General features: G+C 57.2%; 4 protein-coding genes and 4 long non-coding RNA genes across 20 annotated transcripts; 2 read left to right on the forward strand and 6 right to left on the reverse strand.

Moving 5' to 3' along the window:
- Positions 1-2,787: 2,787 nt before the first annotated feature.
- On the reverse strand, positions 2,788-11,933 carry LOC103567117 (uncharacterized). The gene is made up of 7 exons (XR_011534832.1): positions 11,795-11,933; positions 11,387-11,584; positions 11,031-11,103; positions 10,265-10,402; positions 7,586-9,382; positions 4,736-5,177; positions 2,788-4,059 (listed from the first exon to the last, which is right to left on the reverse strand). It is a non-coding gene; the product is annotated as an uncharacterized lncRNA (long non-coding RNA).
- Positions 11,934-18,687: 6,754 nt separating this feature from the next.
- Positions 18,688-25,302, reverse strand: LOC139080369 (uncharacterized). Its single transcript, XR_011534833.1, has 4 exons — positions 25,164-25,302; positions 22,969-23,271; positions 20,349-22,675; positions 18,688-19,816 (listed from the first exon to the last, which is right to left on the reverse strand). It is a non-coding gene; the product is annotated as an uncharacterized lncRNA (long non-coding RNA).
- A 7,312-nt stretch (positions 25,303-32,614) lies between these two features.
- Positions 32,615-48,392, reverse strand: MFNG (MFNG O-fucosylpeptide 3-beta-N-acetylglucosaminyltransferase). Of its 3 annotated transcripts, none has more exons than XM_070600618.1 (8): positions 47,904-48,392; positions 42,709-42,757; positions 42,327-42,429; positions 41,751-41,904; positions 38,627-38,712; positions 36,673-36,838; positions 35,003-35,088; positions 32,615-34,774 (listed from the first exon to the last, which is right to left on the reverse strand). In XM_070600618.1, the coding sequence occupies exons 1-8, from the start codon at positions 48,156-48,158 to the stop codon at positions 34,732-34,734; spliced, it is 942 nt and encodes a 313-aa protein (XP_070456719.1). In that variant the 5' UTR covers positions 48,159-48,392; the 3' UTR covers positions 32,615-34,731. The 3 variants fall into 3 exon arrangements, with proteins under 3 accessions (XP_070456719.1, XP_070456721.1, XP_070456720.1); XM_070600620.1 differs by having other exon boundaries at positions 32,615-33,552; positions 47,904-48,378; XM_070600619.1 differs by lacking the exon at positions 47,904-48,392 and adding an exon at positions 46,430-46,608 and having other exon boundaries at positions 32,615-33,552.
- Positions 48,393-50,982: 2,590 nt separating this feature from the next.
- Positions 50,983-77,439, reverse strand: CARD10 (caspase recruitment domain family member 10). Of its 4 annotated transcripts, none has more exons than XM_070599716.1 (21): positions 77,320-77,439; positions 75,586-75,837; positions 74,605-74,742; positions 72,783-73,108; positions 68,759-68,950; positions 67,695-67,850; positions 66,999-67,124; positions 65,692-65,883; positions 64,533-64,667; positions 64,126-64,241; positions 63,267-63,295; positions 62,744-62,867; positions 57,135-57,294; positions 56,585-56,696; positions 55,874-56,117; positions 55,626-55,695; positions 54,514-54,628; positions 53,004-53,162; positions 52,795-52,910; positions 52,234-52,346; positions 50,983-52,012 (listed from the first exon to the last, which is right to left on the reverse strand). In XM_070599716.1, the coding sequence occupies exons 2-21, from the start codon at positions 75,818-75,820 to the stop codon at positions 51,775-51,777; spliced, it is 3,096 nt and encodes a 1,031-aa protein (XP_070455817.1). In that variant the 5' UTR covers positions 75,821-75,837; positions 77,320-77,439; the 3' UTR covers positions 50,983-51,774. The 4 variants fall into 4 exon arrangements, with proteins under 4 accessions (XP_070455817.1, XP_070455816.1, XP_070455818.1 ...); XM_070599715.1 differs by having other exon boundaries at positions 52,234-52,349; XM_070599717.1 differs by lacking the exon at positions 77,320-77,439 and adding an exon at positions 76,012-76,246 and having other exon boundaries at positions 52,234-52,349.
- A 486-nt stretch (positions 77,440-77,925) lies between these two features.
- LOC139080255 (uncharacterized) lies at positions 77,926-83,222 on the forward strand. The gene is made up of 2 exons (XR_011534596.1): positions 77,926-78,056; positions 78,392-83,222. It is a non-coding gene; the product is annotated as an uncharacterized lncRNA (long non-coding RNA).
- Positions 83,223-85,281: 2,059 nt separating this feature from the next.
- LOC139080254 (uncharacterized) lies at positions 85,282-100,641 on the reverse strand. 2 transcript variants are annotated; one of them, XR_011534594.1, is made up of 3 exons: positions 99,096-99,432; positions 92,145-92,987; positions 85,282-85,471 (listed from the first exon to the last, which is right to left on the reverse strand). It is a non-coding gene; the product is annotated as an uncharacterized lncRNA (long non-coding RNA). The 2 variants fall into 2 exon arrangements; XR_011534595.1 differs by lacking the exon at positions 85,282-85,471 and adding an exon at positions 100,351-100,641 and having other exon boundaries at positions 91,921-92,987; positions 99,096-99,550.
- Positions 100,642-104,713: 4,072 nt separating this feature from the next.
- CDC42EP1 (CDC42 effector protein 1) lies at positions 104,714-114,217 on the forward strand. 6 transcript variants are annotated; one of them, XM_070599724.1, is made up of 4 exons: positions 106,110-106,327; positions 110,841-111,429; positions 111,538-111,628; positions 112,957-114,217. In XM_070599724.1, exons 2-4 carry the CDS (start codon positions 111,166-111,168, stop codon positions 113,595-113,597), a joined length of 996 nt encoding a protein of 331 aa, XP_070455825.1. In that variant the 5' UTR covers positions 106,110-106,327; positions 110,841-111,165; the 3' UTR covers positions 113,598-114,217. The 6 variants fall into 6 exon arrangements, with proteins under 6 accessions (XP_070455821.1, XP_070455825.1, XP_070455819.1 ...); XM_070599721.1 differs by lacking the exon at positions 106,110-106,327 and adding an exon at positions 106,584-106,720; XM_070599723.1 differs by lacking the exon at positions 106,110-106,327 and adding an exon at positions 109,281-109,471.
- Positions 114,218-114,687: 470 nt separating this feature from the next.
- LGALS2 (galectin 2) lies at positions 114,688-120,917 on the reverse strand. 2 transcript variants are annotated; one of them, XM_070599726.1, is made up of 4 exons: positions 120,717-120,917; positions 116,380-116,462; positions 115,130-115,289; positions 114,688-114,971 (listed from the first exon to the last, which is right to left on the reverse strand). In XM_070599726.1, the coding sequence occupies exons 2-4, from the start codon at positions 116,448-116,450 to the stop codon at positions 114,825-114,827; spliced, it is 378 nt and encodes a 125-aa protein (XP_070455827.1). In that variant the 5' UTR covers positions 116,451-116,462; positions 120,717-120,917; the 3' UTR covers positions 114,688-114,824. The 2 variants fall into 2 exon arrangements, with proteins under 2 accessions (XP_070455827.1, XP_070455826.1); XM_070599725.1 differs by lacking the exon at positions 120,717-120,917 and adding an exon at positions 119,705-119,842.
- Positions 120,918-121,944: the final 1,027 nt, after the last annotated feature.

The following is a 121,944-nucleotide window of genomic DNA, read 5'->3' on the forward strand; positions in this document are numbered from 1 at the left end:
GTGGAGAAAAGTCCCAGGCTGCAGAAACAGCATGTGCAAAGGCACAGAGGCATGAAATAAATAGCCTGGAGTGTGTGTGTGTGCAGGGAACTCCATGGAGCTGGGCATTACTGGAGCAGAAAGAACGTCTGTTCAGAAACGACAGGAAAGCAGCCCCAGGATGGGGCTGGGAGGGCACACAAGCACCGAGACGCAGGCCACCATCATCTCCAAGTAGGAGAAAGACTGTTGGGGCTTCCACCTCTGCCCTCCAAACTGCACTCCAGGCTGCCTGGCACACTCCTACCCACCCTTCAAGGCCCCTTGCTGCACACCCAAACAAGCCATTATGTTGTGTCTGCCCTCTAAACTGAGGCCTCCTAGAGGGCCGGGGCCCGTGTGGAACGCACTGACCGTCCCTGGCCCGGGGCCGGGCGAGGAGCAGGGTCCCAGCCCGAGTCGGCGCTGGAAGATGCTTCCCCGCCGCCAAGCCACCTCCGGAGGAGACGCAGCGTCCCCTGCGCCCTCTGGCGGATCCGGCTCGCAACTGCAGAGCTCCCCGACCTACCCCCTCGGCCGCGGCTCACCCCACTCCCACCCCTTCGGAGGGGGCTCTGGTGGAGGCCCGCCTAACGGGCTCCCGCGAGGCACGGAGCAGCGACCCCAGGGAATACCAGTTAGTGGGCGGCAAGAGAGCCTCTCCTGGTTCTGTTTTCGTGACCTTCCCAGACATCTGCCAAAGGGCAAGTCACAGCCCTCTGAGCCTCAGTTTCCTCCTTTGTGAAATGAAAATAAGAAGAGCAGCCGTGTCCCCAGCTCGATGCTGGGGTCACCACATGGGCCCCTCCTTCCCCTTGGGACCTCCAGGTCTGGCTAGATAGGCTCTGAGGTGCTTCTGGGTCCTAAAACGTTCTAAGATTCTCCCTTAGTAGACAGATGTAAATTTCAGACTCTTAACGTAGTCACTGCCACCAGATGGAAGATGGAGGTGGCCTGGGCGAGCTGGGGGTCATGGTGGACCACACCATCTGGACACTGCACTGGGCTTCCTCCAGACCCGCGCTGTCCAGTCGAACTTTCTGCCATGGTAGAAATGTTCCGTGTCTGCACTGTCCCATACAGTAGCCACTGACCACATGCGGCTATTGAGTGCTTGAAGTCGGGGCCACTGGGACCGAGGAACTGAATTTTCAATTTTTACATTATTAACTTAGATTTAAGTAACCGTATGTAGCTAGTGGCTACCATGTTGGGGAGTGCAGGTCCAGAAAAACAGCAACCTCCTCACCAAAATAGAGCTCACACACACACACACACACCCAGGGGACCCTGAGCACCCGGCCAGGCGCAGGGGCTGGGGGGCGGGGAGACTGCTTGATGGAGAGGTAAGGTCAAGACAGACGTGAGCAGCCGTGTGTCCATCCCCGTGGTCACTGTCCTAGGTTAGGCTTTGCCATCTTTCCCCGGACACCTGCAACGACCTCCCTATCGCCCCCTATTTAAACCCCCCCATAGCTCTGGGAGCCCTTGTGGGGATGCGGTGTGTTTCATTTCTCCCGACGGTGCCGAATGACCGGCCGCACCTGCCTAGGGGCTCCCTCTGCGGAAAGTGTCATGATCTGTGGGTGCCGTCCGCCCTACATGCAGACACAGAGATGAACGGTGTGCCTTCTCTGCTAGGGAACGAGCCCACACTCCTTAACTTGCCCGTGGGGCCCTGACTTACCCCTCCAGCATCATCTCGTATCCCCCTCCCCCGACGTGCTCCCAGGACACCAACTCCTGCCCTTTCCAGAACATGCCATGAATCTCTCCCCCCGTCATCTGCACACCTTTGCTTTTGATCCTGCTGTTCCCTCAGCCTGGAAGCCTTTCCTCCTCTCATGTTCCTTCCCCACCTGTCTAATTCCAGTCTATCATTGGGTACTGCCCAAAGGCCACCTCCTCCATGAAGCCTCCCCTGACCACCCCCAAGCTGAACTGGCCAAGTTACTTCTTGCTCCTCTGGCTCCCGGAACACTCTGGATAGGCCTTAAGGAGAGCAGTGTCGCATTGTATTATCATTCATTCTCACGTGTGTCCCCCCCCACTCCGACTTATCCCTCACTCCATCACCTCTGTCGTGGTCGCTATCGTGTATGGGGCTCCCTCAAGGCCAACACTGTGCAGGGCCCTTTCCAAACATCATTCTCATGAATAAGTCGCCAAAGTGATCATTAGGAGGGTATTGTTTGGGGCATCCAGCATCTGGCCCCCTCCCCCCCAACACCCCAATCTCCTCTTGGTGGAATGTGACTCAAGGTGCCTCCCCCGGCCCAGGCTGGGCTAACTGAGTCACGGTTGGAGTGATGACAGGGGGACAGAAAAAATGGCCAAAGCAGAACCATCTGAGCAGCCTCAGTGCCAGATGACGGGCAGGTATTTCCAGCTGCCTGGCCCCCGTCCTGAATCCCGGACCCCGTCTGCTCTGGGATCTCCCCGCCGGGCGTGGGAGCTTTCTTGAACAGCTCACCAACAAATGCCCTTTTCTCCTGAGCTCACCAGATGTGGCTCACGTCCAAATGACCCCGCTGCCCTGGCCACATCGCCACAAGGACATTTTCCAGGACATCTTCCTTTCCATGGGGCTTCAGGAACAGAGGAGTGAGAGGAACAGAGGGATGCTAAAAGCTTGTTGAAGGTGCGTAACGAGATCTACCCTCTGTACTTAGGTGAATTTTTTTTCCCTCGGTCTACACGGCATTTTGAGTTGATGCTAAGAAAATTAGGTTAAGTGATTCTTTTAGAGAAATACACACACACACTAGAGCGTGTACAGGGTGTCACATTCCTGTTTTGGATCCAGACCAAAAATCAGATTTTCTGTGGTGCCTCCAATGCTGGAACTGAGGGCTGTGATCACTGGAGACAGGGACCGGTCATAAGACACAGAACCCAGAAGGAAAACGAATGAAGAGGCCACCCTGAAATCTCTGCCTCCTGCCCCACTGTGGAGCCATCCCCCATGTAATACGAAGACGTGAAGCCTGAGCTGCCTTCTCAGGAAGGTCGGTCCTCTCATCGAGCAGTGTTTTGTTGGGCACCGTGACAGGTCAGGGTATGAAGGTTGAAGGCAGTGGTTAGGAAACAGATAATTCCTGGGCCCGATAAGGATGAGAGGACGTGGAGCTGGGGTTTGAGGAAAGTAGGCAGGAGACCTCAGGTCCGGAGAAGGTGAGAGGGAGGGACGTCCCCAGAGGAGGCTGATTGTGAAGGGTCTTTGGAGAATAGACATTTCTAAAAGGGATTTTTAAGTTATGTTGCTGGGGAGTCTGCGAGATAAGCCCCTCCCCCCACTTCAGCCTCCTCTCCCACCCTCTCACTGCCCCCCCCACCTCCCTTGGGAAAAGTCTATGTGGTTATCATATTAACCATCTATTGCTGTGTAACAAATTGCCAAACTCAGTGGCTTAAATCAGCAAAATGTGGTTACAGTTTCGCAGTTCCTGTGGTCAGGAATCGGGAAGCCGGTGATTCTGGCTTGAGGTCTCTCGTAAGGTCGAGTCAAGCGTGTGGCTGGGGCTACACTCATCTGAAGGCTGGACTGGGGCTGGAGGACCTGCTCCAAAGACGGCTCATTCCTGTGGCTGGCAAGGTGGGGCCGGCTGTGGGCGGGCGGCTTCAGGTCCTTGTCACATGGACTGCCCCCACACAACTGCTTGAGCATCCTCACAGCGTGGGCTGCCTCCCCCAGAGCGAGAACAAGGAGGAAGCCACAGGTCTTGGATGAGCTACCCTCAGAAGGCACACACTGTCACTGTTGCGATGTCCTGTTGGTCACACGGCTCCTCCCTGGGCTTGGTGGGAGAGGACAGGGTGTGAGTTCCCGGAGGAAGCTATCATCAGGAGCCGTCTTGGGGGCCAGTGGGCTGGAGTTACATTTGGGGAAACTGAGGAAGTTCTGTGTTCTGCATCCAGACTAGCCAAGGCAGAAACAGCACCGGGGGTGTGGATCCTGGAGTCGGAGGATCCGATTCCTTAGGATTCTATGATTCTGAGAGTCTTGGTCCTCATAGGCCATGAATCGAGGGCAGCTCAAAGCTACTGGGACAAGAAGAAAGTATGTGAAGGTCCTGAGGAGACTTGACAAGAGCAAAGGGTGACGGGGCATGTGGCCCCAACGAGAGGGTGCTTACGATGGCCAGAGGCCGAGGCCACACTCTGGGGGATATTTTGAAGTGTCCAGGTCGATACCCTTTGACCCAGAGATCCTCTTACAGGAGGGGCCCCAGGGAACCACATTAGGGGTGCCGAGGGCACCCTGCCGGCCTGACTTGGGGCTGAGATTCCTGGGTGGTTAGGGTGGCCAGCCTGCCTCCCCACCAGTCACGTGAGAGCAGGCCTGGCAGCCTGGACAGAGAGGGACGGAGCCTCACCACCTGGTGCCTCCGCTAGAGCGTGAGCTATTCCCAGACCCGGCCACGTCTGACCCGGTCTGCCTCTGGGTGCCCAGCCCCTCGCCAGGCACAAAGCGGGTGCTGGGGAGGGCCCTCATGCGCTGCCCCACCCAGCGGTGCAAGGGTCAGACCGGGAAGCCTATTGAAGCACAGGTGGGGTCTGCAGGCATGGAGAGCCCTGTGACAGACCACCTGCCCCCCAGGGAGGGCTGGAGGGGGCTGGGGGAGACCCCGTGCTCTGGGCCTCTACCTGACTTATGCCCACCACATCAAGCCCTGCACTGTCACAGCGTCTGCCATTTGGGTCTAAGCGCCGTTACCTGGGGCTCCAGGATTCTCCGTCCTGGGATTCTGCTGGATCCTCTGGCCTGGGCCCTGTGACCACGGCAGGAAGGTGGTGTGCATCTCAGCTGGTTCCGCAGCCACAAGGTCAGCCAGGCAGCACGCATTATTAAACCATCTATCTGGTGCTGCCCAGAGGGATGCTGGGGGTGGGGTCAGAAGCCCGTCCAGAATTGGGGCAGCTGGAGGCCCCTGGGAGCTGGAGGTCACCGGCCCCGTGGCCGGGCTTGTCACCGCTGACCTGCTGTCGGCTCTGAGGCTTGGGATGCTGCAGCGACTGGAGAGGTGCTGACTGGCTCGTTTCCTCGTGCTCTTTCTCTGCCCCAAACCTTCCAGGCTCCAACTCCACGGGGTGAAGCGCCAGCTCCTTGCAGCGGCATCTGGAGTTCTCTGCAACCTGGCCACATTCTACCTAGAATCCTAATAATAGCTCGAAATGGGGGCGTTTACTATGTCTCTCAGGCTCGACGCCAAGTGTTCCCCATGAATTAGTCTCAGTGGATGATGACAACAATCCTAAGAGGTCCTTATTGTTATGATTCCCATTTTACTGATGAGATCAGAGAGGCTAAGCAATTTGACCAAGATCACACAGAAGAAGAGGCAGCACCGGGAGTCACCCCAGCTTTCCTGCCGATGGGGCCGTCCTGGGGCTGCAGGATTCCCGTGTATTTGAGGCTGGTGGCCTCATTCTTAGCCCCAGTACAGCTCCTCTTTCCCAGGAATCCCTGCCTGGATTCCTGACGTTCCCTCAGCCTAGAATCCGGGCATCTGAAGTCCCTGTGGGTGGGTGAGGAGCTGTGTGTTCCCAAGGCTCTGTGGGGAATGGAGGGTGTGTGTGTGGCTGCCACCCAGTGACTCAGCCCCAAAACCCAGATGCCACCTCGATGCCACCTGGGCTTCCAGCAATTTGATCCATTAACAACTCCTGTCAGCTCTGCCTCCAAAATGCACCCTAGACCCGGGCCCTTCTCTCCCCATCGCTGAAACAAAGGCAGGGGTGGGGTCTGTCCTCTTCACCTCTATTTCCCCAGAATCTGGCATGCAGCAGCTCTCCAAAAATATTTGTTGAATAAAATGATCACATTCATGCCTGAGTGAACAAATGAAGGAAGGAAGGGAGCGTGGCCAGGTGAGGAGAGAAAAAGCATGGGAGAGCAGAAAGACATGCGATTCTGTTCTGCCCGGGGGCCAGGGCTGGGCACTGGGCAAAAGGAACCCTGCACCCAGGAAGAGATGCTCCAGCCACCTGCCAGCTGACAGGTGGGAGGGGCAGGCAGGCAGGGCCCTGGAAGGAGCAATCACGGAGACCTGAGACGACCGGGGGCACAGTTTGGGGCAACTGAGACCCAGGGAGGCAACCCACACCCTGCCTCGTCCCTCCTCGGGCCATGCATGGTTCTTCCCAGCCCGCATTCAGGCGCCCCTTCCCCTCCCCCTCGGACAAAGTGGCTGCACGGCCTCCGTACACTCCCTCTATTTCCCCAGTGGTGGCTCTGTCTTCCTGGCCCACAGCCCAGACCTGAGATAAAAGAGCGACTTGGCCCTTTCTCACTCAGATCCTTCGGATCGCTCTGCCTGCGGTTTCTCTGAAACCTCTCCTGGCACCTCAAGCTCACCGCCCACTTGCCGCTTGCAGCCGTGGAACTCCCGTCACACTTCATTCTTAGGACATGAGCTGCACAAACCGTGGCAGCCCGAACCCCAGCACGCCTTGCTTTCGCTGCGTCTGGCCAGGCCGGCGTCGGGTTTTCCCCCACTTCTGAGGAGGGAATTTTCTGCCGGAGGCCAAGTTCCGGTTCCTCCTCTCTGATGCCTTCCCAGAGCCGGGCCCAATCACGGCTGCAAACTCAGCTCTGAGCGGGGAGGCCCCAGCAGAGCCCGGAGGCGGGAGGGTGTGTGAAGTCAGTGGGCTCGTTGGAAGCAGGACCCGGGCTGGGGAGGAGCAGGGTGGGCGTCGGGGCCACCGCCACGCGGGCTGGCGTTCAGGGCAGGCCCCAGAGCCTCGGAGAGGACCCCAGCCTCCCTGACCATCCTGGCGGGCCGGCCGTGTGCCAGGTCACGTCACGCCTCAGATCCCCACAAGAGCCTGAGAGGAGGTTACCAGTCGGGACTAGTCGTTTGCAAGGGGCAGAAACCCGACTTTGAACTGGCTTAGACTCGAAGAGGATATCCTGGCTCCTATAACAGGGCAGGACTGGGAGGGTCGGCCTGAGGAAGGCTGGGAAGGTGGGGGAGGCCATCCAGAATGCCACCAGCATTCTCTCTCTAGGTGGCTTAGCTCTTTCAGGACACAGTCGCCACTGCAGGGCCCCCAGGAGCCCCCGGAGCCCCCAGCTTACAGCCCCACAGCCTCACAGATTCGCGCTGAGCCGGGGATGAGCTGTTCTGCCAATTCCAACCGAGCATTTCTAGGCGAGGACTCTGATTGGCCCAGCGTGGGTCACATGCTTACCCCTTGGACCAATCACGTGGCCAGGATGAGGCTGCCAGACTGAGGGCCCAGGCAGCTCAGGTATCCCGACCCTTACGGCCAGAAGGGGGGCCTGTCAGCAGAATGGGGGAGGGTCACTGTGTGGACAAAAGCAGTGGCCACGGTGCAGCTTTGGGGTTTTTAAAATAAACATCTCATTTTGGAATAATTTTAGATTTTTAGAAAAAACTGCAAGGGGAGCACAGAGAGTTGCTGTATACCCTTCACCCAGCTTCCCCCGGTGTTAACCTCGTACATAACCACGGTACATTTGTCAAAATTAAGAAATTAGCACCAGTACATTACTGTTAACTAAACCCCAGACTTCATTCAGATTCACCGTTTTTCCACTCACGTCCTTTTTCTGGTCCAGGATCTCACGTCACATTTAGCCATGGGTCTCCTTGGTCTCCTCAGGTCTGTGACAGCTTCTCCTTCTTTCCTTGCTTTTCATGACCTTGGTTTGCGAGGGTACCGCTCACACATCTTGTAGCACGTCCCTCGGTTAGGGGAGAGAACACAGAGGTGTGGCGCCCTCGTCATTGGGTGCACGACATCCACATGACTGGCGATGCTAACCTTGATCACTTGGCTGATGTGGGGTCTCCCTCCACTTAACAGATGGGGAGACTGAGGCTTGGAGAGGCTAAGCTGCTTGCACTAGAGTGTGTGGTGGGACAGAATGTGAACCAGGCCTGAGTCCCATTATCCCATAGTTCTTTGGCGTCTTAGACAGGGAAACTGAGGCAGGAGCCCAGCTCTAGGAATAGGAAGGTGAGAGAGGCTGCACTATAGAATCTACATGAAGTTTGCAGCAGGAGAACTGAGCCCAAGACTTCTTGGGGGGTAAGGCACTGTCAGAATCAGCCTGGGGGCCCAGAAGCTACCGTAGACTCTAGCCAGGAGGGGCAGGGAAAGGAGACAGGCTGGGGCAAGGGCCGTAGCTCAGCCAGGTAGGAAGGATGAAGTAAGGAGGGAATGGCAAACATGATTGAGCCAGAGCAATCCAGGAAGGCTCCCTGGAAGAGAAGGCTGAGATTATAGGAACAGTCAGAAAGGCAGCTCAGGTGTGAGGTCTGTCCCAGGAGACAAGAGAGCAAAGTGTTTAAGACCAGGAGCCTTGGAGTCCGACAAGACTGGGCTCAGTTCCTTGTGCTACCACCTCCTAACTAAGTGGTCTTGGGCAAGTCACTGCTTCCCACGCCGATTTGGGGCTTTCTAGCTCCCAGACTTTGCTGCCCTGCTCCCCCACCTGAGATGCCCCTTCCTGAGCCAGCTCTCAGACCTTCCCAGCCTGGACAGTGACACACTCTGTGTGACCCAGTGAAAAATGAAAATGCGACACACTTGCTCAAAAATTATTAAGAATTTCAAGACGGCGATGGAGAGCATTAAACCAAATGTGGCATCCGTCAAGGCAGGGGGCCCCGGGTGACTGCACAGGTCACATGCCCACCAAGGCGACCCCATCCCCCACCCTCAGTGACCACCCGGAACCCGTGATCTGATGGCTGTTTTTTCCCTGTGATTCTTGGCCATTAATCACAAGCTGCCTCAGACGCCGCTCGGGCCACCGCATGGAGCAGCTGCTCTGCTCTCCCGTGGCTTTTCCTCATCTTGCCCTGGGTGGGAGGTTGGATGGGATGAGCAACAAGGTGCTTCCAACAGTTGCATTTGGTGTCCTTTTATTTTCTGGCTCTAATATTTTGTGCCAGGAAGCTCCTGCACTCCCGTGCCTAAGATCCTATGAGTCGGGGGTCAGGGCCTCCCTCATGTGCGCTCGAAACCCTGACGTCCCCAGGCAGTTCAGAGGTTTTAGATGCAAGAAGGCTCGGAAGAATATTATTTACTTATGCTTTGCAAATTTGAAACGTGAAATTCACTGTGAATTTTGCAGGAATCACTCGATTCTTAAAGGTGGTGTGTGTCCCAGAGTCCGTCGGGCTGCAGTGGCGGGTCCCTCAGCAGGGTGCCATTAGCCCGGCTGGCGCATTTTTAGTTTGTGTATTGCTGCTTGTTTGTTAATTTCCCCTTTTTCCCCCCTTATTGTCAAGAGGCAGAATGTTAGAATCAGCCCACCTGCATCGTCTCTTATCTCCTCCACGAAAACGTGTGTGAGTTGCTTAATCTCTCTGAGGCTCAACTTCTTTCTCTAAAAAATCGAAAGTGAATGAGTTCTGTGTCTTCTGGTTAGTATTGCTGCCTAAAAATCCTAGTGGTGCAAAAAAAAAAAAAAAAAAACCCACACGCACACACAACTGTTTTATTCTGCTCACGATGTTGTGGGTCAGGAGCTCTGGAAGGGCTCAGCTGGGCTGTTCTCTCTCAGGGTCCTCGTGCGAGTGTGGTCAGATGCCAGCTGGGGCTGCCATCATCCGACGGCTCAGCAGGGCAGCACTGGGTGGCCAAGACGGCTAGCTCACACGCTGCACCTGGTGCCCGTCGTGGGTTGGCAGCTCTGCTGGAGCTGGTGACTGAAGAGCCCACCTCCAGCCTGGCGGAGTCAGGGGACCTGGGCTTGTTACATGGTGGCTGCCTTCCCCAGGACGAGTGTCCCAGGGGAACCAGGCAGAAGCTACGAGGTCTTTCGAACCTGGCCCTGGAAATCACAAACCACCACTTCCGCTGCCTCCTATTGGCAATCACCGAGTCACTAAGTGCAGCCCAGATTAAAGTCGAAGGGACAGAGATGTCACCTCTTAACAGGAGCAGTGTGAAACAAATTGGGGGCACATTTTAAAACGGCCACAATATATATAAAGCGCTTGGAGTGGTGCCTGGCACATAGCACTCCCTCTGACGTGTTTGCTGCTGTGTTATAGCTTCAAACAACAAAAGTGGATTAATAATGCCAAATGGTCTGTGGAAACATTCAAGTAGGGATGAAAATATTACCAAAAATTCTATAATTCAGAAGAAGGCATTCCACAGGGAATAGGATTTTGATGCGCCTGTGAAAGGTGCTGGTTTGGAGGGGTAGGATTTTGCACAAGCAAAGAAGAAAAGTAAAAATAGAAGGTTCAGCCCAAAATACCTGAAAGTGGAGTTGCGTCATACATGTGACCCACGTGGGGTCTCTCATGTCACGGTGCCTGGCGGTGGCTGGGAGCCTTTGAGGTTTTCACATCTTTTTCCCCACCAAACATCGTTCTGGGAAACCGTTGGACTGTTTCTAGAACAAGCACAAAATAAAGCTTTCCAGAACAAAATTGATGGCTTCCCTCAGTAAAGGCAGAGGGGAGGGCATTATTCAAGCGGCTGGCCTCCTGGAAAAGCCAGTACAAACCACCATATTGCCAGGACACTTATAAAGCCAGCCAGCGGTGAGTGACAAGTAGTCAGAGCAAAGAGGTTAAGCTATTGGCAGAATTATTTCACCTTTCATCAAATAACACTGTTGGGAGTGGGGTAGGAGGGGGGCATGAAATTAATGGCCAAGAACGTGGAAGATGGGTAACGATCATGTGTGTGTGCCCGCAGAGGTTTCCCTGTACAGACGCAGACAACCGTTGGTGGGCCGGGCGTGTCAGACTTTGGCACACGTATGGGGGGTGCCCCCGGCGAGCCCCCTTCCTCTTAGCTGAACGCTGGCTGCATTTGATGGGCAATGTGCCAAGCTCTGGCCAATCCGAGAATCCTGGTCCTGATTTCCCAGCCTCCCTTGCAGCTACAGGTAGCCGTGCAACCCCATTCTACTAACGAGATCTGAGCAGAAAGCAGCTAGTGGGTTTCTAAGAAAGCTTTTCCTCTTCTTTTAAGATCAGTCAGACGCAACTGGTGGGGCCCCACATTTCTCCCACCTTCTTCCGCCTGGAATGCTGGCATAATGCTGGAGGCGACTGTGGCAGCCATCTTGTCTCTCCTCAAAGCTTCCTGTCACATGAAGAAGACAGCCACTTTAGACACAGCTGACCACTCCCTCCTCCTTGAAACCCTCTCCTGCTCTCCTCCTACCTGAGTATAAACCTGTGACAAACAGGATACTTGTTGCCTTGTTCACTGCTTCCTCCTCACCACTGTGGGGCTCAACACTATTCACTGAGTGAATGAAGAGACTACTAGCTGTCCCCCGATATCAGGTCTCCCTTCCCTCTACAGAAACAGAAGTTTCACTTAATACTTAGCTGCCAGATAAAGACTACATTTCCCAGCTTACCTTGCAGATAGGCGTGGCCATATTACTGGATTCTGGCCAATGAAATGAGAGCAGAGGTGAGTTGCACAATTTCCTATTCATACCCTCAGAAGGAAAGGTGCATAGCTCTCCTTTGTTTTTCTGCCCTTCCCACAGGCTGGAATGCAGATGCAATGGCAGGAGCTGGAGCAGCCATATTAAACCAGATGGTGGAGCCACCTGTGGGTTGTGGAAGGCAGGGAATAAAATTAAAAGCTGCAACCCATCGGCACTGGTCACATTATGCTCAGACTGTTATATGAGAGAGAAGTAAATTTCCATCTTATGTAAATCACTGATATTTTGGCTTTTGTTACAGCAGACAGACCTATAATCTCAGGAATACACCTTTGTTTATTAAAGCCTTCGGAGCTGGATTTTTTCCATCACCTGAAGCCTGATCCATACAGACACGAGGGGAATGTCCTCCACAATTGATTTGGGTCCTTGTTCATCGCTCAACATCGATGCTGCCGGGCAGCACATTTTTTGGTTAACTTGATGATTCCTTTGTGAGCCACGATGTAGCCTGGAAAGGGACACGGGGATCAGGACGGACTCCCGGCCACCACGTGGGCTGCAAGGAAGATCGCAGCTACGGAGATGGAGGTGCCTGCTTGGGAATGCCACGCTCAGCGCTCATTCACAGTGAGCAGCTGGTGGGTGACAAGGTGCCTCCCAATCTTCATTTAATGACGAGAGAAAGTGAGAACATCACGAGAGCGATCAAACCAAAGGCACCGAGCGGACATCTTCTTAGCCAGCTGCCAGAAGAGACAAGCGAGCACAGATCTGCTTTTCCAACCTGAGCGACTCGCTGTCGAATGAAGGTGCACATCAAGGTTTTTTAAAGGAGGGACGAGATTAAAAGTCTTCCTGTACGACGCGGGAACGCCAGCGAACACCATCCCTTCGACTTTAAGCAACAGGCCTTGGCCGTACGCTCAGCACCTTCAGTAATCTGACTCTGTCGCCTTGGGGCTAAATTACAATTTTCACAATTGATAAAAAGATACCAGGGTTTTGTGAGACCAGACCGTGGGGCACATCTCTTGATCCCCAGGAGCCTGACTCTGTCCCAGCACTTGCCAGTTTTCTGCGCTTGCTGGGGGGAGAAATCGATGACACAGCAATGAGTGTGTGAAAGCCAGAACGTAAGAGCTGCTGCCGAACCAGAAGGAACCCTCTCCAGGGTGAAATGCAGCCAAGAGGGTCCGGCCGCTTGTCCCGACCCCTTTCCAGCTCTCGGGCGCACTGCACGGGCCAGCTTCTCATCTGACAGGCGCTAGAGAGAGGCCACCGTGAGAAATTGCCTTCATCACCTCGGGGGCTGTGTCCAATCCTCAAAGCCAGAACCGCCTGACTGCCACCAGGCCCTTGTCCCCGTCCCCGACAACCTGCGGCTAAGTAACGGGTTGTCTGGTTGGGTGAAATCAAGAATGAAAGAAAAGCAGCTGGTTTTCATGGATGGGAAACATGAGCCGCTGGTCAAGCTAGCTCATCACCAGGCCAGAGGGGAGGCCTGGCTCATTCCTCTACTCAGCAAGTAATGATTGAGGGCCCACTGTGTGCCAGGAGCACAGGGGCCTGGAGGATCGATCATGAACGTTAAAAAGAAGGCAATTTCTCACGGTGGCCTCTCTCTAGCGCCTGTCAGATGAGAAGCTGGCCCGTGCAGTGCGCCCGAGAGCCGGAAAGGGGTCGGGACAAGCGGCCGGACCCTCTTGGCTGCATTTCACCCTGGAGAGGGTTCCTTCTGGTTCGGCAGCAGCTCTTACGTTCTGGCTTTCACACACTCATTTGACAAGCAAAATAATCTCTCTCAATAAAATGAAGCCTTTTGGGGCCAGCCTGGTGGCGCAGCGGTTGGGTGCGCACATTCCGCTTCAGCGGCCTGGGGTTCACCGCTTTGGATCCCGGGTGCAGACATGGCACCACTTGCCAAGCCATGCTGTGGTAGGCGTCCCACATAGAAAGTAGAGGAAGATGGGCACAGATGTTAGCTCAGGGCCAGTCTTCCTCAGCAAAAAGAGGAGGATTGGCAGCAGTTAGCTCAGGGCTAATCTTCCTCAAAAAAAGAAGCCTTTTTTTTATTGTGGTAAAATATACATAACACAAAATTTACCATTTTGACCATTGTTGAGTGGACGGTCCAGTGGCGTGAAGTACACTCACATCGCTGGGCAGCCATCACCACCACCCACCTCCGTCGCTTTTTCTCTTCCCAAACTGAAACTGTGATCGTTGAACACCCACCCCCAGCCCTGGCCCCAGCCCCTGGTCACCTCTTCAGCTGTCTGTCTCTGTGACTATGCCAGCTCTAAGGCCTCCCACAACTGGAATCCCGCAGTCTCTGTCCTTTTGTGTCTGGTTCGTTTCACTCAGCATAATGTCCTCGAGCATCATCCATGTGTCAGAATTTCCTTCCTTTTTGGGGCTGAATAGTATTCCATTGTGTGCATCTGTTTTATATTTTTGTATGTTTTGGAGTTTGTTTCTCCATCCTCTGCTGATGGACTTTGGGGTTTTTTTCCACACTTAGCTATCGTAACAGCGCTGCCGCGAACGTGGGCTACGAGCATCTGTTTGGGTCTCTGCTTTCAGAGAACTTTCCAGCTCCTTTGGCTGCATACCCAGGAGTGGAAGTGCTGGGTCGAGTGGTAAATCTGTTTAACTTTTCGAGGAACTGCCAAACTGTTTTCCACAGCGGCTCACCATCTTACAGTCTATCATGAATTTTTTTTTTTTTGAGGAAGATTAGCCAATCTAACATCTGCTGCCAATCCTCCTCTTTTTTGCTGAGGAAGACTGGCCCTGAGCTAACATCCATGTCCATCTTCCTCTACTTTATATTTGGGACGCCTACCACAGCACGGCTTGCCAAGCGGTGCCATGTCCACACCCGGGATCTGAACCAGCGAACCCCAGGCTACTGAAGTGGAACGTGCGCACTTCACCATTGTGCCGCTGGGCCAGCCCCTCTCTCATGAATTTTGAACATTATATTTTAGTCAGATGTTTTAAATTACAACAATTCTTAGTCCACCCAAGATTGGTGGCCAGCCGGGAGCCCTGCACCGCCATGTAGCTCATGACGTCACAGGTGAGAGCGAAGCTGCGCTGGGGCTTTTCAGTTCTGAGCTTCCGGGACGACAGGACTGAGGTCCTCAGGTTCCGTCACGCTAGGACTAAGATGTGTGGCTCGGGGAACAGGGCCTATGCGTGCGCTTCCAGGCCACGATGGCGGATGTGGGGTCGGTCAGCCATGTCTGCCCCAGACTGCTTCAGAGGAAGGCCGACTGCGGGGGCGGCGGCTGACGAGGGGCGGAGGGAGATGGGGACCGATGGAGCCGCAGACAGCAAGGCCCGGGGACCCACCCGAGAGAAGCCATGTGTCCCAGGTACCCTGCCTACACCGGCTGAGGGCTGGCTGGGGTTGGCACCGTGTTTGGGAAACCCTGAGAGAAGAGAAAATCATTCATTCATTCAGCAAACATCCTCTGAGCACAGGCTTCCCTGGGAGCTGACCAGTGGAAACAGGGAGATCCAGCCCGCCCGTGTGAAGAGCCCCCAGCCCTCCCGCAGCCCCTCCTTCACCGGGTCTCCCCAGCCCTCTGTCGGTCTCCCCAAAAGACCCACTCCCACACGACAGTCGCCACCGTTCCTCAAGGGCCCACCACCCGCTGGCTGCACTCCGTCCTCGCGACAACCCCATCTTCCAGGCGCGAAGGTACCTGCAGCTCAGAGAAAGTGAGCAGCTTCCCCAAGACCCCCAGCTGGGAAGTGGGGGAGCCAGTCATCCCCCCAAACTGCCCCTCTAAATGTGACAGCCTTTGCTGAAGACACTGGAGGTGACGCCAACAAGGGGGTTGACACCCCACACGCCCCAGGATCCCATATTCTCTGATGTCCCTCTTGAAGGGGGGCCGCCACCAAGGGCTTCTTCCTCCTGCCCTCCCCGTGGCGTCCCCACCACCACCCTCGGCCTCTGCAGTGACAAATGTCTCCTCCTGTAAGGCTGTGACCAACACACCCAGCTCACTGCGGGGCCCTCCAGGGACAGCCGGGCCCTCCCGACAGCAGCCCGCCTCCCTGAGAGCAGCCAGGGCTGCGAGCGCCGACGTTTCCCCCTTTGTCACACAGAGTAATAGACTGTTGAAAAATCGCGTCCTCGGAGGGTGGCAGCTGAATCTTATAATCCGGGGCTCTCCGGCAAAGAGCCTCAGAACCGTTGACTAATAGAATCTCGGAGTCAGTGACTCGAGAATCTGAGAAAACTACCGTCTCCGTCACGGACTGGGTGGCTGATGTGTGGAGGGCCCAGGTCGCTGGGCCGGGACAGGGCCGGTGGGAGAGCCAAGGGGCCCGGGAGGGGAGGAAGCCTCGGGTACAGAGGACAGGGGCGGGGGCGGGCGGTATGGAGGAGGCAGTGGGCGGGTGAGGCCTGGCTCTGTTACTGATGGTTTTTAATTATGTAAATCAGGCCGGCCCGCGCCTGGCACGGGCTCGGCATCCATCAGCTGGCAGCAGAATTAATCAATAAATAACCAGCTGGCTGGGGCCTGGGCATGAGCACCCAGCCACCCCCCTACCCCAGAGGGGTCCTCCCGAGCTGGCAGGGGTGGAGGGTTACACGGGAGGCGCAGCTCACGGCTGTCAGGGCAGTTGCACCGACACGTACACACACATGCCCTCACACACACACGCGTGCTCACACATGCACGCACACACTCACGTGTATGTGCCACACATGCAGCTGCGGCTTTGGACTCACCGTGTACGTGCACATGGACGTGTCTCCACACACAGACCCTCAGCTACAGTGGCCCCTGCATGCCTGGCACGCATCTCCCCACACAGAGCCCGGCACAGGCCCAGGCCCACGGCAGCAGGCTCGCCACTCCAAGCTCACACGTCGCCTCATAGGGGTCACAGAATTTGCAGCTCTGGGCCACACCATTTCCGTTCCATGACCGCCCCACGAGGCTGGCCCAGCTGGGCCAAGGCCCTCCCTTTACAGACAAGCAAACTGAGGCTCAGAGACTGCCCAGGGCTGTGTCCAGGGGGCTTTCCTCCCCACCTCACCCCCCACTCAAAGATTCAAGAGAACTGGGGCCAGCCCAGTGGCGCAGCTGTTAAGTGCGCACATTCCACTTCGGCGGCCCAGGTTTTGCCGGTTTGGATCCTGGGTGTGGACCTGGCACTGCTTGTCAAGCCATGCTGTGGCAGGCGTCCCATATATAAAGTGGAGGAAGATGGGCACGGGTGTTACCTCAGGGCCGGTCTTCCTCAACAGAAAGAGGAGGATTGGCAGCAGATGTTAGCTCAGGGCTAATCTTCCTCAAAAAACAAAGAACTGGGGGGGGTATGCTGGGGATCTTGAAGCTACCCCCCCAGTGCCCCGCTCCCCCGGAAAGCTGGGCCCCTGGTGACCTGGCAGAGAGCAGGGCAGGTGGGCGGCCCCATGGGACCCAGGTTGACGGGGCCCAAGCAGCAGAGCTGGGCGCCCTGGCCGTCTCCGCTCCCCCCAGCAGCTGTGATGAATTGCTCTCTCCCACCGCTGGCACACTCTCTCCCGCTCCCCAGCGCTGCCCCCATAAATCAGCCTCCTCATCTCAGCCTTGGCTGTTCCCTGATCACTCTCCAGCGTGGGGGGTTGGGGTTTTTTACCATCCCCGGTGACAGGAGGAGGCTGGCGGGGAGAATCATAAAATTAATGGACAGGTTCCCTCTGCCCCTCTTCCCTCTCTCTGCCTGCGGCTTTCGCTGGCCTCTCCTCTCTCTGGTTGGGATCAGGAAACACCGAATGAGGAAATGAGCTGAGACAAGAGTGAGTTTCTGAGACCTGGAGCGCTGTGCTGCGGGCCTGTCTCTGGTCCAGCCGACTGTGCAGCCGGGGTCAGTTCTCAGCATCCACTTCCACCAGCCTCAGCTGAGGGCTTTCCCAGCAGCGCCTCCCAGGGAAGCAGGAAGAGGAAGCGGGAAGGTGGCCCTGTGTGGTGGGAGCAGATCTCAGCGGGCCCTGGGGGAAGGCCAGGAAATGACCTGGAGAGCTCGGCCCCAGCGCTGTCAGCCTTTTGGAGCCATCCCCCCCACCCCGACCCCGGAGCAGCTGAAGAAAGCTGTGGGCTTCTGAAAAGGTGCAGGGTACGCAGAGCTGGGAATACGAGACCATATAGAGCGGGCGTCCGCGGCTCAGCTGCTAGAGCCGGCCTCCCCAAGTCCAAATCCAGGCTCGGCCACTTAGTGGCTGTGTGACCCTGAGCAAGCTGCTTCACCTCTCTGTGCCTCAGTTTCCTTCTGTGTAAAGTGGGGTGACTAATACTAGCCGCAACACAAGCCAGTGGGTGCATTCTCTTTAGAAGAGCTGCTGGTGAGCAGTTATATGCTCTAAAAGTCGCAATTGTTACGATAATTAAAGATGCCTCAGCACCCCCTGGAGGCCTTTAAACCCTGATTGCTGTACCCCGCCCCCTCTCCCCAGTTTCTGCCTCAGTAGGTCTGGGGAGGGACCTGAATTTTACATTTCTAACACATTACCTACCAGCTGATGCTGGGACAGCCAGTCCAGGGGGCGCACTTTGAGAACCCACTGGAGCCCACATTGGGGCTCACTGTCCAGCTCAGCCCCCACCCCCGCCCCATAACTCGGGAACCGAGGCGGGAGAGGCGAGTGGGCGCCCGAGGCCACACACAACAAGGGTGCCCCAGGCCTGGCCTCCCGGGGGGAGGGCCTCACCGCAGGAAAGGGAGGGCCCCGGAGGTGGAGGGGGCTCCATCACTACCTCCCCCACCTCCCCCCACCCCAGGGCTCCCGGAGCAAAGAGGCAGAATTTGCCTTCCCGGCCAGAGGTAATCTTTTAATCTCTTCGGCTTTAATCTTGCAGCATAAACCCAAATCCGCACAGGGGAAGGAAGGGGGTGGGGGACACACATCTCGTGTCCTGGGGAGGCAGGCGGGCGAGGAACCTAGGCTTTCAGCCCGAGCTTCCCCACAGGTCTCCCATCTCAGCTCCGCCTTCCTCACCTCCCCACTCCCCGGAGGCCCTCCTAACAGGGGACACAGAGGCAGAGAGAGCAGCCAGCTGGAGTGAACCAGGGGGAGTGATGTGTTAAAAAGACTTCCCTTTGGGAGGCACAGCTTTCTTAAACAGGTCACAAAAAACATTAACAATAAAAGAAAAAAACGATAAATTGGGTTTCATTAAAATTAAGAACTTAGGTTCAGCAAAAAAAAAGACACACCATTAAGAGAAAAAAAGGCAATCCACACAAGCAGAAAAGATATTTCAATATACATATATATGACAAAGGACTAGTATCCAGCACATATAAAGAACTCCTACAAATCAATAAGAAAAAAAACAATTTTTTAAACAGGCAAAAGATATGAACTAGCACTTCACAAAAGAGAACATCAAAATGGCCTATATGCACACAAAAAGACATTCAATATTAGCAGCTATCAGAAACATGTAAATTGAAACCACTATAAGCTGCCATTCACACCCACAGGAATGCCCAAATTACAGAGACTGATAACGTCAAATATTGGAGGGATGAAGGTCAACCCTCCTACACAGCCGTGGGAGTGTCAAGGGTTCAACCTGTCTGAAGAATTGATTGGCAGTTTCTCACAAAGTGAAACATACACCTGTTCTGTGACCCAGACATTCTGCTCCTAGGTATTTCAAAGTGAACACGTACATCCACACAAAGACTTGAACACGCATGCTCACTGCAGCCTCACTCAGTGTCCACTGGCCTGCCCTCCCAGGTGGACCGCCAGGACCTCCCAACTCAGCGCCAAGCTGTGCCATCACTGGTGCCGTCACGCTTCCTCCTGGAACATTCCTGCAGCCACTGAGCCCCGTGCTTGGCAGCCTTCTCCCTCTCTCCCCTCAGCCTCCCCTTGGTGGTCCAGCAGAACCCCCTTCCCCAAGGCCGGAACTGCTACAGGATACTAAGCAGGAAAGAAAACCCTAAACTAGCAAGCCCCTGAAGGGCCAGCGTCGTGGCACCCACTGCTGGGGCTCCCTCTCCTCACCCTCTCTGGTTGTTCGATCTGAAATAGTCACCGGGCCTGGAAAAAGAGACAGGCTTCACCGTGGGGCACACAGGAGTGCTCTACTGGACTCTGTGGCAGGGACTGCAGGGACCCTTATAATATCCCCTATCCCATTTACCTTAGTAACAAACACTCGCGGTGCAATGCACCTAGCCAAGAGATTCCATTTCTCGGCCTCCCTTGCAGCTAGGAGAGGCCAATGAGGGGCGAGCATAAGTTGTTAGGTAGACAGCGGGGAACATTTGGCCAATCTGTGCCCAGCGGCCCCGGGAAAGCAGATGTGATGATGGAGACCCAGCAGCCATTTTGGAATATGAGGTGATCTTGAGGATGGAAGCCACAGGCTACGGTTGGTGGGATGAAAAGAGAGAAGGAGTCTGGCTCCCTGATGACACTCTTGAGCCCCCCACCAGCCCTGGACGCCTCCCCCCTGACATCTTTTATGTGAGAGAGAGAGAGAAGCCTCGATGTGCTTGAAGCCACTGCTATTTCCAGTCTCTGTTACCAGCAAGGGGAAGCAATCCCTAACTGATACACGAAAGCCTTGTGAGGCAGATATTACCGTGCAACCCCTGCCTCCTGCATCCCCATTTTACAGAGGCACCCCCAGCCTCCCTGCCTCCCTCTCAGACATCCAAGACACCCAAAAGACCAGCATGCAAAGCCCAGCTCCTAGACATGGAGATTCAGCTTCAGCGTGGCCTGAGGTGGGCCCCATAGCCCAGCAGATCAGCTGGCTGCGGCTGGAGCTGTTGACACAAACGCTGCTGAGACAGCACAGCGCTGGCCCGGACGGCCTGCCCGCCACAGAGGCAAAGGGGAAGCGGGAGGATATTTACAAATCACGGAGAGCAGACAGACAGACAGGATGCGCACCAGCCAGGCGGGCGGAAGTCTCCTTTATGCTCCTCCTCCTCCATCTTTGCCACATGAAACGGAGGCCTTGGCAAGCTTTTCCAGTAAGACGAAGGTTCGTGGTTCTCCTGCAAGAGGTGGCACCAGCAAACCACATGGTGCCCGTCCTCCAGGCTGTCCCACCACGCATGGCCGGCACTGGGGCCTCGGCAAGGGCACTGGGCAGCCTGGGTTCAAACCCCTGCTCGGTGAACTGTGTCATCACAGGCAAATTCCTCCCCCTCCTCTCGCCCTGGTCCCTTCATCTGTAACACGGGCTCCCTAGGGGGGGCGGCGAGGATTGAGGAGCTGAGCTGGGAAGGGCTCGGAGCGGGCCTGGGACCCAGGAGGGGCCACAAGTCTCAGCCGCGGTTGACATGTTGGTGGTGAGAACTGGATTTCGCTCTTGTATGTTTATTATAGGAAACTGAATTTACTCACCAGTTTTGGAACATTTCACCCGCTGACCTCACACTCGCTGCTCTTATTATAATTACCCCTGTGCAGGGTCTCCCAGCGCCAGGAAGAGAAACCCAAAGCTTTTCCTCTCGCCGAGGTTTATGCAAGTAAAAATAAGTGGTGATTATAAGCGATCCATTTGTCAAACACGAGGTCAAGAATCTCAATTTGTCCGTGTCACTAAGGCAGCACCAGGAAGCTCCCTGTTTCCCCAGCTCGCTCCCCTCTGACACTGCTGGAAACTTCACCGTTACAGCCGGAGGAGTAGTCTAGGAGCCCGGACTCTTGGAGTAAATGCAAGCATCCAGGTCAGCCGGCCGGAGGAAACCATGTCAAGGAAAGGGAGGGAAAAGCCGCCGCGGCAAATTTTTGGGCCTTCTCAGGATGGCTGAGGATTCTGTAGCTGCTAAAGGCTTCGAGCTCAGTCTCCCAACCTACACACACACACACCCTGATAATCGCTTTACCCCAACAGTAGGGGCTTAAGCCGCAATCTAGGCTACCCCACGCCAGCCCCCAGCTGCCCTGGCCACCTCTGTCCCGAGGCCGAGGCTGGGTTCCCAGAGGCTCAGCGAGGAAACTCGGCAAGGCTGGGAGCTGAAGCCAACAGAGCTAGCAGCTACCGATGGTAACACACAACCCTCTTTCTTTCACACTCACGCACTCGTGCACAGACACAGTCAGAGACAGCACACTAGACACAGATGCGCACTGCACTGTCCTCCCCGAGGCAGGACAAATCCAGAGAGACTGCACAGAATCGTCCTGCCTCGGAGGAAGCCTTAGCTGCGCGCTCCCCCAAAACAAGGGAGCCGGGCAGAGAGGAACACTCAGCACAAACCTGCTCCCCCCACCACCCCGGGGTCTCTCTGCCCCTGTGCCCCCAACTCCTGCCCCCACAGGCTCTCAGCTCCCTCCTCCGTGGAGCCCCAAGTCTTCTCCCGGGAACAAAACCCAATCAGGGTTCCCTTCCCTCCTCCATCCCCTCTCCCAGGCCTCAGGCTCCCCAGGAATCTTTTCACCTCCCCCTATGCGTCCTCCATTCACGCCCTAACCCCACCGAGCCCTGGGAACCAGGAGAACCCAGGAACTAGAACCACATCTGCCATTTGTCTCCCCAGCCCCCATCACAGGGGCTGCATACAGCAGGTGCCGGCCCCCAGACCTCGCCCTCCCTCCTGCCTGGGGCTCCCTCCTCGTCTCCCCTCCTGGTGGAGCTGGTGACTCTTCTTTTCCAGCGAGTCCTTGAAAACACAGATCAGAGCAATTAGAAAAAGTCATCGGAGGGCAAGGCAGGAGCCAGCACCCCGCCTAATTACCAGCTCCAGCGAGGCACAGACTCACCACACAGAGCACAGATTTGCACAAATTGCAAAGCAGGAAGGGGTGGGGGGGCGGGTGGGGGAGCCGAGCTGCAGTTTAGATCCTCTTGTTTTTGTTGACACCTGCTCTCTGCTGTTTGCAGAGGCTTTCACATCCACGCTCCCGAGAGAGGCAGGTAGGGGAGACGTGATTTCAGTCCCATTTTACAGAAGGGGAAACTGAGGCCCAGGAGACTGGGGAAGGACAGTCGCAGAAGGCCCAGTCCACCCGGACTGGCTGGAGGTGGGGATCTGGGTGGCCCCAGGAGAGGCCCCCATTGGCCTTCCATCCTGTCATCTGCCCCGGTCCTCTTCCTGAAAGAATCCCAAAGGGTCGAGGTCCAGGGGGATTTCAGGATCTGGCCATAGGCATGTGGTCTAGCACTCGCGGTGGGCTCAGCATCTGCACCTGAGCGACCTTGCCCTTCACCAAATGGCCTGGTTATTCAGTGACAGCTGCCGTCCCCCGTTGGATGTGTTTTGTGGAACCTGGTAAAGAGATGTGTTGTGTGCTTTTCACGCCTGGCAGGGAGGAGCAAAGGTTTTCTCAGAATCGGAGTGCAGGGGGCCCATTTTCATGCCCCCTTATCCCATAAGGCCCTTCCCAAGCCGGGCCTGGCCCCCCAGCCGCGCCCCAGGCCCCCTAACCTTCCAGCCGGCTCCCCTGGCCCTGGCCCGGGCAAGAAGCCAGCGGTGAGGCAGGGGGGCCCCCTGGTGGTGATGGCCTACACTGCCCATGGCGACACCAACCCCGGATCCAGGTAGCAGCACCCCACGCGCACCTCCAGGACTGCCGGGTTAGGCAAAGGGAAGGCTGGGCATCTGTGGAAGGAGCTCAAGAAGGAGCTTCATCAGGGCCTGAAGAAGCGGGAGGCAGCTCCACTCCTGGTGCAGCAGCAGAGAGAGTGGGAGGCTCCTGGGCGGCAGGTGGATGCTGGGCACGTCAAGCAGGGGACAGGGCAGGCCGCCCAGCATCGAGCGAGGCCTGTCAGAGGAGCTCAGGAAATGCAGGGTGGGCGAAGGAAGGAATGTGTGAATGAATGAACAACGAACTCATCATTTCCTCAAAGGTGGTGTGAACATCACTAGGAACAGACAAGATAATTTTTAGATAACAGTGATTAACTTGATTATTTGAAGAATCACGTACCTATTTTGATGTCTGTTAGATATAATACGGCCCGTTAAATCCATGATATAAAGTTTCTTTTTAAAACAAAGTTCTTTAGGTACACAAGGGTCAGTATAAAGAAAAACATTAGGTAAATAACATGCGGGTATCCTCAGGGCCTAGCATAGAAGGTGTTCAATAAACGCTAGTGTAAAAAATGAATGAAGGAGGGGCCAGCCCCGTGGTCTAGTGGTTAAGTTCAGCACGCTGCACTCCGGCGGCCCGGATTCAGTTCCCAGGCACAGACCTACACCACTCGTCAGAAGCCACGCTGTGGCAGCGACCCACATACAAAACAGAGGAAGAGACTGGCATAGATGTTAGCTCAGGGCAAATCTTCCTCAGCCAAAAAAAAAAAAGAAGAGATGACCACACCGATTATGGATGATCTTTACAGAAGAAGTATGTCTCAAATTTGGTTGTACATTGGAGTCACCTGGGAAGCTCTAAAAACTCTCTCTGGGCAGGTATGTGTCTCTGAATCTCAGGTAGCTGAGGAGGAAGCCAGCATGTCTGGTCAGCTCCCAGAGGAGGGGAAAGTCACAAGCCCCCAATATGGGCGTCATGTAAGGAGCAGCCCGGCTTCACCACCATTTGAGATAGTGAAACTGCCGCCGGAGGAGGAAGCAAGATGTGTTTGGGTGACCTGGGATTCCTCTGCTGGGTGAGTTTGGACTATGAACTCAAAGGTATCAGGCAAGGAAAGAGACGTGAGCTAGTATTTACGTAACCTAGCTCCTAGATCGACACACGGTGTAAAGTTTAATGTGCATTTACCATGGTTTTAACATACAGATTATTTCTCATTTATTCACCCTGCACAGCATGTTTTATTTGGCATTTGTCTTTATTATCAGTTCATATAAATATTACATTTGCTTCTGTGTAGAACATACAGAATGTGCTGTCCTGAGTTCATTTTCGAGTTTGTTCTTCATTTATGGGAACTTTCTCCCCTAAAACGGAACTCCCCTTCTTGAAAACGGTGACTAGTTAATGATGGACGTGGATTAACATAACATAGTTAACGTGGTTATAACCTGTTTCTCTGGTTTACCTGGATCCTGATTTGCCCATAACAATTCTCAGTTACTCTCTTGTTAGAAATTGGAGGGGTGAGTGGTTTGGTGTGAGCTTCGTAAAGGGTGCTGTTTGCTTCTAAATGCACACGTAGCCTAGAACACGCGGGTTGAGTTAATACTCGATTGAGCATTGTTCCATTACCTTGTCAGATACTACTGATAAGAGAATTTCCAGTCGTGAATTTCCATGGCCATACCTCTGGGAAAGAATTGATAAAAATAAATTTTGTCCTATTTGGAAAGGTTGGCGTCCACACAGAGATTGAGTCTCATTTTTTTATATCCGTTTAATGGTACTCAAGTAGCAGCTTTTTTTTTTTAACTTGGAACAGATTTTTAAAACACAAAACATGAATAGATTTGTCATAGCACAGGGTCAAAATTAGTTCTGTTGACGGCAAGTTATTCAGTATTAATTCTGTTTCATGAAGAAATGCAATTAAGTTGCAAATCCCTTAACAGAATGTAGTGTGAGGCCGATGTTTTAATCGGTATTAGGAAATGTCAGATTAGCATCCCCAAGGAAGAAGAAATCTTTGGCACAATGCTGAGACATGTGTGTTAGTTGTAAAGCGGTGCCTTCCTCTCTTACATGACTACAGGGAAGATAAGTCAGTATACCTTCTCTCAAGGGCAACCGGACAGTATCTACCTAAACGATAAATGCACCTTCTCTGTAATTCACCAATCCCACTGCTAGGAATTTATCATCCAACACACTCACCCGTAAGCACGATAACGTGTGCAGGAGAAAATTCACTGTAGCATTGTTGGAAGGGCACACGATGGGACGCAACCTGAATATCCATCAACAGACGGCCGGTTAATAAAAAACGCTATAGCTATTCTTTGAAATGACATGGCTGTAAAAAAGAATGAGGATGCATCAATAACAAAAAACAACCCAATTAAAAACTAGAAACAGCTGGGGCCCACCCAGTGGCCGAGTGGTTAAGTTCATTCGCTCCACTTCCGCGGCCCAGGGTTTTGCCGGTTCGGGTCCTGGGTGAGGACATGGCACCACTCATCAGGCCACGCTGAGGCGGCGTCCCACATGCCACAACTAGAAGGACCCACAACTAAAATATACAGCTATGTACTGGGGGGGCTTTGGGGAGAAGAAGAAGAGAAAAAAAAAAGACAGGCAACAGATGTTAGCTCGGGGCCCATCTTTAAAAAAAACAACTGGGAACAGGACTTGAAAAGACATTTCTCCAGAGAAGTTATACAAATAGCCCATAAGCAAGTGAAAAGATGCTCAATATCACTAATCATTAGGGGGATGCAAATCAAAACCACAATGAGATACCACTTCACACCCATTAGGATGACTGTTATTAAAAAAAAAAAAAAAACAGAAAATATGTTTTGGTTAGGATATGGAGAAATTGGAAGCCTTGTGCACTGTTATGGGAATGCAAAATAGTGCAGCTGCTGTGGAAAACAACAGGGAAGTTCCTCAAAAAAAATGAAACACAAAATTACCATACAGTCCAGCAATTCCACTCCTGGGTGTCTGCCCAAAAGAGCTGAAAGCAGGGATGCGAACAGATATTTATAAACCTGTGTTCATAGCAGCATTATTCACAACAGCCAAAAGGTGGAAGCGACCCCAGTGTCCATGGATGGATGAATGGATAAGCACAATGCGACATATACATACAATGGAAGAGTATGCAGCCATAAAAAGGAATGGAGTTCTGATACACCATTGCTACAACTTGGATAAACCTTGAAAACATTACGCTTAAACATTATGAAAAAATTTTAGTGGTGGCTGCACAATATTGTGAATGTAATTAATGCCACTGAATTGTACACTTAAAAATGGTCAAAATGGCAAATTTCATGTTACACATATTTTAACATAATTTTTAATGCTTTAATGAATTTTTAATAGCTCTAATGAAGTGATGCTGCCTGACTTCCTGGGCTGGGTCCTAAGAGGCGGTCCAGCTTCCACCTGGCTCTCTGGGCTGGGAACCCTAAGCTAAGATACATGCAAGAAGCCCAGCTGCCCCACCACATCATCCCAGAGAGACTCACGGAGACAGAGAACAACGCCAGCAATCAGAGGCTTCCCCAGCCAGGTGCCAGACGCATGAGAGAGCCTTCAGATGACCCTAGCCCCGGACGATTTGTCCTGCCCAGCTCTGCCCAGATTAGCAGATTCATGAGCAAAATAAGTGGTGTCGCTGTTTTAAGCCACTAAGTTTTGGGGTAGTTTGTTAGGCAGTAATGGGTAAATGGGACAAGAGACACATTACTTATGTATTGGAATTTACTTAATTTTAATTTAAAAGTAACCAGATACAAACAAAATAGATTTGGACTATATAAATGTCTCTTGCAAATCAACCGGTAAATTGGGTGTTTTCACTCTTGTGGTTTGCATCCTGCCTCTAGAAAGTCATTAAAGGCACAAAGATACTTTCACGTGAATGATGAACCAAGCTGGGGGCTCAGTGGGCTGGAGAGACGGGAACATAGGTCCACTCTTGACCGGGAAGGCGAGGATGTGGGTGGGAAAGAGAAAGGTCGCTGGAGCTACAAAGCAAGAAGGGGTAGGTTTCCGACCCAGCATGGCCAAATTAAAGACAAACCTGGTCAGCGGGCCCTTGAAATGAAATCTAGAGTTAGTGAGTGACTTATATATCACTCAAGACAGGGTTTCAAGAGGCTTGAGAAGGAAGTTATATGGCGAAAGCAGGAGAATTTCAGACCAGGACCATTGAGGGGTTAAAGGTTTATTAGTTAAGCTTAGAAGAATTTAAAAAGAAATCCAAAATGTGTCCCCTAAAGATCTCCACTGTCTCCTTCCTGCGTATGTCCCTCGTCACTCCATCATTCTCTGGAGCTCCTGCTGTTTGCTTACTGTTTCTTGTGTCTCCCTGTATTAGTCAGGTTAGGCTGAGCGCCATAACCAACACCCCAAAACCCAGGGGCTCAACTCAACACAAGTGGAGTCTCCAGGCTCCGCCCTCCCCTGACCCGGAGTCCTCTCTTCCAGCCAGCGATGAGGACAGAGAGAGATCGAGTGCAAGTGGGGCACATTCATCAGCCAGAACTCAGTCACATGGCCACCCTCCCTGCAAGGGAGGCTGGAAATGTAGTCCAGCTGGGGGCCAGGAGGAGCAGTGGAAGAGCCACCCCTGCGCTGCTCCCCCATATAAGGTCCCTGGGCACCAGCTCTCATCCGTCTTGTTCACGGCATCTGGCACCATGCCCGGCATAAATGTGGAGCCTTTGAGGGAATGAATGGTGCTGGGGCTGCGTCCTTGGCATTGGGCTGAGTGAGCACTATCCTTACAAGTGCCCTGGGGCATGGGGATATAGTCACTCCCATTTCTCAGATTAGGAACTGAGCCTCTGAGAGCTAAGCACGAGACCACACAGCTAAACAGTGTGAGGGCCACGTCTCAAACCCAGGGAGCCTTTGCCATCAAAAGTCTGTTCTCTCCACTCCCCGGGCTGCCTCTCCAGTGTGCACACTCTCTGACTCAGGGTCTGGTTATCTTCAAGCCCACACTCCTTTCTAACAATCACTGAACTGTGTTTGACAAGCTGTGGGTTCCTTGGGGCGGCAGCCGTATCTCTCTCCTCCCCACGTGCCCCTTGGCTGCCAGCACAGCCCTTGAACACAGGAGGTGCTCCAACCATGTTTGGGGGATTAATTTGTTCACGCCGGCTCAGGCTTCATGCTTTGCTGCCTGCACAGTATGGGGGTCGTTTACAACTTATAAAAGAAGTGGAAAGGATATTTATTACACCACCCCTCCCTGTGCAGAGTCAGAGCTATCTCCCGCAGCAGGACCAATGCCTGCCCCGAAACTCGCTCCTGAAGCACAGAAGAGAGCTGTTGTCACATGGGGGCCAAGGCCACAGGTGTCACCTGGGCAGGGTTAGACCATGAACGCCCCTGCCCCAATTGGTCCCAGGAAGGAGAGAAGACAGGAAGCCGTGAGGGTTCTGTCCATGGTGCTGAACTCGCCTCAACGCCCACCTTTTTCTCTAACCCAGCAGCAACTTAAGAGCCTCTTGGGGAACCAGCTAAAAATACAGATTCCCTGTCCCCTTCTTTGGGGACTTGGGTTCTGAGGATCTAAGGTGGAGCCCTGAAGTCTGCTTTTCCAAGCACTGTGATTCTAATACAGCCAGCTTGGTACTGGCCTGAGGTTGACTCACTCACCTAGTCATTGATCTTCATAAAGCGCCTGCTGTGTGCCCAGCCCTGTGCCAGATAATGTGAGGCACAGAGGTGCACTGAGCAGGGTCTCTGCTCCGGGGGGAGTTTACAAAGTCATTCAGGAGGAGATGCAGGGGGGGAAGCAGGGAGAGTACTGCCTCTGTTTTAGGTGGACACTGTGCCAGGTTCACACTTCACCTTTGTCCCCCAAGATGAGATACACAGGTACTTGAAAACAGTTGTACTCATAACCATAACTAACATTTGTATCTTTCCTTAGGGTCTCCCTAGCCTCATCTGCAAGGCAATGTGTGATGCCTTCTGCTACTTCTGACCTCCTCATGGAGGGTGGGGCTTGCACCAGATTCCCCTGTGCAGCCTCAAACACAGGAACCCCACCCCCAGAGGAGGTGAGCAGTGAATTCCTACTGGATGGATGACTAGGGGGAGTGGCAAGTGGGCAAAGAATGCGCCCAAGGACTGTGCCCAAGGAAAGTGCTGCTGGGTATACAAAGCAGCTGGGACAAGCACTCAGAACTAAAAGAAATCCGTGTGGGCCTCAGAGAAATCAGGTAAGAAGCAAAATGCAAACCAGGCAGGGGCCAGCTTCCTGTCAAGGTCTGCCTCTCCTTTCTCTGGGTGTTTGGGGAGAGCAGGAAGTGGAGTCAGGACAGCCGTGGCTGATGAGAACAGATGTTCTCCGGGCCTGAATGTGGGGCATGGAGGAGGGGACGGGAGAGGGAGAAGGGAACAGGGGAAGGGGGAGGGCCATGGCCAGCAACATGGAATATCCACAGACCCTCTTTATTTATTTAATCTTACTTTTTATTAGGGAAATTTTCAAACACACACCAAAGTAAAAGGAAGAGCATCATGAACCCATGTGCCCCTCCCCCAGCTTCAACAACCATCTCATTCTGCCACTCATCTCATTCCTCTCCTCAAGCACCTTTTCAAAGAAAATTCTAGGTGTTACATCATTTCACCCATAAATACTTCAGAATATGTCTCTTACATAGAAGATTTCTATAGAAAAAAAAACCCTCAATATCATTATCACCCCTAACAAAATTAACGATTTCTTAATACCATTTAATACAAAGTCCATGTTCAAATTTCCTCATTTTTCTCAAGAATATCTTCTTAGGGTCCCTTTATATGAATCAGGATCTAAATAAGGTCGATGCCTTGCATTGCGTTGCTCTGTCTCTTAAATCTCATTTACTCTCTGGCAGTCCTTCCTCCCTTCCTTCCTTATGTCATTTTACGTGTTGAAGAAACCAGGTCCTTTGTCCTGTAGAATTGTCCTCATTGTCAATTTGGTGGGTTGCACCCTCATGGTGTCATTTAACATGTTCCACTGTCCCCCCTATTTCCTGGAAACTGGGATTTAGATCAAAGGGTTGATCTGTGTAGGGTCAATATTTGGGCAATATTCCTGGGCGGCGCTGTGTCCTTCCAGTGCATGCGATCAGGAGCTTTTAGTCTGACTTTCCCTTTTAGGGTGAAACTGAAAATCAGCAGTGCCCCCAGCCCGATCCCTCCATTTTGAAGCTCCCCAGTCACCTTGCGCCCAGTGGTTTTAGCACCTTTTGTAGAATCTTAGAACTGACAGAGCTGGAAGCTCTGAGAAACCCATTCACTCGCTTCTCTATTCATCCCACAAATATCTGTTGAGCATCTGCTGTGCACCAGGCAGAGAGTCACAGTGAGCAGAAGCGACACGTCCCTGGGATCATGGAGCCGACAGTCAGATGGGGGCAGCAACAAACACACACACGAGTAAGCTGATGCACCAACAAGAGCCGTGCCTGCCTGTGAGGGTTAGAGCTATGCACAAGCTCCCACGGAGTGAGATGACGGACAGTGACCCCTGTCAGGTGGCTGCTTTGTGACGGGTGATCGGGGGGGGGGGGCATCCCTAGGAGAGGACAATGGAGCTTGACAAGAACAAGCCAGCCATGCAGAAATGGGGGTGCATCCCAGGGAGAGGGAAGAGCTGGTACAAGCAGAGAACCTGGGCACCCGCCAGGAGGAACAAGGAGACCCATGTGGCCGGAGCCAGTGAGCAAGAGGGAGGGGCCTGAGGGGAGGCAGCGAGGGGGCTGCTGTGGTACCGTGGGCGAGACTGGCAACGGCTCGGACCTGGCTGGTGGGGCGGAGGCAGCGGCCAGTCCACCCCTTTTACAGCTGGGAACACTGAGCTCAGAGACAGCAGGGAGGTATTGCTATTGAGCAGCTACCCGCGCCAGGAGCTCTCTGTGTGGTGTCCCGATACGACTTCGATCTGCCGAAGTCATTGTGCCAATTTTACAGGTGAGCCCGGTGAACAGTGAAGTCACCTGCCCAAGGGCACAGAGCCCAGGCCCAGCGAGGCTCTCCAGCCCTGCAGAGTCGTCCCACACTGAGATGACCTCTGCAGGTCAAATCTTGGCTCTGCCACCTATAAGCCCTGTGACCTGGACCACAGGCCTTCTCCCTCTTTGTGCCTCAGTTTCCTAATCTGCAAAATGGGAACAACACTTGCCCAAGGGGCATAGCAAGGCCAAGACAGGGCGATCCAACATTGACCCCCCGCCAGCCGCTGCCTGTGGGGCCCACAAGGGTGATCTTAGCACAGACTGCACGCAGCTTCACACACACCCTCTCATGCAGACTCACGAAGGGTTAAACCCAGACTCCCTCCTTCCTCCCTCCCAACTCCCACCCTTGCTGACTCTGCTCCCTCTCCCAACCAGAGCTATTCTGGGACAATGGAGGCAGCAGATGGCCCGAGTCCTGTTCCCTCCACCCGACCCTCAGGATCTGGGAACAACCCGCAAATCTGCTGCTGCTTCTAAAAGCAGGCTGGCCGGCAGCCTCCCACGTCCAGGGTGGGGAGGACAGGACAGCAGCTGGGGTGCACGCCATTCCCTCCCTCACTGGCTGCAGGGCCAGGGGCCACCCCACTGGGCTCGCGTCCCACACACCCAGCAGTAGGTCAGCCCAGAAAGAAAGGGGGGCTTTGGAAGAGCCCAAGCAGCCCAGCTCTACAGCTGACCCACTGTGTGACCACAGGCACGTGGTGGTCCCTCTCTGAGCCTCAAGTTCCTCCTGGAAAACAAGGGCTGAGACTCTGGTGATCCACAGTTCCATTGTCCCAGACAGAGTTGCGGCCGGGACAAGGTCCTTCAAGGGCTAGGGGACGTGCTCCAGAGCAGCCCCCAGCTCCGGCTGCCTTGGTCAGAGCCCCTCCCCCCAGCCACAAGCCCAGCTGTAACCCCAACTTCCAACCTCACTGGGCATGAAGGAGGCGGGGAGAAGAGACCGCCCATCGCTAACCCTCCCCCGATGCACCACCAGGCCTGAAATTTCACCAACATCACTTTCATTCATTCACCCAACCTCTCTGGGACCTGAAATCCCAAGAACGCTCTCATTTCTTCAGCTCCTACCTTGGCTGTCAACTCGCCCCTTTATCCGACACCAGAGGCTGAATCCCTCAGCTCCCAGCCTCCATCCTGCCTTCCCTGGTTCTTTGACCGCCACCCACAAGGCCCTGAGGGCAGAGGAAAGGAGGAATAGCTCCCAGCCCACCAGCGCCTCATGGCACACGTACTCACACACATGTACATACGCACATATGTGTGATAGGCACAAACACACACGCCACACACGCATCCTTATGCATAGACACGTGTAGGAAGGTACACGCCACACACACGCACACACCCTCACACACCTGGCACACTGCGACACAAGCACACACTAACAGTCACCGTTCACTGACTCCCTCCTTTCTCCGTGCCAGCTCTGTGCTGTGCTGGTTACAAACACTTCATCACTTCACCCACATAGCAACCCATGAAGCTGGTGTTCCTCTTCTCATCCACAGAATGGGCAACACCCCTAAAAGTGACCACCATCCCCACTGTGACAGACAGATCAAAGACGCTGCCCCAGTCAGGACCCTGCAGCTGCAGGTAACAGGAAACTGGACCCCGAGCAGCTTCAACAAATAAAGGTTTAATTTTCTTACAGAACCAGATGCTGAAAGGGACAGCTGCAGATGAGTATCTTGGCCTTTCCTTCACGGCAGCAAGGTGGCTGCCCCAGATCCAGACATCACACTCACATTCACAGCAGGAAGATGGGGTAGGGACCGCAAAACCTTCCCCAGAAGCTTCTCTATTGGCTTTGCTCAGCTCACACTAACAGACAGAGTCTGGCCAGAGCTGGTAGTGCCTAACAGCAAGGGAGGCTGGGAAAATGAGCAAAAGGATCATCGTGATTTTCTGGGACCCACTGAGCCATCATCTGATTCTGGGCATGCTGATGCTTCAGACGAAATTGGGTTCTGCTAGCAAGGCATGGGGAGCAAGGAGCTGGAGACTGGTCAGCAACGACAGAAGCTGCCGCAGGCCCTGGGTCCTGTCATTATTCCATCTGGTTCCCTTCAGTGGTTGGGGATCCAGCCAAGGAAGCCAGGGGTGGGGGGCCCAGTGCTTGACCCCAGGGGAATGACTCAGAGACGAGAGCTGGGAGCAGAGGCCAGACCCCACCCAGGGGCCCGTGAGATGCTCTGGAGGGTTAGGACTCCGGAGCCCCAGCCCCGCTCAAGGGGCTGGTTCAGTTGAGCCACCCAAGGCCCAGGGACGCCCAGCCCCTGGGACCTCTCTGGCCCTCACCTGTCCCTGCGCTGTCCAACCCACCTCCCAGAGCTTGAGATGTCTTCACCACCAGCCACCATCCAATCCTCGGCTTGCCCACCACTCGGAGGCCCTGCCAGGGACTGCCCACCCCAGGGCGCTTGCCACAGGCCCTCAGGGCTGCCTGGGGAGGCAAAGGACAACCAGAGACCTCAGCCCAGCAGTTGAGGCTTCATCGGGCCACCAGCTGTGGGCACCAGGGAGTATCTGGGTAGAGGAGACAATGGAGGGAGCGAAACCTGTGGAGAGACCAGAAATGGACAAGACAGCCAGTCCCACTCCCGTCCTCGCCCCCACGGGCCCCTAGGGCTGCACATCACAGGGATGGTTTGGAGCAGGTTTCCTCCACCTGAGCACTGCTGACACTCAGGGCCAGATCACTCTTTGCCATGGGGCTGTCCTGTGCATTGTAGGATGTCTGGCAGCATCCCTGAACTCTACCCACTAGATGCCAGGAGCACCCGCCAAGTCGTAACAATAAAAAATGTCTCCAGACATTGCTAATGCCCCTTAGGGGGCAAAACGGCCTCAGGTTGAGAACCACCGGTTTAGAGAGACTTCAAAGGCCAGAGAAGCCATGAAGAGACCTCAGCTGAGGCCAGATCATCTGACCACACACATCTGAGTCCCCGTTTGGCTCCAGCCTCATTAGGCAGGAACCTATGGCTTCTAGAATCTTCAGGCTTAGAGAGAACTTAACATCACTTCTCAAACCTCTTGGCAGTATAGCCATAGCTTGCACACCTCCACTGATGGGGAGCTCACCCCATTAGAAGGCAGCTCCTTTCATCTTGGAAATTTGAATATTTTTTCCTATAATGAGCTAAACCCTGTCTCCTTGTAATGTCCAGCCTGTTCAACATAGCCTTGGCCCCAGGGCCCTTGAAATAGTTGTGAGCCTTCTGCCCCAGGACAGCTCTGCAGAACTCCAACGCCAGGAGTCCTGGTTCCCCCAGGGTTACATACTTCAGGCAAATCCAAAGTCCAGACAGAGCCTATAGGGCCGTGTGGAGGGGGTCCCCTGCCATGTCCCCAACTGAATTTGACACCACCCTCCTCCCTAATTCAGTCACACTGGCTTCCTTTACTTCGTGAGCAGGTCTTGGTCACTCCTGCTACAGTGTGTCACAGGCTGTGCTCCAAGCTGCTCTACAGCAATGGGGGGCTGAGCTAAACAGCTCTAATCTCCCTGTGGCCAGTTTGGGGGCAACCCGGAAGGTGCCTGGGTGGCATCTTAGCCCCCATTGCTCCTCTACCCACCAAAAAGAACCATTGAAGAAGGAATCAAGAAAGCAAAGAGCCCACGAAGATCAAATAAAAACTCCCCATCGGCACCTGAAGCTCCTCCATCAGAGAGGCCTCCTTCCCTCAGTGAAGACATTTCAGTCTTCCAGCAGTTTCTGAAGAATCCCAGGGCATCAGGGCTGGGAGAGCCCTTCAGCTCCACAATGCTCAGCCTCCCTGTGTTCCAGATGGGGAGACTGAGGCCCAGAGAGAGCTAGGCACTCCCCCAAGGTCACCCAGCAAGCCAGTGGCTGAGCAGAGACTGAAATCCACTCCCTCCACTGCCAGCTCTGTGCTGTCAGCCACCAGGCGCTCTCTCTTTCCCACCTCCTGGCACCCCCATCCTCGGATGCCTGGACTCAGCCCCCACTCCTCCCATCCTACAGTTTCAGCCCCCAGACCCACCTGGAGGGGTCCTCCTCGGGGGAGAAGGGGCCCTGTAGCTTAATGACGTTGAGCTTCCCCTCGAAGACGCCGTAGCTGAGGGTGACCTGGGCAAGGAGAAGCAGAAAAGAGAAAGAAGGTGGGGAGGCATCCCCCGGGGACCCCACAAGGGGACAGCGTTTGCAGGCAGCAGAGAAGGCACACAGGCATTGTGAGGGCACAGGAAGCCCTGTCTCTGTGCCGAAAACTCCTCAGCCGGGGGTGCGTCACTGCCCATCCCCGAGGCATTCGAAGCCTGTGGAGCATGTTCATGCCCAAACCCCATCTGTGCCCCACAGTCCAGCCCACCCTGGAGGCTGGGACGATTCAAGAGGGAAGGCACCTTTCCAGGACGTTCTGGCCTAGAAGGAGGTTTCCTGAAACTCGGAGGGGTTTTGGCCACTCTCTCCCCACCCAGAGCGCCAGGCTGCTCCGCAGGCAATGAGGACGCGGGATAATGACCCCAGCTGAGTGGCAGTCAAGCACAGTGGTTAAAGCCTGTGGGCTGAGGGGCCACCCAACCAGGGTTCAAATCCTCCGCTGCCCTGTACCAGCTGTGTGTCATGGTTAGGCCCACGCTCTGGGCCTCAGTTTCCCCATCTGTAGAATGGGTTTAGTATCCACCTCGGGTGAATGTCGTGAGGAGCCAGACAGCTAAAGAAGATAAGGCCCCCAGTGTGGTGCCTGGCACAGCGGGTGCTCTGAAAACCCCAATCATTAGGGTGCCCTGGGCTTGGCTACCCCAAATCCGCCCCGCTTTCCTGGCTTCATGCCCCGAGGTCCCAACAGGACCAACCCCACAACCTCAGTTCCAAGCCTGGCCAGCGTGACGGGCCGGCCTTCCTGAGAGTGCGGCGGGGGAGGGGGGTGGGCAGAGGGAGAGGGGATGGTCTGAGCACCCAGACCCAGCTGGATCTGGCAAGTCAAGCCAAGCCCTGGGCTCCTCAGGTATGCGGGCCCATAAAGGTCCTTTTTGGTTTAACCAGTCTGTGACGCCTCTCTGTCGCCGGCAGCAAAAAGAGTTCTGACTCACATGGTTGGGCGGAAGATCCCAGGGGCTTCCCAGCCGGGACCATCTACAGGGCTGCAAACCCACGAGCGGCATCCGCAAGGCAGCGCCAGGTGGGCCTCGGCAGAGTCATTCCCTGCCAGGTGGGATGGGGCCCCACCCCTCCCCCAGCCTGACATTAAGCCTGAGAGACCTCACTGAAGACCCGGTCCTTCCCAGAAACCCCAGGTTAGAAGGACAGCAGCGAGCAGCGGACAGGTGAGGTTTGATGCAGGAGGCGGCTGCCGCCCGACACTGCTGGAAAGGGCAGGCTGGCCCCTTCAGAGGGACGTAGGGAGGATGGATGACTGAAGACTGGAGAGAGGGACAGGAGGTACAGGGGGAGGGGACCAGGGTGGCGTGAACCTGAGGACAAGCTTCATCTGTCTGTGCAGGTCCTTCCAGCTGGAATTCGGGAAGCAGAGCAAAGAATTTTAGCATCACAAATGCCAGCCCTTGAGGGTTAATGGTGGAGAGGGCTGAGTCACTGACCTTAAGGACCTGAAGGGGATCCTTTGCCACCCTGGGCCTCAGTTTCCCCATGAATAGGGGATAGCCCACACACGCGTCTCCCCCACTGCCACCTGCCCCAAGGCCAGCTCACCTGCTCCGGGAGCTGGGCCGCCCCCAGCAGCTGCAGGGTCTCCAGGTGGGAGTGGAAGAGGGGGCTGGGCTGCAGGCGGCCGCCCAGCTTGCACTCAACGATGTAGCCCACAGTGCAGTCGTCAGGCAGCCGGATGAGCGCAGATGTGTCCACGAAGCGGGGGCCACTGAGGGACAGAGCCGCGCTGTGGCCACTGGCCCAGGACCTCCACACCTAGAACCCTCCCTGGCCCCCAGAAGGCCCACCCTCCACCCTGGCCAGCTGCAGACCAGAGCTGGGCTCTAGCATCTGCCTCTTGCATACTGTGGGACCTCAGCAAGTCACGAATTCAGGGAGCCTCAGTTTCCTCTTCTGTGAAATGGGCATGATAGCCCCGCCCTCCCAGGGCTGGTGTGAGGATTTACAGGAGGGCTGATGAGGTGAAGCCCTTTATTTATGGGGACATATGTATAGCTCCCTTCCTTTTCATTCATTCACTCACTCCTTCATTCATTGCTCAGCTGGAGCATCTGCCTGGTGCCAGATACCAGCTAGGGCTGAGGACACAGAGATGAGAAGAAACACTTCGTGCCATCAACAGCAGCCCCCCTTCTGGAGGGAGACAGACAGATGAGCAGGTCGTTTCAGAGGAGGACTGGCGCCAAGTCAGAGGGAAGCAGAGGCCTGAGGGACACAGGGAAGGAAGGGACACCTTCCCAGAGGAGGTGGCAGCCTTTCGATTTGCTTTGTATTTAATCGTGACAGTGGCAGTCTATAAAGAGTCCTGCAGGATGAGCCAGGAGTCAAGGGGGGAGGACAGTGTCCCAGGCAAGGACATCACTTGACTGCACTGAGAGCGTTAACACCCCTGGGGGCCTGACTGGGCAGTCTCCCCGCTGCTGCCCAGGACGGCTGGCCGAGGGGCCGAGGGGTGTGGAAACCCACCTTCACTGCCCTCCCCAGCTGCATCTGCCCACACAAGGTGCCTTTTTCTAATTCACACAAAGGTGCCCCAGAGGCAGGCAGAAGACCCCAGGCCCAGGGCAGACCCCATCACGTGTACACACCTGAGGTCAACATGCACTAAGACAGCATTCCTGCTCCCACGCAGGGCACGAATCCCCCGGAGGACCCCTCCCACCCAGGGCAGGGCAGCGCAGGCTGGTGCAAAGGCGAAGCACGCAGGTCTTGGGGCCAAACCAGCGGCTGAGTGACCTTGGACCTGGGTGACCTGGGATCAGTCACTCCCTTAACTTCTCAGAGCCTCGGTTTCCTCAGCTATAGAAGCAAGCCAAGACCACCTACCCCCTCAGAGGCTGTGACACCCTTGGTAGAGCACAGCCTGGCTCAGAGTCAACCCTCAATACAAGGTGGTGACGCTGATGTTGCTGTTAATAATAGTAATAATAATAACAGCCTGTCCAGGCAGACGTCGAGAGGCCAGGCCTTTGCCACTTCCTCTCTAGAATACCGGTGCCCCCAACCGCACACTGAGGGCTTCCACTCCCTCTAGGATCTCCCTCAATCTGGAGCTTACTAAGGTCACTGCAGCTCAAATGCCACCTCCTCCAGGAAGCCTTCCCCCCTCCTCCCTCCCGAGTACCACTACACAGCCTTCACTTCCCTGTGCCAATGAGCAGCGAGAAGAGGGCTGCGAACAGGACCTAACATTTGCCTGGCGCCCACCAGGTGCCAGCCCAGACTTTTTCTCCTTGAACAACCACAAGTTGTGTCTTCTCAGGTCCATTTTACAGATGGGGGCACTGAGGCTCCAGAGCGTACACAACCCACCTGTGTGTGGCAGAGCGCCCTAGGCGGGGCACCCCGAGGGCAGGGGGCAGGCCCTCGCTCACCACTGGGTACCTCCGTGACCCAGCGTGAATAAGGGGTAGTTTCTCCTGAGCTTGCTCTCAAGCCCTTCCTGCAGCAAAGGCCCCGCACACACCAGCCAACTCCACCCCCAGTCCCCACTTACCTGGCCCATGGGGCCATCTTCAAAGCTAGTTTGCGGTTGATGCAGAAGCCGGCACCCCCAGTGGCGAACCAGAACTGTACCAGTCTCTGGGGGGAGAGGAAGGGAGGGCCAAGGGGTGGGTGAGCCTGGGGTGGGGCGGGTGGGGGCAACAGCCTGGCCACCTCTCACCCCCAGTCAGTACGGCTCCAAAGCTCTTTATTTCACATCTCACTAGAGTCCTTCTGCAGTCTGACATTCTTATGCCCATTTGACAGAGAAAGAAACTGAGGCCCAAAGTCACGTAGCTAATTAAGTTTGATGGCATCACCAATGAGACCCCAATCTGGCTGGGTTCCGGTTAAAGAGGACGTGTGTTGTATCTGTCAGCCTAGCACACCTTACCCCTTTCCCCAGAGAAGTGTCTCTGCCTCAGCCCATGTGGTTCAGCAGGGGCTGCCCAAACAGGGCCCTGCCCCCCTAGGACAGAGGTGGGCAGGTGCCCCAGGAATGAGGATCACAAAGCCACACCCCTTGATGCAGTGATTGGCTCAGCGAGAGGCACATGACTTAGGCCAGCCAATCCGAGTTCTTCCCTCAGCTCTATAGGCTAATTGTGAGAAAGAGATGCTCTCTCCAGGGTCACGAGGCCAGGGACCTATAATCTTGAGGCCACCCACATGGCCACGTCCACTGGCCTCACCACTCCCAACTCCTGGGACCAGGAAAGCTTTTCTGCAAAAGGAGAGAACAAGGCCTCAGAAGGAGTACAGAGAGAAGGACAGACAGGCCTGTGAGCCCCTGAGGCCAGCAAACCCCTTGACATCTCAATTACAGGAACCAATAACAGCCCTCTGCAGTTTAAACAACTCTCTGCCTCTGCCCAACATCACCACAACCCTGGGCCTCGCCCCCTCCTCTGGGAGGACCCGGGAATTCACCCTAGATTTCTCTAAAGCTTTTTTTGGGAAGCACTGTACCCTTTCAGCTGCACCATCTCTTAATGGAACGAGTTCCCTGAGGTTACCTTCTCCCAAGTACACAGCTGGTGCTTCATTGATGCATGTTGCATGGTCTGGGTTATCCCCCATGGTGCAGCAGTGAGATGAGCCCTGGGCAGGGAGTTGGGAAGCCTGACTCTGGGGCCCCCGCCTCCTCCACTGCACAGCTGTGCAACCTTGAGACAGTCACCGCCCCTCTCTGGGCCTCAGGTATGTCAACTGTGAACACGTGCTCCAGTTCTGAAAGCCAAAGATGCTACTGGCCTGGGGGTGTGTCCTCCTCCTTAAGACTTCCATGAGCTTACTTCTGGAAACTCTGCCCTCTTAGAGAGAGGTCGGGGCTCAACACGGCAGAATGAATGGGTTCCTGAGGACCTGGCACACAGGAGGTGCCCCATAAGTGCATGTGAATGAATGAATGAGTGCAGGGCCTCTGCTCCCGGATAATTACTGTAACAAAAGCAGTAACAATACAGGCGCTAACCGGGGCACTGACTGTGCCGAGCCCCAGGCTAAGAGCTGTGCCGCAGATGAGGTGAGCCAGGTGTCCAGAAGTGAGGTCACTTGCCTGAGGGCCCAGAGCCGGGAATGACCCCAAAGTGGATGTCTTGCCCCCTTTGCTGGGGGACCCCAGGGTCTCAACAGGCCGGGACACTTTGAGGCAGAGTCCTGGGATCCCACCCACGGTGGGGTGCATGGCACCCAGGCACGTTGCGGGGTGGGGCCTGGGTGTGCCCAGCAGGGCGCTGAGCCTGCCCAGGAACAGGCTGGGAGATGAAGGCTGCGCTGAGTCAGGTCCTGATCACTGACACTCACTCGTGTCTGGTACATGCCACGTCCCTTTCCAAGCACTTGGATAGATGACCTCACTTAATTTCTTCCTTGTGCACAACCACACACACCCTATGAGGTAAGGACTGTTATCACCCATTTCACAGATGAGCAAACTGAGGCACAGAGAGATGGGGTGACTTCAGTCAAGGTCACGAAGCCAGGAGGTGGCAGGGCTGGCGTGTGAACCCAGGGAATCAGGCTCCAGAGTGGAGTTCTCAAGCCCTAAGGCCAGGGCTGCGGTGGGGCGGGAGCCTGGGGGACCTCAGCTCACCCGGAAGCCAGCTCACACACACAGCCCCGGGCCCAGGAGGGTTTAATTAGGGCTCAGAGGCTGATTAGCTGCTGATAATTAAGGCTTGGTGTTCCCTGCTCTTGATTTTCCTAATGAAGCAGATGGTGGCCGAGGGAGGGAGAGAAACCCACAGCGGGCCGGCTCTTGCTCCAGGCACTGCCTCGAGAGAGGGGGGCTCCCTAACTTGCCCTTTCCCTGGGCCAAGGGAGCCCCGGGGGCCTGGGCCACCCCAACACCAGAAGCCTGGGGGGCCCTGGGGACCGGGGGAGAACCTGAAACATATTTATACTAAAAAATTCTTCACTGTTTATCTGAAAATCAAATGTAACTGATATCCTCCTTTTTTGTTTATTTGTTTTCTAAATCTGGCAACCCTAATCAGTGTCCATTCAGGTCTGGAGCTGAAGCGGGCTCTGGGCCCCTGTTGTGCCCCGTGTCCACTCTCCAGCTGCTGGTTAGTGAGGCGGAGAGAGGACGGTCCTAGGCGACAGGAGTGTTCGGGGACACCGGGCGGCGGCATTTACATCTGGCCCAGCAGTACTCAACCTGCACAACTGCATGAGCATACAGGTAGCTGAGAGCCCTGCCTGTGGGACCAGGACAAGCCACTGCTCTTCGGTGACGGAGGCCCTACTATGTGCCAGCTTCTGTGCCTTACCTGCTTCATTTCAGTCTCCCCATTTCAGAGAGAAGGAGACTGAGGATCAGAGGCAAAGCCACGGGCCAAACGCACAGAAATGAGGCCAAACGCGAAACACAAAAACCCGGCCCCGCCCTGGCCCCGCCCCGGTACGGCCCCGCCCCGGTGCGCCCCCCGCCCCGGTGCGCCCCCCGCCCCGGTGCGCCCCCCGCCCCGGTGCGCCCCCCGCCCCGCCCTACGCCTGGCCCCGCCCCAGGCTGACCCTGCCCCGGACTGACCCCGCCCCGCCGCCGGACTGGTCCCGCCCCTCATGGCCCCGCCCCTCATGGCCCCGCCCCTGGGGCAGCTGTCCGGGGGCGGAGGAGGAGCGGAGGGACCCACCGTGCGGTTGCGGGGTCGCGGCTCGGAGGCGTGGATGGGCCGGTTCAGGCTGGGCCGGCCGATATAGACGTCGCGGGTCCTCGGGAAGGCTTTTAGCAGCTTCAGCAGCGCCCGCGCGTTCACGTAGTTGTCGTCGTCCACGTGGCAAAACCACCTGTGGGGATGGAAGGGGGGATAGTGAGCTTGGAGGGGGTTCCCCTGTGCCCCCATAGTCAGTCAACAAACAGTTGCAGGGTGGGGGTGAGGGGGGGCCTAACGTTTAAGGTACCTGTTAAGTGCCGGGTAGCATCTCGTGTAAGCTTGTAAGGAAGGTGTGCCCACTTAATAGGTGGGGTTCAAGATTCAGAGAGGTAAAGACACTTGTGCAAGGTCACACAGCCAGTGAATGACAGGACTTGAAGGCCTGCCCAGCCCACTGAACCCTGCCTGCCAGGGGGATGGGTCGTTGGAGTCCCGAGGCCCTACATGATTAAATTCATGGGACCCAGAGAACTTCCCTTTTTGACACGGCACCCCATTCAGGAACTGGCCTGAGGCAAAGGTCACGCCTACCCCAAGAGACCCAAGCATGCTCACCTCAGCCCGCTGGCCAAGAAGGCATCAAACTCGGCAGCCATCTTGCAGGACAGGGCGGGGTGGCTGTGCTCTGCAGAGCAGTTGGTGACCACAAGGTGGGACCCTGGCGAGGGGAGGACAAGTCAGGGGCCCCTGCCCAGCCCTGCCCACAGTGAGAATGCAGAGCAGGGCTCACAGACAGCCACGTGTCCAGGGTCTTGTCCAGCACAGCCCCTCCCCACACTCACACCCGTTTCCAGGGACAAAGCTGCCCCTCCTGGGCGAAGGGGAATCCCCACATGCCAAGGTGGACAGCCCTGTTTCCTAGGGACCCCCAGGCCAGGGGACAGCCACCCCAGCTTTCCCCAGTGACAGCCGAGAGGGCCCCCCACACCAGAGTTACCCAGTCTCTCCTGGAGGCCTTCGTCCGGGCTGTCTGTGAAGATGAACGTCTGGGAAGGAGAGAGGCGTCAGGACCCCTGCGGGCCCAGGGCAGCCCACTGCCCCCCACAGCCACGCCCCCGGGGGCCACCCATCCCACCCTCTGTCCTCCTTCAGGGACGGACACACAGCCCCTCGCAGTCACACACTCCTTTAGGACAACATGACTTTCTGCGCTACCCTCCCCCCAAACGACACACACAACCGGCTTCTGTAGACACACAGCTTCACTGTGTCCACCAGCTCAGCAGCCTCACTCGCACGCGGCCCCTACACACCAGCTCCCCCAGGACCCTGCCGGGCACACACCCTGCACACACCCTCTTCTATCTCACACACACATCGCAGTCCTGCTTGGCCCTCCACAGTCACATATTCACAACCCTAGACGCTGCATCGGGAGACAGGCTGTGTGGACAGACCCACGCGCCGGATGCCGCACCACTTAGGGAGACAGTCCCAACCCCCACGGCCACACAGACTCCCGTGCAAGTGCGGGGGCCCTGACGCGTCTCAGAAAATTTACATCGCAACCCGCTGCAGCTCTCCCGGACTGGAGCTGCTCCCGCCGGGAGCTTTCACGCGCCCTGGCCCCGATGACCTCGCTGGACCTCGAGGCAGGTGCTGTGCTCTGTCCCCTCACAGATGGCAAACGGAGGCTAAGTGACACACGGAAGCTGTGGAGTGAGCAAGTGCCGAGCTGGGATTCGAACCTACGGGCCTCAGACCTCAGCTCGCCACCTCCCCAGGCGGGCGGGAGCCACTGCACACCTTAAGTAAACTGAACACACACTCTGAAGAGAGACAGGACAACCCTCAGAGGCGGCACGTGGAGGATGGAGACATGCCAGCCGGGTACTGGTCCCACACCCGCTCCACGCCCGGCCCAGCGAGTGCAGAGGCTCCCCCTCCGGAGCAGGTCCCACCGTCCACCGACCACATCCAGGGCCTCCTCTGACCCCTAGGCTGCCCTGCCCAGGGCCTGGGGCAATTTTGACCCCCCTTCCAAGGGAGGACCAAGGAGAAAGGACCCCACCTGTTTAAGCCCCCGACACCCCATCCGCCACTCCGGCCGCCCCGCCCTCGCCCCGTCCTCCCTCCAGGCTCTGGGTCTCCGACCGCAATGCCCCTCCCTGCTCATCCACAGGCCTCTCCCTCCTTTCCAGAAATCAGTCCTTCAGATCCGAACAGCCTCTGCCTTCAGCCTCAGTTTACCCGTCTGTAAAATGGGGAATTGTGGTAGCTGTGACACAAAGCGAGATAATGTGTGAAAGAAGAGGGAAGGGTCGGCAGTGAAGCTAGGCTGAGTTTCTTGTATATCAGGGTAAACAGAGGCACAAGAGGCCTGAAGCCACAGCTGGGCACAGGAAGAGGCAGAGGGAACCAGGCCCGTCTCCCCACGGAGAGCCGCTGTTATCTCTCAGTGGATTATTGCAAGACCTTGCCTCATTCCTTCAGATCTGTTTTCCTGTCAGAACCAGAATCAGATAATACACATACCCACCACCCCCGCTAACACCTTCTGTGGCTCCCTGCTGCCCTTAGGATTAAGGCCAGTCTCCCAAGTGTGCCCCATGAGGAGCCACCTGGCCCCTGCGCCGGATGCAGCCTTTCTCATCACTTCCTGCCTCACCCCTAGGGCTGCTCTTAAACCTGAAGTTCTTTCAGTTCCCCAAGTATGCCACGTAGACATCCCTCCAAGCCTTTGCACATGCTGTGCCCTCTTCTCGCCCCTTAACTCCCAGCTCAGTCATCACCTCCTCCAGGAAGCCTTCCCTGACACCCCTTCCATGTGCCCCGCGGCCTCCAGTCCCTCCTGATGGTAACAGCAACCCCTCGGTTATGCAAATCTATCCCCGGTCTCTCCCACCACACAGTGCCATGCTGGAGGGCACAGGCCTGTCTGAACCATCTCCCTGTCCTGGCACCTGGCTTGCCCATGCAAGGCCTGGGCAGCGTGCACCTTCTGAGCCTCTCTCCCTGGGGTCTGTCTCCATCAGATTTGGCTAAGACTTGGGGTCCCTGAGTCTCCCTGGGGAAAGTGTTGGTGGCCCAATCCCAGCCCCTGGTCCTCTTTTCCATCCCATCCACTCCCTCGGTGATGCCATCCAGCCTCTCAGCTTCAAACCCCCTCAAGAAGCCATAGAGTCGCCTGTGCGCCCCTCCAACCTGGCCTCTCCCCGGCTCTCAGATCCCCCTGCAGCCGTGACTTCTCCCCGGGGGCCCAGTGGGCGCCTCGGCGTCAGTGCATCAAGACTGATGCCCGAACGCCCCCAGACCCACCCTTCCCTCGGTCTTCACCATCTTGCTGGGACCCAACCCCTGGGGATCACCGTGTCCCCTCTCTTTCTCTCGCACCCACACCCAGCCTGTCAGCAAATTCCCCCCAACCTCCAAACCACCCGGGACGCGACCTCTCCCCTCCAGCCTCCAGAGCCGCCCCGTGGTCCAGCCCCCTCGTCACCTCCTGCCTGCTTTGCTGCAGTCACCTCTGCCCCGGCCCCGTCTGTTTTCAACACCACCCCCGAGGGACCCTGAAAAATAAGGCAGGCCTTTTTTGCCCTGCTCCCTGGCAAACTTCTGCCACCAAACAGCCACCAGAGAGTGGAACTCTCTCGAGTTTGGAGCATGCACGGGCCAAACGGGCCAAGGAGTAAGCCCAAAGTAATTGGGGTGCGGGGGGGAGTCCCGCAGTAGGGCCCAGGCTGGTATTCTGTCCCTGGGAGCCCGAGCTGGGCACAGAGCCGCGGGCAGGTTCCTCTGAGCCTAGGGCCGCACTTAATTTGTTTAGGGAGGGGCTCCTGACGAGGGTGAAACCCCACAGGAAACAAAGGCAGCCTGCTGGGGTCAGGGGACCTGGTGGCCAGGACCATCTGCTGCGGGGTGTGGGGGGAAGGGGGAACACAGTGCTGCTCCCTCAGCCCTCGAGGGGGCTGTAGGGAAGAGAAAGGCTCCCCATGGACCACAGAACATGCCTCCCCCGCCCACCCCTCGCCTGGGACAAAGGCCAGCATGTGAGCCCCAGCCCGCGGCCACAAAGGCCCACCTGCCACCAGGCGCCCTTAACCAGCTGGGGCCGGCGCCCGGCCCTGAGTTAACCAGCTCGGGCCCGCTCCTGCTGGCTGAGCTGAGAGGGGCTCCCAGACCCTCCTGTCCTGTGCAGATGGGGAAACTGAGGGCCAAAAGGGGGAGGGCCTGGGCCTGAGCCAAGGTCACAGAGAGAGAGAAGCCAAAGGTGGAAGCGAAGGGGGCTCAGATGCGGGGGCAAGAGTGGGCCTCCCTCTCTCCCGTCCTCCTCCTCTATCTGAGCATCCTTCCTTCTTTCAACTCTGCCTCAAAGGACGAGATTTCTAGACTCCGCCCCTTGCACCCAGGTCCAGCTGAGTGACTTCACCTCCCTGCTCTGCTTAACTGTGCTCAGGTTCCCCACCTGTAAAATGGGAACGTGTACTGCTCCCTGCCCCTGATCCCAGGGCTGTTGTGAGGGTTCCAGAGGCCACGAGTCCGTCACACAGCCCTCAGACACTGCGCAGGCAGGCGCCCCCGCCGGCTGCCTGGCCGGCATCTGGGATTGAGCTCGGGGCGCTGAGGGGCGGCCGCCCGCCTCTCCTCTCCAGCCTGGTCCTGCCACGCCCCGCCACCCAGGCTGGAGGCCCAAGGACCCTCTCCTGTGCCCCACTGACCCGAGCAGCTCTGGGGGCCGGGGCTCGGCAACGAGGAGGGGCGGGTCCCACTGGGCTCTGCCCCATCAGGCCTCTGGGGTGACGCTGGCCAGCACTTCCTCCTCCTTGTCCTCAGTTCCCTCATCCGGGGCAAGGGCACCACCATGGAGATCAAGACGGGACAGGAAAGGGCCTCAGACCACGTGAGGCCGTGCTCCGGTACACACAGACACGGCGCCACAAACAGGAAGGTCTGTGGGGAGGGCCAGGCTCAGCGGCTTCCGAGGGCGGAACCAGAGTGTCCCCAAGATGAGAGGCTGTGCAGGGCCCCCGGGAAGAGCCTGGGGTGCTGCGGGCCCAGTGGGGAAAGGGTTAATCGGGGGTGCTAGGACCTCAGGGCAGGAAAGTGGGGCAGGGGTCCCCTCTCCCCAGGGGGCCCTGGCGTCCTCCAGACGTCACATCCCCGCCTCCTTGGTCTCCTAGGAGCCCCTGACCTCCTCCGGAGGCTCAGTCACTTCCTCCCACTGAGCCAACCGCCAAAGTGGGGACAGCGTATGTGTGTGTGTGTGTGTGTGTGTGTGTGTGTGTGTGAGTAAACCTGCCCCTCCACCTCCCCAGAGATGGTCCCCAACACCCCCGTCACCGACTGCTTGGGGAGGGCACAGGCTGTGGGGAGAGGAAGAGCCTCTGGAAGGGACCCCGCTTGTCCGAGCTGCCTCCCCGGAAAGACAGAAGCCACAAGCCCCTGTCACCCACAAGCCTCTTGTCAAGCACGTCTGACACTGACACTTTGGCTCACACACACACCGTCCCACATGCCAGGGGGGCCTCTACCCTGACCTCTCGCCCACAATGGCCTCAGCCCCCGCCATCACCGCACATACTCTCTCTGCCTCCCTAGAAAAATGCCCCCAGGAAATGAGCACGGGAGGTGAGTGCCGCTCCCCCAGCACAGCCTGGGCAGAAGGCCTGGGGGCAGGGCCATCACGAATTCTGAAAGGATGCCCCCTCCCCGGGCCCTCTCCCTGACCAGGCCCCACCTAGACGGTCCCCTCCTCTGTCGCTCAGCCCCTGGTTTCCATCCGCACAGCCAGGGCAGCAGGACAGCACCCAGGGCCTGGGGCAGAGTCAGGACCTCTCACAGCCTCTGCCTCAGCTGCCTGACACCCACCACTGCCCCCATGCCAGGCTGGGCCAGGGCAGGCAGAACAAAGCCTGTGCTGGAACAGCCATGGAACAGAGGGACCCGCAGGAGGGACCCAGGAGCCCGGGGCAGGGCCCAGCCTGGCCCCTGAAAGAGACAGAGCAGTGGGCCTGAGAAGCACCTGGCTTCAGGGCCAGCGAGGGCACGGTCAGGGCCACAGGAGCCCCCAGGCCTGGGAGGAAGGAGGAGCGGGCAGGTGGGCAGGCAGCTTCTCCCTCGAGGCCCCCAGGGACCCCAGCCCAGTAGAAAGCCAGGGGCCACTCCCCAGGCCCCCAGTCGCCTGCTTGTCACCTGTTCCCGGGTCCTGGAGACCCACGTGTCAAGCAGCAGCTCCAGGCGGGAGCGGTGGAAGGCCCGGGTCGTCTTGACCGCGATGAAGACATCGTGCAGCTGCAGCTCAGGGGGCCGAGAGCTCGGCGGGCCCGGCTCGGGGGTCTCCTGCACGCCCTGAGGGGACAGGCTCGAGTGGTACCGCAGGGAGAGGAGCCCCATGCACAGAAGGGTGAGGAGGGCTCCGGCCAGGCCCCGGAGGAGCCGGCACTGCATCGGCCCTGGGACCCCAGACGGCTCAGCCCCCAAATCCCAACCGGACAGGGAGGGGAGGCTGGTCAGGCGGGGGCCCCGGCAAAGGCAAAAGTCTGGAGGGCATCGGGGACAGGCAAGGAAGGGAGCGGTGGGAGGTGGTGCTCTGGACCGGGAGGCCCAGCCGCCGGCGCCGCCAGCCTTCCACCTGCTCCGGGCCCTCCCAACGGCGCTGGGGCGCCTGGCCCCGCCCCCGCCTCCAGCGCAGCCCGAGGGGCGGGGCGCCCCTAGGGAGCCCCAGAGGTGGCTGAGAAGGAGGCACAGCCCCGGCTCTGCCAGCTGCTGCGGGGGTGGGGGCAGCCAGCCCTCCGTGCCCGGATGGAAGCGAGGGCCTCCCGCCTGCCCGCTCCCCAGACTCCGCTCAGCTCATTCAGCGCCCATCCGTGTTTGGCAGTACCCTGGTATCCAGCCTCCCAGCCTTTGCTCCACTGTTCCCCATCCAGGATGCTCTCCCCCGTCCCCTGCCATCCTCGCCACGTTCCCTCCACCAGGCTTAATTCTATTTGGACTTTAAGGCTCAGCTCAAGGATTCTCTCCTCCAGGAAGCCTTCCCTGGTGTCCCCCCCCCGCCCAAGCTCTGGGGCTCCCACAGTAGCCTGCTCAGTTCCTTTGGTCTTCACAACAGTGCTAGAATCGTGATTCCCGGTTTACAACTGAGCACACGAGGCCCAGAAGGATCTAAGATGATCCAGCAGCTCACGAGAGCCAGGAGGAACCCAGGTCTCTGGCCCGCAGAGGCCCCTGAAGGCACCTGTCCTGCTGTGGCCGGCTGTACCCACTCTCACTCAACAGTCTTTATTGCTGCCTATCTCCCAGCCAGGCCAGTGGACAGACAGAAGCCCTCTCCAGCCACCACCTCTGCCTTGTTTTGCATAAGTCACTCCTGTCTCGACCTTCCTCCACCAGAACCTGCACTGACTGCCATTTCCCTGGAGCAAAAGCCAAAGTTCACACACCAGCCTCCAGGCCCTGTGTGAGTTGGGCCCCCTGTCACCTCCAACCCCACCTCCCACTTCTCTCTCCTTGCTCCCTCCACTCCAGACGCACTAGGCTTCTGACCAGTCCAGGCACATATCCACCTCAGGACCTTTGCACACGCTGTTTCTGCCCGGGCCTCTCTCTAGAGAGAGACACACATCTCACTCCCTCACCTCCTTCAGGTCTTTAGACAAATGTCATCTTCTCCATGAGGCCTTCCTGGACCACTTTATTTAAATTGCAATCCCTTCTCCCCTCTCCTTCCAGTCCTCAGGCCTGTCCCTCCCAGGCCCCCTTTTCTGTGGTGTTCTCTCCATAGCACTTCATCTTCCAACCCTGTACATTTTACTTATTTATTGTCTGTCTTCCTTGAGAATCCCAGGGCAGGAATTTCTTCTTTTCATTCACCGCATCCCCAGTGCCTAGGTCAGTGCCTGGCACACAGAAGGAGCTCAATAAAATTTGTTAGTTCAACACAACAAAGTACCAAGTGGCTGGTGATTGAACGGGGCCGCTGAGGCCCAACCCTGCATTAGGACCGTGGAGGGAGAGGAAAGGAAAACCACCTCTTTGAGTCACCCTCCTTTGGGCCAGCCCCATGCCAGGCCCCTTCACTGCCCGCCTTCTCAGAACAGCATCCCCAAGGGAGGAGCCCAGGCTTTGTGCCACACAGACCAAGGTTCAGATCCTGACTGGACCCCTTCCTAGCTGTGTGACTCTGGGCAAGTTTCTTCACTTCTCTGAACTTTACTTTCATCATTTGTAAAATAGGGACAAAAATAAGACTTGGTGAGGATTAAAGGATGAGTGGGCTTCTCCGCCCCAGGGAAAGGACACCCAAAATGGGACCAGACAAAGGCAGCTGAGCCACGGGGCTCCCACATCTTCACCCAGACCAAGCACTGGGCCAGGCACATGGCAAGGAGGGGGAGGTCCGTTTACCCAAATGAGCATGACCTGGTCTCCACACCCAGGAGCCCACAGCCACCCGGAAACCCTCCACCCTGCCAGAAGGCAGAGTCCAAGGGCGGGGAGAACCAGGTGGGCTTCACGGAGACAGCGTCTGAGCCGGACCTCAGGGCACAGTGGGATGTGAGCAGCCCTGCCCAGACGTGGACGTCCCAGCCTCACTTCCCACCACTCCCTGGGGGCCAAACTCAACCCACTGTTTGCCTCTGAGCCTTTGCTCTTGAGGTTCCCTCCACCTAGTGCACTCACTCCCCCAAAATTCCCAGGGGCCTGTCCAAGCTCATCACTGTGACCAAGGACAGTCAGAAGGACCAAGGACAACACACAGGCACACAGGCCCAAGAAATGCTTCTTGAAGAAAGGAATCCCAAACCCCAAGCTCAAGTGGCACCTCCTCCAATAAGCATGCCTGGATTTCTCCCAGGGGAGGTGACCATCCTCTCTCTGATGGGGCTGTCTCAGGGCCCTTTATGCACACTGACGGTTTGTTCTTGGTCTCCTGGACTCAGCAACCGGGCCCCTTAAGCTTAAGACCACACCCTGCTGGCCCCAGTGTCATTGCTCCAGGGGACACTCCTTTGATGATCAGACACAGGCAGGGCTGAGCACGTTGGGGGGGGCATCCATGAGGCCCTCCTCCGGTCACTCGGGGGGCGGGTAAGGTGACGCCAGCACAGATGGCTGGCGGCTCTGGGATGAGTCAGGAGTGAAATCCGACCCTCCCAACGGGCGAGTGGGGACCTGAAAGGTAGCATCAGGCTGAGCTGGGAGTGGGGACAAGTGGGGCGGGGGGGGAGTAGGGACCGAGGCCAGGGATGCAGGCAAGCAAAAGGCCACCAGCTTCTCTCACAAGCTCTTTAATGTTCCATAATGTGCAGCTTCTCAGTGAAAAAGGCCCATGAACATCCACGAGCCGTACATTCTGGTGACGGAGCAGCCGGCCCCCACCTGTCCCTCTGAGGGTGGGCAGGGCAGGGCACGGGTGCTGTGAGAACACGGTCCTGGGTGTGTTCACGGGGAACACACGCGTGTGAGTGCCCAAGTGTCACGGGGTGGGGGCATGACATTTACACAGGAGACAACCATGGACATGCGTGACTGAAAGACACGAAGGGCACAGGGGACAGTGGACCAGGGAAGCCACAAGGCCCACGTGTGGAGGTACACACAGGAAACGGGAGCTGGACGGCAGGAGTCACGCGTGACGGGCTCGGGGCTCCTGAAAGCAGAGCAGGCTGAGAACCTGGGAAACTCACGTGCCCCGCGGTGGGGACAGAATGTGGGCCTGACCCGTGAGAACTTGGGTGTGCAAACCTGTGCATGGGGCTGAGAACTCAAATGCTCCGGGCGAGCAATGAGGGAGAGGACACAGACACACGCGTGAGACCCCCGAGGGGGAACACGGAGACACAGGGGCACACGGGAGGGCCCAGAGCAGCAAGGACGGTGAGGGACGCTCTGGCCCAGGGCGCCCGCTGGCTCACTTGGGGAGAGAACGCGAGCCGAGGGCCCCATCCGAGAGTCCAAGGGCCTCAGGAAGGCTCAGGATGGGGAGGATCTGGCTCCAGTGAAGACACAAGGGCCCCGCGGGCAGCTTCTGAAGTGCGTGAGGAAGCCACGGGCATCGGGGGCCTCAGGCCTCGCTGCTGCTGCTGCTGCCGCCTCTGCCACTGCCGTGCTCCACCCACACGAGGCGGGCCTGCTCCTGCAGGATGCGGCCGCGCACCACCTTGGCTAGCTCCTCCGAGTGGCCCCAGGCGTGCGCGGGCACCTGCACCCAGGAGCAGGGCAGCCCCCAGAGCGCCTGCTCGGAGCCCCGGCACTGCCGAAGCAGCTCCGAGTCCCGCCAGCCGGGCCGGCCCAGCAGCCCCCTGCCGAGAGAAGAGCGGGGGGCAGCGGTCACGGCAGGGATGAAGATGGACAGAGGGACAGACAGGGACAGATTAAGACATGAGAGTCCAAGAGAGAGGATGGATGGGGAGACAAAACGAGACAGATGGCAAATAGTGAGACGGAGGAGAGAGAGGACAGGGACAGGCGCAGAGAGGAGGAGCCCCGGGTCCCCCAGCCCCCAGCCCCCAGCCCGCCTCACCTGACTTCCCGCACATTCTTCTCAGTCACCTCCACGTGGATGACAATGGGGTAGATGTCGTTCTGAACCAGCTCCCGCACACCCCGCACGCCCAGCTCCAACAGACAGTGCTTCTTCTCGGGGTTCAAGGCCACATTTTACGCCCAGCCCAGAGACACTAAGCTCCCTGACCCCTGACCGGGCCCCACAGCACAGCCCCCTACGGGGTCCTGCTTCCCCATCCAGGGGACCTTGGCAGTGAGGAAGGAACAGGAAGGGAAGGCGGGAGACCTTGGGAAACAAGTCACTTCCCGCCTCTGGACCTTGGTCTGCCCACCTGTGGGATGGGGCGAACCACCCCCCGCCCACCCCTGCAGCCCCCAGCCAGCTCCCAGGGCAGTGGTGAGTTTGAGGACAAGGACAAACAGGTGAGATGTATCAGGGGTTACCCATGTGCAGGTGACTGCCCAGCCCACCCATGTCCCAGGGAAGGGAGCCGACCAGTCACTGCAAGTGAGCAGCACAGGCCTGCACAGACTGCGGCTCTAAGGCCCAGAGGGCAGCCCCCCGCCCCGCACCTACCTTCCCGACAGACTCCTGGATGGCACGGATCCTGTTGCCCAGCCCGGGGGGCGCAGGCCGGGCCTTGGGGGCTCCAGGCGCAGAGGACGTGCACTGTTCCTCCCCAGAGAGGCTTTCTGCAGAGCAGGGAGAGGCAGGGATGAAGGTTGGGGGCCTGGCTTCCCCGGGGGGGTGCCACCCCGTCCCTGCCCCCGAGCGTGCAGGCTCACCCGCTGGGCACACTTGGAAGTCCAGCCGGGAGCTGGGCAGGTCTAGCAGGTTGCGGATGAGCCGGGGCGCCAGGCACTCAGGCAAGAGCACCACCGGCCGCAGGGCGGACACCAGCAGCGGCCGCACCAGGCTGTAGGGTTTGAGGCTCCGCTCGGGCTCTGTGGTGGGGGGAGGGGGGGTGGGTTTGGAAGAGATGAGGGTGCAGGCCGGGCCCCAGCTCCTCTCTCCTGGATACTCAAAACCCCAGCACCCCCTCCCAAGCCCCCCACCTTTATTCCCTTCCTAAGTCCTATCAATGCTCCTCCTCCACCTGCGGGTGCACACACACAGTAGAGCTGCCCCCTCCTTCGCTGGGACCATTGCAGTAGGCTCCTCCTAGACCCTCTGCCTCACCGTTGCCCCCTACAGGCCATTCTCCACTCAGCAGCCAAAGAGAGGCTTTCAAACTAAATCAGATCCTGTAACCCCCTGCTTTCAACGCACCAGTGACTTTCCACGGCTCTCATGAAAAAGGCCACATCCTCCACGTGGGTGACCTAGCCCCGCCAGAGCCTGGGGAGGCGGCGAGCCACGTGCCCCATCACAGACTCTACTCCTGCCTCACAGACCAATTGCCTCCAATCACAGGGACTTTGCACGCCTTGGGGAGGCCACAGCCCCACCCCTGCACCTCTGGGCCCAGTTAACTCTCACTCTCCCTTCACAGCCCTGGTCTCACCTTCCCTGAGCCCCAGACAGGCAGGGCCCCGGGCACCCAGTCCTCTTCCATGACACGTCACCCTTTGTAACTATGCTCACAGGTATGATTCTCTCATCGGCATGCATCTGCTTCCTGCCCCCTGCTAGGCAGTAAGCTCCAAGAGGGCGGGACCCCTGTGTCTCCTGGACCGAGCACAACGCATGACAGAGCTTGCGCTCGATACCCACTTGCTGTACTCACTGTCCTCCAAGCACACCACGTACAGCCACGTCTCTGTGCCTTTGCACAAGCTGTGCCTTCTGCCTGGAACAAACTCCTCTTCATCCTTGAACACCCCAGTTCAAACAACCTCCCTTCCAGAAAGCCTTCCCTAACCACCCTCCCCGCCCCCCGTGGCCCCTCAGCATTGCTACCCCCGTATCTGGGCTCCCCCAGCCCCTCCTCCCTGACCTGGCCGAGGCCTCACCCTGCTGCCTCCAGGACCCCCTCTGGGGTCCTCATGGCACCTGCTGCCCACACGCATGACAAGCACAGCTAGACACGCTCTGCCAGACAAGAACAGGCCCCTGCCGGTGCACACCCAAGCTCCTACAGACCCACAATCGCATTCGCGCACCTGCGCCTCCTCCACCCGCTCCCCTGACCCTGTGGCTCATCTCCCACCAGGGGAGCCTCCTCTCTCAGGCCCCCGGATGCGCCCCGGCCCCCTGCAGTCCTCACAACAGGCCCTTCCAGGCCAAAGGCCACCCGGACGTGCACACTCCTGACTCGGCGAGCAGCACAGGTCACACCTTCGCACCCGGCCTCACCTGCGCAGGGCTCCAGCAGCAGCTGCTCCGGCGAGTCGGCCGCAGGACTCCCCGCAGGACTCCCCGCGTGCTTGGGCTTCACCAGCCGCAGCTGGTCCAGGGCGCGCTTCTTCAGCTGGGGGGGGAGGGGCAGCTGAGGGCCCAGCTCATCCCACCCTCGGGGGGAGGGGAGAGTGAGTGGGACCCTGGGTGGAGGGGGCCCCACTGCCACTGCTGTCTGGGGGCTCTGGGTCAGCACAAGAGCCCCCTCCCCACCAGGCCTCCTCCTGCCCCCCAGGGCCGGGCGCAGCCCCCCAGGCAGGCAAGGGCAACCATCTCTACGGGCCCAGGGAGCAAACCTGGCAGAGGCAGAGGCAGAGGCACCTCAGGTCCACCCCCACTTTACAGATGGGGAAACCGAGGCCCAGAGACCAGAGGAGCCTAATGTCACATAAGAGACAAACTCCGGGGTCTCTTCCAATGAGTTAGCAATGTGACCTCAGGTAGGAAGATAAATAACAGCAGCCATGACACCCACAGCTCACAGGTATCGGATGCCTACCACGTGACAAACACAAACAAGGCCCCGGGCATGCACAAACGCACTGACACAGTCCACTGCCCAGGAGGCAGGCAACGTAACTCCCCCATTTCACAGACAAGGACACAGAGCCTCGAGCGAGGGTCAGGCAGCTGTCCAAGGTCACTCGGCTGATGAGCAGCAGAGCTGGGATTCCAATCCCGGAAGCCCGGCTAGAGGCCACGCCCTCAACCCTCTCTCTGCCGCAGCCTCTGAGCCTCGCTATGCCCATGTGCACAGTGGGGACGACCTCCCAGCCCAGCCCAGACCTTATCCAGGGACCGGCAAAGGGGACATGGCTGTCGCTTTGATGTGCTTACCACATATGTGGCGCATCTATCTCAGCAAATCCTCTCCGATACCCCGCACAGTGAGCCCTGCTGTTCTGTTTGCTGGGCACACGGTAGACAACCCACCAAGACTAGGTGAAGGAGCGGCCTGGAGGCTCCCTCCTCTCCTCCACCAGGGCATGGAGCCTGCCCTCTCCCTTGTGGACCGCACCCTCGGCACCCCTCCCCTCAGGCCCTCGCCCTGCCCACCCGGCCCTGCTTACATTACTGCGGGACCCCCGGTGCCGGCTGGAGGGCAGACACTTCTCCTGAACTTCCAGGAGCTGCTGGGCCCTGTGGGGGAGCATGTCACACGTTTGTAGGAAGAAAGGGAGCCCCTCACCTCCTCTCCTCCAGCCCCCTATCCTGTCCTGGAGGATGGTGAGGGACTGCAGGAGGAGGGGGAGAATCCCCCATCCCAGTCCCGGCTCCCAGGGGGGACCCCGTCCCCAGGCTGCTGGCTCTGCGTCACCTCTGATAATTGGGCACAGTGCCCCGGTCCAGGTCCCGCAGCGTGAGGGGGTCGACCCGCGTGCAGAACCATTCCTGCCGCCGCTTGTAAGCCGGGTCCACCAGCCGCAGGATCTCCTGGGCCTTCACGCACAGGGCGTGGGGGTCGGCCCGCTCAGGCAGGCAGAGGTTGGCTCGAATGTAGAAAGGCTCGGCACCCAGCCCCTTCACCCAGGCATCCAGGGCCTCATGGAAGGACTGGCAGGCTGGGCATGGACAGGGCAGGGGCGGCAGGGAAGCAAGAGGAGGATGAAGTCACGGATCAGCCTCGGAGAAGCCAGAGACACGGACCCCCAAGGCTGAGCCGCCAGGACCCACCTGCCCCCTCTCAATGTGAGAGCCTGAGGCCCAGAGAGGGTAGGGACTTGCTCCCGGCCACTGAGACCCCTAGGGACAGACCCGGGACTCCTATTGAGTACTCCTTTAGTGAAAGGAGTAAGTAAGCTGCGTCCTGAGGACAGGACAGAGGAAGGGCACAAGAACAGATGACCAGCAAGGAGACAGCAGCAGCGTGGGAGCGAAGGCACTGCCAGAAGGCTGGAGACAGAGCGTCTCCCTCTGGGGCCTCAGTTGTCCCACCTGCACCATGGGCTGGGTGAGCCCTCTCTCGGGCCCTCAGCTCTGACCTCCTAGCACTTGTGAGTTCCCAGTCCTCACCCCAGGGCAGACTTACCCTTGACGTCCATCAGGAAGGGGAGCGTGGACACCTGGTTCCAGGGCAAGGTGCCCTGCTGGGCCTCACCCTCCAGGCCTGCCCGCTCCAGACCAGCAGCCTCTGCCCTTGGCTGGGAGAAAACCCAGAGAGGGAGGGACAGAAGTGAGCTACCCAGGGCAGCAGCCCTGGGGCTGGACGAAGACCGGGTCGGGAGGTGACCACGGCCCATATTCAGATGCCCGCACCTCACAGGGGGCTGCCTGGTCAGACCCTGCCTCCGCCCCACAAGACTCCCACCCAGCCTGGCTCGTCCTGGTCTCTCCCATGGTCAAGGGCGGGATCCGTCCAGGTGCTGGCAGTCTGCCCCACATCCCAGCCTACGCCCGATCCGGTTTCATTTAACGCTGGCTAAGGCAGGACCACCAGCGATTGCTCAATCGCGGAACCCGCTTCTGCCCCGGCCAATCCCCAGAAGCCCCGCCCAGTCACCCAGACCCACCAATCCGAGGGTGCCCCGCCCCGCCTGAAGCACTGACTCCACCTCCAGCTCAGAGGGGCGGGTCCTCACCTCTCTTGATTCCCCCTGGGCCGACCCGGGCCCAGAGAGCACCCTCCGCACCACGGCCCCGGACCAGCTGTCCCCAAAGAAGGACAGGCCATCTGGGCCCTTGTCCTGGGGCTCCGGCCCCCCGGGGGGGCTCCGGCCAGACACTCGGATAGCCAGAGACCTGACAAGAGAGACGGGAGATGGGAATCAGTTGAGTCAGTTTTGATTCAGTCCGACATTCTTGAAGAACCACAGCGATTCCCCCGAAGATGCCATGACTCCCACCCCGGGCCGTTGCACCTGCTGTGCCTGCCGCCTGGAATGCGTTTCTGCCTCTTCTCTGCCTGGCAAATTCTGCTCATCCTGCAAAGCTCAGGTCAAAAGCCACCTCTCTCCCCCAGACCCTTGCGCGGGTGGGTGAGGTGGACTTCCTGCAGGAGCGCGTCTGCACCTTGCCGTGCATTTGCATCTTCCCTTTTGTGTCCTACCGCAAAGAGCACCCTCGGAACCAGCCTTCTCTCGTGTTCACCTCTGGATCCCTAGCACCAAACACAGTGTCTGGCACAGAGCAGATGACTAAGACAGGCTTGTTGTGCTCACAGGCTAGGGAGGGAGGTCGCCAGTAGAACACAGCACACATCACAGGCAGTTACAGCCGGCAGTGGGAGCCCAAGGGCAGCGGCTCCCCGGAGGAAGCCCAGCTGGGCTACACCGTGGGGAAGAACAGAAGCCCGTGGGGGACAGAGAGGAGATGCCGTTCCAGGCTGAAGGGCTGCACGGGCACAGGTGTGAAGGGCAGAATACAGGATGTGTGGGAGAATTTAATAACGGCAATAATAACTAACAGCAAACACTCCCTGGGGGCTTCCTATGTGCCAGACACCATGCTAAGCTCCTCACCCTGATTAACTGATTTAACATCCTGGGAAACAGCTCCCAGAAAAGGCAAGCTGGAGGCCACGTGGAGGGCACGGAATGAAGGCGTGTGGCCTTCCTCTCGTGGGCAGTAGGAACCACTGACAGTTAAGACAAAGAGTCACCAAGATCCCCATGATGGCAGGGCTTTGCCTGTCCCTGGATGAGAACAGGTGGGCCCTGTGGCCAGGCAGAGACAACTGACCGCACTTCTCTCCCATCACCCCCTCCCTGGCCGTGGTGTTAGGGAAGGGGAGACACAAGTTAGCAGGTGTGCCCCAGCTGGAGAGGGGACCCAGGTAGAGCCTGGGCGGCCACCCGCCTCCCTACCCACCCTCGCAGCTGCAGCACACACAGCCACACTGCCCCCTGCTGCCAGCCTAGGGCGGGCAAGGCTGCAACGACCTTAGCTGAATCCACACCCAGGCGGAGGGGGAACTTGGAGCCCAGGGGCCCGTCTCTGCTCCTGCCCTCTCAGTCAAAACCGAGAGCCGGGCCCGAGGGACTGCGGGCCCTGGGTGCTGGAGGCATCGGTGCTGCCTTCACAGGCCCCTTCACCCCCGGGACCGTCCTGGCTGCATCAAGGTGACGTGGAAAGGCCTGGGCCAAGTTGGGAGGCCTGAGGCCGGGCCTGGCTATGCTGCCCAATGGCCGTATGGCTGCAGCAACCCGGGCCAGCTCCAAACCCCAGCGCCAACTACGCCCTAGACTTAGGCGAGTGAGCTGGCTGCTGGAGTCTGTCACCACGTCCATAAAGCAAGGACAAGGATGGCACCCGTCTCCCACTGTGGGTGCGAGGGTCAGACGGACGTAAAGGTAATGCAGGTAGAAGTGGACACCAGCGGGCTCCGGGGGCTTCCAGCCACAGGCCTGTCCCCAGGGGGCTGTGAAAGTCCGTGTTTTAATGGAATAGAGTAGAAAACGTAAGGCTGCCTCCCTCCAGGGAAGCCCAGCGATCGTCGTGATCCTTTTGTCTCAGGCCCGTGTCCTGGGTTTCTGGGCTTCTCTCTCCGTGGGCTGCAGTCAGCAGAGTTGGAGGAATGTGGCCCAGAGGGCCAGATGGCCGGCTGCTTACGGAGGACGGCCCTCCCATCCTCAGCAGCCCCGTGTGCCTCTGCTACCTGGTTGTGCAACTCGATGAGTTAAACAGAGAATGCTCTTACAACAGTGCCCGGCGAAACCAAGTGCTCAATAAAATCCAGACATTCCCTGTCACCAGGTGTGACTCAGAGCAAGTCACCTCTCTGTGGCCCCAGTCTTCCCACCTGTTACGAACACACAGACAACTGGCCATCACAGCTTCTCCAGTCGAGGGCCCAGCGAGCAGCCCGCACCTGGGCCCTCCATGACCCACCTGCTCACCACCCTCTACCTCAGCACGCCCCTCCCCTCCCTGCAACTCCAGGGTCAGGACAATATCTTGGCCACCCCAGGTTTTCAGGCCCTTCTTGTCAACTTCCGCTGCTCCCTGAGACCCAGCTAGGCATCCCCTCCTTCAGGACGCCCTTGCCCACCTCCCACAGGGACCAAGTGACTTCTCTGAGCCCCCACCACCCTGGGCTACCTGCTCTCAACACTTTTCAGAGTCCACCTGGGGACTCGCTGAGGGCAGGGTCCAGACCAGGTCCCTCTCAGCCCCAGGCCTCGGCAGACAAGCGGGTGGGGGACGAGAGAGGAACATGGCGGGGGCAGATGGTGCCTGCTCCAACCTCCCGGGCCTCCCGGCTCTCCATCAACACAATATCCATCCACAGGGATGGACCCCAACCCTGCCTGTGGGCGGTGGGACGGACGGGGTCCCGCCCATCAGGTGAAGGCTCCCAGCCCCTCCCCCAGTGTCAGGTCTGGAGGTCAGGTCACAGCGGGGAACAGGGCCTGTCCGTTGCTCTGCCAGCTCTGAGCAGTGATGGCCCAGTGGCCTGGATGAGTGGGCCCACCTCAGGCACTCTGGGATGATCTCTAGGCCGTGTGACTGCTCTGTTCCAGGTCAGGGGCCTATGAGGCTGAGATTGCCTCACTTGATCCTCCCCACAGCCCTATGGGAGGCATCTGTCATTCCCCCCATGTTAGAGAAGAGGGAAACTGAGACATGGGAAGTTGTAACTTGACAAGGGTTGCATAGCCGTGGGTGGCGGAGGCAGGCAGTGACCTATTCAGACCCTCTCTGTGCAAGGACAGCGGAAGTACAAGCGATTGGGCATCTACATGACAAGTGCGGGCGGGGAGGGCCCCCCCCCCCCAGCCAGGGAGACAGCACTGCGATATTCTCCCAGTGCCCCCCCACACTTCCCACTCAGTGCCCCACTTGCACTCTGGGGCTCTTCCTCACTGTCTCCTCCCTGTCCATCTGTCTGCCCATCCTTTGGCCTGCCCCAGCATGCCCACTGTCCATCATCCTCTGCCCTGCCCCAAAGGCCTAGCGCCAAGAAGGGCAAGGTAGGGGCCGGCCCAGTGGCGCAGCAGTTAAGTTCACACATTCCACTTCGGCGGCCCAGGGTTTGCCAGTTCGGATCCCGGGTGTGGACATGACACCGCTTGGCAAGCCATGCTGTGGCAGGCGTCCCACATAGAAAGTAGAGGAAGATGGGCATGGATGTTAGCTCAGGGCCATTCTTCCTCAGCAAAAAGAGGAGGATTGGCAGCAGTTCGCTCAGGGCTAATCTTTCTCAAAAAAAAAAAAAGAAGGGCAGGGGAGACCAGAGAACTGGAAGTACCCAGCATGTAGCAAGGACTCAACACGAGCGTGCAGTGAAAAGCAGCTGAGACGGAAGGAAGGCACAGCGGAATCCCCAACTCCACCACCACGCAGCCTCGACTCCCTGACTCTCCCTGAGCCTCGTGTTCCTCGTCTGCATAACGGAGCCAAAACTCCCAGCCTCCCAGGGCTACTCTGAGAATTAAGCAGCAACAGCAACAATAATAAGAGCTGAGAGTTGACATCACCATCACTGTGAGCCAGACACTGTTCTGAGCTCTCCAATAGGAATACCGGAACCCCCACAATGATGCTTGGGGACAAGAACTTTTGTGACCCCATTTTACAGAGCAGGAAACTGAGGCACTGGGACATTGACTTGCCTGAGGCCCCACAGGAGAAAGTGACAGAGCCGGGCTTTCAGCCAGCCCCCAATCTATTCTGCTCCACTGTGCTGTCATGTTACCCCCAGCACCTCTCCTCCCTTTGCCTGTCCGTCCCCCTCTTTCCTAGTCCACCACCCCTGCTCCCACCCCAATCTGTGTTCTTCCCCGGTCTCCCTCCTTTCCAGGAACGGCGTGGGCAGCAGAGGTGGCCCCATGTGATCATGGGGCCTGGCAGGGGCTGGGCCAGAACCTCCTGCGCCCCCTGGACAGCAGCCAGGACCCCTGCTGCCGGCCGGAGCTGGAGGAAGGGAGGAAGGGCCGAGGCGGGCAGGAAGGGAGGCACCTCCGTCCCTTCCCCCAGAAGCACGTCCTGCACGGGGAGAAACAATGTCGCACTGGGCCCGCTGCCGGGGGTGAGGGTGGGGGCAGGGGCCTGGACGCGGCCTGGCCAAGCTGCTTCCAGCAGGCAGGAGGCCCCTGGTCCTGCCCTGTCCTGATTTCTCATGTGACCTGTCCGCTGTATCCAGCACCCCCACCTTCCAGCTCGAACATTCAGAGCTTCCTACACAGGTTCCAAACACCCAAATCTGACCAAGTCGCTGTGGACCTTGGCCTTGGCACTTCCCAGCTGTGTGACCTCGGGCAAGTCGCTTAACCTATCTGAGCTTCGGTTTCCTCTTCTATAAAACACGGGTGATAATAATGACGCCTACCTTCCAGGACACACAGAATAAACTCCCAGGACAGAGGGACTGCTGTAAGGCAGCCAGCAGCTGGCCTTGCATTTAGTAAGAGCTCACCCCTCCCAGGCTTTCCAGGGGGCACACACCAAAGTCCACCCTCTCCCAGCTGACTCACAAAGCCGGCTCTGACTCAGCCCAGCCTCCCCCCCTCAAGTTCCAGACACCGCCAAACCCGGGCCACCCTGGACAGCCTCTGCTCTCTCCTCGTGCAGGCACCCAGCTGTCCTCCCCACCTGCTCGCTCTCCACGGCTGAGGTCAAAGGCTGAGTCCTCAGCACGGCCTCCTCCTCCACCCGCCCTCCTGAGATCGTGGGCAGGCCTGAGCAGGGAGGCCCCTCACGGACGAGCACTGAGAGCACAGCGCCCGCCCTGCGCTCTGAGCCAGGGTGTTTCGTGACTCCTGTCCCGGGCGTGAGGCCAGCCCAGCTGCAGGGGCTCAGGCGGCGGCCTCACCCCACCCACTGCACAGAGCTTTGCTGGGCCACTCAGTCCTCCTGGGGGCTCGGAGCCGGGGGGGACGGGCGAGCAGGATGTCAGTGCAAGTAACCGGTTCAGGTACTAAGCACCTACTAAGCGCCTGGCAAAGCTGGGCGCTTTACTGACACAAGTCCTAAACTCAAAAACACCCACACACAGAAGAGATCACTGTTCCCCTTTAGCCGATGAGGAAATGAGCCCAAAGAGGTGAAGTGAGCAGCCCAAGTCACCCAGACGATAAGCGGTGGTGACAGGATTTGAATCCAAGGCCATCCTGGGTCTAAAACTCTCCCTATTCTGACAGATGCATACAGCGAAGGCTTAGCAGCTACGCCCTGCCACCTCGCCCTTGCGCGCCCTCCAGGAATCCAGCGCCCAGCCCCACAGCTCCCTCACCCCCAGGCAGCTCCGTACCTGTTGAGGAGATCCAGGCCACAGCCTCTGGCCAGGAGGCCGTCGGGCTTTCCCAAGGGCCACACACTGTCGGAGGAGGAGGACGAGGAGAGGCCGGGGGACCAGGGCTTAAGCGTCACGCTCCCTGGGGAGGAGGAGTGGGGTTGAGGGGTGCTGGGCTGAGAAACAAGGGAGGCCTGGGGTCCATGAGAAGGAGCAGAGCCCCACCACCCCAGGGATGGCCCAGGGCCCAGAGCCTACCAGGGTGACCCTTCAGTTTCCTGGAAGAGGGTGGAAGGTGGGCCAGAATGGAGGAGGGGCCCCAACAGCAGAGCCAGGAACCGGAGAGAGGACCGGCTGGGCTCAGCGCGAGGCGTGAACAGTCCCCCAGGGCCCCCCGAGCTGAGCCCCCCACCTCGGCCAGGGGACGGTGGGCCTCAGGGAGGGGACGCAGGCCAAGGGCAGAGCAGACAGCACAGGCCTCAACTGGGCTGAAAAGCCACCCGCCAGACGACCCCTCCCCACAGTCCCCAAGGGCCATTACCTGTGATGTCCGACATGCTGCTGAAGGACCTGGCGGAGAGGGCGGGACGGGGCAGCGCTGAGATGCAGTGGGCACACTGCCCCATCCCCACCTCCTGTCCCAGCCACCGAAAGGTCCCACAGCCCCCGAGCACACGCAGGCCAGACCCAAGGCGGAGGTCCCAGGCACAGGGCATGCGTGCCACCCAGCTCCCCTAAACTCACAGGGCAAGAAGCTAACATCCCGACCCCCACCATGTCCCTCCACCTAGAATGCCCTGGCCTGTCCTTCAACGCCACCTCCTCCTGGAAGTCTCCCCTGACCGCTCGCCCCTACTTTCCACCTTTGTCATTCGTGGCTCCCAGGTCTGCCTCCCACACTAGACTGTGACCTCCTCATCACACGCCCCAGTCACAGAGGATTCACTCATCCGATCAAGCCGGTGCCAGGAGACGTACACCAGGAGGCGGGACATCCCTTGCTCTTAGTCTTGCCACCACCGGATATGGCTTGGTTTTTCTAGCTGCCATTTGCTGCTGATGCCCGAAGCTGGGCTGGCTTTCTTGCCTAAGGTCCCTGACCCCTTGGAGCATTCCCTGCGTCCCCCAGTACTGAACCATGCTGGCTTTCCCCTGCATTCAGGATCTTTGTGACTCTCCCGCCAGGGTGCTCATGGGGGCTGAGCCCACTGCCTTTTGGCCTCATCTTAACCCCTGACCTCGGTCACACCGATGACTCCAGGGACCTGGGTTTCCAGAGCTCCTGCGATCTGGGGGCAGTCAAGAGAGGTGACAGCTGGACCTGATCTGACATTAGGGATTCTGGGAGGTGGCTGTTTTGGGAAATGGCAGCGCCACCTCCCTGGGCTGCTGCCCCTTACCTCTTAGGAGGAGCGGGGTCCTCCTCGCGCTGCCTGCGGAGGATGGAGCCGGCGCTGGGGGGGAAGGGCAGGATGGAGAGCCGGTTGATCTCCTTCTCGCTGTCTGTGGCCTCCTCCTGCAACGCACAACGGGGCCTGGTCACCCCCACTCTACCTTCCCACAACTTGACACCCCTAGTCTGTGCCCATTTCACAGACAGAACTAGGGTCCAGAGCGGAGGAGTGGGCTCTGCATGCTTGCAGTGGGTGGGTGTCTCCCCTGGGCTCCTGGAACCCAGGCCGGGGCCCAGCACCGAGCTGGCTCTGGATGAGCTTAAATAAGGCCCTTGGCCTTCCTGGGCCTCAGTTTCCTCACACGTGAGATGGTGTCCCTCCACCCTATATTCGGGGTGGGGCAGGCGTCTTACCGAGGTGTAGGGCTCAGATCCCGCTGTGACAGCCGCCTCCCCGGCTGCTTCTGGACCTCCCAGGGGGGAGGGGAACTCGCTCAGGCTCCAGGTGCTGCTGAGGTTGGAGCACAGGGAATGGGAGGAGGCACAGGCCTGGGAGAGGAAGCGGGTGGGCGGGGGTCAGCGGTGCTGGGCTGGGGCCAGCCTCGGCCATTTACTGAACGTGTGCCAGGAACAGGGACACAGTGGGGAAGGACGGAGCTGGAGCCCTGCCCTCATGGAGCTCACAGCCTAGCAGAGGGGACAAACTGTAAACAAGCAGATGAAGGAAATAAACCCCAGCTGCCAAGACAGCAGAGAAGGAATGTATCCAAGGCAGCCACCACTCAGAGGCCACACCCAGCCTGGGGGCATCTGAGTGCTTGCCAGAGAAAGTATGGTTTGAACTTAAGAACTCAAGGATAAGTAGGTGTTAAGTAGATAAAGTTAGGGAGGATGGTCTAGGCAGCTAGAACAGTATGTGCAAAGGCCCTGAGGCAGGACTGTGACACATCCCAAGAATTAAAAGGCTGAGACCCAGAGAATCAGGCTAGAGGGAGGGAGAGGCCCACCCTGCAGGGCCTCCAGGGCATGGTAAGGGGCTTTGTCTTTACCTAAAAGCAAAAAAGCCACTGAGAGTTTTAAAAAGTGAGAAATCACAGATTCATGCTTCCCCCTCTATTCCTCCAGGCATTAAACACCTGGCCTACTGATCATCTTCAAGCAAACCCAAGACAGGAAAAGGCAGAGGTCCAAGGACCAGCATCTGCTTTACAAGGGGTCTGGGGGCCCAGCTCCAGTGCTGGCTGGCTGTGTGACCTTGGGCAAGCCTCTGATCCTCTCTGGGCCCTGTTCAATGACGGAATAGGACTGGCTGGTCTCTGAAGGACTTCAGGGCCCATGTTTTGCATTCCAAGTTGCTCGCAGGCCCTCAGGCAGCCAGGCTTCTCCAAGTGCAGGCAAAGACAGGCTTCAAACCATCTCTAGTGCCGCAGGAGCCACCCCAGAAACTCAGAGACCCACCCCTCCCGTCCTGCTCCCTGATGCGCCAACCCACACCTGCCCCAACCAAAGGCTCCCACTCCCGCCACAACCCCAGAGTCCCCACCAGGACCCTTGGGCTCTGGACCCCGCTCACCTTGAGGCAGGGGCCGCCCTGGACCCGCTGCAGCTGTGCCTCCAGCAGGGCCTTGGCGCCTTCCAGGCTGGTGAGCGTGGTCAGCAGCTCGTCGCGCTCGGCCTCCAGGCCCCGCACCTGCTTGCGGTACTGGTCCTTCTCGATGAGGCTCTGTGAGTACTGCAGCTGGATGCGGTCGCGGCTCTGGATGGCCTGGGGGAGGGGCAGGGCGGCGGCTGGGGCCAGCACTGAAGGAGCCACGCTGGCCCCACTGTTCTGGCCTCCGACTCTCAGACGGGGTGGCCACAGGAACAGCAAGTGACATTCAGTAAGTACTTCCTGTGTGCCGAGCCGTGCGCTAAGTATCAGCTCGTTAACCTTCACACTACCTCTCCAAGCTAGAGATTCTCATTCCTCTCATTTTACAGACACGGAAACCCAAGCCACAGAGCCTTCAAGCTAGGCGATCGAGCTGCAGAGTCCACGCTCTTACCATTTCCCGAGAGCAACTTAAATCTCTTCTGGGAGACCTACTGTGTGCCGGGGGCTTTATTCACAGCATCTGCGTTAACTGGAGGAGCCTGGATTCAAAACCCAGCCCACTGCACACAGAGCACTTTCCTATAAGGAATACCAGGGTCCCTGAGACCCGGGCCTGTGGCCGGGACCTGCCACCCAATGCCTCAGAAAGAGCTGGGGCCAGAGGCCCAGGGGCTGGGAGCAGCCGGGTGAAGCACGGATTCCTGGGCCCACCTCAGACCACCTGAATCAGAACACCTGGAGATGGAGCATCCCATCTATGTTTTCACCGAGCCCACCGGGGGATCCTGAGGCCCACGCTAACGTGTAGACTTCAGCTCCTCTAGCAGGATTCATATCTCCTCACACAGGAGGGCCGGGGGCCTGGAGGAACTGGCCTGGGGTCCTCAGCGCACCCCGTGGCCTCAGGAGGTGGGGGCCGTGGTACCCAGGGCCTGGGAGGCAGACCTTTCGAGAATGTCTTCATCAGCAAATATTTGCAAGCACCTCCCCTGTGCAGACCTTGTCCTTGACATGGAGAGAACAAGGAATTCAGAAATGTGGGGCCAGGACCAACTTTCGCAGCCGTCCCAGGAGCTGCGGTGGGGCAGTTGTGTTCAGGGGGCGAGGCTGGTGCCTCTCGAGCAATCACGGTCCTGTGTCTGTGTCTCTCCCGGCCTATTGCCCCATCCTAAACCGATCATTCCCCTTAAAGTCTTTTTCTACTGTTCCCATCCACTTCCCCTCACCTGCCCTGGACCAGAACCCGTGGCCGGACCAGGGCTGCGCACGCAGCGGGCTGGGCTCACCTGGTCCCGCTCCTTCTCGATCTCCTCCAGCTGGGCCAGGACGGTGGCCATGCGGTGCTTGTACAGGTCGCAGTCCTTCTGCAGCGTGCGGTGTTTCAGCCGCAGGTCCTCCACCTCCTGCAGGTACTGCGGGCGGGGTGGGGCAGCAGGTGCCCAGGTCAGACCCCGGGGCTGGGGACAGGGAAGCTAACCAGCAGGTGCCCAGCAGGTCCAGGGAGAGAAGCCTGAGCCCCAGTAACAAGTGCCCACCTCCCCAGCTGCGTGGCCTGGGCCACGGACTTCACCTCACTGGGTCTCAGCTTCCTAATCTGTAAAATGGGGACAACAATGATGACACCCTCCCGGCCAACCGTGGCCTCCCCGTTTAAACTGTAACGTGCCCGCTCCCCCTGCTCTGCCTCTTCCTTCTGCTGCATGAAGGGAGTGACCTAGAATTAGGTGCGTGGCTCACTGGCTGTCTCCCCTGCTAGAATTTACCCTCCACAGGAGCAGGGGCCTTTGTTTTGTTGGCTGATGCATCTCAGTAAATATTTGAGAACGCATGAATGCACAGCTCTTAGCACGGCACCTTCAGGAAAGGTCAGGGAAATACACCAGTGATGTCCACCACCCTGCCCTCCCCAGGAGCCGGGCTGTTAGCAAGGAGGAGGGTGGGGGCCAGGCAGGGGGAGGACGGGGGTGCACGGAGGACGTTACCTTGTCCCGCAGCTCCTCGGCCCACTGAAGCTCCCCCTGCACAGCATGCAGCTTCTGGCACAGCTCCTGCCTGCTGTCCTGCGCCTCCCGCCAGTCATGCTCCAGGATGTCCAGGAGGATGCGCTCTGAGCCTGGGGCCCCCGGCCGGCCAGCCTCCTGGGAGCCAGAGTGCAGGTCTGCCTCAGCCTCCAGCCCAGGGCCTTCCGTGAGTGTGTGTTGCAGGTGGGGGGGGAGGCGAAGGGGGGATACACAGCCCACAGACCCACCCCACTAGCTCTGCCACCATGGCAGAGGGCCATGACCTCTCTGGACCCGGGTTTCCCAGTATTTGGAGTGGGTGTGGCCCTGCCAGCCCGGCCCGCCCTCCAGGGAGCATCTGGGGTGCAAGTGAGGTAAGGGATGAGGGCATGCTCTGACAAGCTCAGCCAGGGTCTTACTCTTAAAGCAAGAGCCAGGCCACTCTCTCCCGCTCAGAACTCCACCCACCGCCCAGGGCAACAGACGGGTGCTATTTCCAAGGCCTGTTCCTGCCCCTCTGACAAAGGGTCATCACAGGGGCTGAGGCTGGCCCAGGCAGGTCGACCAGAGGCCTGAGATCCAGCCCCCAACCCATACCCCAGCCAGGCACCAGCAACCCTATGAAATACACCAGAGCCCTGGCTCCCATCCCCCACTTCCTGTGTGGAGCAGGGGCCAGGCGGCGTGGACCTGCCACAGGGCACTGCGCAAGCCCCAGGGCCACCCAGGGCCTTCCCAGGGTCACAGACTCCTCTACAAATCCGAGGGAAGCCGGGGGCCCTCTCTCCAAAAAAAACGCTCACACCAAAGCCAGGTGCACATTTCCAGGGAGTTCAGAGGCCTCCTGGGGCCACCCACCCACCCCCGACTAAACACCCAGGGAGAGCCGAGCACTAAGGGCCCTCCGCTCAGAGCTTGAGACAGGAGGCTGGCCAGGATTCCCTCCAGATCTCAGATCCTGGATTCTAGAACCCTCACTGTCCAGGCCTCAGGAGGGCAGGTGAGCAGCAGGAGGGCCCCCCACCCCACAGCGCTGCCCCTCGCACCTGCTGGAGGCCCTCCTGCAGCTCCTGCAGCGACGCTGTCAGCCGCTGGTTCTCGGCGCGCAGCTCAGACACGAGGTCGGCACTGTCCGGCTCCTTCTCCTTCTCCTCGGCCCCAGGGAGCGGCCCCCTCGCCCTTCGCAGCAGGGAGCACTCTTCCTCCAGCTGGCTCACCTTGAGCTTCAGCTGATCCACCTGGGGCCCAAGACACAGGTCAGCCAGGGGAGGGACCACCAGCCAGGCAACCGGGAGAGGCCCTGCTCCCTCACTCCTGGGTGCCTCCTCGGTCCCCAGAGGGGCCTGAGCAGGGGTCCTGCCCGGACTCGTCTATGAAGAAGGGACAGGCTGGGCAAATAGGATGAGGAAGGAAGAGGGGCAGCAAAGCCAAGCCAGCCTCCCAGGGGAACCGGCTCCCAGGACTTGGGGGTGGGTGTGCTATATCTCAGCACGGTCGTCCGTCCCACAACGCCGACAGCGAGCACAGGCAGGGCGGCCCAGGGACAGCGTGGCAGAGGAGAAGCAGGGCTGCACCCAGAACACTGGAGCCAGGGTCTGGGCCCAGCTCTGCCTCCACTCAGCGTGGCTGTGGGCAAGTCACTGCCCCTCTCTGTGCCTCGATCTCCTTGTCAGTAAAATGGACCCAGCCAAGGCCCTCCCCCACCCCCCACCTCCCAAAGTCACTGCAAGCACCAAACAAGACAGTGGGCAGGGCCCTTTAAACCGTCAGAGGCTGGCGGCAGAGCTGCTGGGCTGTGACAGTGGCTGTCTCCACAGCTTTAAACAGAACCCCAGAACCCCTGCCTGTCACCAGTTCAGTGTGTGCAGCCATAAGCTGGCCCGGGGGTGTGGGCGGGCAGCCGGGTGGTGGCCGCGGGGCTGAGAGTAGATCTACCCGGCCAGTCTGCTGGATTATGAATGCACTCAGCCAGAGTCATTTTCCAAATTCATGTGGGGTCTGAGGTGGCCAGACAGTGACAAGAGTAGCAGCAGGTGGCAGGCCACAAAATGAAGTCATAGTTGGGAAAGGACACAATGACCTCTGGGGCCACACTCAGGCACGCTAATGCCTGGTGCCCCTGGAGTGCCCTGGCCTCTCTTGGACAACGACCTGCAGCCCCCAGCCCTCAGAGTCTAGCATGACAACACACACACATGCACACGCACACGCACACGGGTCTGGAGGCTGGGTCAGGCAGCTGCACTGGAATTAACAGCCCACTCCTCCTCCGCAAAGAACTCAGAAAGAAATTCATGACTCGCACATTCCTTTCCCCTCACAAAACACGCTTTGTGAACCGCCAAAGAAAGACAGCTCGTTACAAGGGCCAGTGTGGTCACTCTCCCCGGCAAACCGCAGCCCCACATACGGCCCCGTCCCGGACCCGCGGCCAGCAGGCTCCCCGATGAGCTCAGGGGACAGGCCACCTGGGAGTCTCCGCTGAACGCCAGGAAATACGGATGCGTTTAATCCTGGTGTACGAACTCACTTAGCACAAAATTACAGCGTTCGTTCCTTAAGTTTATGTTGCTTAGAAATAACAGCTCATTAAATTTGCACCTTACAAAACACAGGATTAAATCGCAGCCACCACACACCTGTCCACAGGGGGAGGGGACCCACGCTGCCAAGCCAGGCACCGTCAGCCGCTCTCACTTCCATCTGCAACATCTTTGTTAATTTTGTGGCAGAAAAGCTCCAATGAGTTAAGGTAAATTTACGGTAGCCACATTTTGTTTTCCTTTTTTTTTAGATTGGCACCTGAGCTAACATCTGTTGCCAATTTTCTTTTTCTTCTTCTTCTTCTTCTTCTTCTTCTCCCCAAATCCCCCCAGTACATAGTTGTGTATTTTAGTTGTGCGTCCTTCTAGTTGTGGCATGTGGGATGCCACCTCAGCATGGCCTGATGAGCGGTGCCATGTCCGTGCCCAGGATCCAAACTGATGAAACCCTTGGCCACTGAAGCAGAGCACCTGAACTTAACCACTTGGCCACCGGGCTGGCCCCACGGTAGTCACATTCAAAGAAAATCTTATCTATTAATTAAATGTCCCCCCTCACTCTCTACCCCCTAAACTGGGGGAAAGCAGCCACTCTCTGCCTAGCGGCAGATCACTCTACCCCTAGGTGGTCAAACCATGTGCACCTGCGGCTTATCTGTGGGCACACAGAGACACCTCCATCGCCTCTCCTTCATCCCCCAAGCCCACCCCAAGGGACCCCAGACGGCCACACACACGCAGGACAGCCCACCAGTCACATGCACACATCCAACCCAACTCACCATCACATGCAACCCAAAGGTGTGACAAGCCCTGCCAGCCACACCCCTGGGCCGGCGGCTGTCCTCTCTGGGCAGCAGGACCCTCTCTTTCAAGAAAACCTCACAGTAAGTCCCATGTCCATTTCAGAAAAAGAGGACGTGGGTGAAGATGGGGGACCCCTGCCTGCAAGCCCCCCCACCACCAGTGCCAAGAGCGAGACCAGAAATTCTCGATCTTGGGACCCTATGAAAGTGCTCTAACCCATATCTCTGTGCCTCTGATCCCTCTTCCATAAATGGGGACAATGACAGTGCCCCCGCCCCTGTCCCAACGGAGCTGCTAGAAAATTAAAGGAGATGGTACGTGGCAAGCTCTGAGGAAGTGCCCGCGCACAGGAGGTGCCATATTGTTCTGTCATCCTCATCCGGGACCTCCCGCTGCGAGGAGGATGAGGAAACAAAGGCACAGAGAAGAAAGCCTTGTCCGTGCCACCCTTTGCTCAACCTGCAGCCAGTCTGCGGGCCTCAGACAGCCCCACTGCAGGCCAAACACCACACAGGCCCTCGAACGACAGCCTCAGGTCACACACACGCGCACATCAGCCTCCTGCACCCTCAAGCCGGCCCGGGAGCCTGGGCCCTCCAACCCGTGGCCTCACTGCCCCTAATCAGGACTCATTTCCCCAATTACAACCCGCCAGCATGCACAGCTACAGGCTGCAGCACAGCAGCGTACCCACATCCACGGCCTCACACCTGCCACCCATCGTCCATGGGCACCTGCCACAGCCTGCAAGCCCACAGCCATGGCTGAGGCTCATGGGGCCGCGGGGGTCCAATCCCACGGTCAGAACCCCCCATGGAACCTCATGAAGTATTGCCAGAGAAGGCCCACTGTGCACCGAGAGCCCCGTTAAATCCTTGAGACAACTCCCTGAGGCAGGAAAACAGCAGCTTTACCCCCAAGCTAGGTCCCACTAAGAAACCAAGAAAATGTGGTTGGGCTCCTGGGCCTGTAGGAGGCGCGGCCTCACTCGCTGCTGGAGAGGGGTGGGTGAGACTCCCCGTGGACCCGAGCAGGCAGAACAGCGTCACAGGGTGGAGGCCAGTGCCGGCACCAGGCGGACCTGGTTCAAGTCCAGGCTGTGCCGCTTCCCGGCTTTGTGACCTTGAGTGCGTGCCTTTACGATCTAAGCCTCAGAGTCTGCATTTCAAAATGAGAACCTGGCGCCTGGCGACTTAGCGTGGCACACAGTAGCACTTCATAACAATAATATCAACACCAAAGGCTAACGACGATACAGGTTTTGAGCACTAACCCCGTGCCAGGCACTGTGCATGTATTCAACTCCCAGAATCCTCGTAACCCAAGGATTTTCCACCTCAGCACTTACTGACATCTTGGGCTGGACCATTCTTGGTTGTGGGGCTGTCCTGTGAGCTGCAGGATGCTCAGCAGCATCCCTGGCCTCCGCCCACTACATCCCAATAGCACACTCCTCTTTGGGACAACCAAAAACATTTCCAGACACGGCCAAGTGTTTCTAGGGGGCGAAATTACCCCCAGTTGAACAGCACAGTCACAACTTGATGAAATAAGTGCTATCAACATCCCCATACTACAGATGAGAAAACGGAGGCCCAGGGAGGTGAAGGACTTGCCCATGGTCCAACGGCCAGTAGTAGTGGCTCTGGGATATGCGCTGGTTACCGTATTACCATCACTTTTTGCAAAGGTTGCCCCAGCCCATCTCCCCAGGCCCTACCGCCAGCTGCAAGTCACGGCTGCGCAGCACGGCCGAGTTCTTCTCCTCACTGAGCTGTGCCAGGCGCATGGCGATCATGTAGTTCTCATCCTTGAGCCGCAGCAGCTCCAGGCTGCCTGCCTCCCAGTCCTCCCGCAGCCGCTGGCAGCGCTCCTGCGCCTGTTGCTGCTCCCGCAGCCGCTGCTCCAGTCCTGCTCGCTCCTCCTCTAGCACCCGGCCCCGAGCCTGCAGCTGCTGCTCCCGCTGCAGCTGGCTCTTGCGAGCCTCGCGCAGCCGCCGCACCTCTGTCATCAGGAACTGAGTCAGGCCCTCCGGCCCCTCCTCATCTGCCGGGAACAGGGGAGAGAAAAGCCAGGTAGGGAAAATAAAATCCAGGGGGACAGCAGACTGTGCAGTAAAACCCAAAACATAAAAACATCAGAAGGAAATCCTAGAATATACTTTTATAATTTGAGGGTAGGAAAGGTCTTCCTAAACAAGGCACAAAATCTAGAAGCTATAAGAGAAAAGTTGGACAAATCCATATAAAAATGTCTAAATTTCTGAACAATGAAAGATGTAACCAAGTTAAAAGCAAGCAACAAAGCAGGAGAAAATATAACAAAGGATTCAGAGCCACAATATAGAAAGAGCTACTACAAATCAATAATAAAAGTCAAACCACCAAATAAAAATATGGGCAAAAACTATGAATAGGCAAGTCCCAAAACAAAAATGACTGATAAACACAGGAAAATATGCTCCAACTCACCAGCAATAACAATACTAATAGTAGCCACTAATATTTGACTTTATTCTTTGGGCTAGACACATATATTAATTTATTTAGTCTTCATGACAACATTTAAGGTAGGTACTATTCTTGCACCCATTTTAAAGACGGAAAAACTTCGGTACAGAAAGGTCAACTCATTTGCCCAAGGTGTACCAGCTAGCAAGCTGCGTACTACATCTCTCAATGAAGTATGAACTTAAAACAGTAACATACTACTTTTGACATATCCGACTGGCAAAAACGATTTTTAAATGATCCCCAGGATGCATGAGGGGACAGCAAAATGTGCACTCACAGACTGCTGGTGGGATGTACGTTGATTTAACATTTAAAATACACAGACTCTTCTTAGTTCTCAGAACTTCTGCTCCTGAGACACACATTTGCACAAAGATGCACAGAGAAAGATGTTCCCCGCATCATTGGTAATGTTGCAAAACTGGAAACAACCTCGATGTCCATCAGGAGGGGAATGGTAAAATGACTTAGGGCACATCACTAACGAACACTACGTCGTCATTTAAAACAAGTGTAACAGATGTGGAAGAAACGCTAAAATCAGCTGTTCGGAAAAAAACTGAAATACAAAACGACACACGTAGGATGATTCCTGTGTGTGTGTGCGTGTGCACACGCGCATATAAAAAACAAAAAACAGGAGACTTGCCAAACTGTTACCAGTAGAACAGAGCTGAAGGAAGAAGTAAAAGATCTTTTGTTTTTATTCTGGAGTTATTTGGAGCATTTGAATTTTTCACACAAGAAACTGGAAACCCACGACCGTCTGACACACACACGTCTGAAAACAATTCCAGGGGGAAGGAGCCATGGGAAGTGTGTGGGCTCTGAATTCAGACTAACCGGCTTAGCACCCTAGGCCCACACTCAGCCTGCTGCGGGGCCTTGGGCACACGGCTTCAGTTCTCCTGGTGCCTCAGTGTCCCCACCTGTTCAGCAGGGATGATGGGAGTGCCCCCATGATGGGGCCGGGTAAGGAAGCCCTGCAATGGCGTCCGAGGCGCGGGCACGCCCGGTGGTCACACTCACCGAGGATCATGGAGCAGCGCTGGGCAGGCTCTCGGCCCGTGAGCAGCGTGAAGTGCTCTGGGTAGTAGAACTCCAGGGCCTCCAGGAAGGCCTCGTAGCCCCTCTTGCCGCGGCAGCGCAAGATGTCCATCAGACGCCCTGCGGAGCGGCAGAGGGGTGCCCGGGGGGTCACGGGGAGGCCTCCCCCAGTGCCGGGCCACTTCCTCCCCCTCCCCACTCCTGCTCCAGGGCCACCTTCCCCAGATTTTTGAGCCTGTGACACACACAGGGGCCTATCTCAACACATCAGCAGGAGAGCCAGACCCAGGCACGGCCCCTGCGCTTCAGCAGCTCCTCAACCTTCTGACTTCACCCCCCCCCCAGCCCCCCACAGATGCAGGGCCAGCAAACGCAGCCTTTCCAGTGGCACAGAGAAGACCCCCACCCTCAAATGAAAAGTAAACTGTTTCTCCCATTGGCCAGCGCTGGAAATTCCACCATGAGACCCTCATCGCTTTGCCAGCTCTGGTTCAAAGGCACACCCTGTGGGAGTGGGGACCCTCATAAAGCTGACACGGGTCTTGAGCACTTGAAAACTGACTCTCCAAGGAGTGTGTGGCACACAGAGGGAAGGGGTAGAGCGAACCCAAGAGAGCAAAGGGCACAGGAAAGATGCCAAGTCCACGGGCTGTGACCCAGAGGTCCCACGCCCAGCCTGCACCCGCAGCCCCTGCTCTAACGCGGGCCCAGAAGTGAGAGGAAACCCCTAAACAGACAAAACCCAGAGGCGGTGTGGGCACTGGGGACCCGCCGGGCCGTGATGGCGGCTCAGGAGGAGTCAGGATGGTGGGCGCATCCAAGCACCCGACTCGACCGATGAGGAGACCGAGGCCCGGGGGACCACGGCCCTGCCCTCGGCTCCAGGGCTCCGAGCGCGGCGCTCGGGGACACGGGCGGCCCGGCCAAGGCCCCAGGGAAGGCGGGGGCCCGCCCGCGGCTCACCGGTGCGGTTGACGCGGCACGGGAAGCGGTAGGTGCTCAGCACCTCCTCCTCGTCCTGCTCGTCGATGACCCGGCACTGGCGCAGGTACGGCGTGAGCTTGGCCGGGTTGAGCGCGCGCGTCAGCCGGTGCCGGACGCCCTCGATCCGCTCCCACAGCGCGTCCTCCTCCGCCTCGGACCCCGAGCCGGCCCCGGCCTCCTCCTCGGCCTCCTCCGCCTCGGCCCCGCCCGGCATGGCCGCGTCCCCGGGGTCTGCGGGCCAGAGGCGCGCGGGGCTCAGCAGGGGCGCCCCGGGGCGGGCTGCGCCGGCCGATCCCGCCTCGGGGCGTCGCCCGCAGGACCGGCCGCCCGTCGTCGCCGGAGCCACCCCCACCCCGCGCCCCGTCGGCCCGGTGGGCGTGCAGCGCCCGCGCCCCCGGGACTCACCCCGCACGCCGCAGCCGCCTCGGGCTCCCGGGTCCGCGCTCGGGCGGCGGCTCCGGCGGCGCAGGGGGGCGGTGTCCGCGGCGCCCCCGGCCCCGCCCTCGTCCCCGCGGCCCCCCGGACTGCCCGGGCCTCCCCACATCGCCGCCCCGGCCGGGCCGAGCGTCCGGCCGGCCAGCACCCGCACGTCCGCCCGCACGCCCTGCCTCCCGGCCGTCCGGCCGCGCGCCTCCGCCCGCTTCCTGTTTCCCGCCGGCTCTCCCGGCCGGCGCGGCGGGGTCGGGCGGCCCGCCCACACCTGCCCGACCTCCGGGGGCGGGGCCGGGACGCGCGCGCTCAGACCCTCGGCGCCGCGGCACACCTGCCCCGGACACGCGGCGGCGGCTCCCACGCCCACGGCACGCCCCCGCGCGAGGGCCCAGGCACTCGCGGCGCGGCCTCTGGGCGCATGTCACCCCAGCACACGGCGTCACACCAGGACACGGTGTCACACCCCGGGTGCACACGTCACACCTGCACACAGCGTCACATCCCAGGGCGCGCACGTCACCCCAGCACACAGCGTCACCCCAGCACACAGTGTCCCACCCCACGGTGCACGCGTCACACCAGCACACAGCGTCACGCCACCTGGCCCACACCAACACCCAGCATACTCATACAGAGCTCCCACAGCACGCACGTCCACATAACCTACACATCACACCAACCCTGCGCACGAGCCACACAGCGGGTCGCAATGCTATCTTCTCCATCTCCCAGGAAATGGCCACGAGGTGCGGGGCGCGGGCTCAGCTTCAGGGAACTCCCTCAGGCCCCTCCCCAGAGCTCTCCCAGGTGGACGCGCTCCATGGCCTGCTCAGCTGTGGGGCCGCTGGGGCCCTTAGTGTGGGAGCACTGCCTGGGAACCTGGGAACCTGGGACCCTAATCCCACCCAGGCCTCTCACCTGCTCTGACCTGGGCAAGTGCTTGTCCTCTGTGGCCTCAGTGTCCCCAAACAGACTGCCAGCTCTGACACCTTCCCTCAAGCTCCAGGGCAGCCCCTGAGGGGGCAGCGAAGCACAGCAGTCACAGCGGCCATCTCAGAGACGGCATGGGAATGCTCAGGGCGCCACTGCTAACTCCCGTCCTACACAAAGTCTCAGAGGAGGACGTGGGCTCCGGGGACCCCAGGTTTCCCAAAGGGTGTTCCTCCAGATGCTGGACCCAGAAAACCTTGGAGTGGTTCTGTGGTCAAAGTCAAGGACGTCTAGAAATGCCCCTCCGCCTCCCCCTCCCCCTCCGGCCTTGGGAACCTGGTGGTCACTCACACAGTGAAGTCTAAACCCGCATCTGCTGGCACAGGGGACACCAACTCTCCATGCAGCAGTGAGTGCCCTCCAAGAGTGAGGATTGGCGGGGGCAGAGCTGGCGAGGACAGAGCTGTGGACTCCCCAAACTCCTTCAATGCCACCCGAATTAAATGCCACGTGTATTTGTGTCACTTATCCAAAGAGATAAAGTTGCAACAAACAGAAGCTCTGAAAAGCCCTGCAGTAAAGAAATCAGTTTCACTTTGTATGTCCTGGTGTCATTTACCAAGCTTGAAGAACCACAGAAGTTTTTGTCATTTTTTGTTTGTTTCTGTTTCGGGGATCACCTGTTCATGTCCAGGGGAAATGCTTTGGAAGTACTGACTTCCAGTGCAAATTCCTCAATGCACAGAGGAGGAAGGAGAGGCCCAGTAAGGCAGGGAGCTTGCCCAAATTCACACGGGGAGCCCAGCTCCTGGCCCTGCTTTCTCCTCGCCCAAGCTCTGTGCCCATGTACAAACCAGGCCTTCCTCCTAATACACCCCTTCCTCTCTGTGGCCCCCCAGTGTCCTCGGGCTCTTGCACTTGTCCCACCAGCAACCCTGCTCATTGTGAATATTTTTAACTTGGCCAGGAGAACGGGATGGAAGCTTGGAAAATGCGTCTGTGGTTAATTATTTTCTCACCCAGAAGCCTAAGCCGGCCCAGAGATAAGGCACCGAAACCAAGGAGCCTGCGGAGAAGCAGACATAGAGGTGAGGGGACACCAGGTCTGAGCAGGGGGTAGCTGGGTCCTCCTGGGTGCCCAACACTCCTGGGGAAGCTGCAGTGCCCATGGGCACCACACTCATATATTCACATGCGCAGTGACACTCGCAGGCACAGTGACAGACACACAGTCACACACACAGTGGGCATAGAGCCAGGTGGGAGGCAGATGGGCACACATCCGCTTCCCCACAAAGCGGAGCCGCCTCATCCGTCTCGTGTCCCTGGGCACCCATAGCGCCGAGGGTGGGAATGTGCAATTAAGCATCACCTCCCTTGTTGTGCTCTTGTGGGTTCTGCTACATTCATCTTCTCCCTACAGCCACGCCAGGAAGGCAGGGAGACAGGAGTCTAGGCCTCCACCAGGAGCCCTGGGTCCTATCGCAGGCTCATTGCCATGGGTGCTGTTCTTCTGAGCCTCAATTTCCTTGTCTGCAAAAGGCAGGTGGTGAGTAATCAGCTACACCTAGAGAGGGAGACGTCTGCGAGCAGAGAAAGTGCCCTAGGGACATACATGTGACCTTAGTTATGTCTCCTTGGACAAATTCCTTCCCGTCTCAACTTCTACATCTGTAGAATGGGCACCATGATCCCCCTGTGCAGGGACTGCCTCTGAGCTGCAATTCCTTCACTTGTGAAATGGGCACAGCGCAGTCAGTCCTCTTCCCGCTTTGTAGCAAAGCATGTCCCCACGCCTCAAACCAGCCCACACCCCATCCCCTCTGACCCCGCTGGTCCAAGCCCCTAACCCGTGCACCCATGGGGCTCTGGACCATAGTCCGCTCTGCAGCCAGAGGGATCACTTTAAAAAATGGCTAAAACCCTCCAAAGGTTTCCCACCAAAGTGGAATAAAATGCAGACTGCCCCCAGACCCTGCCAGCTGCACTGCCCCCCGCCCCCCAACCTCCCCCCACTGCCCACTCACTCACTGGCCTCATTCTGTTCCTGAAACCAGTCGGCTTTCCCCACCTGAGGGCCGTTGTCCCGCCTATTCCCTCTGCCTAAATGCTCCTGGCATGGAGGTCTCCTTCTAGCTATTCAAGTCTCTGATCAAATGTCACCTCCCTTGGGACAGGAGTATCCAGGCAGGGAGAGCTGCCCGGCACGGCTCCCATGCAGCCCCGAGCCACTCCGGGCTATTCTTGGCACAGCGCTTCTCCCCATCAGACATGTCCCCATTTCTCGCTTTCTTCACCTGTGTGGTGTCGGCTTCCACTCCAAGAAGAGAAATGTCCTGGGGCAGCAGGAGTGGGCCGGAATGTTCCAGGATGAGTGAGGATGAGGAGTGGAGTAGGACAAGAGACGAGGTCGGGGGGGGGGGCAGAGCAGAAGGCCTTGCAGGTCATTGTCAAGACTTTGGTTTTCCTTTTAATCAGTAGTAATCCTGTGTTACTATGTCTTTCCCAAACCAGCCTCAAAGCCCACAGAGTCAGGGACCCACGTTTTCACTCCCTCCTTCAGGGATGGCCCCAGCCCCAGCCCCTTCTCTCCCTCTTTAGCAGCCTCTGATTGCAGCCCAGGAATTGGAGCCTCAGTTTCTCTCTCCTGCTAGACTGTAAATGTGGGTCATGGTGAACCCGGGCTCCCCCAGACTGATCTCACCTTGTCTGGCCATCTCTTCACCAAGAGCAGGGCCTGGGGTACATCCATCGATATATGGCAGTGCCCAGCACAGGACCGGCACACAGTAGGTGTTCAATAGGGGACTGGTGAACAGACCCAGGATTTGGGGAGATGCCTTCTGATGGGCTGCAGGACACAAGAGCCGGACCAGCCCCGGGGTTCAAACCCAGTACAACACGCGCTTGTGATCCTGAGCACGTTCCTAGATTTCTCTTTGCCCTTCATCTGAGGGCACCTAGCAAGCTGACAGGTGGATGCTAAATGCAACACTCAACTGAGTTGATGCAGCGACGTCTGTTTCCCTCCCCACCGCCCAGTGTCCCCCTCGGACACCTCTGTGCAGTAGGTCCCTCCCCTGAGACCTTTCCATGGGGGTGGGGGAGGAATAGGCAGGCTGGGGAGTCTTTTGTGGCTGACCATGGGAGTCTGGGCTGGAAGAGTCTCTAAGACGACCACTTTACATTAGCTGTAAGACAGAAGGAAGTCCTGCCATTTGCAACAACATGGATGGACCTCGAGGGCATTAGGCTCAGTGAAATCAGTCAGACAGAGAAAGACAAATACTGTATGACCTCACCTGTATGTGGAATCTATCAAAACTAGTCTCATAAAACAGGGAACAGATTGGTGGTTGAAGAGGGGCAAAAGTTACAAACTGCCAGTTACAAGAAAAATAAGTGCTGGGGGTGTCATATACAGCAGGGGGACTAGAGTTAACAAGATTGTGTTGTTTATGTGAAAGATGCCAAGAAAGTATATCTTAGAAGTTCTCATCACAAGAAAAAAATAATTTGTAACTACATGAGGTGATAGATGTTAACTAAACTTATTGTGGTCATCGTTTCACAATATATACATGTATCAAACCATTATGTTGTACACTTTAAACTAATACAATGTTGTATGTCAATTACACCTCAACGAAACTAGGGGGAAAAGACTACCATTTTACAGAAATTGAGGGAACTGAGGCTGGAGGCTTCAGTGGCTTGGGTGAGTGCTGGGCTCCCCAGGCAGAGAGAGCTGGGCACCCTGAGGCTTGGCTGCAGGAGCTGCCCTTCAGCATCACGTGGTTGAGCTGGGGACCCACAGGGACGAGAGAGAGAAAGGGTGGCCCTGCCTCCACCTTCTCTTTCCCCCATGGCACCCCCCCCAGCAGCCTTGGCAGCGGGGGGCAGTAGGAAGGCTGACTCACCCCCATCCCAATGCAGATCAATTACAGAGAGATTCAAGCCTGCCTGGCCTTGAGCTCCCCCAGGGTCTGGAGCTGAGCTGGGCTGGAGGTTTCCGTTCTGGGGCATCTGGGGCTGGGCTGGGAGAAGACAGAGGAAGCGGCCAGAAATAGAAGCTGTTTCTCCAGCCCGACCCCCCTCACCGTGGCTGTGCTACCCAGCCCCATCACTGGTCCTCTCTGTGCCTCCGTTTGCCCCTCTGCCCACTAAGGTAATCGGAGGGAGATGCCCATCCAGGCAAGCCACCAGCGCTCCTCCTGAGAGAAGATGGCGACCCCAAGGGGGAAGCAAAACACAGCCCAGGGGCTGCCATGAGAGCACGAGCCGCCTGCCAGCTCAGCAGAGAGGGCATCCAGGAGGAGGTGGCCACCGGGGAATGCTGCCTGGGGCGGGAATTCCAGAGAAAGGCCTGAAGAATCATCCCAGCTGAGTCAATAGGAAAGGGAGGGCCGGGGACCTGCCAGCTGATTCACTGGGCCCCATGGCTCGCATGCCTTCCTCTGCCATGCCGTCTTGGTGACCGACCTTGGGATCACACAGACCACACTCCAGTGAGGGTTTGACTCTTGGCCAGACTGAGGAGTGAGATGATAACAATGGCGTGCCGTTAAATGAGTGACTTTATGTAAAGTGTTGGCACAAAGCTGGCACTCGGCGACGACAGTAGCAAACGGTTTTGAGCGCTGTGTTATAGAAAACGTTTTCCAGAATTAGCTCCTTAAATCTTAACAAACCCATGGGTGAGTCCTCCTATTCTCCCCATTTTTCAGATGAGGACACAGCTAAAACACGTGGAGCCACATAGGCGATGTTGTTGGTCCTGTGCTAAGCATGGGGTGGGGGGGGGTCTCCCCTGTCCTGTGTGACCCCCGGCCCACCTGCCAGCACAGTTCCCCGCCTAGTCTCAGTGCGCAGCCCCGACTGGTGCCCTGAGCCAACCTCTTCAGGTAAAGCTGCCTGCAGCGGTAAGACAAGGGAATCCTCAACTCTGCTCAGCGCCATAAAAACTAAAGCCGGGAAAGAGGCAAGAGAGGGAAGGGCCATCCACATAACAAGAACAGCCAGTGCAAAGGCCCAGGGGTGGGAAATCTCACATTATGTTCCCAAAGGGCCCTTCACTAGCTCACATTATGTTCCCAAAGGGCGTTCCTCTCACTAGCTCGAACTTGCACTTGCACATTCCAAGCCATCAGTCCTGCTCTCCCAAGTCCCCGTGACTCAGAACCCCCCCAGGGGAGGAGATGAGGTGAGTGGGCGGTCCTGCCCAGGAGGCTGGTGAATAATCGTCCCAGTGGCTTCACCGAGGGAGTTCTGACCCCTGCCAGGTGCTGAACTCATTCCCTCTCACGCAACCCCGGGGGGCGGGCCTGTTACTGTCTCCGGACAAGAGAGGAGGCCAAAGCCCAGGTAAGGCCTCTGCGGAACCAGGTTAGATGCCTGCTCTGCCCCTCGCTTGTGACTGGACTCTGGGGAGCTGGACCCTCCTCTCTTGCCCCATTTTCCCCACTGTGCCATGGGGCGGCCAGGATGACATGAACAGCAGCACGGAGCCCCACTGCCTGCTCCACAGCCCCTCTCCGGGCCTCGGTCTCCTGCTCTGTGAAACGGGTGGGTCACACCACCTAGGGGACAGGCTGTTCAGAGGAAGAAATGGGCCAGTCCTGCACACGTCAAGCGCCCTGCACCCCGCGAGGGCTCGGCCTGCTGGGAGGAGCCGGACTCTGGCCCATCCGGCCCCTCCCGGCCTCCCCCACCTCCACACCCACCCTGGTCCTGGCCCCTGCACGCTCGGACCCCACTGAACCCTCTGCTCCGGTCCCGCCCTGCTGTCTGAAGTCCTTTTCCTCCCTCTTTTGTGACTGGCTCCTCCACACCCTTCCCTGCCCACAGGTCCCTCCTCAGGGAGGTTTCCCTGTCCACCCTGTGGAAAGGACGGCCTCTATTTTTCTGTCCCCACCTCCTCTGTTTGCCCTTGGTAGCTCTCATGAAAATCTGTCAACTCTTGGGGCTGGCCCAGTGGCGCAGTGGTTAAGTTTGCATGTTCTGCTTGGGTGGCCCGGGGTTCGCCGGTTCGGATCCCGGGTGCGGACATGGCACCGCTTGGCAAGCCATGCTGTGGCAGGCGTCCCACATAGAAAGGAGAGGAAGATGGGCACGGATGTTAGCTCAGGGCCAGTCTTCCTCAGCAAAAAGAGGAGGATTGGCAGCAGATGTTAGCCCAGGGCTCATCTTCCTCAAAAAATAAATAAATAAATAAAATTTAAAAATAAATAAATAAAAACTGGCTTATAAAAAAACCAATCTGTCAACTCTTGATGTATTTGTCGACTTCCATCCCCATAGGATGTCAGCCCCTGAGGGCAAAGGTGTGTCCGCCTCCTTCACTGCTGCAACCCTAGAGCCGGGCCCAGCGCCTGGCGCACAGCTGGCACTCCGGGATACGGGGAGGATAAAGTAGTGAACGAACAATATGCGTCAAGTTTCCCATGCGTCTCACACACAGCAAGCTCCCAGAGCTCAGAGGAGACAGGACCCCAGGCCTGGGGCCGTAAGCAGAACCGCCAACATCGCCGAGCGCTTGCTGGTGCCAGGGCCCTACTGAGCGCTTCCTGTAGATTAATGCCTTTAATCCTCACGCCAGACCCGGGGAGGAGCTGCTGTTACTACCCCCACTTTATGGAGGAGGAAACTGAGGCTCCGAGTTAAGCAGCTTGCCCGAGGGCACCCAGTTCGGCAGTGGAGGATCTGGAATTTGAACCCAGACACACAGTTTTGCCCTTTGTTGTTTTTTTTTTTTTTTTTTGATAGATTTTATATTTTAGAGCAGTTTAGGTTCACAGCAAAATTGAGCAGAAGATACAGAGATTTCCCATCTGCCCTCTGTCCCCCCACATGCATAGCCTCCTCCATTATCATCATCCTCCACCATCAGCTTGATTTTAAAGACTGCCCAACGCTGCAGACAGGAGGGCTCCCTGGAGGAGGCAGGGAAGAAGCCAGGTCTGGAAGAGTGGAGCAGATTCCTGTGGCACAGACAGGGGACTTTGTTCCTGTGGCAGGGAACTGAGTGTACCTGTGCGGCTGGCAGGGGTGGAGTAGAGAGGGCCTGGAGGGAGCACTGGGCAAGAAAGTTACCTGGTGTTCCGGTTACCTCTTGTTGCATATCAACCCACCCGAAACCTTGCAGCACAAAACAACAGGCACCATTTATTTAGCTCCTGAATCTGTGGTTCAGTTGCTCTGCTCCTCTCTGCTCACATGGCATCAGCTGGGACACCTCAAAGGGCAGCTAGAGGCCAGACAGCTGGGGCTCCCCAGGCACCTCGCTCTCTTTCTGTGGTCACTGCATGGTCTCTACAGCATGGTGGCATCAGGGCAGCCAGCTTCCTATATGGTGGTTTCAAAGATGGGTCTCCAAAGAGAGACAGAGGAAGCCACTGCTCTTCATGACCTGGCCCTGGAAGTCAGCCAGTGTCATTTCTGTCATGCTCTATTGGTCAAAGCAGTCAAAGCTCGCCCAGGCTGGGGGTGGAGTCAGGAGGAGAGGGGGGGGCAGGGCATAGACTGTACCTCTTGTTGGAGTAGCGAAGTTTCAGAACACGTGTCGAGTGGGAAACACTGTGCCAGATGTTTTTGGAAAATTTCTTCTGCCACAGCAGGTGACAGGGGCTGGATCAAGGTGCCAGCCAAGGAGCCTGCTCTGCCTGTGCATAGCAGATTCAGTCTCCAAGTCCTGGGTCGAGGTGACCTGACGCCTCAAAGCTTTTTGTAAAGCTTTTAAAAATTTTCTACTTGGGTATAAAACACAGTAGGGTGCACAGATCTTCAGTGGGAGCTCACTGGTTGTTTACCTGTGTATACACCCAGGTGAGCACCACCCAGACCAAGATGCTCAGCATTTCCAGGGCCCAGTCAAGACTCCTCCAGGGGCGACTCCTCTCTGTCCTCTGTCGCCATGGATCGGTTGCACCCATTTGTGTTCTTTCATGTCTGCGGTCTTTCATTCACCACGCGTCAGCGAGATTCCTCCACGCAGGCACGTGTATTTGCACACTGTCTGTTCTCGTTACTGAATGGTATTGCGTTGTGTGAATATCCTGTTTAATGGGCATTTGGGTCATTCCTGTTTGGGGGCTGTTACAGATACTGCTGCTGCGAGCATTCATGCACACGTCTTCTGATGAACATGCACAGCATTTCTCTTGAGTTCATACCGACAGCGGGATTGTGTGGTCATGGGCTTAGCGTGTGCTCAGTCTCAGGAGCTCTGCTGAGCAGTCTTGCCACGTGCTTGTACCAGTTCACAGCCCCCGCGGTGGTGCGTGCATCCCACAGCTGCACCCACACTTGATGCGGTCAGTTTCTTTTTGCCGATCTACTGGAGGTGAAGTGGAAACCGGTATTTTGAATGAAATCTCACTATGAACCACTGTTTCTTTTTTCTTCTTTCTTTTAAGGATTTTCTTTTTCTTTTTCCTGCCCAAAGCCCCCTGGTACATAGTTGCATAGTTTTAGTTTTGGGTCCTTCTTGTTGGAACCACCATTTCTAAGACAGATCAAAGGACATGAATGAAAGTAAATACAATGCACCTTGGGTCGGGGGGCGACGGGAGCCTCTTGCTATTGCTGTCTTTGGTTTGGGTTTATTTTATGGGTTCATGCCTTTATTGAGATGTCTTTGTGTTGTTAAACTAAAAGTAATAACGTGAAGCATATATAGGCCCATCCTGAAAAACTACTTGATAGAAACGAGCAGCCGAATAAGAGACGGCTCTAAATAAATGAACGCAGAAATGGAGAGGCTGTGGGAAAAGGCATTGAACCCACTTCAACAGAGAATTAAAACTAACCAAGGGAAGACGTTATGGTGAAAAAACAGAATGTAAATGTTGTAAACTCCAACAGGGCCGGCCCCGTGGCCGAGTGGTTAAGTTGGCACACTCTGCTTTGGCGGCCCAGGGTTTGGCAGGTTCAGATTCTGGGCGCGGACACGGTACCGCTCGTCAGGCCACGCTGAGGCGGCGTCCCACACAGCACAACCAGAGGCACTCACAACTAGAAGAGACAACCATGTACTGGGAGACTTTGGGGAGAAGAAAAAAAAAGAAGATTCGTAACAGATGTTAGCTCAGGTGCCCATCTTTAAAAAAAAATAACTCCAACAAAGCAAAAACAATATAAACAATAATAACTGGGAAGAAGGTAGCAAGAGAAGAGAGAAAATGTGTGAAAGAGCTAATTCATCTTTTATTTCAGAGCCAATTCGTGCTGATTAAATAGAAACATGTAGTTTTTCAAAAATTACTCCAAACATTCCAAGTGAAAGATAAGATTGTCGCACTAGATAAAAATAACCAACCCAACTGTGCGCTACTCACAAGAGACATGATCTTAATATAAGACAACAGAAAGACTGAAAACAAAAGGATGAAGAGAGATATATATCACACAATTAACCAAAAGAAATCTGCTGTAGCTGTCACGATGTTACAGAGTAGACTTTAAGGTAAGAAACATTACTAGAAATTGAAGGGACATTTCTTCTTTATTTTTTTATTTTTTGAGGAAGATTAGCCCTGAGCTAACATCTGCCTCCAATCCTCCTCTTTTTGCTGAGGAAGACTGGCCCTGAGCTAACACCTGTGCCTATCTTCTTCTGCTTTATATGTGGGATGCCTGCCACAGCATGGCTTGCCAAGCGGTGCCATGGCTGCACCCGGGATCTGAACTGGTGAACCCCGGGCCACCGAAGCGGAACGTGTGCACTTAACAGCTGTGCCACTGGGCTGGCCCCGAGAGGAACATTTCAATCAGGACGTTGTCATAATCCCAAATTTGTATGCGCCCAATAGCAGAGTTTCAAAATACAAGCAAAACTTAATGGAACCAACAGGAGGAAGAGACAAATCTATAGTCATGGTAGGAGACCTTGACACACATCTCTCAACAATTTGCACGAATTTAACAGAGTCACTAGATATGGCATCAGTATTCAAAATCAACTACGGCCACACAGGCCACAAATATAAAACAACATTTTAAAACTAAGACCATTAAACTCCTAGAAGATAATACGGGAGAAAACGTAGGGGACCCTGGGTTTGGTGACGACTTTTTAGATACAACATCAAAGGCACAATCCACGAAAGAAACAATGGATAAACTGGACTTCATTAAAATTTAGAACTTCTACTCTGCAAAAGACACTGTCAAGAGAATAAGAAGGCAAGCCATAGACTGGGAGAAGATATTCCAAAAGACATATCCGATAAAGGACTATTATTCCAAAATAGACAAAACTCTCTAAAACTCAAGAATAAGAAAACAAACAACCAGACTAAAAAAGAGAGGGAAGATCTGAATAGACGCTTCCAAAGAAGACGCACAGAGGGCAAAGAAGCACGTGAAAAGATGCTCCACATCGCACATCATCAGAGAAATGCAAACTAAAACAACAATGAGAAACTACTCTGCACCTATCAGAACGGCCCAAATCCAGAACACCGACAACACCAAGTGCTGGCGAGGACATGGAGTAGCAGGAACGCTCACTCACGGCGGCGGGAACGCAAAATGGTACAGCCACTTTGGAAGACGGTTTGGCGGTTTCTCACAAACTAAACGAACTCTTTCCCGTGATCCAGCAACCACATTCCTTGGTATTTACCTAAATGAGTTGAAAGCTTAAGTCCACACAAAAACCAGCACACAGATCTGTATGATGGCTTTATTCACAATTACCAAAACTTGGAAGCAACTAAGACGTCCTTCAGCAAGTGAATGGATAAACAAACTGCGGTACCACTGTGGTATTAACGGATAAACAAACTGCGGAATATTACTCAGTGCCAAAAGGAAGTGAGCTATCGAGCCATAAAAAGACACAGAGAAACCTCTAATGCTTATTACTAAGGGCAAGAAGCCAATATGAAAAGGCTACATTCTGTGTGATTCCGACTATATGATTTTCTGGAAAAGGCTAAACTATGGAGACAGTAAAAAGATCCACGGTTGCCAGGGCTCAGGGGAGATGGATGAACAGTGGAGCCCAGAGGGGTTTAGGGCAGTGACACTATTCTGTAGGGTACTATAGTGGTGGGTACATGTCATCATAACTTTGCCCAAACCCACAGAATGGACAACACCAAGAATGAACCCTAATGTAAACTATGGACTTTGTGTGACAACAATGTGTCATTATAGTTTCATTGCTCAAAACAACGGGAGGTTGACAGTGGAAGAAGCTATGTGCATGTGGCGGCAAGGGATAAATGGGAACTCTGTACTTTCCCCTGTTTTGCTGTGAACCTAAAACAGCACTAAGAAATAAAATCTATTAAAATAAATGAAACCATCTATAGGAGCATGAAAAGCATTGACTCCCTGGGAGTAAATCACACAAAAGATGTGCAAGACCTCTACACTGAAAACTACAAAATATTATTATGTATTAGTCATTAGGAAAATGCAAACAAAAACCGCAATGAAATCCCATTTCACACCTACGAGAATTGCTTTTATCAAAGTGACAAAAAATAAGCGTAGGCCAGGACGTGGAAAAATCTGAATGGTCTCACACTGCTGATGAGAGCATGAAACGGTGTGGCCTCTTTAGAAAAGAGTCTAGAAGTTCCTCAAAATGTTAAACACGGAGCTACCATGTGTCCTGGCAACTTGACTGCTAGGTATAAAATACTCAAGAGAACTGACGATACATGGCCACACAAAAACGTACACACGATGTTCACAGCAGCACTATTCTTGACAGCGCCAAAGTGGAAACACCCCAAATGCCCACCAGCTGATACACGGATGAACAAAATGTATATGTTCATACAGTGGAATATTATTCAGCCAAAAAAAAGGAAAGAAGTTCTGATACATGCTACAACATGGATGAACCCTGAAAACATTATGCTGAGTGAAATGAGCCGGCACTGTAGGCCACATATTGCATGACTCCATTTATATGAAAAGTCCAGAACAGGCAAATCCATAGAGAGAGAAAGTAATTAGTGGTTGCTGAGGGCTGGGGGAGGAGGAACAAGGAATGACTGCTAATGGGTATGAAGTTTCTTTTGGGAGTGATAAAAACATTCTGGAATTACGTAGTGGTGCTGATTGTACAACTTTGTAAACATACTAAAAAAAACATTAAATGGTATGCTTTACGTGGGTGAATTTTATGGTTTGTGAATTACATCTCAATTTTTAAAATTTTAATAAGACTACTGTGTGAAATTCAATAAGATCTGAATAAGTTGAGGGCTATATCATTTTATGGACTAGAAGACTCAATATTGTAAACACGTCAATTCTTCTCAAATTCCTCTACAGATTCCACGCAATCCCAATCAAAATCCCCGAAGTTTCTGCCCTGAAATTAATAAGCTGATTCTAAAATTTATCTGGAGATGCAAAGGAAAAGCCATTTATGTAAAACACAAAAATAAAGAACAGAACTGGAGAACTGATTGTACCGGATATGCAGAACCATTGTAAGTACAGGGATTTAGACGGTGTGGTGTTGGTACGAGAACAGACAGACAGACAACGGGACAGAACAGAGTCCAGAAACAGACCGACAGCTGCTCTGTGACGAAGGGATGCTGCCGTGCAGTGGGAGAGGAAGACCTTCGCAGTAAACAGCACCGGGTCAAGTGGATGGACTATTGGGGGGAAATGGCTCTGGACCCCGTAATCATTTCCTGTGGCTGCTGTCAAAAATTACCACAAACTTTTGTCTTAAAACAACAGAACTTTAGGGGCCGGGCCCGTGGCCAAGTGGTTAAGTTCATGCACTCCGCTTCGGCAGCCCAGGGTTTTGCTGGTTCCGATCCTGGGCGCAGACATGGCCCTGCTCATCAGGCCATGTTGAGGTGGCGTCCCACATAGCACAACCAGAAGGACCCACAACTAAAATATACAACTGTGTACTGGGGGGATTTGGGGAGAAAAAAAAACCAGTAGAACTTTAGACCTTGACAGTTCTGGAGGTCAGAAGTCCAGAATCAGTATCACTGGGCCAAAACCAAGGCATCAGCAGGGCCAGTCTCCCTCTGGAGAATCTCGGGGGAATCTATTGCTTGCCTCTCCCTGGAGTTTCTGGAGCGGCCAGCATTCCATGGTTCATGGCTGCATCAATTCAACCTCTAGGTGAGCAACTCAAAATCTCTCTATCCCTCTCTGCTCCATCTTCATGGAGGCTGCCGTGCGTGCGTGTGTGCGTGTGTGCGTGAAATCTCCCTCTCATAAGGATACATGTCGTTGTATTTAGGGCCCAACTAGATAATCCAGGATAATCTCTCTATCCCCAAATCCTTACTTAATCACACCTGCAAACACCTTGCCATATAAGGTGAGAGGTTCCAGGGTTTAGGATGCGAGTATCTTTGGGAGCCCGCTTTTCAGCCTGCCACAACCCCTACCTCACACCATAAACAGAAATAAATTCCAGACCTAAACGTGAAAGATTAAAACAACAAAGCTTTAGAAGGAAGCACAAGAGAACATCTTCACGACCTTGGAACAGGGAAGGGTTTCTTAAACCAAAAAAAGAAAGCATTAACCACTGAAAGGAAAAAAGATAAATTGGATTATATTAAAATTAAGAACCATGTTCAACAAAAAACATATTTAGAAGAATTAAAAGACAACCCACAAAGTGGGAGAGGATCTTTGCAACACATATATACAACAAAAAACTTCCACTCAGAATATATAAAGAGCTCCTACAAATCAGTATGAAAAAGGCAGACACCCCAAAAGAAAAATGGGCAAAAGGCGTGAACACATAAAAGAGAACACCCAAATGGCTAAAATGAAAAAGGCAGAAATTACCAAGTGTCGGTGAGGATGTGGAGTAACCAGAACCCGTGGGAATGTAAACAGTTACCATCACTTTGGAAAACTTTTGGCAGCTTCTGCTAAAACAGATCAGACACAGACCTTTGACCCCGCAATTCTTCTTCCAGATTTATACCCAGCGTGTTCACCAACAGACACACCCCAACTGGAGTATTCATAGCAACACTGTTTGTAACGGGCAGACCCTGGAAACTCCAAACGTCCATCCATAGTAAAACGGATGAGCTAAAGCGTGGTAGCCTCACACAGCCGAGCTACACAGCCAGGCGAAGAGAGACTGTAAAACTACAGGCAACAACACGGTGGGTCCCACCACATAATGTCGATCGAAAGATGCTTCAGACAAACAGAACACGATTCCATCTACACAGAAAACAAAAGCAGATCAAAATCTGAGAGGTCAGGACAGTGGTTCCCCGTGCAGGGCGTGGGAAGGGGCACGAAGGGGGCCTCTGGGGGCTGGTTGTATGTCTTTGTCTGAGTGCCGGCTCCATGCTGTGTTTGCTCTGTGTACACTTACGATTTGTGTATATATATGTCACATGTTACATGTATATAAATATGTTCTATTTCAATAGGAAATCGTACCTCCAAGACAAATTATATGTAATTACATGGATTAAATGCAAAAAAGTCATTAAGTGACAAAAGCAAGCACAGAACATATATTGCATGCCATCGTTTGTTTAAAAAAATGGGGGTAGTGGCTGGCCCTGTTGCCTAGTGGTTAAGTTCTGAGTGCTCCACTTTGGTGGCCTGGGTTCGAGGGGTTCAGATCCCAGGCGCAGACCTACTCCACTTTTGTATGTGGCGCAGACCCACATATAAAATGGAGGAAGACTGGCACAGATGTTAGCTCAGGGCCAATCTTCCTTAGCAAAAATAAATTAAGAACCAAAAAAAAATTAAAAAAAAATTTTAATGGAGGGGTGAATATACATGTGTGGGTGTGTTTATATGTATATCTACTTACACATGCATAGGCATAGGTCATCCCTGGAAGAATGTGGAAGAAACCGCCATCAGCTTGCCTTTCAGAGGGGAGCTGGAGGCCGCATAAAGTTTTTAAAGCATATTTTTAAAACTATTAAGCAATTCACACATATGAAAATGTTTAGAGAAAAACAGTGAACACCTAAAATTTTTTTAAAAGACCCATATTTGGAAATTACTGGGAGGCAGCGAGGTGCACACTGTACGCCCAAGAAACGCTGAGTTCTGGGTTATTCCGGTTTCTCTTGGGGTCAGAGAACTGGAAGCGGCCCCCGGGGGACTCGCGTGCACCTCCGTCCCCTTACAGACGGGAAAGGGACACCCCCAGGAGTCACACGCCCCCCACCATCCCCATGCACCTGTCTGGTTTTCGCGGCGTTCGAGTCAGACGGAGTGGAAGGCTGTGTGACCTTGGCAAGTCACAGTGTCTCCAAGCCGGGGTCTCCCAGTCTAAAAAGTGGGGGTAATAACCCCATTCATCCTGAGGCCCGCAGCGCCCGATGTGCACGGCGGGGCAGGCGGGCAGCAGGCGCTCTGTCGGCGGCCGCGTCTTGTCCTCAGGGCAGGGACCCGCCTGCAGCCTCCGTCCGCTCCGCTCCGAGGCGGACACACGGGGGCGCCCGCCCCCCGCAGGTCCGGCCGGGTCCCAGCCCGTGAGGGCGCTGCAAGCTGAGCCAGGCGGGAGGTGGCCACTTCTGCGCCCTGGGGGCGGAAGGGTCAAGACAGGGCGCGTCCCTGCTCGAGGAGGCAGGACTGGAGGGGCTGCGAACTCAGCAAGGACGGGAAAGGGGAAAATACTCTCTGTCTGGGATGGAGCGCTGGGATCAGAGTTTAGGATCTTGGAGCCTGTTGCATGGTGGCCCCTAGAGGGCAGGTCCGCCTGGAACCTGTGACTGCGACCTTATTCGGAAAAAGAGTCTTCGCGGATGTAATTCAGACGAGGGTCTTGTATCATCACCAGGACCCTGTGCCATCTCCTCACTGTCTCCCTGCGCCAGTCTGCCCTCCAGGCCATCATCACTCTGTGGCTGTGGTGCTCAGATCTGCCATGTCACTCCTCTGCTCAAAAGCCTGCCATGGGGGCCGGCCCGGTGGCGCAGTGGTTGGGTGCGCACATTCTGCTTTGGTGGCCCAGGGTTCCCCGGTTCCGATTGCGGGTGCGGACATGGCACCGCTTGGCAAGCCATGCTGTGGTAGGCGTCCTACATATGAGGAGAGGAAGATGGGCACGGATATTAGCTCAGTGCCAGTCTTCCTCAGCAAAAAAAGGAGGATTGGCAGCAGTTAGCTCAGGGCTAACATTCCTCAAAAAAAGAAAAAAAAACTAAAAGAAAAAAGGCTTCCATGGCTCCCCACGGCCCTGAGGAGAATGTCCAAAGGGAAGGACAGTAGTTCAAATGCCCCTGCCCATCTCCCACCCCACCCACCGACGTCCAACACACCCATGCCCTGCACCTGGAACGCCCCCTCCCTGTCTGCCCGGCATGCTCCCTGCCCTGTCTCAGGCAGCCCCTCCTGTAGCACCCCCTAGTCAGCAGAGACGATGGCTAAAACATCACCAGGCTGACCACACGGCAGGCACTTTACACGTGTTAACCCTTTGAATTCTCATAACAACCCCAGGAGAAAGGCAGCACCGCTGCGTCCAGTTCACAGGTGGGAAAGCTGAGGCCCTGGTCGGGGAAGAGCCAGTCAGAAGTGGCAGAAGGATCTGAGCCCAGCCCGCACTGCCCTTCCTGTCGGCAGGGGGCGGGGAGGCCTCGGAACTGCTACCCTGGACTATTGACACCTCCCCCTACCTGTGTGCAAACACCCGACCCCCAGTGAAGTGCTCCCTGCCGTGGATTCTGAACTCTGCAAACACACCCCTTACAGCACTGTGTAGGATTAGCTGATGACACAGTGATCTCCCCACCAGAAAGCTCCTGGAAATTTCACTTCGCTTCTCTAGGTTCCTGGTAACTGGCCCAGTGTGAGTTCAGTAAACTCGAATAAGTGAGGGAATCGTCCTGGGATTTTTCAGCCTCCTCAAAGCAAAGAATAAATTATGCAACTTCTCTGGGGCCTTCTCCCTCCCACTCTCCCTCCTCCAGGCTCCTCCCCATCGGGTTTCTGGGAGGGCACCGGGCTCTCCAGAAAATGCCCCAGGCTCTCCCGTGGCCCGGTTCCCACTGACAGATGAAACCAGGGCTTAACGCTGGTGAATCACCAGCAGCCACCAGCCGAGGCCTGTTGGGATGTCAGGCGGGAAGGGAGAAGCCAGGCTCGCCATCAACCTCCCCTACGCCGGCCACCGAAACCCTGCCGTCACTGTCTCACCCGGAGTCTCACTCGCTGGAAAAAGGCCTGGAGCCCGGTGCACGCGACGACGACGTTGAGCGACTCCTAGACCGACCATCCCCTAGCCCCACCCCCGACACTCCCAGGTCCCAAAGAACCCCCAGCGGGAACAGTTCCCCCTTCCAATCCCTGTCTTGGTGACTCATTGGTGACATGGAGGGAGGTGCTGCATCCCCATTTGAGAGGTAGGGAAGTCAGCTCGGGGGGGGGGGGAAGGAACGACTCGAGACCACCCGTAGGAAGCTGAAAGCCAGTTCTGCTGCCCGGGGGGCTTTGAAGCAGGACCGGCATTTGCCAATGGGTCACAGCCTTAGAGGACAAAGGGGTGAACAGTATGGATTCCCAGCTCCTACCCCAAGACACGGGGAGGGTCTTATCCAGCGTCCCAGGGGCTTGGGGCAGGTGGGGGAACTGCAGCCCAGGGGTCAAGGGCCCATGTCCGGGTTCAAGTTCCAAGTTGACTCCTGATGAGTCTCAGGGTTCTTGAGACCTTGGGCAAATTTCTTAGCTTCTGTAGGCCTCAGTTTCCCCAACAGTAAGATGGGAGCAACTCTGAGAACCCACACAGCGCAGGATTGTTGTGAGGGTTAGGACATGCGTTAACACGGGAGGGAATCAGAACGGGTGGCGCAGACTCAGTTCCCAGCAGCTTTTTTAAAAAGGGCATTTGTAGGAACCATTTCCCAAGGAGGAAGCGTTTGGAGGGAATCCTGTTGTCATCACAGAGGAATGTTCCCCACACCTGCCCGGGAGAAGGCTCAGGCCTGGGGCCTCCTGGGAAGTCCCAAGGCCTGTCCCACCCCAGAGCTGCCAGGTCAGGAGCTGCAGGTGGGAGGCTGATGTTTTTAACAAGAGCCCCTGGGGTGCCTCGGAGCAGGCGAGTCTGGGAGTCCCAGGGCTGAGTTCCAGGTCTCTTTATGAAGACTCTTCTGATGATGCCCTTCCACCCACCTATGGAAAGCCGACTTTCCCTTTCTCCGGGTTAGTAATGATACTCGTCAACGTGTAGCCAGGGCTCACTCCTGCCGGGTGCTTTGCTGAATTAATTCCATCCACCAACAGCCCCCTGAGGCGGGTCCTCTCTTTACCCCACTTTACACAGGCGGAAGCTGGGGCCAGGGACGTCAATAACCTGCCCAAGGTCAGGTGGCTGGAACTTGGCCAAGCCCAGACTCTTCACGGCCACAGGATGGCCTGTGCAAGCAGCCCAGCGCCTGGGGAGGTGCCCGGGTGCTGCAGGGGAGCAGGCCTCTCAGGAGCCGGAAAGCCTGCTGTCTTCCCTGGGCAGCTTCCCAGAGCTGGAGGCAGGGGTCCAGGCCCTTCCCTCCCTCTGTCCACACAGCCACACCAAACCGCAGTAGTTCCTGTGCCCAGCTCCCCTCCATTCCTGACCTGGGCAAAAGAGGGCGCTCCAGAGCCACAGAAAGCCCACGCTCCAGGGCCCGAGGAATGAATGACTGATCAGCCCCCACGCCATCCTCCACTCCCACGAATCTCGCTCCCTCACCTGTGCCTTTTCCCAGCCGCATCATGTCGCTAGCATCTCTCTGGAAGTGCCGTGCCTTGGACCAGGCTGTTTCCCACACCAGGCACATCCTTTCCCGATTTTAGGCTTCCATGTTGAAAGGGTGGCCTCCTCCAGGAAGCTCTCCCTGACTGCCTCCCCTGGGAGAGCTGGCTCCTGAGCACCCCCACCGCCCTCTAGGTGATGATGGCCTCAAGCACTAATGATGTTGTGTCCTAAGGGCCTGTTTCCTGTACTCTGAACTGAGGGGTGTGGGGGGACGGAAGGGAGACAGAGGACAGGTGTCACTCACCTCCTTCTGGGTTGGGTGGGGGAAGAGGGACAGGTGGGTTTCCCTCTTCCAGGCCTCTTTCCCTGGCCCTAACCCTCAGGCCCTCGGCCAACACGTCCTGTTGGGCAACCGCAGGGCGGGCACACTGGCCGGCCTGCCTGGAGATGAGAAGGGCAGGCCTGTTTGCCTCCCTGGGGCACCTTTGGCCAGCCCCACCCCTCTGTCTGCACCCCCTCCCTGGCCCCGGGGCTTGGAACCTGGAGCAATTCTTCATTGTGCATTGACATGTTGGTCTGAGGGCTCTCCTGCTGGTCCAAAGCCCCTGGCAGCACTGCCCCATCCTCAAGGCATGACTGCCACAGGGAAAAACGAGGAAACCGGTGCAGGAGGCCGCCTGACGGAGCTGCTGGCCCATCGCCCCCGCCCAGAGATGAGAGACTGAGGCCACTGGAGCCTGGCCAAGCCAGAGTTGGAGCCTTGTGGCCCCCTCCTTCCCGGCTCCCGCAGCCCTCCCCCGTCAAAGCAGGGCAGGGCTCTGGGGCGGGGTGCCCAGACTTGGGGGGCTGGGCCCTGGAGCCAGGGATGCTTCCTGCGGACATTCGACATATGACTCCCACATTCCTGGCCATTCCGAAGACTCCTCTCTCCTCCTCCCCGCTCTCCCTCCCCAGCGCAGGGGGAGGGCAGTGGCCTGGGTCTGAGCTAGCTGCTTGGGGCCGGCAGGGGCCTGTGGGGGCCTCTCCAGGGAGGGAGACTAGAGGGGCTGCCCGGAGGCCTGTCCACGGCACCGCCCCTGGCGGGGGGGGGGGGGTTCTTGTGATTCTCATAAACAGGAAGTCCCCCCTCCTGCCGAGGGCCCTGTGTGTGCAGACGCTGGGCTCTGGAGGCCCAGCGGCCCTTGACCTCTCCGGCTGCTTCCTGTTAGCTGGGCCAGAGGAGAGAGAGGGAGACCGAAATGGCCTGAGACGGGGAGAGGCCTGAGGGAGTGAGGGAGCAGAGGAGAAAAGCACAAAGGCTGAGCGGGAGAGGCCGGGCAAGCCTGGCACGCAGTAGGCACTCAATAAGTTATCTGCCCTGAGGCTGGTGAGGGGGAGAGGGGCCGCCCCGGGGGGAGAGCAGCACAGCTGGGCAAACAAAGGCTGGAGGCTCCCACCCCGAGGTCCCCGAGGCCTAGCACACAGTAGGTCCTCAGTAAGGATCTGAGACCCCTGTTTAGGATAGGCGGGAAGGAGTGTTCTTGGGCGAGCCGCGCTGTCGGGGGTGGGGAAAACGAGAGTCCCCTGGCCTGGCTGCTCCCTGTGAGTGGACAGCCCCCGAGTCTCAGCATCCCATTGTCCCTGTCTGGCCTTCCCCCGGCCCCAAGGCGGCTGGGCCAGGCCACTGTCTCAAGGCCCTTTATTTTTAAAATCCCTGTGGTGTTCCCACCCCAAACCGAAGGAGCAGTGCCAGCCACAGATCCGCCTGCGGCCTGGGCTGAGGGCCCAGAGGCGCCGGGGGTGGGGCATCCGGCCACCCCACAGCTGCCGATGCAATTCTGGGAGGGCCAGGAGGCCAGCCAGGCTGCCCGAGCAGGGCAAGGAGGCCCCTGGGGTACTCCAACCCTGGGCCCGAGGGGTCAGCCCCGGGGCCCGCTAGGCTGGCAACTGGATGTGTATGGTGAATGCGGTGCCTTATTCTGTAAAGCCAATCTTTGCGTCCTCACTCCCACCATGCAAAGCTGTGCAGAGCACCTACGGTGTGTACGGAAGGAGGCCTGGGCCAGCCTCGTGGGGGCAGACAGGCGCGCCTGCAGGGGATGCTGGCAGCACAGTGGGGGCAGCTCTGCAGAGAGCCCCTGACCGGCCCCATTCCTTCCCTGCTCTCTGGCCTTGGGCAAGTCATTTGGCCTCAGGCTCCTCCTCTGTGAGATGGGACAACAATAAATACGTGGAAGGCTGTGGTCCATCTCCAGACCCAGCAAAGAACAGGCGGTCAGGATCCCTCCCCTCATGGAGCCCAGAGTCCTGGGGGAGATGGTTCCCCATATGAATAAGGTCATAGCAGTCATGAAAGACATGGAACAGGGGCATGGAAGGGAGGGTACTTGTGGGGCGAGGGGTAGGGGAGTTTATTTAGACGGGTGGTCTGGTAGGCTTCTGAGGAGCTGACGTTTGAGCTGAGAAGGAGGCAGCTTTTCACTCATCTAGGGCAAGAAGGAATAGCAGTGCAAAGGGCCTGAGGCAGGAGGTGGAGGGTGACCTGAGATAATGGGGCTGGAAGGACTTTGTGACCTCTCCAGGGCCGTGAGTGCATTGGAAGGTGGTGTTCTCATTGTTGCTGTCACTGTGTCCAGTCGGGGGAGGAGGCAGGGATGTCAGGCAGACACTCCACAGCTGAGAGCTGCCCCTCATCACTTCCCCTTCACTCACTCCACTCAGACAACGCCAGGCTGGCTGACCGGCCGGTGACGTGCGTGGGCCCTTGAGCTACAAAGGGCCATCACTCTGGCCTGGCTTGCTTCTCCTTTGATCCTCCAACAGCACCGAGGCAGGGCGGGCAGGGCCTGTGATCACAGTGTCCATTTGATGGACAGGGAAACTGAAGTGGGGGTGCACAGGATGTGCCAGGGGCTTGCTGAGGTTCCCCACAGCTTCCACAACCTCTGCGCACATTCCCCAGCGCTCTTTATATGGCAAAGCGGAGCCTAAGTAGCCCAGGCTAGTCCGTTCACCCTGCGGTGGCCCCTTGGGTCCCCAACTCTGTTGCCCCGAACACATTTCCCTGCCTCACCCCAGCAGCTCTCCCAGCACCCAGAAACCAGCAAACAGACTCCACCAGGAGGTGCCAGCCACCCCTCAGCCTCCAGCCAGAGAAGAATGCAGCCTGACCCTCCCCGTGGGAGCTCTGGCCAGCAGGCCTTGGCAGAAGAGAGGGCTGCTGAGTCAACAAGAGGCTGGCAGGGGCTCAAGCTGCCCACCGAGGTGGAGTCAGAGACCCGGAGGAGGCCGCCCACTCCCCGCCCCTCACACTCCATGAGACCCTCCTCCTGCTTGTCTGGGCGCCAGCCAGCCCAGTTCCCCCCCACAGGCCCGGCACAGGAATGGCCTGGTGAGAATCAGTTGGTCAGTCACCCTGCGGCAAGGTGCTGTGGGACCTCAGGGAGGTCACTCTACCTCTCTGGGCTGCTTTCCTCACCTGCGAGATCCTCTACTTAGCCATGAGGATATTGTCGGAGTCTATGAGTCCATAAGGTTACTCTGCAGAGAAAACTGCAAGCCATGGTGTCCCCCTTCTGTGGGCTGAGGGGCCAACTCCTGAGTCCGAAGGCCATGGCCATGCCCTGTTGCCAGGTGCCGAGTAGGTGCTTAATGAGTGCTGCACAATGTGAAGTTAAGTCCATGAAACAACTCAGAAAAGTACAAGGAGGGGCCGGCCTGGTGGCGCAGTGGTTAAGTGTGCACGTTCCGCTTCCATGGCCAGGGCTTCGCCAGTTCAGATCCCGGGTGCGGACGTGGCACCGCTTGGCAAGCCCTGCTTTGGCAGGCGTCCCACACATAAGGTAGAGGAAGATGGGCGTGGATGTTAGCTCAGGGCCAGTCTTCCTCAGCAAAAAGAGGAGAATCAGTGGCAAATATTAGCGCAGAGCTAATCTTCCTCAAAAAAAAAAAAGAAAAGAAAAGTACAAGGAGCCTGAATGGCTGCGATAATTATGACGCCCCCCCACACACACACATACCAGTGTTTTTAAATCTCCTTTCCCAGGCGCCTTCCTGGATCACAGGCATTGTTATTCCCATTTTACGGATGAGAAAACTGTGGCACAGGGAGGCTAAGGGACGCGCCCAGAGGTTATGGGAGTTGATTTCTGCTCCATTTCAGCGAGAAATTCTTGCTGACAGAGCTGTCCTCTTGGGGTGAGCTCCCTGTCACCAGCGAGGCACCAGCAGAGGCAGCACCCATCAGTGAGGGATGCTTCTGGGCAAATCCAGCCCCGGGAGGGTGGGTGTGCAGCTCAGGAGATTCCATCCCACAGCCCGAGATTGAGCAGGCAGGGTCCCTTCGTGGTCCCCGAGGCTTAGCCCACAAGGCCACAGGGCACTGTGGATGCCACAGACCTGGGCTGCAATGCAGGGGAACCCCTTCCGAGCTGCGAGAGGTTGAGGAAGTAACCTTGCCTCCTTGGCCTCAGTTCCCTCATCTGTACGTGGTGTTGTGAGCATCAGAGCAGATGCAAGTAACACACCGAGCCTGGAGCTCAGGCTCGTGTCTGGCACGCAGAAGGTGCTCAATTAATGCTCCCCTCACTTCTGATAATCCACTTATCATGGGTCCATGAAAGGGAGGGGAAACCAGGAGCTGAGAGGCAGTGGAGGGGATCACTGGGTGGAGCCAGGACTCAGAGCCTGGAGCACCGGTTGGACCCCCAGCTCTGCAGGGAACAGGCAGGTACCTGGGCAAGTGGCATTCGCGCCTCGGTTCCTGTGTCCACCAACAAAGGACATCGTGTCCAGGAAACCCTTCTTCAACCGAAGTGAGACGGCTTTTGTTAGAAGAAAGCAGGTGGACCCGTGCACCCAGGAACGAGCCCATGGTCACGGGGTGAGGACGGAGCTCCCCACCCCAGCCAGGCAGGGCCACGTGAAGCCCCAAAGGTTGGGCTAGGCTGGAGGAGGCGACGCTGGAGATGATCAGGGCAAGGCGGGGCTGGCCTGCAGCCCACCGGCCTATCTCTCGGGCCAGGCTGGACGGCAGAGAATAGGCCATTGTTTCTGCTCCTCAAATACTTTTCCTGTCCCCCCCTTGCCCCTCCTCTCTCCACCCCCGCCCCCCGACGTTGAGAACAAAGATCTCCTGGAGGACCCCTCCCCACTGCCCCTCCATCCAGCCCTGGACACCTGGCCCAGCTCTGGAGCATCCAGCCCCATCACCCCTGGGACCCCAGAGGCACCTGGCCCTAACCCTTCTGCTGTCCCTCCCTGCCCCCTACAGCTACGGGCGCCTCAGACCCCCCCCCATCCATCTGACTGTCCTCAGGGGTGGGGCTGGAGGAACTGCCCCCACATCCTTCCTCAGCCCCCGTCCAACTTCTTGTCCTGTTCTCCAGAAGAAGGGGAGCCGGGGGGAGGGGAGGTGGCTTCCCCTCCCCCATTTCCCTGCGGAGCCCTGAACAGAGAACCAGAGCTGAGTGCCCTGGAAGGCTCTGGCTGAGAAAACTCTTCTCCAGCAGCCCTGTTCCCAGAGCCTGGAATTCCAGAGGCGTTTCCGGCCCTGACAGCTGCCTGCCTCCGGGGCCATGCTCTCCCTCGGGCCTCGCGGCCACGCCCTCCACAATGCCCTTGGGATTAACTCCCATCCTGACCCTACTGCTCCCGAGAGACCACTCACACCCAGGCATCACCTCGAGAAACCGCCGGACAACAGGACAGCCAGGGACTAATCTGTCATCACCCGGCCCCCAGGCCACCCGCCAGCCCCAGGCAGCGCCCTGATCCCCTAGCGTCTCCGTCATCACTCTGGCTGACACCCCTTGGCGCCCACTCTCGTGCCAGACGCACACACTTAGTGTGCCCAGCCTGGCTCTCGCACCTTCTGCTTTGCACAGCTTCACACGTCTGTGGAGAGCCTCGTCCCACCTCCTCCAGGCAGCCAGTGAGCCTGTGCTGTTAGACTGGGAGCTGGTACACAGTAGGCACTCAACAGATGCTCACGCACACTGCAGGCAGCCATGGGGTGCGGCAGCCGAGGATGTCGGCTCCGTTGCAGACTCACCGTGCAGCCCTGCAAGTCCTCCCTCTCTGGGCCTCAGTGTCCCCAGAAGCCCTCTGAGGCCCTGAAACTCCCCATCAAGTGCTGAGTCTCGGGGCTCTGGGGGAGGAGGAAGGAGCCAGAGGGCGGAAGGTTCCTTCCAGGAGGGTCTGCGTCCTCCAGCTCCAGCAGAGCACACTCCTGTCCTCAAGGTCGGCCAGGGAAAAAAACTGGGTCAGGTTAGTGCCTGGCCTCTGCTGATGAGGAAACCCCAAGAAGGATCCCAAGGCACCCCGGGGTCTGTGACCCCTGAGGACAGCCACCGCTGGGGGCAGGGCTGTGGCCCAGCCTAGCCCATGCCACAGAGGCCCTCCCACGCCCCCACCTCCCTAAACACAGCGTTCAAGGCCTCTCTCCTGTCCTCCACAGCCGACCCTTCCCAGCTCAACTTCTACCCTCCAGAGGCCTGGTTTCTCCCCAGCTCCACCTATGGGCAATCTCACCCCAAGACACACGGCCCAGTTCAAATGCCACCTCCTCCAGGGAGCCTCCCTAGATCTCTTCAGCCAGTCCTCCACCTCCCTGGCCCCTTCCACCACTGTTTTGGCCCTTCATCCCAAGCTGGCCTCGGTCTCCCCCTCAGACTCCAAGTCTCTTGTGAGCAGGGACTATATTCCTCACCCACCGCTGCCTCCACACAAGATCCCCAGCCCAGGGCCTGCTTGCTTAATGTGTGTTAAGTGAAATTGCCTCCTGGGGAAAGGAAAATGCTAACAATAGTAATAATAATAGCTACCCTTCCTTGACGTTAGCTACAAGTCAGGCAGCGAACTTTATGGCTCATCACAGACGTGCAAATGAGGCCGAGGCCAGGAAGCGGCCTGTCCAAGGTCACTCTGCTAATGAGAGGGAGCCAAGCTGGGATTCAAACTCAGGTTAGTCTGACCTGGAAATGCATGCTGGGTCATAGAGGTGAGGGCATGCGGGGGAGCCCCTTGGCTCACTGCCCGTCTCCCCAGGCTGGGAACTAGTCAGCAGCACAAACCCCTCGGAGAGCCCAACGCTGGCCCTCCCTGCAACGCGCAGGTGCGTCTGAGCCCCCACTAGGAGTCTAGCCCATGGAGACTGCCCCAGGAAGACGGTTCCTGCCCTCGTGGTGGTTGCAGTCCAGTTGGGGTGACAAGGACGCCCTTCCTATGCTGGCCATGACCATTCATTCCCCAAATGTGCCAGGAGCACAGACATCACCATCTCACTGGAGATCTCACAGGGTCACAGATGCCAATGTGGAGATGGACCAGGTACAAGGGAGAGGCTCAGTCTGAAGGAGGGCCTCCAGGAGGCGGTGACATTTCAAAGCAGCCTTCAAGGATGTTTTGCCCAAGGGTGACCCACTGATGAAGGTGAGAGAGGCGTGTGCATGAGAGAAAGATGAGGACATGCTCAGAAACTCGTTGGTCAGCAGAGGCCAGGTGTCAGTCGACGTAAGAGCATCACAGGATAGATAGGAAAGTGAGCGGGTGGTTGCATGGAGGGACAGGTGGGTGGTGGACGGGTGCAGGTGTGGGCAGGGGATCAAGTAAATGGAAGGAGGTGGAAGGATGCATGGGTGGGTAGGTGGATGGATGGGGGTGGTAGATGGATGAATGGATGGCATATAGACATTGGTTCAACCGAGGGGTGGGCAAGTGGTGAGGTGATTGAAGGGGTGTGTGTAGTAGGTCAACAGATGGTTGGGTAAATGGATGGGTAGAGGGGTTGGTAGATAGATAGGAGTGTCGGCAAATGGATGAACTGGCAATTGCACCTGTGGGCGGATGGACCGGAAGACGCTCAAGAGATAGAGAACTGGGAGGACCAGTGAAGGGGCCGGTGAGCAGATGCATAAACTGACCAAAAGCCCAGCCAGACTTTGGGATGGAAAAGGTGCATGCTCCCTAGGCGGGGGCTGGGATGGGGGCTGATAGACGTGGCCAAGCCAACTCACTCAGCTCAAGGTTCCCACTGCAAACCTCACTGGAGCCTGGGGGACAGCCACTGGCATTCCTGGGTCCCCAAGGGGGAAGTGTCCCTCTTTGTTGTGCCCTGCCCCCTCTGCCCTAGCTCCACAGGGGACTCTCTGATGAGAAACTGCTTCTCCCCCACAAGCCCCCCCCCCCCCCCCCCCCCCCCCGCCTCCGCCTACCCAGTCTTCAGGGGTGAGTTGAGGGGGCAGCTGAGCTCTGTGATTATGGCCGCAGGGGCCTGGCTCCTCAGGGCCGGGGAGGTGATGGGGCTCCTGAACTCCAGGCAGCCATCCCACCTGGCGGCTCCGAGTCCCCAGCTGGGAGGCATTTGTTCTGCATTCTGCACGCTGATTACAGCTCTGCCAGGGTTAACCCCTGCACTCCTGGGCACAGCCCCCTGACAGGGGAAGGGAGGGGACCCCAGGAAACCGGGAGAAGAGAAAACCACAGGAAATGGGGACTTTACAAGGATATCCAGACCCCTCCCTTTCTCCCATTTGCCAGAAGGAAAAACTGAGATGGATCCTTAAATCAGGAGTGGAGCCAGGAACAGGAGTGGAGCCTACGTGGAGAGGTACTTCTCTCTGGAGAGAGGCTTCAGATGAGGGGAGAGAGCGCCTCTCAGCCTCAGTTTACCCGTCTGTAAAATGGGGCAAAGAATTCCTGAGTCTCCAGCTGCCTCACTAGCAGAGACAAAGTGCCTGGCGCATAGTAGGGAGCTCCTCAACCCCTGGTGGTTCCCTGCCCATCCCCAGCCCAGCACTAAAGAGGATGGAGCGGGCGCGTGGCAGGTTGTAATCATTTCCATTAAGACTGCTCTCTCCGCCACCTCTCTGCGGCTTGTAGCAAGTAGCAAATATCCGCGCTGGTATTATACCCGTTTTACAGACAAGAAACTTGAGGCTCAGAGAGGCCAAGTGTCTTGCCCAAGGTCACACACCGGCTGGGAAGCCCATGGCCAGGATTTGGGTTCAGGGCCTCTGACATCACACGACACTGCTTCCTCTGCCAGCTGCTCTGGGGAGCCTCTGACTAAAGTGACGTATAACTTATTGTCTAACCAGGTCACCTTGGAGAGTGAAAGGAAGTGCTATTAATAATTACGCTGGGACAGTAGGCGTTGTCCGGGACTGTCCTGGGCGAACCTGGAGTATGGCCATCCTGCCACAGATGGGGGCTTTGGACAAGTCACTTCACTTCTCTGCATGGACATGGACATGATGGCAGGATTGTCTCTCGGGGGCTCTCGTGAGGATTAAATGTGATGCTGCATGTGAGAGGCTACAGGGCTGGGGTGCCTCAGATGCTCAAAAAGTGCTCGTTATTATACTGCTATGAGTGACAACCACGGCAGCACTAGGCCCTGCCTCCGTCATTGTCCTTCCAGTCCATTCTCGGCTCACAGCAAGAGCTTCCAGACGCACACCTGATCACACCGTCCACTGGCTCCATCCCCGCCTCGGCGAGGTGGGACACCTGACCCGAGATCAAGCCCCTAAGACCTGGCCTGGTTCTCTCCCAGGCCTTGGCTGTGCCCCCATCACTGCCTCTCAGGGCAACCCCCCTTCCTCGTCACCCGAGCTTTCAGCGCCTCTGAGACTGCTCTAAATTCTCCCCCGGACAAGGCACCTCGGAGCCTGACCTGGGGAAAGAGCTCCAACCGACTGGAGCCTCAGTCCTGCTGCTGTGCCACTTGAACAAGTGCTGGAATTCTTTATACCTCAGTTTCCCCATCTGTCCAGCTGGGGAAATAACCCCCGCCCTTGGCGGCCAGCATGAGGATTCAGGGAGCCAACGAAAGAGGTGAAGCACTGTGTGAAGGTAAAGCCCTTGTCTCCTCCACCTGTGTGTAAAGATGGCTCCGGTCCCCAGCCAGGACAGCGCTCAGACTATTTCCTGCAGCCACACCTGCCTCCTCCACACGGATCCTTAGCTCCAAGCCTTTGCTTGTGCGGTCTCCTGCCAGGTGTGGGTGCACTGCCACTGCCCTCCCCTCTGCCTCTGGGTCCTTTCCAGCCCCACTCAGCTAGCCCTCCGTCCTCTGCAGGCTGTGTGATGGGCAGCCCGCAGGACTGCCTGCCTGCCTGGCCTCCCGGAGCTGGATGGCAGAACAACATGAGGGCCGGCTCAGAGTCTATCTCCCCTCCTGGAGGGTGGCACCGGCACTATGCATGGCTGAGTCCCTGCCCCTCACGGGCAGGGTTAAGCGGCACCCAGTAAAGTCTTCTGAAACCATCCGTCCCAGATGTGACCTCATTCACCTGTTCAGCAAGCCGCCTCGGTGCTGACACAGCAGAGAACACTTAACACAGCATCTGATGCCTGCTCCTATTATCCCATTAAACAGATGGGAAAACGAACGCACGGAAAAGAGAAGGCGTGGCCAGGGCAGGATGGGAAGCCAAACTGTCGGGCTCCAGGGTCCACAGACTTGACCACCACGTCACACCACTCTGCCAGTGAGCTGCACCCCAGTCTGGCTCCAGTCTGTGGTCTGACACCCGCGGAGCCTGTATTGGACTGAAAGGAATGGGGGGCTGGGAGAAAGGGAGCGGGCTTCGCAGCTTGTAGAACTCAAGGTCTAAGCGAGTCTCGGGGCATTTAAGGCCTGTGAGATCGGACTTCCCCCAAACTCCCGCAGGGAGCGGCTGGAGAGCCCAGGAGCAGAGTTATCAGGTCAGGGCGCCCCAAGGCCACGCGGGGAGCCAGTGGGGGAGGGGAGGGCGGCAGAAGACCCGAATCACCTCTCCCGGGCAACCCGCGCATTCCCGGGCGCCCCTGCCCCCGGGCAGCAGGCAAGGGCCTGGCCTGGCGCCCCCTCCGGCTCTGGCCGCCGCTCGGGGCGGCAAGATCGGTGCCCGGGAGGGGGGCCCGGCCCCGCCCGCGGGCGGGAGGAGAGAGGCGGGGGGAGGGAGCGCGCCCACACCCCGCCCCCGCCCCGGAGCCAGCCCGCGGAGCCCGCGGCCAGAGCGGCGCAGACCGGCCCAGCCACTCGCCCGGGCTGCTCGCCGGGACGCGCCGCCGCCGCGTCCGCCCTTCCACCCCCGCCCCCGGCCTCGCCGAGAGAAGGTAACAGCGAGCCGGCCCGCGGGTCCTCGAGCCCCTGCCGGGCGTGCACTCCTGCGAGGACTCTGCGCCCTCCTAGGCTCTCGGGGGCTGGGACCGGGGCAGGGGGCCCGCCTGCCCAAGCGCGCCCGGGTGCCAAGAGAAAGGCCCGGAGCGCTGGCTGAGGGAGAGCCACGGGGACGCTCCAAGTTTTGGGTTGTTTTGTAATATTCCAGGCGGGCGGAGGGGGCAGAGAATTGGAGGGGGTGAGCTGTGGACACGGTTGCGGGAGGAGGGGGCGAGCGGGCCGTCTCCGCTCTTTCCTGCCCAGGGGGAGGAAGGGAAGGAGCGGGGAGGGGGCGACTTGTCGGCCGGCCGGGAGGCCGGCGCGGAGAGCGGGAAGTGGGGGGTGGGGGGACCGCTGGGGAGATGGACCAGGCACCCTGCCCCCTCCCCAACCGCCGCATTCCAGGCCTGAACAGTGCATGAGGTCATCCTGTCCGGGTCCCTTCGGGCCAAGGCAGCCGCTGCCCCCTTCCCCCGCGGAGCGACCCTCCGCATTCTACCCCTGCCTCCCAGAGGGAATGCTTTGTGGCTACAGTCTTTCCCGGACTTCCAATCCCGAAGGCCTTTGAGATTGTTCTGTTCTTGCCGAACCATGCGAGACCCGCGGAGTGTGAAGCCCATTTTCTGGGCCGGGAAACTGAGGCTCAGAGAGGCGAAAGGACTGTCCCAGAGGCCGCAGCCGCACGAAAGGCGGCGTGGGGCCTGGAAGCCGGGCGTGGGGGAGACTCGGCCCGCAGCCGCTCCGCCACGCGGAGTCGACGGCTGATTCAGCTCTCACTTGGGCTGATGCCGGCAAGCAGCTTCTCTCCTCCCCTTCCTCCTTCCTCCCCCTGGCCCGTGGTGCCCCCTCCTCCTACCCCCTCAGAGTCCTGAGAACCGGGTCCCCGCTGCCACACTGGACGGCTTGCTGCCCCCTTTCGGGGCTCCTCCTGTCTCCACCTTGAAGCGCTGGACTTTGAGGGGCATGAGAAACCTCCCTTCCGGGAGTTAACCCCTTATTCCTGAGGCCAGAGCAGCCCTAACCCAGACAGGGTCCCGCTCCAGCAGCGGGAGTGCTTTTACAGCTGGACACTGGCGGGAAGGGGGCTGTGGGCTCGCGAGTGGCCTCCAGGATGAGAGGCGGTGCCGGTGGTGCACGTGGGCGGCCTGCGGGTGACCCCCAGGTGAGCGCCGGGGTGCGGCCACCCCCGCCCACCCCGATACCCGGGTCGGACAGCCCCTGGCCTCCCCCAGCCCCGTGTGCCTCCACAGCGGCCCCTGTTGGCCTCTCCTAGCGCATGCTCCCTGCTTCGGCCCCAAACCTTGTCCTTGCGGTCATTACCACCGCTGAGTAAGCTCCTACCCAGTGCCCAGGCCTGACTGTCTTCGGTAGGGTAAATATGAGGACCTGGGACACTGAGGCTGCATGGTGACCACCCTTGCCCAGGTCGCAGTCACTGCATCTGCTGGGCTGTCTCCCAGGCCTGCTCTTCCCCTGCTCAGCCACTGGGCACGGCCTCCTCCAACACTGCCCCCTCCAACACCGCCCCTGGGGGGATTTCCAGCCACATCACTTTTTTTTGGCTCTGTGACCTGGGTCAAGTCCATTCCCTTTGTGTGCCTCGGTTTTTTCATCTGTAAAATGGGCATTGTGAGCATTGGCAGGTAGTATTCCTGGGCTGGTGAGGGGAGAGAGCCTTGCCCCAAGGACACCAGAGCCCAGCTTACTCTGGGGCCAGGTAGGGCACACCTGATCGCCAGCATCAAGTGCCAAATAGCTGCCACCAAGGGTCCCCAGAATGAGAGTTGTTAGCATAAGGATGTTGGATTTGAATGCAGGGCTGCCCTGCCCCGGGCTCTGAGGGTTAATTACAGTACCTTCCACTGTACAACTCCCCTGGGAGGGCCCAGCCTTCACTGTGCTGCGGTTCCAGTTTCCACGTGGGAAAACGGGTCCCCAGTGGCAGTGCCCTGTCCCTGCCCCACAACGCAGCAGGGCCTCCCACTGCAGTGGGCAGAGTGGAGGCCTCCTGGAGGTCTCAGAGGCATGTAGCAGGTGGGACTGTCAGAAGATTGGGGCGCAAGCTGGTCTCCCAGGTCAAAGTGGCCATGGGGGCTGGGAGAGAGGTGCATGTGGCCACTAGCAGACACAGTGACCCCTCCACATGACATTTCAGAATGAGTCCCCCCAGAGATTCATCCATCTCAGCAGAGCATGCAAACCTGCCACGTGCCACATACCTGCCACGTGACCTTGGCCAAGTCCCTTCCCTCGGAACCTTGGCGCTCCCTGTGAACGGGCTAACCCTCCCGCCTTGTGGGGCCGTTGGAGGCTCAGATGACGTCATGGGAGGGCTGGCCAACTGCAGAGCGCTTCATAACTTCAGCAAACATTCCACGAGGACTTCTCGGTGCCGGGGGTGCCAGGGAAAGGATGATTCAGAGCCCCCCCCCCAGGGGGAGGAGTTAGGTTTGGGGGGAGGATCAGTTGGTGGGAAGGGAAGAGAATGTAGTCAGAAAACAAAGCAAGCTTTGTCTTATTGCTTTCTTTGTTTTTATCTTGTTATTTAACCTATTTTGAATTTCAAATAACGCTCAAAGGGCAGTACAAAGATTTTTATCCTTGGAGGTGGCAGCAGAGTTGTAGAAAAAAGCCTTGACTCAGATCTAGGTGTTTTCGCTAAGGATCTTTATCAGCTTTCGTCACCTGAGGTCCCAGGCCCGGTGGAGGTAAGTGACTTGCCCAAGGTCACACCGTGAGGCCGCTGACCCCCGCTCCTACCTCACTGGGAAGGTGGCAAGGGGTGATCCTTTGGCTTGAAGGTTATCGCAAAGACCTCCCGTGACGAAACCGGAATTAATTTGGCACTTGCCGTGTGCAGAGCCCAAGCTGGGCGCTGGGAGGGAGGAAGGCCGAAAATCCAGGCAGCTGCCCCACCCTCGGCACGTGGTGTGCATCTGGGGAGACAAGGCTGGGCTCCAGAGCCTGTGAGGGGCCATGTGAGTCAGAGGCTCTGAGTTCGAGTCTCAGCCAACTCTCTCAATGTGACCTTGAGCAAGCTTGACCCCTCTCTGGGCCACAGGAAAACCAGAGGTCAGACCCACAGGCTCATAGGCGTCCTCCAGCCTGCGCTTTCTGTGATACTGGAAGGGATGAGGTCGGACCAAGGGAAGCTGAGAGAAGATTGGGGCTGGGGGCGGGGGGCGGAGATTAGAAGGGGAGGGAGTGGGCAAGGAATAGCTTTTGGCACCAGCTGAGCTTCTTCTAAAACTTGCTCCCTGACGACAAGGCTCCTACATCAATTTGACAAACTCTGACAAAGTTCTTCCCTGCGGGCCTTGTCAGAGCCTTGAATATGCTCAGACATGCAGGAGGCAGCTGGCAAAAGCCATTTTGGAGCACAGGAGCCTTTTTCCAGGAAGCACCTTGAAGGCGGAGGGTTCTGAGGAACCTCTGCGCGCGCTGTTTACAGAGCAGTGCGCACAGCTTGGGCGGGTCTGCCGGGCCTCTCTGAGTGGAAGACAGTTTAACCCACAGGGGAGGGAGATGAATTGCTCAACCTGCCAGCAGGAAGCAGTGTAGCTTGGGGCTTAAGGGCTCTGGGTTTGGGGGGCCCTGCTTCACCATTTCCTAGTGTGTAGCCTCGGGCAAGTCACTGTGCTTCTCTGTGCCTCAGTTTCTCCTCTCAAATCTGGTACCTCCCTCGGGGCTGTTGGGTGGGTTACATGAGTGATGAATGGAAGTCACTGGCGCTTAGTAGGTGCTTCATGAACGGGCCCTGTGTAATGACCATTCGTACTCTTTACTGATGCACATGCTACGTGGACAGCTCGATGAATTTTTGGGCCCCCTCCTGGTCAATACGGCTCAAAGGCAACCGCAATTCTGATTTCTACCAGTATCTTTTAGTTTGGCCTGTTTTTCAATGTCCTGTACATGGAAGCATAGTGTGTCCTCCTCTGTGCGTCTGCTTGGCACTTTGTTGGTGATCCCATCCCTGTGGTTGGACATAGTTGTTGGTTCTCTTTAGCTGTTATCTATCATTTGGACCCCGATCCCCCAGGCCCACCATCTCTCTTCTCTGTGTCTTTCTCTCAGGTCTCCACCCCCGGGCGGAAGAGGGTCTGTCCATGTCTGAGACACGCCTCGTGCCTTCTCTGTCCTCGGACTGAGCTCTCTGTCCTTGGACAGAACGTCTGCAGCTGCTGCCGCGGGGCCAGGAGCTCAGCCTCAGGGAGAGAAAAGCCATGGACCCCCCACAGCCTCAGCATTTGGGGGCCGCACCTTAGCAGAGCAGAGGGGCAGCCTCCGTCCGCCCCGTTCCAGGGAAGGAGGGAGCTGAGAAGTGGACCCTGAGCCCAGCGCTCTGCCCCGCCCAGGCCCCGGGTGGGCATGGACCCGCAGCCGTGAACAGCCAGAGCTGATGCCGGGCCCCCAGGGGGCCGGAGGAGCCCCCATCATGAGCCTTGGCAAGCTCTCACCAGTGGGCTGGGTGTCCAGCTCGCAGGGGAAGAGGCGGCTGACTGCAGACATGATCAGCCCCCCGCTTGGGGACTTCCGCCACACCATGCACGTGGGCCGCGGCGGGGATGTCTTTGGCGACACCTCCTTCCTCAGCAACCACGGTGGCAGTTCCAGGGGCAACCACCGCTCACCCCGCAGCTTTCTGGCCAAGAAGCTGCAGCAGGTGCGCAGGGTGGGGGCGCCACCCCGGCGGATGGCTTCGCCACCCGCGCCCTCGCCCGCGCCGCCCGCCGTCTCCCCCATCATCAAGAATGCCATCTCCCTGCCCCAGCTCAACCAGGCCGCCTACGACAGCCTCGTGGTGGGCAAGCTCAGCTTCGACCGCAGCCCTGCCAGCTCCACGGACGGCTGCTCCGGTTACGGTGAGGCGGGGCCATGTGCCCATTTTTCAGATGCTGAGGCTAGAGGGTTCGACGGTTCAGTGGGAGCTTACCATACCCACAGTAGTTTGGTCACACTATGGAGGTCAGGCCCAGACCCCAGACCATGGATGGGGAGGGGGTTCGGGGGCGGGAACCCCTCCTCAAAACCCACTGAGGTTGAGAGGTCAGGAAGTGGGGTTTGACTTCTCCCTGCCCCCAACTTGCCTCCCCGTCTCTGGGCCCTCGGCTGGGCCCATCCACCCCCTCCTGCCCTTTCAACCGAAGCTGCCCCTTGGGTCAGAATGATGTAGGGGAGAGACTAAGAGCCTGGGCCCTGGATTCAGATGCTGGTTCTGCCTGATTCCCAGCGAGCCGAGTGACCTCTGTGATGTCAAGCCCCGGCCTGTATAATGGGTTCCTTAGGGTCATTGCTAAGATTCAGTGTATCGGGTGTGGCCCAGAGTCTGGCACATAAGAAGTGCTCGGGACACAGGAGCTGTTGTGTTGTTATTCAAACAGAGGTTCCTATAACTTGACAAATTTGGAAAAGCACTCACATGGACCGAAGCCTGAGGCCCTTCCTGGCCTGGTAGGGAGTGGCAGGTGTCACCTTGCTGGCCGGATAGCTCACCTGGGAACCAGGGCCCCTGCTGCCACCTGGTGGCCATTCCCTGCCCTGTGGCTTTGCCCAGCCACCAGGGGCTTCCGCCAGTGCTCCCTTCCGCTCCAGGGGCGCTGCTCAGAACCCGACGGAGGGCTGGTCCACAGTAACCCCACTGTGTCTCAGGCCTGGTGGTCCTGGAGCCGGGGGCTGCACCAGAAGACCCTCGGAGGGCAGGCACCTGTGCCTTGAGTCTGATTTCTATGCAGTCAGACTCCGGCTGCTGGTTCCATCCCTATGCCCACAAACCAGCCCACATGCTATGGGTTCACCTGCAGCCATCGGCCACTGTCATGGCAGGGGACCCGGGGCCATGGCCAAGTTCACAGCCGGAACTTGAGTCAGGAGATTTGAGCTGCAGGCTTGGCTCCACCCTGTCAGACGCTGTGGCCCTGAGCAAGCCCTTCTCCTCATCCCAATCTGAGCCCCACTTTCTTCATCTGCAAAATGGGGATGAGGATTCTGTCAGTTTTCAGCTTCCAAGGTTGACGGGAGGATCACACGGGAGACTCCGGGGTTCACTATATTGGAAAGATGGAAGAAACGGAGGCCAGATGGGGGCTGACTGGGGGAGGCCACATAGCAAGCTGGGGTTGGTCCTGGCTCTCCCCTCCCCAGCTCCTGGTTGGGACCCCAGCTATGACCCTGCTCCCTGTTTCTCTTCTAGGCCCGGACTCTGGGTTTTGCACCATCTCCCGCCTGTCTCGCTCGGAGAAGCCTCGTGACCGAGACCATGAGAGCTCCTTCCCCCCTGAGCCCGAGCTTCGCCGCTCTGACTCCCTCTTGTCCTTTCGCCTGGACCTCGACCTCGGGCCCTCTCTCCTCAGCGAGCTGCTGGGGGCCATGAGCCTCTCTGACGCCTCTGCAGCAGAGGCCCCAGCCCCAGCCCCAGCCCTTGCCACAAATCCATCAGCCACTGCTACAAGCCCCCTGGCCCCTGCCACAGTCCCCCCAGCCCCTGCCACAAGCCCCCCACCCCGTGGACACTGCCCCAATGGGGTAACCACTGGGTTGGGCCCGCTGGCTGAGGGGAGGGCCAGCCCGGTAGGAGAACGTCCCCTCCCACCTGCTGACATGGCTCCCGGCAGGCAGTGGGGAGCAGGCTGGGGGGGCAGCCACCACTACACTGCGACGGATGCTAGGCAGGAGCTGGTGGGGGTGCTGCCCCAGACTCGGGCCTCTTGGGAGAGCATGGATGACGAGTGGGGAGCCCCCCGGGCAGGCAGCAGGGCCCCCGTGCCCAGCACAGTGCAAGCAAACACCTTCGAGTTTGCCGATGCTGAGGAGGACGACGAAGTCAAGGTGTGAGTGGCCAGCCATGGGCTCAGGACGCTGCCCAGCCTCGGGGCACAGCCCGCGAAGAGCCCAGGTGCATAGCCAGTGCCTCACCTGACGGCTGGGTCCTGCCGACGACATGGGAAAACCCAAGTCGCCTCCAAACCCCTCCGCACCTCTGCAGGACAGGCACAGGAGGGAGGCCGGAGGAGACCAGGCTTGTTCGGGGACCTGGGTGTTCCCATGGACCTCGCCAGGCTGCCCCGCCTCCCCCCACTGCCCCTCTGGACCCAGTGGCCATTCCGTAGGCCCACCTCCTACCCTGTGCCACCCCCACCAGCTGGAGGGCGCAACCTCACAGAGCAGCCTTTGTGCTGGGGAAGCTGTCCTTGCTGGGGGGCGGGGGGGCCTGACACACAGGGCCTTTGTCTCCCGCCTGCCCCAGTCCATCCCGGAGCTGCCCCCAGCAGGGTCCCCGCTGCATCCCTGAGAGCCCCAGCCCTCCCTAAGCCTGCTTCCCCAACATCCCAGCCCCCACTGGTCCCAGAAGCCTCAGAGAAAAGTCAGGGGGACCTCACACGAGAGGAACCCCACCTTCCTGTGCACCCCGGACCTGCGTCCTGGCCCTGATTAAAAAGGCTTTTTTGATAAAAGGTGTCCTTCAAGATGTTTGAGAACCTGGGAAAACAACGTCAGCTCCACCTGCTTAAATACTCTCGGCATCCAGTTTGGGAAGCCAAGGACCCCCCCCAGGGCCCCCAGGGACGGGCAGGGCCGAGGCGGGGGGTAATGAGTAACCAGCCTGGAATGAAGCTTCCGCAGTAAGAGGCCAGGTGGGAGCTCTTATCTGCAGTTCCGGGAACAGCCCCTCGCCCAGGTGCCTGGGACCAGTGTCTGCCCCATAATCCCACAGGGCAGCTTGGCACTCGCCCCGGTGATAACAGGGGCCAGGTAGGCAGGAGTGGGTGCTTAGGGGTTTTGAGAGCATGTCACAACCCCTCTTTGGCAGTCATACGGCTTTCTGCCTCAGTTTCCTTTTCTGTATCCTGAGGATGCTGGGAGCACTAAAATGCATGGAAAACACTAACCACAGTTCCTGCCACAGAAAGACGACAACGGTTGGTTGGTTTGTTCTTAGTCTTGGAGGAGGAAAGTGGGGGGGAGGGAGGCAGGGGAACCAGGACCCATGGGCTGCCGATCCTGTGTGACAGAGAGGGAGTCTGCACTGGGGGTCTTCCAGCCTGGCGAGGTGCTGCCCACTCATTGGAGCTTGAAGGAGCAGACGCTGAAGCCGCCCTGCACGCTCAGGTAGCTCAGGTGGCTGTGGCCCAGCCTGTTGGGAAAGGTCAGCAGGTGCCCGTCTGGCAGCTTCACCTTGAATCCATCGCTCTCAAAGGTCACGGTGAACTGCGGTGGGAGGGGCGTGTCAGGGAGGCAGGAGGCCCCCTGGAAACCAAGGCCGTGCCTGGTGGCGCGAACAGTGCCTGCACTTGTCTAGGCCAGGGTGCCCTACCACCTGGGCTCTCCCCTTATCTTCCTCGGGCCCTTTTCCCTTTTGACCTTACCTTGACCTCTGACCCTGGGCTGAAGCATATGTGATTTTCCCGTTGCTCCTTCCCCCAGCTGTCGCCATCCCGTGAGTTGCAGACGATAGTGGATTCACAGAAGCGTGGGTTGAAATGCAGATTCAGCTTATCTGCCCCCTGGCCCAGATTAATCACAAAGCTGGAGGGGAAGGGGTAGCAGGTGAGGATTAGGGGCCAGGCCTGGGTAAAACAGCTTGGGTCACAGGGTCTTTTTTGACCACATGCTGGAAGAATCACCAAAAAAATGTCATATTAATTGAGGCCTGTGCCATAAAATAAGGGAGGTGACAACCTGGCCAGAATTGGCGCTGCAGTATCACATTCCACTTAAAGCATGGACTTAGGCTCTCCACAGGAGGGTAACTGATAGTGACAGCTTCAGGAATTGGGCATGTCTATCCTGGGAGAGAGAAGTGCCACCCTTAGCTATCTGAAGACCTAATAAGTTTGTCCACAAACAGTTGTCAACCTAAGGTGGTGAGCTCCCTGTCATTAGAGGTATGTGATCAGGGGTTGTGTGACCTCTTGACAGGGTCACAACAGGAGCCTGGGTTAGACCTTGAGGGTCCCTGAGAGCGGGACATTCTGAGTCATGGGGTGGCTTCACTGGGAGGTGTCCCATATGCCTGCAACCTGAGGGACCTGAGTAGGACAGAGGGGTGATTTTCTCTGGGCTCCTACCCCGTGCATCTGCCTGCCCCTCCCCGACCAAAAGATGATGGATTTGAGTCCCAAGAAAGGCTGAAACCGTTCTGCACGTGGGTGATGCTGAGGGTGACACCTGAGATGGGTGACTGTCCCGTTCTAAGCAGAGGACGCAGATGAGGCCACTTGGCGCCCCCTGGTGACCAGCCCTGGTTTAACATGTGGAGGGGAAGCCTCTGGCCGTCCCTGGGGTGAAGAGTGGGCAGGGGGCTTTCAGTAGAGACCCTTGACCCACAGTGGGCTGGGTAGAGCTCCAGGGGCTTCTCCACCTCCCTCCAGTGTCTGGTGGGCCCAGGAACAGAGCACATGGCGTGAGCTGTGAAATCCTGGGGGTCTCAGACCTGGCCTAGATGTGAAGGCAGGCCCCGCGGGAGAACCCCTGAGGGAGAGCCAGCGAGGATGTCAGAAAGGCCCCCGTGGCCAGAGGGCGCGCTCGCCTCTGACCATCTCACAGGGCTGCCTGCCCGTTCCTGGTCTGTGGACAGTCCCTCCTCCCCCCCGGCCCCCCCTGACCCCCAGCTCACCCTTCGGCGTCGTTGGCGATCTTGCCCTTGATCTTCAGGGTTGTCCCCAACTTCATGTCCATATTCATCATCTCAAATTTCCCCTGAGCCAACAGAGAAACATCCCACGGGAAATCAATCGCACAGCCACCCAGCACTCTTCTCTTGGGGAAGCCCACGCGCGAGCATTGCCCCGTGTGGCCGCAGGTCTCTCTCCCTCTGCACGCAGGAGGGCACTGAGCTGGGCAGGGGAAGAGTGGAAAGCCTCGGGTCGAAGCTTTCCAGAGCCCCTGTGCCTGTTTTCTTCCCTCTCTCCACCCCAGCCCAACTAGAAGAGCGGTGGGTCTGGAGGCAGGGCCCAGCTGAAGGAACCTCAGTCTGCCCGTCTGTGCAATGGGTAGAGTGGTCCCTGCTGACCTCACAGCTCCCACATGTGTCCAGGTGATGCGGGCACAGGCGCCCTCGGCAGCATCCCCCAAACAAGGGTTGGTTTGGTTCCTGCACAAACTCGAAGTCACTTTACTAACAGAAGATGACTATACCAGACACCAAGCACACACGGGTCTTGGCCCACCCCAAACCAAGAATCTATAAAACTCCGTAAGGCACGTGTCTGAACACATCCATCAGAGTCCCTCTCCACACCTCTCTTTCCTCATCTGTAAAATGGGCCAATTGGATTTCTTCACTCAAAACCAGTTGCTGAGTGCCCGCTCTGTGACAGACACCATCGGAGGTCCTGAGGGTAACAGCCCACATTCAGGCTGGGTGGGAGAAGCGAGATCATGTCTGTGAAGCCCCACGCATAGGGCCTGGCCCCGACGGACGGCCAGTCGAGGGCGGCCATCATTATGGTTCCTCATTGTTGTCATTCGTTTACTCCGTATTTTTCCGTAGGACCTGGGCAGTGTCTGGATTTCGGTACAGCAGGAGCTTCCTGCAGGTGCACTGTGGGTAAAAGGGAGGGTCTCGAAGCTGGGTTTTCAGAGCTCATTACCCAAGACCAAGAAAACCTCCATTTGGCACATCAGTAATGGAAGGGTGTGAGGTCAGGCTGCACAGGATGCAGGAGGCACCGAAGATTTAGAACGCTTTGTGGGAGAACACGTTTACATTGTGGGATTGCTGTTCACGGATATGTTTCCTATGGTTTTTTTTCTGGAAGAAGCGCACCTGAGAAGCCCTGAACCAACTCATGGGCCTGGGACGCGCTGCCAAAAGTCAAAGGCAGCATCCACAGGAGGGTGATCAGTAACCCCCGCTGGCGGCTGCCACCTTTCCACGCAGGAGGAAAGCGATCCATGGTTCAAACGTCGGGGCAGGGTGACCCAGCTCTCCCAGAGTCGTGCATTTGGAAAGGAAGAGGTGATGCACAGCCCCGGAGAGTGGAGCGAGGCCCTCAGACGCCACGATGCCTTCGAGCAGGTCTCTCAGCCTCAGCCCTTGCCACATTTGGGGCTGGGGGATCGTGGTGGGGCTGTCCTGTGCATCCTAGAGGGTGGAGCAGCATCCCTGGTCTCTATCCACCACACACCAGTAGCACCCTCTCCCCAGTTGTGACAACTAAAAATGTCTCCAGATATGGCCAAATGTCCCCTGGGGGCAAAAATCTCCCCATCTTAGAGAAGGCAGGGGGCCTGACCTCTCAGAATGGTGCTCAATGTAACAGCTGGATCGCCGTCTTTAGAGCAAGACAGGCAGGATTAAAATTCTCCTCCAGCCTCTCACAAATACATGAGAACTTGACCACCCAAAGAGGTTCAGACGTCATGAGGAACGCCAGGCACCCACAGATACACACTCTGCAACCTGCACACGTCCCCCTGAAGGCGTCACGAGCAGGACAAGCCCTCCCTGTCTCCCCACAGGACCCTGTGACTGTCGGGGAGGGTCTGGGGTGCGGAGAAGCACCCCCACTCCCTTTGTACCTCCTGGGGGCTGCCTAGCCGAAACAGGAGAACCCAAGCCCCCAAGGATGGAGGTGGGGGCTGCGGGGCAGGAGCACAGACAGGCCAGGGCCGGGGGTATGTCGGGACCAACAGGGATGCCTGTGGGGGTGTGCAGGCCCGGGATCTCCCCACTCAACAAAGTCTGAGGCCCAAGAGAGACAGGGAGGCAGAACTGGGGTGGGGCGTGGGGGCAGCTGTCGGTGGCCACTGGCTGAGTGACCTGGGGCCAGCTGCACCCCTTCTGGACCTTGATACCCCCATCTGTAATGTAAGAGGTTGGGACTGGGTGGTCTCTAGAGAAGGAGGACAGAACGGGGAGGGGTGGGATGACCAGGAGAAGGACAGAGTCGGGAAAGTCTCTGGGCCACAAAGGTCCTCCCTGAGAGGCCGAGCGGGGGAGAGCACGATCCTCCACACTTGACCCCCTCCGCTGCCGTTCACAGCCTGCGTCCCATCTGAGCTGGCTTGAATGTGTCTCCCAAGAAGTCACGTCCGTCTGGAACCTGTGATGTGACCTATTTGGAAACAGGGTCTTTGCAGATGTAAGCCAGTTAAGATGAGGTCGTACTGGTTTACGATGGGCCCTGAGGCAATATGACCGGTGTCCTTATAAGAAGAGGGAAATTACGCACAGAGACACGGACGCACAGAGAAGGTCGTGTCGAGACAGAGGCAGAGGTTGGTGAGGCAGCCATAAGCCACAGGCAGCAGCCACCGGAAGCTGGATGAAACAAGTAAGGGTCCTCCCCAGGGCCCTCGGAGAGAGCCTGGCCCTGCCAACCCCTTGACTTCAGAGCTCTCGCCTCCAAAACTGTGAGAGAATAAATTTGTTACAGTGGCCACAGGAAACTAACACACCATCTAATCCACAGAAGATGCCATCTGTGATCCAATTCCACAAATGTGGGAGGGAGACTGAGGCTCAGAGAGGGGCAGTCACTTGTCCAAGGGCCACACAGCAAACCACGGCAGAGCCAGTTTTGGAATCAAAGGATCAAAGACCTCAAAGAGGAGCTACTCAAACTCCTGCAACTTACAGTTTCTGACCCTGGGCAATTTAATCTCCGAGCCTCAGTCTCTTCACATTTGTAAAGCTCAATAGATGTTAGCAGTAATTATTATTATTGCTGCTATTATTACTGGTGAGAAAAGTGAGTCTAGGTTGGGGAGGAGACGAGCTCAGGCTCCCCCAGCAGGACAGGGGTGGAGGGAGCAGAGAACCTCCATGCTAAAGGGCTGTGGTGACTGTCCAACTTCCTCACTGTACAGATGGGGAAACTGAGGCCCAAAGAGGGGCAGCGATGCTTTTCCCCCAGTCTCCCCACCCCACCCCCACTCAAAGGCAAAGACCCAAAGGAATGGAGGAGGTGGTGGTGGGGGGGAGCCAGCATCCTCACCGGCATGGTGGCAGCTCCTGGCAGCAGCTCTCGGTGGCTCCTGGAGACCTGGGCTCACTCCAGGTCCAGCTTATATCCTAGAATATTACACGTTAACTCCCCCAAGGCCATAAATGGGGACTTTGGTCCCTTCTGCCCGGGTGTCTCTCCTCCCACATCTCCTGGTACCCAGAACAAACAGGCGGAAGGCTCCTCACCCAGGCCCACCCCACCCAGCCCAGAGCATCCTCCCGCCTCTTCCCAGAGCCCCAGGGAGGTGGCCCGGCAGGGAGGAGAGCCAGACCGGGCATCAGGAGCCAGGCACAAACGCCACGTGAGCTTGGCAGGTCACCCAATGTCCCTGAGCCCTGCTTCCTCATCCTTAAACAGAAAGACAGGCTTTGTAAAAAATCTCTAAGCTTCTCGTTTTCTAGGATGTTCAAATTCATTTTGAGAGAGTATTTTGTCTTGTTCTGCTTCCTCCTCTCGCTCCATGACTTTTCTGATTGCCCATCAAGTTTTAAGAGCAATACATGATGGATCCAAAGAAAGCATCTAGAACAATCTATAACAAACTTAAAAGTGGAGAAGGGAGTGAGGGCTGAGGTGGTAGGTACCAAAGATTTCGATGCTTTGCCGTTCCTTCTGTTGCTTATGTAATTGACACGCTTACCATAGGCGGTTCGAGATACTAAAGAAGAAGAAAAAGACGCTCGTAATCCCACCCCAGAAGGAACTGCTGACTCTGTTGGCCCATTTCCTTCCGCGTGGTTTTCTACGGATTTGTGTCACAGACATCCCTCTGTCTATGCAATTGTGTCTCCTGCTTCACTCAGTAAACATTAAAGCCACAAATCTATACTTCAGAACTCTACTTTAACGGCAGTGAAATATTCTACCTTTCAATGACCAAATTTATTCAACCAATTTCCTTCTGCTGAACACTTACATTAATTCTAAATTTTTGCTATTAAAAACGCTGCTGCACTAAATCTACGTGCGCATAAAGTTTGGCTGCATCGTGACAACTTACTTTGGGCGGATTCCCAGAAGTGGACTTTTTCTAGAGTCCTGGTTTGGCGAGCCAGAGGGTTTCCATCAGAGCTGGCGGAGGCCGCTCTGGGCGGGGTGCTGGGAGGTGAGCCGTGCTGAGGGCCCTCCCGTGCCAGGAGCCGACACCACCTTCAGGCCCCTGCCGGCCCCGAGAGGAGGGTGATCTCCTCATTTTACCCACAAGGAACTCAGTCCCTTCCCGGCCTTTCTTCCAAGGCCGTGGTAAAGCCCAAGGGGAGATAAGGAGTTCAGAGCGCTGTCTAAACAGAAACGCGCTAATCAGCAGAAACTACACCTTGTAAAGCTGGTATTTTTCTGATTATAGAAGTAATTCTAGCTCCTTGTAGAAGGTTTTGGAAAGTGCACAAAGTAAAAAGAACTTAAAAGTTCACTTGTTTTAGAAGAATGTTTAAAGACAGGAGAACATGGCCGCATTTCTGAACTGTGCACTTTTCTGTGTGTAAGTTTTACATCAATGAAAGATTTAAGAAAAGAAAAGAAAAAAATCACCAACACTTGCTTCTGCAACCTTGTTCTCTTGATGACGCCTACCTTCTGAAGGGTACTTTACACTTTACAAAGCACTTTCTCCAGCCCTCATAGCAATAAACTCAATAAATTCTGAAGGTGATCTTTATTATCACCCCATTTTTCAGATGGGAAAAGAAGTTTCCCAGCCTTATACAAACAGTATGTTGAAGAGCTTGCCTCGCCTACCAACCCATCACTCAGATGACTGCCAAGGCAGGTAACACTGCCCTCACTCAGCAAAAAGGATGTTTGACCTCCGGGAGTATGATCTTAAACCCTTTGTGTGGTGGCAGCCACTGGGATGGCCCCCAATGATCCGTACCTCCTGGTAGTCACGCCTGCGTATAATTGGCTCCCAGTGAGTGTGGTTGGACTCAGTAACTTGACTCTAACTAACAGAATACTAGCATGTGGGGAAATAATGGGATGTCACTTCCAAGATTAGTGGTCTCTCTCTGTCTCTGTGCCCTATTTCTGGGGGAAGCAAGCAAGCAAGCCATGTTGTGAGTAGCCCTATGGAGAGGCCCATGTGCCAAGGAACTGATGTCTCCAGCCCACTGCCCATGAAGACCTGAGGCCTGCGGACACCCACAGGAGTGAAACTGACAGTGGATCTTCTCCCATTCGAGCCTCGGGATGACTGGTGTAGCCAACACCTTGACTGCAGCCATGTGAGA

The sequence above is a fragment of the Equus przewalskii genome, chromosome 29 (genome assembly GCF_037783145.1).
Source record: "Equus przewalskii isolate Varuska chromosome 29, EquPr2, whole genome shotgun sequence".
Lineage (NCBI taxonomy): Eukaryota > Metazoa > Chordata > Mammalia > Perissodactyla > Equidae > Equus > Equus przewalskii.

Excerpts from the sequence above, each read along its gene's own strand:
- MFNG (XM_070600620.1), bottom strand. The coding sequence starts at position 48,158 with ATGCAGTGCCGGCTCCTCCGGGGCCTGGCCGGAGCCCTCCTCACCCTT. Across the intron at positions 42,430-42,708 it reads AGGCCTCCAGGAGAGACTGG|GGTCCCACCTTGTGGTCACC; the intron begins GTAACTCTGGTG and ends TCCCCTCGCCAG. Across the intron at positions 35,089-36,672 it reads CGGCCCAGCTCCCGGAGCAG|GTCACCCTCAGCTACGGCGT; the intron begins GTGAGCTGGCCT and ends CTCCTTGCCCAG.
- CARD10 (XM_070599717.1), bottom strand. The coding sequence starts at position 76,150 with ATGTGGGGAGGCCCGGGCAGTCCGGGGGGCCGCGGGGACGAGGGCGGG. Across the intron at positions 67,851-68,758 it reads TGCAGGAGGGCCTCCAGCAG|GAGGCTGGCCGGCCGGGGGC; the intron begins GTGCGAGGGGCA and ends TCTGGCTCCCAG. Across the intron at positions 52,350-52,794 it reads TCCAGGAGTCTGTCGGGAAG|AAGAAGCACTGTCTGTTGGA; the intron begins GTAGGTGCGGGG and ends TTGAACCCCGAG.
- CDC42EP1 (XM_070599720.1), top strand. The coding sequence starts at position 111,166 with ATGCCGGGCCCCCAGGGGGCCGGAGGAGCCCCCATCATGAGCCTTGGC. Across the intron at positions 111,629-112,956 it reads GGACGGCTGCTCCGGTTACG|GCCCGGACTCTGGGTTTTGC; the intron begins GTGAGGCGGGGC and ends TTTCTCTTCTAG.
- LGALS2 (XM_070599725.1), bottom strand. Across the intron at positions 115,290-116,379 it reads ATCGCCAACGACGCCGAAGG|CTTTGTGATTAATCTGGGCC; the intron begins GTGAGCTGGGGG and ends CTTCCCCTCCAG. Across the intron at positions 114,972-115,129 it reads GCCCAGGGTCAGAGGTCAAG|TTCACCGTGACCTTTGAGAG; the intron begins GTAAGGTCAAAA and ends CTCCCACCGCAG.